Genomic DNA, 117,758 nt, shown 5'->3' with positions numbered 1-117,758 from the left:
CAGAAACTTGGTTTTTGACCTTTGCTGCCTCCATGCAACCTAAAGTGCAAATCAGACTCTGAGAAACCTGGAGAACAACCTGTGCTGCCCAGAGGAGCAGCAGGAGTCTGAACACAAATGTTTTCAAGGTAGGTGCCATCAGTGCACACCTTATGGTAGGCAGTGTGCGCTCGCAGCCCAGAAAGCCAACCGTATCCTGGGCTGCATCAAAAGGAGCGTGACCAGCAGGTCGAAATAGGTGATCCTGCCCCTCTACTCTGCTCTTGTGAGACCTCACCTGGAGCATTGTGTGCAGTTCTGGTGTCCTCAACATAAAAAGGACATGGAACTGCTGGAACAAGTCCAGAGGAGGGCCACGAGGATGATTAGGGGCTGGAGCACCTCCCGTATGAAGACAGGCTGAGGAAGTTGGGGCTGTTCAGCCTGGAGAACAGAAGGCTGCGTGGGGACCTAATAGCAGCCTTCCAGTATCTGAAGGGGGCCTATAGGGATGCTGGGGACGGACTCTTCGTCAGGGACTGTAGTGACAGGACAAGGGGTAACGGGTTCAAACTGAAACAGGGCAAGTTTAGATTGGATATAAGGAGGAAATTCTTTCCTGTTAGGGTGGTGAGGCACTGGAATGGGTTGCCCAGGGAGGCTGTGAGTGCTCCATCCCTGGCGGTGTTCAAGGCCAGGTTGGATGAAGCCTTGGGTGGGATGGTTTAGTGTGAGGTGTCCCTGTCCATGGCAGGGGGGTTGGAACTAGATGATCTTGCGGTCCTTTCCAACCCTAACTATTCTATTCTATTCTATTCCATTCTATTCTATTCTATTCTAGATTCATTTGGTCCTTTCCAATGAAGATGTGGTTAACCTTGGTTTGCCTGTGTAGTTGAGAGGAACCTTCTCAAAGGGAGCTGTCTCAGCTCCCACTGCAAGGGGAGGAGGCTGGTGTAATACCCACTGAGGGTGATGCGGGTTCTGCCAGTGCCAACCTCTCCCTCCACTGACTGCAAAGGGAGCAGACAGCTCCTCCCAGCCACTCTGTCAAATGCTCAGCATAAAGAAGAAAGGAACTGACAAACATTGCTGACCACCAGCTGACAGAGGAAGTCTAACTGAAAACCAGGAGTGAACTAGAGGCCCCTAATGATAACACTTCCCCATTTCTGTGTTAAAATCCTTTTTTTTTTCCCATGTTCCAAGGCAAAGAACAACACTGCTAGAAAAATGACAGCTTCTGGAAAAGCTGTTGTTTCTGGCCACGAATGCAATGAATGTTGAATGCCTTGCTGAGTGCTCTTCACGCGAACAGGGATGACTTTGACCTGTAGGATGTGTTTTCCTTCTGTTCCTATTTGTCCTGACAACAGAAATTGAGGTAATTCCCACCTTCCAGCCACCTTCTGCTCTCATTTGTATCATCAAGTATATACCGACAACAGTTGTATGATTTGTACTTCATGTGTTATGGTAGCATGTCCTGTTGATTCAATCTCATCAGGTTTTTACCTCCCTTGCGTATATCTTTACTGAGAAATCTGTGCACAGGAGTTCTTGTTTATAGAGCAGGAAAAGGTAAAATACAATAAAGAAAAAATACAGGTTTAATCCCAGCAGTTCTTTACTGAATCTCAAGCAAGAAGGGAAAGATCCAGGTGCCTCAGTTTCCTACAAGGCTCCTTCATTAATCAGTGACCTGATGGAGGGCTTGTACAAATTTAACATCAAAGCACATACTCAGACCTGCTCCACCCAGGAGCAGGAGGCCCCAGGTGACATGGGAACAATGAGCCATCTCTGGGGGCAGGTGGGATCCTCCACTGAGATGCTACAGAGGAGTCATACCTTCAGCCTGAGCTGAAAGGGGACATGATGGTGATCAAGACCACAATCTAACCCATAGAGAATCCCAGACTGGTTTAGATTGGAAAGGACCTTAAGCTCATCCAGTTCCAATCCCCTGCCACAGGCAGGGATGCCTCGCACCAGACCACATCGCCAAAGGCTCTCTCCAACCTGAACACTGCCAGGGATGGGGCAGCCACAGCTTCTCTGGGCACCCTGTGCCAGCGCCTCAGCACCCTCACAGGGAAAAGCTTCTGCTTTGTATCTAACCTGAACTCGCCCTGTTTCAGTTTGAACCCATCACCCCTTGCCCTATCGCTACAGTCCCTGATGAAGAGTCCCTCTCTATTAATTCACAGATATTAATCTCTATTAATCCATATATATCAATCCATATATATTAATCCATATATTGCTTAAATATCATCTATACCATCAGTAAAACCAGAGGATGACTGCCTCTGCAGGTACTTGTCCTGCAAGCCTGAAGATGGCAGCATGGGACAGACTGAGGGCCACAAGAACCATTTCCAGTTAGGACTGTGACTCCTGCGACAAACGTGCCAGCGCCGCTTGCTGTCACAGTGCTGAATCCAACACATACCTCACCTCCAAAACTGGATGACCACATCCCAGTGGATAGACAGTCCCTGGCCTGTGCTACCTGTGCGATGCTCTGGCTGACCTGAAGCACCTATCCCCATGGATGGCATTCAATGCCGGCAAGCTAGCAGCGCTCCCTGGAAGCTTTCCTGGTGTAGACATAACCCTCCCTTCCTCCAAAGGTCTTCCAAAGGCAGTGTGTCTTTTCCTGGCTGTAGCAGGCAGGTTCTGCCTTCACTGATCCTAAAAGGAAAATATCATCAGCACAATTTTGGCCTGAGTCTTGGAGTTTCTTTCTTGCAACTGTACTGCCAAAGAAATCAGTGGCAGGTCCCTCACTGGCTTCAGAGTCAAACCAGTATCCAAACAGGGTGCTGTAGGTAAGCCTGCATCCAGGCTGTTAATTTAGACTTTGAACTGGTTGGAGCCATTATGCACTTTTCTATACCTATTTTTTAGCTAACTTTCATAAAGAAATGAGGGTACTGTGACCATGTACGTTTAGCTGATTGTATGTCATCTTCCAGGTCCCAGTAACTTTTAATACTGTTGGCCAGTTTCAAAGCATCATCCAGTTGGGATTAAACTACTTCCTACATACAGGTAGACAAGCAGAGGGAAGAACCCCTCAGAAGAGGGCTGTGATGTGAGCTCTGTTCCTGCTGCACTCCTGAGAATCAATGCACTCTCGACCTTCACATAGTAGAAGCTCCATAACTAACAGTTGTCACCAACCATATTCATAGAATCCCAGACTGGCTTGGGTTGAAAAGGACCTTAAGCTCACCCAGTTCCAACTCCCTTCCATAGGTAGGGACACCTCACACTAGACCAGGTTGCTCCAAGCCCCGTCCAACCTGGCCTTGAACACTGCCAGGGATGGGGCAGCCACAGCTTCTCTGGGCACCCTGTGCCAGTGCCTCGGCACCCTCACAGGGAAGAACTTCTGCCTTAGATCTAACCTGAACTTCCCCTGTTTCAGTCTGAACCCATCACCCCTTGCCCTATTGCTACAGTCCCTGACAAAGAGTCCCTCTCCAGCATCCTTGTTTGGTTTGTATTGATTTAGAAGCGTCTTAGTTTCTGACTTCTTAAGTATTAAAGATCTCAACGTTGCTTTGAGGGTAAATCTTCAGTACCCACCACTTCATTCTCCAGTCATAAGAAGAAATGACTCCTTTCTCTCCCAAACCCAGGACAAACGAGGTAGTTTCACTGCTTCTTTTTGTCTCTTAAAACAGAAAGCTCCACAGCTGGAGTTCAGTTATTGGGTTGATTGTCATAAGGATTTTGTGTTGATTGTTGCAGCTCTTCAAACTAGCAGCTGGAGAACAGTGCAAGATTTGCAGAGGCAAATGGATGAATACTATTATATGCCCAATTCAGGTGATAATTACTCCTATGAAGATGTTTTCAATGAAAGCAATGTCTGCGAAATGGGCAACTATTTTGTATTTTACACCCATCTCTCTACTGTCCTTTACACTCTGGCATTTCTGCTCAGCCTGCTTGGAAACAGCCTAGTGTTATGGATCCTATTCAAATATGAAAACCTCACCTCTTCAACGAACATCTTCATCGTTAATCTCTCTGTCTCTGATTTAGTCTTCTCCTGCATGCTACCTTTCTGGGCAGTGGACCAGTCCTTTGGGTGGATTTTTGGTGAGTTCCTTTGCAAGGCAGCAAATGCTGTTTTCTCCATTGGATACTACAGCGGTGTTTTCTCGCTGACACTCATGACGATCCTGCGGTACTTGGCCGTAGCAAACCCACTTTCAACGTTGAGATCCCAGACGCAGCGCTGTGGGTTTCTGGTGAGCTTGGCTGTTTGGACTGGTAGTACATTAATTGTGGTTCCTGAGGTTATCCACACCACAGTGCAAGAAAACCTGGGGGACAAGATATGTGATTATGATGATTGGAAATGGAAGAAGGTGGACATTTATCAAAGAAATGTACTCTTCCTGCTTTCCTTTGGGGCTATTGTATTCTGTTACGTCAAGATACTGATAATCCTGCTCAGATCAAGATCTCGCAGAAAGCACAGAACTGTGAAACTCATCCTCACCATTGTGTTGGCTTTTTTCCTGAGCTGGGCACCTTACAACATCCTCAGCTTTCTGACTACTTTTCCATCACCTACCTGTCAGTATGAAAAAGACTCCAACCTTGCCTTTTACATCAGCCGTAAAATCGCTTTCTTCCACTGCTGCCTCAACCCTGTGCTCTATGTCTTTGTGGGAGTCAAGTTCAAGAGGCATTTGTTCCGTTTATGCAGTCAGTATTCACCCTGTGGCCACAAACAAGTCTCCAGCCCCAGGGTCTGCTCTCAAGGCAAATTCCACTATGAAGATGCGTCCATCTACTGAAGAGAGACCTCTCTCGTAGCACTTACCCTGTATGAGCTTTCCGATTCTAAAAGCCATGGATAATCTCTAATTCTTAGAGGCACTTCCCTGAGAAAGACACAGAAATTTACCCTTTGCAAACATGTTGTGTATGGAAAGTCATGACAAAATGTATTTGCAGTGGGATGGGGACCTGAGGATGCTGAGAAATGACTTCATGGGCCTGTAAGTCTTATCTTTATGTTTTGTGTAGTGAGATGGATTTTCTCCCATGTATAGTTTCTTTTTAAAAGCAAAAGAAATATATTCACTTTTTCTTTGGGAGCTGAAACATTGGGTTTTAACATAAGCAGTGCTGCATGTTGCTTTCTTACCTGACTTAGAATACTTGGGTTGTATATAGCAATGGACACATGTATTTCTGTAGCCTTTAATGATTTACAAAGTTTATCAGTGCTGAATTCATTGGTCATCTCTTCTGGGGACTCTTGGGATTAACTGGCCTGACAATAGTTACAAGAACTCTGAGTCTCTGAAGTTCTCAGCATGAATGTTCTTTCATTTGTTGGTATATACATATATATATAAGTAGCTTAGTGTAAAAGTAGTCTTTTGGATCTGAAATGGGAAGTTTGGGAGAGCTCTAGAAGGAACACAAGCTGTTAAGCAGATACTTCACTAGGGTAGTAGTTTTCTTCCTGTTACTTCAGGCACCTTCCAGTCTCTGAATATCCCTTCAGGAGGTTGCAGAGGATCAGCAGCCCATCCCCACAGCAGCACAGAAGCATATTTGCCTTCAAATGCTCTCTCCCTTTCTCCTTTTGCTGAGAAGAATTAAACTTTCTAGGAAGGTTATAGCACAAGAACAAGTCAGTCCTGCTATCCCATTACTACCATTATTGCCTAAAACTTAAAAAAATTGAACAGGTTACTCATTAATCCCAAAGTGTTCAGACAAAAGGAAAGGCAGAGGTTGCCCTGTGTCTTGTGGTGAAGACCAGCCTTTGGCTCTCGTCACCTGATAAGAGACATTTGAAATGGATGTGGTTGTTTCTGTGCACTTCATAGAATCATAGAATAGTTAGGGTTGGAAAGGACCTCAAGATCATCCAGTTCCAACCCCCCTGCCATGGACAGGGACACCTCACACTAAACCATGTCACCCAAGGCTTCATCCAACCTGGCCTTGAACACTGCCAGGGATGAAGCACTCACAACCTCCCTGGGCAACCCATTCCAGTGCCTCACCACCCTAACAGGAAAGAATTTCCTCCTTATATCCAATCTAAACTTCCCTAGGTTCTCCTGGGATTAGTCCCTCCTCTCAGGTGTTGTAGATGGGGTAGACTGCAGTTTTCAGGCCCATGATTGTCGTGAGCTGTAGGAAGCAATGGTGTGGACTGCATTCAATCCCTCCATGTTCGTTGGCTAAAGGGATCCTATAAGGAATATCAAGAGACTTTGGACTAGAGACTCAATACCATCAATTATGAAGAGCCAACCTACTGAAAGACTAATGAGTCCAAATTCTTCTTCTGTTCTGCTAAGCCAGGATCACCTCACGGGCACCAGCAAAGATCTGCAAGATGAAAACGCTATGATGAGGAGTGAAAGGTCTCATGCACCTACATCATTTCAACAAACTGTCCTTCAGCTCCTGGCACTAGAGCTATACTACCCTGAAATCAATACATTTTACATGTCTCTAAAAAACCAGTCAAGAATTAACAGAAGCAATAAAATGAGAGATTGAAATATCCTGCTCTGTGCAGGCTTGAACAGGTTATTTAGATGTCTGTAGCTTGAGCATGCTTTGTTACAGTATGTCTGAGTGTATAAAGGGAATACTTAATACTGTACTGCTACCCACCATAACCAAAGTAACTCAGAATGTCGAGATTTCCCCTCCTGATCTAATAAAGTGGTACTAATAAACATTCAGGAATTTGATGGAATGCTTCACTGTGACTATGGTTCTCTGCCTTTGATAACCACCTATTAAAGTTAAGGTATCTGAAGAAGTAATTGTGAATTTTCATAGGTTCATTTACCTTGGAACAGTCCTCCAAGCTAAGGTGGAGGAGGATGTTCCCAGTTAGACAAGGTTCCTTGGGGCCTTGTCTGGTCAAACTGTGACAACCTCCAAGATCAGGGACTGCATAACTCCTCTGTGTCCCTGTTCCAACGCTTAGCAACTCTCATGGTGCAATTTTTTCCTTCAACATGAACAAAATTTCCTTTGCTGCAGCCTGGTGGTGTTGTCTTTTCCTTGCCTTCTCTATGTCCTTGCTGGCTGTTCCCAAACATTTTTGTCCTGCTTCTGGCTGGTAATCCAGGAGGATTTGCTCCACCATCTTCCAAGGGCATAGGAATGAGACCGACCAGTTCCCTGGATTGTACTTCTTGCCTTTTCTGAAAATGGACATGAGCTTTGCCTTTTTCAAATCATCACAGACTTCCCTGGTCATCATAGCCTCTAGAGGCAATAGATAGCACCCTGCAGCGGTACTGGGCAATGCCCTCAGAAACTATCACATGCATCCTGTCCAGTGCAGACAACTATATATCCAGTCTACTTAAGTTGTCCCAAAGCCATTCTCCTCTGTGTGGGCTGTATCCCTCTCTCCAAACTCTGCTACTAGGCACAGAAAGCGGTAAGGCACTTGCAGCTATAGCCATTGTCAACAAGAAATACATTGGTGTAGCTTCCATCTTTGTTTACACATGTATGTTATTAAATATCTATACTGCTAAAGCCATAGGATGTGTCCCGTGCAGGTCTAGGGATGGGCAGCCTGTACATCTCTTTCCCTCCAGGATCCCCAGATGCTTGGAAAATATAGACTGCTCCAGATAAAATGTAATGCTCAGACCTTGAATCTTTAATTTCACCCCATCAATCAAATATTATGTGGCCTGAGCAAATGCAGAACTGAGAGAAAGAAGCCCTTGAAGTGAAAATGGAGAAATCAATTGGGTTTGGAAACCACAGTCTATCTGGGGGAAGGGAGTGGTGTCAGACTGCGTGGCTGGAGTACTACAACTGTTGTACAGTGCCAGGGTGGCACCTCTAACCCTAGCTGCAAGTTACAGTTAAATGCACATGCTCTTGCTGCTCTGATTAAGTCCATACTAAACTCCACCCAGTGAGAATGGGAGGACAACGGCTTCTCTCACAAGCAGTTTAGCTGGATTGAGCCCTTCTCCCTAGCTCTCTTTACAGCAGGTCAACAGAAAGCTGAGCATCACTAACACAGCCTGTCAGAGCTCCCGCCTTCCAAGCAGCCATGGGAGCTTGTACCAGGAGGGAAAATCCTCACTGGTAAGGATCAAGGCACCAAATTAATCCTTTCCACTGCTAATGCAAACTGACTTACATAAAATAAGCAAACTTAAAATCCACACATTTCAGAAAGCATTCTGTTCCAACTAAAACAAATGATAATTTTGCTTCTGATCATAGTCAGAACAACAGTCAGACTCATAAGCAGGTGCAATGAGTTGGGCAAAGCACAGCATGCACCGCTTATTGCCAGAAGGATTTTCATTGGGAGTCAGGATATCTCCATCTGTAACTCAGTATTTTGAAAATACCACCAACGTTATTAAAATCATAAATCAAATTCTATTTTATCTTCTCCTTATGGTTACTACTCAGCAGTTTCAAATGCTCTTGCTCATCCAGTCTTTAAATAGGAAGGGCTTGTGTTAAATGGAGAGTTTCACTGATAAATGAAGGGAAGTTAAAAGAACATACATGTATCTTCGGTTTTACATCAAAAGAACAGTGCAACATGGAAGATCCTGACTGGAGTGAAGCAAAGAACTGAGACCGACAAAGGGAAGTGCAGGGAGTGGAGTATTCTCTCCATAGACAGGAACTGTGGAGATACCAAAGTTAAGATAACTGAGTTTCTTTCATCCCTCCAAACAATGCTGCCTTCTGAGGTCAAGTTCTCTTTCTTGGTGATGACATCCTTCCAGCCACCTGAACCAGCTCTCAACCTCCTAAACCTCAGTATGCTCTTTTTACATATGCCATACATCTCAGTGTATATAAAAGACAGCTCATTTAAACTGCACAGTCCAGTCTGTGCCCAGGTTCTCCCATATCATTGCTGCTCCAGTTGAATCAGCATCAAACCACCTCTACCTGCTTTGTCCACACACAAGTGAAATTCAGCCAGTTCTGAGCAGTGGTAGCTCCTAAACCTGATGTGCTCAGGTGGAAGTCAGTCTCAAAAGCTGACAGCTTCCAAAAATCAAAAACCTTGACCCTCTTTTGTTGCCAAGAAATGAGAAAATATACGGAATTCCAAGGGAGTTTTGGTCAGGTATGGGCATAACTGGAAACAGCACATTTTTCTCAGAAGAAATTGTCTGTATAAACATACAAGGATACAGTAATTAATGTCAGTTATTAAGTATTTTGGGCAGTAGCTTGTCACTACATAATTAAAAAGAGGAACACTCTGTTGTACTCGATTATTGTTGAATGAGAAGTAAAACTGCACAAAGACTTTATGAAAAGATGTTTAAAAAAGGCCATTGCAGTGAAATGATGTGGGGGTTGGTTTATCATTATTTGCAACTGATGACCCTGAGGTTACTTTTGGAAGACACCCAGTTGTCTGCTGATCAGTGGTAGACATTTGTTTTCAGCAGACGCTCTTGGCCCTGTACTGCATGATGCTGTAAAGAACACGAACAGAAGTCAGCCTGAAGGTTGCTTCTGAACTATGCGAGACATCCCATCATGGTTCACAAGTCATGTACTCACAACATCCTCAGCCCTATTGATACACAGATGGACTCAACAACTCGTTAAAGTTGCAAAGTAGGTATGTTTTAATCAGCGCTGAGGCACACGGGGATCGCTCCTCCAAAGGCAAGCACACCTTTCCTTTGTTATTCAGTTCATTTATATTACATATAATGATTACCTAAACATGAGATTGTTTCACACCTAATACATATGCAAAACCTATTCCCATCTAATATTATAATTAGTTTTCTGGCATTCGTCCCATTGATGTGCTTGCGCAGTGCCTCCTGGTGGTGGTCGTTAGGGAGTCGTGAGGATGAAGGCCTGTAGTTCCTCTTCATCACCGCGAGTAACCTCTTGCTTTCATGCAGACTCAACAGAGTTTCAGCTCCTATCCAAACCTCAGGTTCGGTACAAGTCGGTTTTATGTGTCTTAAAGCAGAAACTTGTCAAGCTTGCAAATTTTGTTACTCTGGTTATCTTTTGTTCCTTTTCTTTCTACGGATACTATTTAAACAAGAATGTCTTAAATGTTCCTCACACAATTTATGAATCTTATCTACTACAATTCTGCCTGGCAGCTGTAACTCCTACAGTTCTGCCCCACCATTCTAGCAACTTTGACTCCTACGGTTCTGCTTCACCAAGCACAGCAACTGCTTAAGCAAGCAGGCACAATGTTAACCCTTTATTCCCAGGTATCACTATAACCTGCACTTCTGAGAGCATCAGAATGCTTTTGAGCTACGCAAAACCATGCGGAAGATTAATCACCAAAACTTATGGTCCCTTAGTCATCCTGAAATTGAGGATATACGAACGAGGATGATGGTGGCATGCAGTGACTACATATTACATGTATTTATTCGTTGAAAATATGATGCTTTGACCTTATGGCTGCCTTAAACTGAAGATTATGACGCTAACATAGAATCATAGAACCATAGAATAGTTAGGGTTGGAAAGGACCTCAAGATCATCCAGTTCCAACTCCCCTGCCATGGGCAGGGACACCTCTCACTAAACCATCCCACACAAGGCTTCATCCAACCTGGCCTTGAACACTGCCAGGGATGGAGCACTCACAACTTCCCTGGGCAACCCATTCCAGTGCCTCACCACCCTAACAGGAAAGAATTTCCTCCTTATATCCAATCTAAACTTCCCCTGTTTAAGTTTTAACCCGTTACCCCTTTTTATGTTGAGGACACCAGAACTGCACACAATGCTCCAGGTGAGGTCTCACAAGAGCAGAGTAGAGGGGCAGGATCACCTCCTTCGACCTGCTGGTCACGCTCCTTTTGATGCAGCCCAGGCTACGGTTGGCTTTGTGACAAGAACTGATGACAAACTGTTCGGTCACGAGTTTTATTTAAAACCATTTATTTACCAAAGCAACGTGCAAAAAAACCCCATAGAAACCGAGCTTTCAAGTACGCTTCAAGTGCAAATCCAGCGCAGCCTATTTCAGCTGCTGTGAAAGAAATGACCTTTTAAAGAATCACATGTGTTATGGAAGGGTTAAGATTTGGATAGTGGAAATACTTTGCTCGCAGGAGCTGGTGTGGGAGTGTTACGGAAGGCCATGCACCACATACCCCCTGCATGCCACCTCAGGAAGGGGACCTCTTCCAGTTTCACACCCACTTCCTCACAGTTCCTTCCCGTTTGTAGCCTTTATTAATCCCTACCTACGCCTTTCAGCTGTGGGAAGAGGATTTTCCCCTTTGTCAACCAGGGCAGAAAGGGGGGATCTGCTGTGCCCTGGATTTGCTGAGCCCGACTTCCACATCCACTTCAACTGCCCATGCAAAGAGCTTGATGAACTGATGCACAAAACCCCAACATAACCCAGAACAACCAAAACCCCGACAACAAACCCATGGCGAACTGTGCTAAGAGCGAGTCCGTACTGTATTAAACAGTTACACTTCGTGCCCGTGCTTGGGGGTACCATTAACACAGCCCCTTCAAAGTGACCCCCCCAGACCCCGCAGCTGTGGCGAAAAGCGGCTATCTCCCCCACGGAGACATTTAAATCCCCTCCCTTTCCACCACGGGGCCTTCCCCCGGCCTCCCCGCTGAGGCGGCCGGGCCCGGCCGGCAGCGCACCCCGCCCGGGGGTGGGGAGGCACGGCCAGCGGCCTCACGGGAGTTGTAGTCGGGCGGGGAGCGGCGCTGGGGCCGGAGCTTCACCCCGGGGCCGCCTCTCCGCGACATGGCGGCGGCGGCCGCGCAGGTACCGTGCCACAGCGCCCGCACACCCCGCTGAGGGAGTGCGGCAGCAGGAAGGGAGGGAAGGGGGGAAGTAACTCCGGCGGCTCCCACTTGTTGCCGCTCGGAGCTCGGCTCCGAGGGGAGGAGCTCCGGTGGGGCGGGTGGAGGGGGGCAAAGAGCTGAGCTGCGGCCCCTCAGCGCCGGGCCGGCCTCGGCCACGTCTACCCCGCGGTGCGGCCCGTGTCCGGCCAGGCGCTGGCTGCCCCTAAGGGGGTGGCAGCCAGCACCCGGGCCCCGCCATCTCAGGCGTCGTTGTTTGTACCCGGTGAGCGGTGGCTTTAGGTCCACATAGGCACTGTTTAGTCCCGTCATCCACCCCACTGTGTGCAGCAGCAGGAGCAGTCACCTGGGGCCCTGCTAGAAACTAAACGCCCGCCCGTGTCCGTGCTTTCACCCGCTATAAAGTGCTGACGGGCAAATATTTGCTGCAGCCCTAATCCTGCTCGCCCTTGTGTCGGCAAATCTCCGGCGGACAGACGGACAGGGAGAGTTCTGCTGGCACAGACGGGCCGGGTCTGTCTCTAGAGCTGGGGTTGCAGCCAGTCCTCTTACGTTGATCCCGGTAATCCAGAGCCAGCAAGGAAGAGGAGGGGGGGGAAAGCGAGGCTTTAGTGAAATGGTCATCTGCTGCCTTTGTGCTCTGGATTCTCCTCGGGCGGAGGTGCTGCGGTGGTAAGTGGGGCTGTGGCGGGGCTGTGCCATGTGTTGGACGCTGGTGGATCTGTTGCTGCCTGTTCCAGAGCTCAGGGCCCTGGTGTTTGCCTTCCCCGGGTCATTGCACCCAGCCTCCTGCTGGTTTTGGCCTGTGCAAAGGTTTCCTTGGCTTGTGGAGGTGGTCACGCTCGTGGCTCAGCCTCTCCCTTGAAACCCAGTTACTTTTCAAGTGTAAACAGAGAGGGAGGAGTACCAGTGCTGAAGAGTGCAAGTGGGTGTTTGCTTTTATCCAGCTCTGGCTTCACACACCCATGGAAGCAAGCTGGAATTAAACTTCCAGCGTAAAACACAGGCTCTGTTTGCTGGGCCACATGGTGACTTGTTCTCTGTTACTGCCTCTGGCGTGATGCTGCAGGACACGCAGCAGAGGAGATAAACTGCCTTGCAGGACTGCGTGTTCTGGTTTCTGGATATTATTCTGTACAAGGCAACTTCCTGGAGTCTTCCAGTGATCCTCATGGGAGTGCTTGAGTTTAAAAAATGTTCCTGACGTTCCAAACAGTGTTTCTGAACGTTCACATTTAGAAGAGAGCGCCGCAGTTAAAAAGTTGTATCTGAGATGTGGTGGAAAACGAGTGATAGTCGATTTTGCTGTTGTTGCAGTACATATATTTGACAGTGTTTGTTGTGAATATGGTTTCACTACTTGTTCTGACAAGCCAGTTAGTTTTGGAGCCCGATTTTCATGTATAAAGTAGCCTTTTACGTACACCATCTGATAACAGTGAAAGGGTGTATTGTATTTGCAGTCACTCTCTCCACTGCTGCATAAAAGGAAGACATCCTGGAGGCCAGGGTCTTCTGTGCCTTGGTTGGTATGGGATCAAGACATAAAGGAACAAATAGGGAAAGAAAGCTATTCAAAATGTGAAGAAAAATATGTGTAAGTACAGAAATGACCTGGTGGACTCCAGGAAAAGTAGTGCAGAGAATTGTTTTCAGTTTAGAGTGTTATTTGTTTTTCTTAGTTGATCCCATTTAAAATGAACAATTGCCTATTTGTCAAATAAACGCCAAATCCTTCTGGTATTCCTTAAATGTTGTTGAGATGATTAAACCGGAGGGAACTGAAAGAGCCCTAAGTGCTTTTATTGTGACACATTCCTATTTATTTGCATTCCGATGGTTTTATTTCTGTTTGGTTTTGCCAGTGCAAAGAGACTTTTTAGCAGCTCGTATCTAATTTAGTTCATATTTTCATGTAGGGTTTGTCCAGGGAGTGGTTGCTCTTTGTGTCCAAAAATCCTGTAACAGTAGTAAGTTTGAATGCTTCGCCCAAATGTATTCAGAAGAAGGCCTTACAGTTTGTAACACTGGCAGAAGGAGCAGAACCTTCTATGTAGAACATAGCTCTGGGAAGCTGTTGCTGCACAGGGCCTTGACTTGTACACCCTTCCCTTTGGGTTAGTGTTTTTGTCCATCACAGTGCTCTGTGATTGTGGATGATAAAGTGATCTCAGCAGAGATATTTGTGAACAGTTAACCCCTGAGTGTGTCCACCATGACCCTGGATTTACAGCTCAGTGGTGACAGTCTCATACAGGCCTCTCTTCCAAAGGCTTTTAAATAGTTGGGATCTGTAATTGGAATTTCCCTTTTCCCCCAAAATGGTGACCTTCGCAGGAGAAAAGAGGGAGAGAGAGAGAAAATACTCCATACTTCCTGCTACAGAGGAAAGGAAACAGGATATTTTGCTGTTCGCTCTGGAGTAGCATGATTCACTCAGTGGCCTGTCAGTTTGGGTTGTCTCAGCGTGGTTTTTGCTTAATGTGTTTGCCACACCGCATATTTGATTTATGTGTGCGTGCCCAAAACCTATAATTTTCAGTGTTGCTTGTTGCTAGTTCCCTGGGAACTACATATGGGCTAGGGAGCTACTGCTGCCGTTGGCTGGATGGAGGACAGATGGAGTTCTACAGATGAGCAAGTCTCAACATCTACCTGCCAAACTGCCCAAAACCATTAGTCGGAGGCAGCCTTTTCAAGTACTTCTGAAACCTCAGCTTGGAAGGTCAGCGTGGAACGGGAGATGCAGAGGTAACGAAATTCTCCTAAGGAAAGCTCCCATTCAGAGTTAGGACGCAGTGGTTGTTGCTTTTAACTATCCCAAAGGCCCAGAGGTGGCTGAGATGCTGTAGGCAGGCGGAGCTTGCTGAGGAAGTTAACAAACTTCAGAGACAACTTTGGAGACTTGAAAACCTTGAGATTTGTTGAAGATTCCAAGCTTGTACCATGAGCAAGTATCATGGACCACCAATGCTCCTTTGCAGCTGGAAGACCTATAGTGTTTCTGTTTCTGTAGGTATCTATATGGTGCTCCTCAGAGTAGCATCTGATCATCAGGAGCCTGGCTTGAAAACACATAAGAGATTTAAATAGCTGGGTGAGTTATGGAGAGGAAGAGCAGGTTTTGTGGCAGGGTGTCTGTCGGTGTCTATGTGGTCCTCCTCAGAGTATCATTTCAGCAGCAGGAGCCTGGCTTGAAGAAGGTTAGAATAGTTGCAATGCAAGAGGTTAGAATAGTTGGGTGAGTTATAGAGAGGAAGAGCAGGTTTTGTGGCAGGGCAGGTACATAGGGACATGGGGAGAATGGCTTGGAAGAATGGGAATGCAAATAGGGAAGAGAACTTTTGAATGAAATCTATCTTTTAAACTAGCCATACAGGTGCTGTGGCAGCAGGGTACATTTTGGAGGAGTGAAATAGGATGGGAGCAGCTGAGGAGAAGCAAGTCTCTGGGAGTTAGATGCTAGATGTTAATAAACAGTGTAGCATTCCTGGCGCACAGTGAAGTCTGGGGTGTCCTAAGGGAAAAGGGCAGACGTGTTTGTTAAAAGCGATACCAGCGTAATTCCTGTTATCAGAAGAGCTCTCTTCTCCTTGTGAACTGACTGCTTCCTCAAACAGACATCTTCTTTAGTCATAAGACAGGGCTAGGGCAGGCTTGACTTTGTGAGATACGTACAAGCTCATCCCTATGGTGGTGGTGGTGGTGGCAGGAAGTGGTCATTTGAGTTCATATTGTTGAGCAGTTATTGATGTGAGGAATATCAGACAAAGCACTGTATTTTTCCAGTCAGGAATTTGTGTTCCTGGTCTAACGCATCTGCCCTTAAGTCAGGTCTTACAGTAGAGATCCAATTTGGGAAATGCAGCATTAATAAACGTTGTTAGGGTTGTCAGCTTTCCCCAGTGAGGGTTAAATATTAACTTATCTCATGGAGTTGTTATTGTGCCACTTGTATACTTGATTGTGTTGCTTAGTTTTGAGCTTTTCCAAAGAACAGCTTGCAAGTATAAGGAATAAAGGGGGAATGCAGGCCAGGTGTCCATAGAATAGAGAAGTTTGCACAAAGATTATGCAAAACTTTTCCAACTCTTTTGTGTCAGTCTCTCCTGTCAGGTTAGGGGTTAAAGCAGGATTTTGTGTATGTCATTAGTTTGTGTTCTTATGCTGTTAAATGCAATTATGGCTAAAGCACAAGGGCCTTCCCACAAAAGTTCTTTATTGCAGGGACCCCCTAACTATAAGCATGCTACTTTTTCTGCTAGGCATCTGCAAAATAGTGATTGGCTTTGTGCACTTTGTCTGGTTGCTCTCTTTTGCTGAGCTATACTCTGTGAATTTGTTTTTCTGGATGCATATTTTCTGCAGGATTATGTGTTAGTACTGAAAGATTAGATCTAAGGCAGAAGCTCTTCCCTGTGAGGGTGCTGAGGCGCTGGCACAGGGTGCCCAGAGAAGCTGTGGCTGCCCCATCCCTGGCAGTGTTCAAGGCCAGGCTGGATGGGGCTTGGAGCAACCTGGTCTTGTGGAAGGTGTCCCTACCCATGGCAGGCTGTTGGAACTGGATGAGCTTTAAGTTCCCTTCCAACCTGAACCAGTCTGGAATTCTATGAATCTAGGTTTATATGCCTGAACACTTCACAACGAGGTTTGTGTCTATGAGCGTGTGGAAATCCAGCATAGGTTTGCAGCATGGTCTTAGGTTTGAAGTGTTAAAAGAAAGAAAAACTATTCCTTCAAAACGTTAGTTTTGTAATTGAAATGTGAAGGTTTGTTGGTGCAGAAAACAAAGGGGGAAGGTTAATTCAGCAAGGAAATTTCACTTCTTGGAATGGAAACTTTGTCTGACATTCAGGCTGTTCCTACCTTTTGTTTTCAATGCTCCTATTTCACATAGGCCAGTGTGTGTTTTTATCAGTCCCATATGTTTCTATGCAGTGTAGGGCACAAAGGGTTGGGTTGCTCAGTACAAGCATATGTGTGTGCCTGACAGAAGAGTCGTGCTGTCTTTTTTGGAGTCCACCTCACACCCTTATTTCCAGCAAACAGTTCTTTAGCTTTATGGATGTGCAGCTTTGTGGTGCAAAAGGAGAAAAGCTAGCTCCACAGCTGTAGTAAATTCCACTGCTGCTCTGATGTTTACTGCAACAACAAAGTACAAAATGCTTTTCCCCAGACCATTACTGGAATGAAATAATTTAACTGAACCAGTGGTGGTACAGTCCTGTGAGGTAGAGGTGTTTTTTTTTCCCCAGCTCCCACTTTATCTTTCCTGTGAGGTTTGCATTCAGTGTTCTTTGTCCATGTTTCTTTTACCATTGTTTGACCAAGTAGGTCGTTTTTGTCCACACGCTTTCCAGAAGTGTGCCTTGCAGTATCTGCTTTTATGGGACAAACCAAGATCCACATTACCCAAGAGAATAATGCAGTTACAGTTGTTGGGACTTGTGAATGTAGGATTTGGCTGGATAGCTTCACTTGTCTGTTTTGTTTCAGAGTGTTAGAACAGGTATGGAATTGCAGGCACCAAATAAAGGTCTGGTGATAGTAGTGGGTGCCAAGTGGTGAGTTGTCCTTGTTCTGAGTGGCTAGACCAGAGTAGTTATGTCAATGTAAAGTATTTTTGTAAGCAGCAGGCAGTTGTGGCCTTGGTTTCTAATGAATTTACCTTGCAAATATGATTTGAATCATAGAATCACAGAATGGTTTGGATTGGAAAGAACCTTAAGATCATCTAGTTCCAACCCCCTGCCATGGGCAGGGACACTTTCCACTAGACCAGGTTGATCTAAGCCCCGTCCAGCCTGGCCTTGAGCACTGCCAGTTTGAACCCATCACCCCTTGTCCTATCGCTACAGTCCTTGATGAAGAGTCCCTCTCCAGCATCCTTGTAGCCCCCTTCAGACACTGGAAGCTGCTCTGAGGCCTCCACGCAGCTTCTCTCCTCCAGGCTGAACAGCCCCAGTATTCTCAGCCTGTCTCCGTACGGGAGGTGCTTCAGCCCCGATCATCCCTTATTATTTGATTTTGAACTGAGTTACACCACGTCTGAAATGTGAGCTCTGCCCTTAGTATACACTGAAAATTACTTGCGTGGTGTGTCTATTCTCTGATACCAGGCTGTAACACAGGTCTCGCTGCAGCCTTTTTATCAATGAGGAGGACCTCTGCTGATGGACTTCCTCCAGCTTCCCGGTGTGATTGCACATGGAGGAGTGTAGTATTTTGAACACCTCTACCTTCTGTCAAGGTTGGTCAAAACTAACCAATGAATTAAGCAGAATGTAGCTGCTGGAGATGCAAATATGCCTACAGAAACACAAGGAGAAATGTTATGAAATCAGATTAAAAGTGGGTCATTGCAGCTGCTCCACTAACCAGTTTAATTACAGTAATTTTGTTTCTTGTTTTGGATGTGTCTCGCTCCCCTTCAGGTCAGTCTTTTTCCTGTAAGTGGGCTGTTTCCTATCTGCTTCTTACTTAAATCTCCAGGATATCCTGCTCAGTAAAGAAGATTGGCACCCCCACACCAGTACTTATGCCAACAAGGAAGGGAGCAGCCACCTTCAGACACCAGCAGGCACGGCCCAAGAGTGCAAGGAGGGACTGGTGACATGCCCTGTCTTGTTTCCTCTGCCCTCTGGGTGCCAGGTCCTTAGTGTAACTGCACTGATGTCATTGCAGCTGTGCAGTTTTGTGTCAGTTAATGCCCTCCTCCTTAGTCAAATGCTATTGCATAAGATGTAGCGATGCATCATCTTGAAAGCTTTTGGCCCACAGCTGGCCACTCGTGCCTGACACATGAGTGGTGCTGTTTTCACCTAGCAAATATTTACAGGCCTACATAATAAGATGGGAAATACTGGGGAGGAACAGGGGTGTGCTCTAAAGAACCCTGAGGAAAATGTTCTGTGGCCTGGAAGGACTAGATCAGGTGTTACAGAAGCTCTTCCTGTTTTGAAACTTCAGGAAACCAGTTAAGGTACATTGTCAGCTTTCTTTGCCATAGGAAGTGAGAGCTCTGAACCCTTCCGTGAGATGGACTGTGTTTTCAAGGACCACATCTTGAAGGACCATGGAGTACCTTTCTTCCCATATTGCAGAGAAGGCAGGTAGAAAACATTTCAGCACGTTAAGGTGTCCCTGCCCATGGCAGGCAGTTGGAACTAGATGATCTTTAAGGTCCTTTCCAACTTAATCCACTCTGTGATTCAATGATTCTCCTTGTGCAATGGCCCAGGTTTAAAGATCCCTTTTACCTCTGGGAAGAGAAGGGAGGAAATAAACATTTCATGGGTGGGAACTGATGCAAGGGCGGGGGAAGCTGTGAGATCCTGCTCCCTGTACTGAGGAAGGGGGTGGCTGGGAGCAGACAGGAGCTCAACTCCCAACTGCCTTCTTTTCCAGGATCTCTGTTCATGCCTGCAGTTGGCCTGTTCACTTTTCCTGGCATGCCTCTTGCATAGTCTTTGTGCCTCTGGAACCTTGAACTGGGGCTTATTCCAGCCATTGGGAAGGATAGGCAGGATCCCCTGGTTTGTCCTTGCTCTTTTCTCCCATTGTGTGTGGAAGAGCATTTTGTTTGGCCACATGTTTTGGTTTTCCATTGCCCATATTGCACAGTCTTCTCACTTAAGCTCTTTTCTGTAACAGTTGCTAAAGTGAACAAATACAGCTGATATTAATACTCATGTTTAGACATGGAAACGTTGACTTACTGAGTTCCCTTCTTGCTTTTTTTTTCACTGGTACTCAAACTCAGCAAGGAAATGTGGTGCTTTATATGACCACTCAGAATCAAGATAGGAATCCTGGGTAAGTAATATTGTTGCTTTAGGGTAAAAGTCTGTGTTTGACACAACAGAGGGTTATGCTGTGCTGGCCTCCTCTTCCTGAAACAACCCAGTTCTGGTGGGGATTTTGCAGGCCAAGGCTCTTCCTCAGACACCACATGGTCCATGAGACACTTGCGTCGTAACAACTGCCATCAAAATGCAGAAATAGAACCGGCAGGTAACAAAACACAGGTATTAAGAGAAACATTGCACTAGTAGATTAATTACAGCTTTTTCTTTATACTTCCCGTGTTTCCATCTGTATGGCTTTGTTAAGGTTTGCTTTGTTTCAAATGGAAAAGAATACAGGCTCACATCAGGATAATTTCCGAACAATACCTCGGTACATAGGGCAGAAGGATGTGCATTTTATTCATTCAGACACCTGCTTCAGCTATGCCAGTGTAGTTGTTTTGGGAGTGAAAGAAAGGAGGGAGATGTAATAATTTGTCCTAATTACATGTGTACTTTGAAAGTTTGTAAGATTTTAATTACAACTTAATTTCAATATTGTTGAGCTTGAATGATAACAAAAGCACAGAAGTATAATAGCACATTTTCTGAAGATTCAGTACTTTGTCTGCAAATTTGGCTGTACCATTGCAGGCAGAATGCAGAATTCTGAACATCCCCTGAACAGGATGCTCAGTAACCTCCTTAGGCAGCTTCTTTGGGGCTTTTTTGAGAACAAAGGTTCCCAGGTTAGTATTTGGAAGTTTGGGTCCCCAGACGTGGTTGGTAAAGTATTTGAGGCTTTAGATTAATCTTAGTACATTAAATTTAACAAAGGAAAGATTTTCTGCAAGTGCTAGGTGTAGAATAGAAACACAGAACAGTTTGGGTTGGAAAGGACCTTAAGATCATCCAATTCCAACCTCCTGCAATGGTATAAGTCACTTGTCATTGTTCTAAGCAAGGGAAGTGGTGCAAGGTATATTTATCCAACCAGGGATGCTGCTACAGAGCTTAAAATAGAGTGGTATCCTCTTACATGTATTGGGAACAGTGGGTTCTGAGGAGGGGATGTTTCTCATGCTAAAACCAGTGCTAACTTTTTAAGTAGCTCTGATGAGTTAAAAATATGCTTCAATGCCAGAGAATCAAACATACATCAGTTTTTGACTCCTTGGCCTGTGCCTAGTCTGTGTCTTGACATAATCTCTCTGAAATGGAAAAGTTATTGTACCATTTTACTCTGCAGCCTGTGGGGAAGATCTGGCAGAGGGTTTGGGAGGGAAAGTCCCGTGTCATCAGAACCACCCTCAGGGTCACAAGGTGAATGCATGAAATGCCAGTCTGTGTTGGGCTGTCAGACCAACTGTGTTGTAACTCCAGCAAGGGAAAATTGCTCTCTGAGGTTTGCTTAGGAGTTTTGAAGGATCTAACTGAAGAAATAACTGAAATGGAAGTTCAAATCTAGAAGGAAATAGAAAGGAGGTTCCTGGAAAAGAGTTGGCCTTGTGGGAATTCATTACCAACCAGGATCTAAAATGCCAGAGCACCTCTCTTCTGCTTCTTTGAGATTATAAAGTCTTTTGTTTTCATTTTGACTTATACAGAATTGCGGGTATCACAGAGAAGAATCATCTTCATTAGCCCAATGATCATCAAGGACACGAATTCTGCTGTTTTAACCTAAATGGATGAGAAGGTCAACAGCCCATAAGGAGAGCTCCTTTGGTGTTCAGGATGGCAGCAAGTGGTGGTGAAAGCCAGTTGCAGCGGATTATCAGGGACTTGCAAGGTACAGTGCCATGCTGGCAGCTTCATTCTGTAGGCTGGAATGCACCTCTGTGTTTGGACGCAGAGAGAAGGAGTTGTGTTTTCACTTGTGTAACTCTTGTGCAGCAATTGTACCAGCATCGCTCAAGGTGTGTGATGTGCTCAATAGAGATGTGGCTGATGTTTCTCATGAGTGGTGTGCAGTACCTTCTGCAGCTCCTTACATTTTTAAATCCTGCAATTTTAAACATGCAAGATGAGAAATAAGTTTTACAATTAAAAAAAGAAGTGTGTTTGGGGTGTGTGGTGTGCCCTAGGACTTTGTTGGCTATGGTTGGTTACAAGACTGAATGTGACATAAGGAGGAGGCCTGATTTTTACACCCTCCCTTGGTGGGAAGCTGGTGAGGAGTTGTTGCTAATGTGGGAAGGATAAAAAACAAGAGGCCAAACCAGTCTAGGAATGGAGATGTGGAGGGAAGAGTGCTGAGTATTGGATCTGCTGTTCTTGGAACGTGCTTTCTGTGCACCTGACTTGTGCTACCAGTAGCCAACTTAATTTTCCACAGCTCTGTTGCAGGCAGGCAGAGATTCGTAACTGTTTTGCTTGCTCTGTCTCTGTCCTAACCAGCTGTCTACACCAAGATCCAGATATTTCTCCTTTTAATTTTGGTTAAATGTAAAGTGTGATATGCACCAAAGCTGGAAATCTAGATCTTCCATTAACATAATAAAAGAGGTATGTGCCTGCTAACAGAAAGAGACTTTACTTCACAAAGGGGATCAAGTGGGACTGTGAGCTAAGGCTCACTCAGGCACTTGAAATAATTATAAAAACAAGTGGAAAGCAAGCTCAAAGCCAGCAATTTCTGATGCTGAGAAGTGCACCCTTTTGGGGCCGGAGTGTCCAGGAAGATTACAGTTTGCTTTGACTTGGGATTTCCTTACCCACTAAGGGTGTAGGTTTTAGGGAAAAGCAGTTGCTGTCTGCTTATTTTAATGTAAGTTATTTTCCCCATTTGTGTTTGTAACCAGCACAAGCTGAACCTTCCTGAATAAAGCATGGAGAAGATAAATGTGCTGACTGAGAGACTGTTCTCGTGTTACTGATCCCCTCTAGCAGATGACATGCTTTGTCCTTTCTAATCAGAATCCTCTTTGTCCTGTGGCACTACCTTAATGTGCACATGAGGCAGCAAAAAGTTATTTCTCTTTCCTCTGCTGAAGAACCAGTTACCAACTGTTACTCGGTTTTGCTAAGTATCAGAAGGTTTTGCTCTTTTCAAGAAGAATTAGCCCGTGCAACAGATTGCTGTAATTTGAGCTTTGTGGTTTTTATAGGTCGTCTTAAATTGCAGACATATCAGGAAGCTTTTTGCACTGTCCTTAAGACATTTTGACTGAAAGAAACTGAATACACATGTAATGTCCATGCAGAAAAGCCATTCATGTAGTCATTTATGGATTCAGTGCTATATATCTATTGCAGTAGTTAACTGTTTTGATGTCTTGTTTTCAAGATGCTGTGACTGAATTAAGCAAAGAATTTAAAGAAGGAGGGGAACCGATCACAGATGACAGTGTCAACTTGCAAAAATTTTCCTACAAGCTCGAGTACCTTCTACAGGTAAAAAGTAATGTGTGTCATTCGTAATCCACCATCAAAGCTAGGCCTTGCTTTTTCTTCTTGCCACTTCAGTTTGTGGGATTCAACTCAAATAATCATAAATATCCAGTTGAGTCTCCCTCTTTTCAGTAAGAGCTGAAGTATATGCTGCTTATTGTACATACTTCAAGTGACAGTAAATAAATGTGATCAAAAGGCAGTGCTGGCAGTTTGACTGAAGAATGCAAGGTATTTTTTAATTGATCTGAAAGATTTAAGGTTGAGTTTAAAGATATCTCCTGATAAATTATCATGGAAAAAACCATGGTAGTGAGATCTTGACAACATTTTAACACAAAATAAATACTAGTGAGGTGTTCACAGTGCAAATATAGTGCTGTTAGTAACTGGCAGAATTTGTAGCAACTTCACTTTGGAGATTCATTTTAATTGTATGGAAGGCTTAATACAAAAGGCTGATTATCCATCTGGCATGCTGCTCTTTGTCCATCCTCAGAATTCAAGTAAAAAGAGGACTCTGCTAGGCAAACTGAAATCCAGTTTGCGTATGTTCGTGTCTACACATAGTGCATCCATGTCACTGATTGCGACAAAGACATGCTAATCTAGCCTTAATCTAGGCAAAGGGAGTTTTAATTGGGTTGCAGAGGCTTCAGTAGAAGCTCTTCAGCTTTCCTTTGGGATTTGGATGGTCCAAGCTGCAGTCCATGCCCTCAATGCCTTGCTGCTCTGAAGGTGATTTAGATAGAGCAGGTTCTTCCGGTACATACATGTGTGCTGTTGCCACACTTGTTTCCATGTCTCTCAGCAACTGATTGTCGCTCTTAAACAGCTGCTGAATCTGCTGCAAATCTTTGTTTCAGCAGTTTTGAATGAATGTCTGTATTTTAATTACACCCAGAGCATTATTATCTGTTACTGTCTGTAAAGTAGCTTATGGATCTGCTGGATTCTATCAGTGCCTCTTTCCTTTGTGGATACACTGGCTAAAACAAAGAGGAGACATGAAAGCACATGTTGCTGGGAGAGGAAGAGAATTCCAAGTAGCTAAGTATAACTATATTTGTATTTAAGTTTTGCTCATTGCATTTTCTCTTGCTTAAGTTTGACCAGAAAGAAAAGAACTCGTTGCTGGGGAACAGAAAAGACTACTGGGATTATTTCTGTGACTGTCTAGCAAAAGTCAAGGGAGCTAATGATGGAATCCGCTTCGTCAAGTCTATTACAGAAGTGAGTATATCAGTTCAGCACCATAATATATGGCTTTACGTTTTGCTGTGTCTTTGAGAGCAGTAGAAACCAGAAGAAAATACACTGCTTGTAATACAGCCAAAACCGGTGGGAATTTGTATTTTTAATTCTCATGTAAAGCAGTGTGAGCGGCAGGCCAAGGGAGGTGATCCTCCCCTCTGCTCTGCTCTCATGAGACCCCATCTGCAGCACTGTGTGCAGCTCTGGTGTCCTCAATGTAAGAAGGACATGGAGCTGTTGGAGCAAGTCCAGGGGAGGCCACGAGGGTGATCAGGGCCTAGAGCACGTTCCATACAAAGACAGGCTGAGAACATTGGGGCTGTTCAGCCTGGAGAAGAGAAGCTGCGTGGAGGGACTCTTCATCAGGGACTGTAGCGACAGGACAAGGGGTGATGGGTTCAGACTGAAACAGGGGAAGTTCAGGTTAGATCTAAGGCAGAAGCTCTTCCCTGTGAGGGTGCTGAGGCGCTGGCACAGGGTGCCCAGAGAAGCTGTGGCTGCCCCATCCCTGGCAGTGGTCAAGGCCGGGTTGGAGTGGGCTTGGAACAACCTGGTCTAGTGTGAGGTGTCCCTGCCCACGGCATGGGATTGGAACTGGATGGTCTTGAGGTCCTTTCTAATCCTTTCTATGATTCTATCAATATACCAAGTTACTGTTTTTACTAGGGCACTAAATTATATAGGATCAAATAGTCCAATTCTTACTTTATTTCAAGACCACTTATGCAAGTGATGGTCGTGTGTGTCTCTGGTTCTCCCTTGCCTTTTCATAAACGTAGTGCCATTTTCTCTTAAAATGAATGAAAAATAACGTCAAGGGTAGAGGCTGCCATCCTTAGTATCGCTTACAGCAGGACTTGGCGCTAAGTAGGAGGAAAGATTCACCATATTTGACATTTTTAAAGACTTTTTCAGCTGATCAGTAGAGTTGAAGATGTCTGGCTGATTCCTTTAGAACTCAAACCAAAAAAGCAGCAGAAGGTGTTGCTGCCTTTGCTCCACATTTGTTTCCTTGTTCCATTTATAAAGAACTCTTTTGTATATAGTGTATCGGTGAGTTAAATGAGGAACCTGAGTCTGACTTGAGTGCAGAAGCCCATTAACAGTGTGGAATACTGATGAAGAAGGAAAGGAAGTGTGGTCTTTGAGCCTTCTTTCACACTAACCGTTCAACCAATATTCACAGTAACCAACTAACTTGCGCCTCAGCCGCTCTCATGTTGGATTCCATTTCTGAGTCTTGAATATATTTGGTTTGTTAGTTGGATGACCAGTTTGGTCAGGAGCGTGGCTGCCTGGTGAGAGATTCTTTCATCACTATCAGTTTCCATTCCTAAATTGATCAGTGACTTTGATGGCTAGGAGAAATAAAACACTGCTGCTTAGTGTTTCACTATTTTGCAGGACAGCAAATAGCTCAGATGTAAAAGACAACCCAAAATCTCAATTCCCAAAGTCAAGAGCTGTAACAAAGTTAAATACTGAGTTTTGTGATGCCCTTTATGTTGGTTTAACAGCTGTCTTCATGGAAAGAGCCATTAATTTTGGTCATGCAGCTGCTCTTGGTCTGAAGTAAGAATTAGGTTTTTATTAACTTAATGCCTGAAGTGTTAAGAAAGGGTTAGTGGGTCTGTGGGGGTGTGTATTTGTGTATGTGTACATCTTTGTTCTATGACTAGAGCTGCTCTAAAGCTCTTCCAGCTGTGGCCAGACACATCCCAAGTAACCTAAGCAGTCACTTCTGGCTTTGCTGGGCGCATTGGGATTTTTGCCTTGTGTTGGGAATCATCCTTAGCATCGTCTGTACCCATGTACTCAGTATATTAAATGCATCATTGGTCCTGTGATGTCTCTTACACTATTATAAAGTGGACATCAGCCAGCTGTAGGTGCACGTTCATTATTCAAAAAGGATTCCACCCAGTGACAGTGTTGGAAGATGTCTCTCTGTTCTTACTACTTCCTTTACAACTAGTGGCTTATTGTGAGTGGATTTGTGTTGATATGTAGCCTGTTCTGGCTGTGTCTCTACATCACAGATGATACTTAGAATTTTCTTTTTTTGTGGTTTCTCCCTTCCAGCTACGAACATCTCTTGGAAAAGGAAGAGCATTTCTTCGTTACTCCCTGGTGCACCAAAGGCTAGCAGACACCTTGCAGCAATGTTTTATGAACACCAAGGTGACCAGGTGAATAGCAAAGTACCTTGTTCACTGATGGGTGTTTTCTCAGTGTGATCAGGCAGCATCACAAAGTAGCTATTGAAAGGAATTGAAACCTCTCCAAATGGCTGGCTTAGAGAGCTGGTAATAGGATAGGAAGGATAACAGACCTTTTGGCCTGGGTCACTGGTTCATACCTATTTTAGGCTGGTAAAGATTGAAAGTTGTTACAGCTAAATAAATGTGTGTTGAGTGGGAGGTCCTGATGCTTCTGTCTGTTGGTTTCAAAGGTGACATTTTTAGAAGCATTGAAGATCCTGGGTTTGATCTTCTGTGCTGGACATCATAAAGGAGGATTAATTTGGATGTGTTGCTCAGAGCCCCAGAAAGCATTTACGTGTGTCACTGGGTTGTCACACAGAGGAACAGCTTGCTCCTGGCCAAGGAACACCAAAGATAGATAGTACATAGTTGGTTGAGGGGGGCATTGCTATGGCTTTTAGAAAAAGCAATCTATTTATGCAGTGTATTTAACTCTGATTGCTGCGTTCTGTCCCTCATTTCTGATGTTTTAAGTGTGTGCTTTAGGTATCTACTGTGTGATTATCCAGTGTATAGCAAATATTTTGTCTTGCTGGTGTTTTGCCCAAGCACTAGAGCAAAAAGTACCTTGTGCGGGGGCTCCTCTAAAGATATTTCTGTGGACTTCATGAAAACTGTTTAATTTCATTCATATCAAAGGGAGGGGTTGTTTCAGTTTGTGTTTAGAATAGCGTATCATAATTTTTCTGGGATGGGGTGAAAATGATGCTGTGGGGCTTTTTGCAAGTGAAACTGCTGGTTCTTTTTTACTTATGAATGAGTTTTGTGACTATTACTTACTTTATTTTTGTATCTATTTGTTTTCAAGTGACTGGTACTATGCAAGAAGTCCATTTCTCAATTCCAGGATGAGTTCTGACATTGTGGGTCAACTCTATGAGCTGACTGATGTTCAGTTTGACTTGGCATCAAGAGGCTATGATTTAGATGCTGCTTGGCCAGCATTTGCCAGGTACGATAGAACTACTTTGTCATTTAGTATTAACAGGGCCATAAAATATAGCATAAAATTCTTCAGAGTCTGTTAAAGCTTCTGCTTTTGAAGGTAGGAATATTTGTGTTAGAGCAGTATGTGCTTTCTCCATGTAATTAGTCTATGATCAAATTGGCCTTTATTTCTTTCAATATACTGTGTACCAGAGATCAGAGTTGATGCTCTGTAACTGAGTACTTCCAATAAGGGCAGCTTAGGCCACATCCCAAGCTATTCTCATCTTCACTGGAACAAGAACAAATATTCTTAGCTCCTCCTGTTTAAAGAGCTGAGACATGCGGTGACTGGAAAGCCAAGCAGTGTGCTTCACTTGTAGCAATGGTAGAGATGACAGTATGTGGTCACTTACAGCCTGATCCTACTTCAAAGAGGGGTAACTTCTAGGCCTGATCCAGATCCATTTTCCAGTGGGTGTTTTCGAGGGCGGCATGCTGCCACCACCTGGTTGAGCCGCCACCGAACAGCAATACAATTGCTTAGAGCAGAGCTGCATTGTGGTTCTCGTGGATGTGGGAAGTCATGGCTGCCAATCACATAAGCTTTCTTGATATCCCTCGTTTGTTTTCCATCCACTTCAGTGGTTGTTGGCCCCATAACAGCAGGTGCTGTGATGTCTTTTGGTATATGGTAGTTCCAAGTCAATAAATGTTACATATGAGAGTAGGAAGACATGCATGTATGTGCTTAGACTTCTCTTACAGCTTATTTCTCTGTGTGATCAACAGGCGGACACTGTCCTCACTTGGATCTTCTGCGTATTTATGGAAGCCCCCAAGTCGCAGTTCCAGCATGAGCAGTTTAGTGAGCAGTTATTTGCAGGTAAGCATATTACAAAGAAATGTTTATGTGACATAGTAGATCCTTTATTAATGGCATCATTCCAGAGCGTTTGGTAGCTTTATGGTGATTATGACTCATGTAATGGTAGGAGTTTCATACCTACTGGTACAGCGTTCTTAATTAAAAGTAAAGGAAATTGTCCAGTAGCTGATTCAAATGAACACGCAGACCTTGTATCTGCCTGCAGATAGAATCATAAAGTGTTGGAAAAGACCTTTAAGATCATCAAGTCCAACCATTACCCCACGACTGCCAAGAACACCACTAACCCTTAGGGCCTCATCTACATGCTTTTTCATTTATCTTTTGTGGAAACAAGCCCTGTTTCCTGGGAGTTGATGTCTTGTAGTGCTGCGAATGCAACATACAACATCACTGTGCATTCAAAACCTGAATTTGCTCTCATCTGAGTGCACCATTTAAATGCATTCTTAAACTTTCTGCTTTTTCCCCTTTTGTTCGTTTAGGCCCAGGAGTTTCCCTCCAGCCCTGATGCAAATAACTCACTAAATGCTGAACACCTTGAGGGCTTTGAAGAGATGCGTGTAGAACTTGACCAGGCTGAGTTGAGGCAGAGGGACCTTCAAGATCGTATTCACCAGCTAGAAATGGAAAACCAGGAGCTCCAGGCAGCTGTCAGCCTTCAGAAGGAGCAAGTACAGATAGAAAAGGAGAAGAGCAATAACTACAATGAGGAGAACTCACGGCTGACAAAGATGATCACAGAGTTACAGAAGCAATGTGAGGTCTCACACACCACTCAGAGCACTGTTCATGACCTGCAGAAGTGCCTGCAGTCTCTGGAGCTGAATGCAGTGGAGCAGCAGAAGGAATATTCAACAAAACTGGAGCAGCTCATGGCCAGCAAGGAAGACTGTGCCTCAAAACTGCAGGTGTTGAATCAGGAGCTGGAGGCCTCCAAGGCTTTGGTTGCTATGAAGGATCATTGCATCGATGAGCTCAAAGCCAAGCTGAGTTCCACAGAACAGAAGAACCTCAACCTCCTTGCAAAAGTTGATGCTGCCTTGGAGGAAAAGGGACAACAAACCACAACCCACTGTGATTCTGCCCCACAGGTACAGGCACTGTTAGAGAAGCTTCAGGAATCAGAAAAGGAAAAGGCAGGCATGCAAAGACTCAATAATGAGCAAGCGTCTCAGCTGAAAGCAGCAAGGGAAGAGCTGCAGCTGAAAGAAGAGGCACAGAAGGAGCTGGAATCTAGATACAATCGCCTCACTGCTGACTCCAAAGAAGAGGGTGAAAAGCTGCTTGGGAGGCTGGAATCCATGGCAAAGGAAATGGAAGCACTTCAGAAGGCCCTGACCCTGAAAGAAAAGGAAGTGTCTGAGCTCCAGACCCAGGTAATGGGGTCGCTGGCTCAGGTGGGGTCACTGGAAAAATGTCTTGAGGAAGCAAGGAAAGAAAAAGAGAAACTTGAGGAGGAATATGGTAGGAAGGAAGGAGCACTGAAACAGGAAGCCCAGTCACAAGCAGAGCAACTTGAACTGCAGGAGGGTCGCTTAGCAAAGGTGAGTCAGACTGTGTGTAGCCTTGAGGAGCAAAACCGGAATCTCTTGTCTGAGAAGGAGCATCTCAGCCAAAAAATCAAGGAGCTGGAGGAGCAGATGGAGCAGCAAAACTCTGCAGTGAGTGAAATGGGTGAGGAGGGCAGGAAGCTGAAAGCAGAGAATGTGGATTTGCATCAGTCCAAGAAGAAGATGGAAGGGAAGCTGAAAAATTTGGAAGCTTCTAAAGCCTCCCTGGAAGCCGAGGTAGCCAGGCTGAGAGCCTCTGAGAAACAGCTTCAGAGTGAGATAGATGATGCCCTGGTGTCAGTTGATGAAAAAGAGAAGAAGCTTCGGAGTGAGAACAAACAGCTGGATGAAAACTTGCAGAATGCCAGGAGGCAAAGCCAAATCCTGGAGGAGAGATTAGAGGCTCTGCACTCAGATTATGAAGAACTAAAGCAAAGAGAAGAGACCATCAAGGAGTCTTACGCCTCACTTGAAGGGCAGCTGAAGAGTGCCAAACAGCACAGTTTACAAATGGAAAAAAGCTTAGGCACTTTGAAGGAAAGCGAAGAGTGTCTCCAGGCACAGATCTCAGAGAAGGAACTAAAACTGCAAGACATGGAGAGCCAGTGTGAGCAGCTAAGAGCAGAAGCTGAAAGACATAGGAAGAAGTCAGAGGCTCTTGAGGTAGAAAAGCTCAGTGTTGAAAAGACATGCCTTCATCAGACAAAGCTTATAGAATCCCTCACATCAGAAAAGGAATCCGTGGAAGAACATCAGCTACAGCAGGCAGCTTCTCTGGAGAAGGAGGCAAAAGAGCTGACCTCTAGACTTGCCATGAGTGAAGAGCAGCTGGAGGTCAGCCGTGGTGAAGTGTCTAGGCTGCAAGCAGAGGTCCTGGACCTGCGAGTCAAGCTTCAGCAGACCACTGATGAGAGAGAGCAAATGAGAGGTGAGCTGGCAATCACAGAGGCTTCCTTGGGTGAGCAGAAGGCCCTTGTCCAGCAGCTTAAAGAGCAGAGTGAGTCACTCAACAGAAACCATGTGCAAGAACTGGTGCAATGTAAAGAAAGAGAAGAAGTGCTGAAAAAAGAGCAGGAGACAGCAGCCCACCAAAAAGCTCAGCTAGAAAATGATCTGCTGAGCATGAAGGAAGAGCTATCCAAGGTTAAACAGTGCCTGGAAGTTGCTAGAATGGAAAATGAAGAAAACAAAGATCTCCTCCACAGGACCAACACAGATATGGCTGAACTTGGTATTCAGATTTGTGCCTTGACCTCTGAAAAGGTGGATGCGGAAGAGCAGTTAGCCCAGGCTACAAAAAGCCTCAAAGAACTGGAAGAACAGGCAGCCAAGCAACAGGAGAAGCTGAAGCTTGATCTCTCTAACCTCAGACAGGAGAACAAGAGCCTTCAAGAGAAATTAGAGGAGGCTCAAGTATGTGCCTCAGCTGTCCCAAGTCTGCAATTGCAGCTGGAGACAGCAACGAAACGGGCACAGAGTTTCCAAGAGACCAGCCAAGAAGAGCTGTCTGCAATAAAATTTCAAATGAGCACAGAGATTCTAAATTGTCAGACAAAATTCAAGGTAAATGAATGTGATGGTTACAGCTGAGGGAGCTGTGCGGGATTTCCCCTGCTTTACCATCTGCTGCAGCAATAACTGCATGAAACCCTGAGGTTTGTGATCGCCAGGCTCTGAGACTAGCACACAGCTAGTCTTAACATGGGAGTCTTAAAATGCCTCTATGCTTATGACCTAGGATTATTTGAGGTAAAATCACAGAATCATTAGGGTTGAAGTGACCTCTGGAGATCATCCAGTCCAACCCCCTGCCAAGGCAGGGCCACCCAGAGCAGGTCACACAGGAACATGTCCAGAAGGGTTTGAATGCCTCCAGAGAGGGAGACTCCACAACCCCCCTGTGCAGCCTGTTCAGTGCTCTGACACCCTCAGTGTAAAAAAGTTCTTCCTCATGCTGAGGTGAGACTTAGTGTGTGTTAGTTTACGGCCATTGCTCCTTGTCCTGTCACTGGGCACCACTGAAAAGAATCTGGCACCATCCTCCTGGCACTCTTCTAGTATTTTGGAGATGTGTAGTGTGGCCATCCAAGCACAGTGGAGAGGCCGTGTGATACAGAAAAGCCTGCCAGTAATGGAGAGGGAGTTGGCACTTAAGGTGGTGTATTCTGGAACTATTCCCTCTGCTCACAGCTGTGATTTCTTTCTCTTTTGGTAGGAACATTGCAAGACCTGTTCCCCACACCCACAATGCTACTTCTCCTTAAAACCGATATTCACAAAAGCAAACTTAGACTGAGACCAGATCCTTTTGCAGTTAATTCCCTCATGTAGTTTTGTGTTTGACTGTTCAAAGTAGGAGCAAAGATCAAAGTTTTGCTTCCAGAAAACATGAGTCAGGCCTGTGTATGTGAAACAGCACACCTAAAGGCTGAAGGTTTTATTGTGTTTGTGCTGCCGTGCTGAGATCATGGCTAAGAATGGCAGTCGATCAGAGGTATATGCCACTGGTGATATCCAGAAATCCCACAAGTTTGAGAAAACAGCACACATTCACTTATGTTTCATTTCCATAAAGGCTTTGTAAACCTTGGTGTGATTTGGGTTATCTCCCTCTTTTGAGCCAAAGCATTTTGAAAGTTGGGCCGCCTTTTTGTTGAGAGCTGTAATGGGGACAGTAAACCACAGCTAGTCTGCCACAACAGAGGGGAATTTCCTTGCATCCCTGAGTTGTGTTTCTCCTTAGCTGGCTGTCACAAGGGTGACAGTGGTGCTGTGTTTATCCCATCCATGGCAGTAGGAGCACTCTTGATTTACAGCTAGGAATCTCGTAGAGGTTCCCAGTGGTTACTGCTTCTCATGCATAAGCGCCTCAGCTGAGAACATCACATCTCAGAAGGGCACATCTAAACAGGAGGCCAGTGTCCACAGAGTAAGAAGTGAAGGGGAAAGTGAAGTAACATGAAATAGGCCTTTGAAACGCCTCTGGTGGCCAGGAAGGAGGAGACGGCTGCCTGGAGAAAACTGGTCAGAGGGAGACAACTGCTCTGTGGCATCTGCGGCAGACACAAAAGGAGGAATTTATCTGTCTGGGGCTATATTAACAGCAGCACAGGCAGGAGCCCGAGGGCGGTGATTATCCCTCTTTACTCAGTACTGGTAAGGCCATGTCTGGAATATTGTTTGCCCCTTCAAAACCATCAGTAACCTGCAGCTTGATCACCAGAACGCCCTCAGGATGATCAGTGCTGGAACACTTGCTCTATGCTGGAGGGCTCAGGAATGGGGCTTCAGCCTGGAGAAGACCATGGGGACCTAAGAGCAGCCCCCCAGCATCTTCAGAATGTTACTAAGAAGAAGGAGCTGGGCTTTTTACAGGAGTGCAGAGAGGGGGGGACAACAGACAAATGGTAAAGAGAAGGGGTGGCTGCTAGAGGAATGCTAACTCCTGGCTCCATCTCTCTGCTAGGCTGTCAGTGAAGAGTGTGGGAAAGTAAGAGAGCAACTAGAGGAGCAGAAGCGACAACAGCGTGCTGCAGAGGAAGAGATTGCAGAGTTACAAGTAGGTGCTTGATCTGATTAAAAGACAGAGGTGTTTGTGTCAGCAGGCATTAGTGTCCTCTCTGAGAAGGCAGCAGCTTTTTTGGTGACTGGATGTAAGGCTGTCCCTGAATAAATACAGATGCTGCAGACAAAATACTTGGCAGCTGAAAGTTAGCCACTGAAACAGGGATTACAAAAAGCACAACAGCGTTTAGGATTTGTCCTGCAGTGAAAGCTAGTTAGGGTTTAAGTAAAACCTGGCTATGTGTGCACTTCTAAATGGGGGTGCAGGTTTAAAAGGTGTCTGTCTTAGGCCCTGCTTGCCCACTGCACACAGCCATGTGTGTGGATCCAGCTGTTTGCAGGCTGCAAAACACACTGAATCAGAGAATTAATCCGATTGAGAAATAATCCAGCTGGGAAGAAAACATGATTTTTGCAATGCATTTATCAAACAGTTGAGGTAGGAGGATTGTATGGAGGTGTAAGGACTGCAGAAATAAGTTCAGGTTACTGAACCTGGCCCTGCCTTCTAGCAGAAACATGCAGACCTTTAGATGCAGCTAGGTATGTTCCCTGAGGACTCCAAGTTTGGCAGACTCCTCTGGAGAGGCTAGCTGTGAGAGAAGTTTTTGTTTCCATTGTACTTCATGTGCCATATAGCTTTAATAATCATAGAATCACAGAATGGTTTGGGTTGGAAAGAACCCTAAGCTCACCCAGTTCCAACCCCCTGCTATGGGCAGGGACACCTTCCGCTAGGCCAGGTTGCTCCAAGCCCCATCCAGCCTGGCCTTGGCCACTGCCAGGGATGGGGCATTTACCACTTCCTTGGGCAATAAACATTTTCCGAATATATTTTTTGTTCTTTTGAAACTTTCAGGTAGTGAAAAAACTTAACAGGGCATATTCTTTTGATATTAACTTTGAGAGATTTTGCTTGATAAGGAGGCAAAAGCTCAGCTGATAACGGACTAATAAGAATTAGAGGCTTAATACTGTCTCGCTTTAGAGTCTGTCCCTTATTCAGTGTGACAGGAGTAATCAATCACTAGTACACAAGTAATTAGCATCTGCTTATAAAAGAATATCTTAATTGGTGGTTTGGCTTTGACAGATTCTTTTAAAGCATTGTTTAGGTGTCTTAGTAATTGTCCTATACTTGGTAAAGTGTTGTTTTTCTATGTAAGGAAATACAGTCATTTATTTCACTAGGCTGCAAACACAAGTTTGTCTAGAAAGCTGGATGAAGCAAGAGAGCTGCTGTCTGAATCAGAATCTGCTCGGCTGCAGAAAGAAGTGGAGGTGACATCTCTGAGAGAACTCTTGGAAAGGTGGGAGTTTGGGTTCTTTACACCGTTAGTTGTAAGCCAAGTAAGGGGCCAGTAACCAAAGCATCTTGAAAATGGCTGTGGGTTATGAAGTGGCATATGCCATAGGGTTTATATAGGGCAAATAATGCCCAGGCACTGATGGAAAACATCAGGTTGACACTTCAGATGAGAAATCTGTAAATTGCATAGCATACATAAATGCAAGGTTTGGGGTTTATTGTATTGTACTGTTAATGTAGCTGATGACATAAAGTCATTGTATGACTTCCTTTATGAGACTGAAAGACATTTTACAACCTCTTTTACCTTATAGCATAGTAACAAAACTAAAGCATCAATATTGGCTCTTTCTTTTTCATAAGGAATGGAAAACTTGTGGTTTTTAACAGTTTTTTTTTCTCTCCTCTTCTTAATATTTCGGGGAATCAATAAGAATTATTTGAATGGGACCACATCCTGCATGTCTTTGTCATGTTTCTTACCAGTTTCAAGTATCTAACACGGGTCTGTAATGTGAGCCTGTGTGGTGTGGGTTAGCTGGCAGTCCAGAATAGATCTTCATGGGGCATGGGCTCACACAGAGTTTCGGTTAACCAACTTTGTTTGTACATTTTTTGTGCTGATATCATCTGTCTTTGTGGGAAGACTGATGATTCTTGATCTGTACTGAAGGTTGTCAGTGCAAAATCTAACTCGTCAAAATATTTGAATAGAGTTGAATTGGCTGAGTGAGTTCAGAGAAGCTCAACCGTTTGGGTTGTGTTGCTGTACCATCTTCAATCCATTGCTGGGCCTCACAGGACTGAAACTGCCATATTGTTAACTCAAAACTTACATTCTTGGAAGCTTCCTGGGAAAATTTCCTTCCACTGACTGAGCAGTGAACCGAGTTGTCTTAGCCTTTAGTTCTTGAATTGCATCAGTGTTAGAAGAACATAGTGAGAAACTGGTTTGCTTCCCTTTTGTGAATGTGAAGCTTGGTTTGTAGCTGCTGCTGATCTTAGCTTCCAAGAGCAGCTGTTTTACTCCCAGTGTGGTAGCCATCATAAGCTTTGCTATAAGCAGGGCATCCAAGAAATTGCAGGTTGCTGAGTGTGTTCACTAGATAACAGATCTGTGTGCACTTTCAGTGATGTAGAAAAGTGGAGACATTCTGACTAACTGTAGAAACTATGCGCAGTGGGAAACCACCTGTTTATGAGGGTGGAGGACCCCTTTCTTCCATGGGGAAGACTTGAATGCACATGAGCTAAAAATCATTCTTAATTGCCTTTGTATTTGATCAGGATGCAAAAAGAAGCTGAAGAAGCAAAAGAGAAGGTCTTGGATTACAGTGAGAAGCTCAGCAAGGTGGCAGCAGACAAAGACAGAAGCGACCAGAAGTTATTTGCTGAACTGGATGATCTGACAAGAACAAAACAGTTCCTTGAAGAACGTTTGATAGAACTTATCAGGTTGGCATTAAAATAAAGAGCAAGAAGCAGTTAAAACCCTAGGTTAGGATGTTAGGGGTGGTTCAGTCTTGTATTCCAGAGTGGAAGATACAGGTAATGGCCAAGTTCATCAGCAGTTGAAACTCTGCATTTCCATAATGCAGTCAAAAATATAACACCCACTATTATTTCCTCCTTAATTTGCTGTCTGTTTTGCAAAAATACGTAGTTCTCTCCATGACATATATTTTTCTCTGCTCCTCCCTAAGAGCTTTGGTAGATTTCCGATCTATCTTTATGTCTGAAACCTCCTCAGAAGTTTCAGCAAAGCAATTTTTACTGTGAAACTTTCGCCAGCGTTCAAGTTGAGGTTGGTTATCAGTAAACCAGCAGTAATCATTTATATGTGTTTTTCTCTCTTTTAACTGTGCCTCTGCAGAGATAAGGATGCTCTGTGGCAAAAATCAGATGCTCTGGAGTTCCAGCAGAAGCTTAGTGCAGAGCAAAGGTGGCAGGGGGACACAGAGGTTAACCACTGCCTGGACTGCCAGAAGGAGTTCTCATGGATGGTGCGCCGACACCACTGCAGGTCAGTTTGTGGAACTCCACTACACTGCTCAAAAGCAAAATCCAGTTTAAATGCTTATATGGATGAAGTACTTCGTAATGTTCATAGTTCATTGGTCAAAATCATTAATACAAGTAATTGTAGAGGCTGAAAGAACACATGAGCTCACAAGGGGAAAAGAGACATTAATGGAAAGGTCTCTTGACATGTGTTAAGGCAAAGATCTGGATGCAACTTAGTTTCTCATTTCTGGAAACAAAGATAATCACACTTTATATAGTGTGTTTATTGTATATGTATTTATTATGCACTGCTCTGTGCATGGTGTAAACAATAATCACTGAAATGATTTTGCTATTGTGACAGAAGTATTTCAGAGCAAAAGCAACATGCTGTGCAATTACAAATTTGGTTCCTTACACTAGGTATGTTCAGGGATATTTGCTGATTGCTGAGTAAAAAAAACTTAACATTAAATTACTTCCTATGCAGTTAGCCTGCTTGGAGTTAACTAATGACTAGATCTAGATTTATTCAAATGTATTTAAGTAGATACATTTCAGGGTCTTAGTCATGTTTGTTTTGTCTCTTCACTGTTCTTTATCCTTGATTCATCCTCTAAGGTAAGTAGTACTGGGACCATTTCAATTGCATATGAATGTAGGGAACATTCGATGGGGATTAAATGAATAGTGAAGTCATTTTCAGTACCAACTTCCAGCTTACTCATTTCTACTAAAATCTGCGAAACCTGCTTGTGTTTTCATCTGCTAATGATTTATTTAAGAAACCAAAGCCACCAAGACTTCATGAAGAGCACTCATCCCTGCTGGGTGCTTTTCTTCAGGAAAATCTTTAACACGTTCATTAAGAAGCAGTTGTCAGGTTTAGTACTGAGAGGCTGCAGAGGTGAGAGAGCAGGAGGGGTGGATGTACATATATGTGTCCAATGTTGGTTTTTCTTCCCTTTCTGAAGGGGAAAAGGGTGGTTATTAATAGAGATGTGTAGATGTGTTCTTGTAGTCCTTACAATCAAATAGAGTCTGGCTCTGAGTATGAGATTTGGCCTGTGTAATATTGTTAAGTATATTTCCTTCCTTAATATATGTAATATTTATTTGTATTGCACTTTGGTGAGTATTTATTTGGCTTATGTTTTTATATTTAAATGTATATGTAATTGGGTTTTTAGTTTTTTAGGGGTTTTTCTGTTTTCCCTATTTATTAAGGCAGTAAAGTATGAATCTGTCCTGTGTTTGTCAAGAAAACTTTATCTCAGGAAGCAGCACAGTCTGTATTGGGTTCTGCCATGGATAAAGCATTTGGGCTTTTGCAAAGAACAACACCATTGTGACACAGCCCCAGGCTCTGTCGCATGGATGTTTCCACCTGGATGTGGTACTATTCTAACACCTCTGGTTTTGACTCATTTCTAGAATGTGCGGTCGCATTTTCTGCTACTACTGCTGCAACAACTACATGGTGACAAAGCCTGGTGGAAAGAAGGAGCGTTGCTGCAGAGCTTGCTTTAATAAGCCTAGAGTCATTGTGGACAGTACAGATGACTCTGGATCCAGTGCCAACCAGGAAGGATCACCAGCTTCACTGGAATCACCCGTGTCACCATCTGAGAGAGCTTTTGGTTAGATCATTGTTTGCATACTCTGGGGAAACAAGCAGAGTTCTTAGACATTCTCCAAGAAACCACACGGCCACCTCATGCATCAAGGACCTACATGTTCTTGGAGTGTTTTCAGGGTGGGACTGGTCCAATTACTGAATTTGATGAGTATTGAGAGAAATTTGCATGTATATTAAATGAGTGTCGGTCAGCCTGAGGTTTTTGGTTGGGTCCAATAGCGACCTAATGCTTCCATAAAAGTAGAGGAATGGCTCAGGCTTCCCCTGTAAGGGTTTTGCTTGTTTGTTTTCCAGACAACCAGCTAATACTGTTTTATGTTTCTTTTCATATCTCTGAATGGCACCATTTCAGGTGAAGCCTCTAAACCACCAGATGATGCAGCATTTGATATAATCACTGATGAGGAGCTGTGCCAAGTACAGGAATCGGACTCTCTCCACAGTGAAAGTCAGATGGAGCAAGATTCTCTGGATCAAAGCGTGACAGATTTGTGAGTAAACACTGCTTCATGGACAGGGAACTCTTCTGGGGTTTATTTGCAGTACTGTTTTTTGGGTTACTTTTCAGTTTACTGGGTATCACCAGCCTCTGCATACAGAGAAGACACTTCTGCTACCAGCCACGTGTTCAGTAGACCAACACAAACTGATTTTGGCCTGTTTGCACAATCAGCATCAAATCTAGTAAATCCAAACAGGTCCTCCTGCTTCACCACAGCACAGAGGAGTAGTCCCAGTTCAGTGCTGTCATCAGGCCAGCCATCACTGTTAAAATTAGCTTGCAGGCCACACTGGATCACATTCACACTTAACTTACAATAGGAGCAAAGCAATACTCTTTATCAGACTCACCATTACTTAATATCAAGCCAACAAGGAGGTAGGGAAAAGATAAGGAAAGATGAGCTCTTTTTGTGACAGGCTTTATTGAGCTGAATGTGAACTAGCTGGTCTTTGTCTGTAGGATTCCTTACTGCTTTAGAGATAACTACTTGTGAAAAGCAAAACGAACAGGAACTGCATAGCTATATCTGGCACAAGTTTATTCTTTTTTCAGGAAATGAGAACAAATGCAGGTTTCAGTCGTGTTTTACATCTAGTTTACATAAATGAGCAAGGAAGAGGACCTAAGGCCATCTGAATATCCAAGTACTTGGTTTGCAAAATATGTTGTGGCATTAGAGTTTAATATATATCCATATTTAGACAAAATATTGTTCAAATACTTTTAAATATTTTCCAAAGTTTCTGTTCTGTAATATATAGTCTTTCAAAAGCTCCTACATATTTGAGAATTAAAAAAAGAGGGCATTTTCACTTCAGTTCTGGGCTTGTTCTGCTTGTGAGCAGAAAAAGAAGCATGATAAATGAAAATGCTGAGCTGAAAATAGCCATAGAGTAACCAGCCTGCTGCTGAGGAAGCGGACTTTGACTCTTTTGCCCTCAGCAGACCAGTTTCCAGCACAAAGCACAGCATTTTGCAGTTTGGGTAGAAGGCAGACTGTACAGACTGGTTTAGTTGGGGGGAAAAAAGACAGCCAACTCCTCAAAATTCTCCATTTTTGTTGTTGGTAAATAAGTTGAATATATCCTGCCCATTTTGTGTACTGTGACAGTATGTGTTTCTCATGCATTAGGCAGACATGAGCAAACTGAGCTTCACAATGCTCTTTTGAAGTGAATCTGGCCCTTGTTTTGCCAAGGGACAATTTGTGTGTGGGGGGGGTTTGTTTCTCTTAAGAAGAAAACCAAATATAATGTACTTTGAATTCATGCTATAATGATAACCCCTCTGCAGAGGGGTTATCAAGTGAGTTAGATTCAGTGACTACAACCAGGACTAAAGAAATAAGCGTGTGTCACCATTTATTTCAACTCGTCCCACAAAATATTGAAGCTGGAAGGAAGGATTGCCACTAGTGATGGAATACTACTCTTAAAGGGTGCTAGTGCGACATCCTGCTTGACCATGTAAACTGTTAGAAGCTGTCTGTCTCCCCTTGTTCACAACTTAGAGGTAGGAAAGCCAAGAAATAGTGTTTTAACCTCTGTTGCTCTTGATTCATCAGTTTTACAAGCAGGATATAGAGTCCTACTCTGTGCTTGAGACACTCTGAACACTGGAGGGGAGAATGGCTTGGATGGAGAATTACACTGTGGATGACTTGAGCATCTCAGTGTGGCTGAGATTTTCACACTTGCCTTACCTTATTCTGGGTGTGAGTCGTTGCTGGCCTGGAAATGCAAGTTGGTGCTCAAAGCAGTGAATGATCTTAAAGGACATTTTCCTTTCTACTTGTGCCCCTTTTGGTGTCTACTATACTGCGCTTTCCTAAAGGCTATGATTAAAGAGCAGTCACTTCATGCTTTCAGGTCTGTTATGTGAGTCTGAAGCAACCTGATTGAAATCTGATTGTGAGAAGCTGAGATAAGTTGTGCAGTTGCAGCACATCCTGCTCCTTCAAGGCTCATGGGTTCTGTTTTGAAGTGTTGTATTTTGAAGCTCCTTTATTTCTAAAGCATTCACATTTGCAGATTGTGTTCTAAAGTACAGGTCAGGAGGATAGTGTATAACACTGGATCAAAGTCCCCAGGGTAAACCAGTGTTCCCATTTTCACATATTGTAGAAATCCCATGCCTGCAATTAATGTTGCAGCAGCAGAATCAAGATCAAAGCAGAAGTGTGAAAAAACCCAAAAGATGCCACTACCCTGGTATGGAAACAATGACTTTGTTCACACCTTTCGTGTGTATTCACACCTTTTGCTGCTTTTTTGGTAGAAAGCACATCTTGGCCTGTCTGCACTGTGGTTGCTTTGGTTTGGATTCTTGTTTTTTGGTGACTCATAACAGTTTTTCCTGACCTGATTACAACTCACATGGCTGGGCAGGGTTCCAGTGTAGCCAAAAAGGGGAACTGATTGTGGTCTGAAGCATTCTCTGGCCTGCACAGAACCAGCAAGGGAGAGAAAGGGGGACAGGAGAACTTCTCGCCACCCTCTGCTGATAAAAACAGCCTTGTTGTAGCAGCTTTACTTGCCACACAAGCACAGCACATTCCTTCCTGGTTTTGTTTTAAAGGATGTTGTGCTATTTCACTATGGGAGAAACAAGAGAAATTGTGTAGTAAGGAAAGGATTGCCTAAACAGCTGTTTTCTAAGGGGAAAAAGGTGATATGGGTGTGATTGTGCCAATAAAGGTCAGATACAACTGAGCTGCAGTCATCTGGTAGAAGGACCGAGTATGGGGAGAAAAGGAACATCCAGAGTGAACATGGTTATTGCAAGAATGGTTTGATACAGGTTAAACCTGGTATCTGAAAGCTGTGATACAAAGGACTTTCAGCCTTTGGGCCAGACCTAGCCCTGTTTTCATCATATGTAGCCCACAGCTGCATAAAGCTCTCCCTCAGCTCCTCTCCAGCATCCCTTCTTTCCTGTCCCTAATCCAGTCTTCACGCCTGTTCTGCCACTCTCTGCAGGAGCTTTTGCATACTTTCTGCCCCAGTCTGCACTGTCCCTGTGCACCTTTTTGCCTTCCACTGAGAAATTAAAAGGCCAGAGATGGAAAAGAGGAACTGCAGGAACAAGGGAGGAGAACAACTTAAGGAACCCAGAGTTTCAAGGCAAGAGATCCAGGGTGCCAAGGAGATGCGAGGAAAAACAGACAAGAAAGATGTTATGGTGCAAAGAGTGTGTGGGAATTAGGGTGTGGGAGTTTACATCTAAGGAATGTTAGAGCATCTTGGTGTTAGAGCCCAAGGGTGTATGATATCACTTGGTTTATGTACCCACTATAAAACTGCTTAGAAAGTCTGGCAACTATTTACAGCTTCTTTTCTCTTCTTTGTAAATGCTGAGACAGGTAGCCTGCAGGAAAGAGGAGATACAATCCCACTAGTAAAGACATTGTGATCAGCATTAGGTGTTTTATGCTTTTCCTGGTCAGAGCTGATCATAAGCCAAAACTGGTCACTGAGTTACGTATATCTTATAATATATAAGACCATCCAGTGGAGGGACAGTGACCAACAGCAGATGCCTGAGGAAGAGCATAAACAGGACAAGCATTAAGTAATGCCTCTTCAAAATGTTCCACCAGCTTCTGACAAACCTTGTCTCAAGCAGTTGCTGAACCAGAGCTGTTCTCTTCTTGCTGTAGTGTCTTTCCCATGTGTCAGTTCTTCCCGCTTTTCAGACCCACTTCACTTTCAAAAGAAAAAGAAGAGAAACAGTCCAGACTGTTTTAAGAGATACCAGAGGGTTCATATTGACAAGCTGGGGACCTGGCAAGCTGCAGGAACATCCTTAATGCTGCCACCTGGTGTGAAAAGCCAGGCAAGAATCAATTCTGTCAGGAGACAAGAGCTCCTGTTAAATCTTGAGCCTGTTTCTTATGTTTTCCATATAGGTTACCAGACCTCAGCTTAGACTGTTGGACTCAATGGGATACCATAAAGAGAAGGGGGATTTGCTTTGTGATTGTAATGCACTTGGGTGTAAGAGACAAAGTAGAAGACTTAGTGTTCCCTTAACCTATAGTGAGTAGGTCTGCTGGATTTATGGATTAGAGCAGCCAAGTGGCAAGCTAACCACAGAGCCATGTGCTCACTTGCAGCAGCAGGAATAAGGAAAACCACATTTTATAGGAGAACATGGAAAATGTATTGCTCCTGGGATTTAATTTACATTTCCGGGTCCCAAAAAAAGGTGAAATAATGGATTAAATAAGGAACTCTAATGGCATTGCATAATAGATCATGGAGTTAGACACTTCTGGGAAGCCTATAGTCATGTAGTTCTCTTGGTCTGTATAAATTCCAAGCTGCAAAGTGAAAGCTCTGTACCTGTCGAGGTGAGCAGGGAGAGTTCTGTGGATCACAGCATGAAGACTGCTGCTGTTCCTACAGTGCAAACAAAATACATGCATAGGTTTACAGGCTATAGTTTAGTTTTCTAGGGGTTTTTATCAGAAGTAGTTGTCTTACCTAGTTGTGTAAAGATAGTAAACAAGTTGTATTGCTGTGTTTGCATAGGTGTTGTATTAACATTTAGGGATGAATACGTAGTATTTCATTCCTGCATTTCAGTGGACAGATCATGTTTGCTTCTTGCTCAGGTTTGGGCACTTAGTGACAGGTTTGAATCTTTCCTGCAGGTCACAGCTGTCTCCTTAGGGTGTTAATGGTCCTCATATGACTGTTAATATGACTGTTGACAGGCTGAGAACACTGGGGCTGTTCAGCCTGGAGAAGAGAAGCTGCGTGGAGACCTCAGAGCAGCTTCCAGTGTCTGAAGGGGGCTACAAGGATGCTGGGGAGGGACTCTTCGTCAGGGACTGTAGTGATAGGACAAGGGGTGATGGGGTCAAACTGAAACAGGGGAAGTTCAGGTTAGATCTAAGGCAGAAGCTCTTCCCTGTGAGGGTGCTGAGACGCTGGCACAGGGTGCCCAGAGAAGCTGTGGCTGCCCCATCCCTGGCAGTGTTCAAGGCCAGGTTGGGCACGGCTTGGAGCAATCTGGTCTGGTGTGAGGTGTCCCTGTCCATGGCAGGGGGTTGGAACTGGATTATTTTAAGGTCCTTTCCAACCTAAACCATTCCATGCATCTGTGGGCTGAAGGTGCTGTTACCTGGAGTTGTTTTCTCCTGCTCTTCTACTCAGCAGTGCTGATTGTAGAGCAAGGTCCCATAGGATTTCAAAGAAATTGCTGAACTGTGCATTGGTTCTGAGAACTGGTCTACAGAATGTGTGGCAGTTACGCCATTGCTACATGATTGACAGTTCAGAAACACATATGCTACATGTGATACAAAATTTTATTAGATACCACTGGTTTTTGGAAGGAAGCAACTAGTTGGTTCCCTGTGTATAAGAAGCCTTGGCTTTTTTTCTGGGAATGACAGCCTAATTGTCTCAGCTGATCAACCTGCTGAGGTGCAGAGAAGCAAAGTGTCAGTTAGAGAAGCTCTTACATGGAAACTATCAGCATTTGTTTACTGACTCTCAAGCTCATACTGTCTGTGTCCCAGTCCTGTAATGCCTAGTCGGTGCTACCCCAGTGTTCACCCAGAGCATGCACCCTTTTGGAGGTAAGGAGCCCACTCCTTACCATCCATGGCAGGTTATTCCATCTACTTCCTTTGCTCTCCTGGATGCATCATGGTGGGGAGGAGGTATCCTGCTTTGTCCTCCTGTAACAGCTTGTTTGAGGTATTTGTGTTTGAATCACCCAGTATTTCTTCTATGAAAAGAACATGCGTGGTAGTGATTCTACAGCAATAAGATTCGTCTGGGGCACCATTGTCAGGGTAAGGAACTGGATAATATGTCTGTAAAACACCTCACAGATTAAATCCAGGGCAAATTTCACATCCCTGTGGAAGCTTCGTTTAAAGGACAAATCTTGCTTGTGCCTGCCCTCCATCAAGATTTCTACCTTCCAGGGAATCTTTAATACCTGGCAGCATCTCAGATTATCTTCAGACTATAGGAGAGATGTTCTGGATGTATGTGCTCCTAGCTCATGGAAACAGGATCAGAAGAGTGTTTCATTTGTGCACAGCAGGTAGCAGAATGGGGCTGCAGTTTTGCTCAGTTTTGTCACTAGAATGCACAAAATAAGGGTTCTAGAATTGGGCATCGTCACTGTCAGAACGTTTCTGTTTTAGGAAGGCATCAGCATGCAGATAGCATTTGACCACATATTACTCAGAGAATCATGTCTTTCCTCTTTTATCTTGTCCTAGAAACAGCACGTGCAATTCTTCAACCTTTGATGAATCGGAAGAGTGGCAAGTTGCTCAAGATGCTGAGATATGCTTGTTGAAGTCAGGAGAAATCATGTAAGCAGAACAGTTTCATTACTACCAGCCTGAAAGAATAGACTGAGCTCAAGTATCAGCCATGCAAGAATAAGTTGCAGGCTCCTGGAAGAGCTGATCACAGTAGAATTTGGTCTGAGGAGGAGGAGCAGAGAGTATAGCTCAGCTACACAGAGCAGGAGCAATGAGCGGGGCCCTCTCTCTTCAGCCCTGCAAAACTTCAGTGCAAGAGGGAGCAGGAAGGAAAGATTAGGGTCCACACTGCGTTAGAAAACCTTCCTTCCTGTTCTGATTGAAGGAGGTGCAATGAACAGGAAGGGGGCTTAGAGAGAAGGCCTTGTATTTCTTGTAGTCCCTGGAAGAAACTGCAAGGGCAAGTCAGGGAGTGCAGTGTGAGTTAGACCTTTGTCCCAGGGAGGGAATTTGTGGCGTTTTAGAGCATATATCTATTATTTATTGGTGGCCTCATGGAAACTGCCTTGCCTAGCATAGCATAATATGTTCAGCATAAAATGTTCAGCTGAACCTCTGTTCAACCTCTGTGAAGTGTGTGCACACAATTCCCTGCTCTGTCCTGCTCTGAAATTAACAGTTGCGTGTGCAGTAGTGATACAGCATGTCACTTGCACAGCCAAAAAGGGAATCTAACATATGTAAATGCCTGGCACATGGAGAAATTCCCCTTTACTCACTATCCCCTTAGGCCTAGCTTTGAAATTTTGCCTTAGTTATGGGGAAGGTTTTAAACTTTAGTCTGCAGGGAGGTAAATTAGTCCGTGTTGCAGCCTGGTTGCTGCTCTTCACAGAACCAGTAACTAAAATCATAGCCGGGCTGTAGGGCAAACCCAAGAGTATTAAAATCAAAGAACACCTGAGACACCCCAGCAATTACTTCAGCCAAGAGGAAGTAGCAAGGCAGGCAAAACTTCATATAAAGTTTCCTCTGTTGCCAGAGTACAACAGTTACCACAAAAAATCAGTTGTGATCCCTAAGCACTGTGTAGCCACAGTGTTACTCTAGAACAGCAAATTGTCATGGTAACTGTATAATATCCTCTGGTAAATGTGTTGGGTTTTGATAACAAATCACAGTACTGTGGTTTGCTGTGAGCTCACTGATTTGGAAGCAGTTTAGTTGGCCTAAGGACAGAGATGTTAGATTAGTTTTACTTAAGGTAATGTAGAGGAGATCCACAGCTCTTAGAAATTACAGGTCTCTCCTGAAGAAAGCAAGCAGTGTTCTCCTGTTTAAGGGCCTCACTGTTTGCAGTTTGAAATGCATATCAGAATGAGGTAGGCTAATACAATGCTTCAGGACTTGGGATCACCTAAGAACTCTCTTTTTCCTTGTACTTTGAGTCAGCTTTTATGCAGCTTGCTTGGGTAAAACAGCTGTAGCATTAGGTGCTTTGGAGGATCTAGACAGAGCTGCTGTTTGCATTCCATCCCTCTGTCCTATCTGTACTCCTGATCCCTATTTCCTGTATAAATAGTATCTGGAAAGGTGAACAAGTTAGGTGACTATTTTTTGTTTCAATTTTTGTTTAAAAAGAACAGTAGAGGGCAGCAGACTCTTTTTGTTGTACTCTCTATGTTGTACTCTTTACGTTGTAACTCTATAAAGCTTTATTCAAGCACTATGTTTTTCTAGTCAAAATGAACTAAATAAGTGAATAATATCCACATTTGCCAGAGTAGTGAATGTGCTTGATATCAGTCATCTATTCTGTACCTCTTGCCTTCATCCCAGGCTGAATTTTCCTGCATCTTGTGAACATGTCCCAAAGATTCTGTGGAGTCTGCCTGAAACAGATGGAAAAGGCAATGATTATTGTTTCTGTCTGTGTAGTTAGATTGGTTCTGTTCAAGTAATTGTATTTTTCTCCTTCCCAGGGTCAGATTACCCCTTACAGTGGAAGAGATCTTAAATTTTGGTGAAAGCAACAGAGAGCTGTTCATCAAATCCAGCACCTACAGTATCATTCCCATCACTGTTACAGAGACGGGGCTAACAATTAGCTGGATCTTTTCATCAGACCCTAAAAGCATATCCTTCAGTGTTGTCTACCAAGAATCAGAAGACACACCACTGGAACAGTGCAAAGTAAGGCCTTTGTTTCCTTGTTACAAGAGGTTGTAGTACACTACAGTCAGCCGCCAGAGGAATCAGCAAGTATAGCTAGGAGGTCTCCACAAGAGTGCCAGTTGCTATTGCATTAAGGACTTGATTCTGCAATTATGCTACAGTGCTGCTGAAGGCAGAGCTACATCTTCGTGTTGCCTGGAAATGTGGAGTTGGAAAGCAGTATAGCTTCTGTAGGTCACATCTAAAATTAACCTTGTTATTAATCAAAGATAAAAGTCCAAGTCTCCAAAATTCTTCTTTTTCCCCCTCCTCTCTGCTCTTAAGCAGAGGCCACAAGGAGACAGATGAAGCAGTGAGACACATACTTAAGTGCCTTGATGGTGTGCAGAATTGATTTGCTAGTGCCCCAGTTACCAGTTTGTATATGTGCTGTCTGTATTTCCTGAGGGTTATGGATTAAGTGAATCGATGTTATTCAGCTAATTACAAAGTTTTAATGAAGACAGGGCAGCTGCTGGTTTAACCCACTGTGGTAAAGGGAGGACCGCACTTGCAGCGCTGTGTGCAGTTCTGTTGTCCTCAACGTAAGGAGGACATGGAGCTGTTGGAGCAAGTCCAGAGGAGGCCATGAGGATGCTCAGGGGCTGGAGCACCTCCCATACAAAGATAGGCTGAGTACATTGGGGCTGTTCAGCCTGGAGAAGAGAAGCTGCGTGGAGACCTCAGAGCAGCTTCCAGTGTCTGAAAGGGGCTTCAAGGATGCTGGAGAGGGACTCTTCATCAGGGACTGTAGCGATAGGACAAGGGGTGATGGGTTCAAACTGAAACAGGGCGAATTCAGGTTAGATCTAAGGCAGAATTTCTTCCCTGTGAGGGTGCTGAGGCGCTGGCACAGGGTGCCCAGAGAAGCTGTGGCTGCCCTATCCCTGGCAGTGTTCAAGGCCAGGTTGGACAGAGCCTTGGGCAGCATCGTCTGGTGTAAGGTGTCCCTGTCCATGGCAGGGGGTTGGAACTGGATGATGTTGAGGTCCTTTCCAACCTAAACCATTCTGTGAGCCTATGAATTCTAAGGCAGTGATTCCTCTGGGGCAAGAAGACATTTATCGTGTGCTTTAATTCCCTCCATGGTTACTAACTCTATGTAAAATCTTTTTTTTCTTAGGCTGAAAGCTGAATGAAAAGTGAATGTTGCTTTTTGATACATCTATTTGATAAAACTTTGGGGTTTTACAGGCTTGTCCTTGATCTGTGTCAGTTGCTGTTCTGACAACTGTCTTTGGTAGGGTTTTACAGCAAGATAGATGGTAGGACATACTTTTGCTGTCAGCTTAGATAAACAATTCAGATTTGCTGAGAAAGCTTATTTTATAATGCTGGGAGTATAAAAGCAGATATTGCAAGACATACTTAGCTAAATCATGTTCTTGGATATATTTAATGGAGCACTGCTGATGTTAGTAAACTTGCTTAGATTAACATCAAAAGGATGCGGATTTGATTCTGTCTCTAAAGCAGAGATTTATAGCCATGGTTTAATGATGTAAAGAGGTTATCGAAGGAAAGCAGATGTCTCAATGTGAGATGTTATTTTGGGTGACTTTTTAATGCTAATCAGTGAAAATAAGTAGTCTTGCAGGCACAGAAAGACTTTGGGAGCTTCAAGATGGCTCCAGTATGAATATGAAGGCAAATGTCAATTTATAGGGCAAATAGCAAGTTTCATTTTGATTTGTATTGAATTCCAGGTTCTTATTCCTATGACCCGCTGCAACTCTCATAAGGAGACTATCAGAGGACAGGTGAAAGTCAGAAACTCTGGAATCTACACACTGATATTTGACAACACATTCTCTAGGTAGGTCCTTGCTGGGTGGAATAGGTGAAATAAGCTTGGTTTTACAGACTGTGGAACTGATCATGGTCGTGAGGGGTACTCTGTCCATCATGGTCACAGTCTGAGAAAACCTCTTTGTGAGATCACTGCTGTAACTCAAAGCAAGGGCAGGCTGGATGTGAGGAAGAAACTCTTTACAATGAGAGTGGTAAAACCCTGGCACAGGTTGCCCAGAGAGGTGGTGGATGAACCATCTCTGGAGGCATTCCAGGCCAGGCTGGATGTGGTTCTGGGCAACCTGGTCTAGCTGAAGATGTCCCTGCTCATTGCAGGGGGTTGGACCCAAACCATACTGTGAGTCTATGATCAGATGTACCAGTATTCTGCCATTCAGAAGTAAGTATGAGGAACTGATCCCAGCCTGCCAGAACATCTTCAGCCTGAGTTTTGGTTCTTGTTTGGTTTTTAAACTTCCCCCCACCAGAGTTCGACCCTTCTGTCTCAACATCTGGGAAGGTAAACAGAAGTAAGCAAGTCACTTGTGACTATTCCCAAGACAGTTTAGTCAGGATTGTCATCTTATATTAACTATAGCCCTGACAGCCGTTGCGCAGGCATACTTTTTGTTAACAACGGTCAGTGTTTTGCCTGAGCATGAGCTGAAAGCCTGAATGGATTTTTAAGGCTTCCTGTCTAATTGTCTTCAGCTAATGTGATTATCTTTCTCTCTTTTTTTCCCTTGACAGATTTATCTCAAAGAGAGTGTTCTATCACTTGGCTGTCGAGCGACCTGTCATCTATGATGGAAGTGATCTTCCATAGCCTTGACTTATACTGTGTTATTTTAAATTAATTTTTTAAGAAACGATCTTATTTATGTACACAGAAGCATTATGATTACCACTGCGCTTGAAGACTTTGAAACTATGCAATAGTTATAATGCACTTAGAGAACGTGTATACACTAAAAATGGAAGCCTTTTTAGGAACACTAATGGTTCTGTACTGTGTACAGATTGCTGAAAAGCCATGTTCTTTGATTTAAGAGGTCGAGAATCGGTTTCAGTGCGGAGAAAAGTAAGTGTGGGGGAGTGTTAATGCAAAGTGAAATTTTGATTCTTTCCAAAAATCTCCTTCAAAAGGAAATTTAAAGAGAAAAAAAAAAAGTGTATTTTTGTTGACCTCTTCACTGAGGAGTAGATATAACCACTTACATTCTGCTCTGCTGCTCCTGCAGTTAGAGCAGCAAGTATGCAATGCTTCAGTCTTCACAGGCATATATAGTAATCCATCTGGAAGATTTTATCTTTTCCAGGTTTTATAAACAGCAAATGTAGGGGATTCTTACATTTTGGGATAAGATTTGGTAAGTCTTACCTGGCTTTAGAAGATGCTGTGGTACTGAATGCCAGTTACAAAACAACACAACAGGAAGCAGCAACTCCTTTCACTTTTTCTCACCAGCATCTGTAAGTTGGTGCACTGAAACCAGCGCTTATGGTGAGTACCAGTAGCAGAATCAGGAGTGTCATTTGTAGAATGAAGCACTGCTCACTGTGGTATTAGGAAAAGGAGCATTCCCTTTTCCTGCTTTAGCACCTTAGTCATCAGCATTCACAGGGAAGCACAGTTTCTGAGGAGGTCAGCAGTGTCTCTCTCTCTCTGGAACACATGGAACGTAGCAGTAATGTCTGAATCGGTCTCAAAATGTCCATCCAAACCCAAATGCATATCCAGCCCCATGAGCTCTTCACCCAGTGCTGGTGTATTCTGTCCCTTCCTACCCCTTGCACTTGCCCTAGCCAGCTGCTAACTTTGTCTTGGATTTGGGGATAAAGCTGGCTCTCAATCCTGCCTTTTAGGGAAGGCTGGGTTCTCATTTATGCAACATTTCCTTGCAAACCATCTGCTGTCTATATAGAATTTCAACTTTTTGTCAAAATACCCAAAAGCAGGGGGGTTTCTCTTTAAAAATCCTGTCTTCTAATGGAAAGGCAAAACATTTGACAGGAGAAAGAAGAAAAGCTCTTTCTCCTGACCAGCCTTCCTCATCATTTTAGGTGTGTTTGATTTCTCATGATGTTGTTCTCCCAGGGAAACCTCAGACCTGGAAGGTTTTAGCACAGCATTTAGTAGAAGGCCAGCACAGCCTGCCAGGAACCCTGTAGACTCTTGGTGGCTGGTATACAAGGGGTCATAGTGGGAGACAGCAGATAAACCATGAGGGGAAAGAGCAGCACAAGCTGAAGCAGATGATTTAGGGGAGGGGAAAGGGGCAAATCTTGTAAGTGCAAAAAAACAAGGGCAGGGATTTGGAGGGATCAGCTCGACTAGGGAAGGTAGCCAGCAGAGTCCAGCTGGGGTTTATGGGCTGCAGGTCTGATCCATTACCTATAAGGGATCTCCTACACCAAAAGGCTGGTTGGTTAAAAGGTGGAGTTCACAGGATAAGTGTTAGAGATTCAGTGGTTGGACTTGATGATCTTAAAGGCCTTTTCCAACCAAGTTGATTCTGTGATTCTATTTACATAGTAGCAGCCAAGGCAGAGGGAAATTCTGATTATAGGAAAGGAAAGAATACTGCAGGTGAAGCTGAAGGTTGCTGATCATTCATTCCAGTTGTTAACAATGCGTAAATCCAGTGATCTTGGAAAAGGTAGTGAAAGGATGGTTCCTTTTCACGGAGCACCTAGATTTAGGTGTCTGGTTTATCCAACTCATCAATAGCCTTCCCTACAGATGCCTCTTCCTGGAATTGGTGGTGTGCTCCCAGCCTCTGCCAGGCACCAGCGGAAGATGCAAACTGGTTTTCTCCCCTCCTGAAGGCACAGGCTGCAATGCAGTTAAACCCTGACCTGGCTGTGTGCATGGCAGTGAGATGGACAAGAGACTGAAGTGGGCAATAAACAGGCAATAACCAGCACATGGATCGGTTGGTGAATTATGGCAGATTTCAGTGTTGAAGCTATGTTTTATATTTAATTACACAAGATTATTTATTGCTTAAAAATGTGTACCATATGCTCTGCAGCTTCACTGAGCTGCTCCTCAAGTTTTCCTTTAAGCTTTCAGGTGTGTTTTTTAAAAGCATTTTGCTGTTGGTTTAGCTAGAATACTAATCTTACTAGGATATCTTTCTTAAAATGCCAAATGTAAGGTAAAGGGACACTGTCAAGTATCTTAGGCCAAAATAGGACATACATCTCTGCTCAGAAGTATTTGAAATGTCTCCATTCAAAGTTCTTTGACAGATTTGCCTCTTGATTTCCTCTCTGCATCCCAGTTCTTAACATTTGTCATCCTCTGGCAAGTATTTTTAATTGTTTTAAGTATATTTTAAGTATTATTAAGTATTTTAAAGGTTATTAGCTCTTCAAGTAGTTGCCTCCATCTAGTAAGGCAGGTGTTTCCCTGCAAGCCTTTCACGTAATCAGTCCTGAGGCTGGCTGAAGCAGATGAGGAGAGGAATAAAAACACCGGATTGTTTTTAGTTAGCATTTGTGTCATTATGGTACCTTTTCTTCAGGTTTTCCTGCCCCATGGGAGTAGTTTTATGGGGCTTTATTGCTCTCTGAAGGACGACGCTAAGAGAAGGAGCCAGAACCTGTACTTTAAAGATGAAAAGTTTGCTTTTAACCAAGGAGAGTATCTAAGAGGGAGAAAAGATTCAAAAGATTAAATACTCAGGCTGGTAAAGTACCACAAGTGGGCTGGAGTGCAACTGCTCCAAGCAGCTATGCAAGAACAGGAATCCCATCATGTCAGTTGGAAGAAGGAGCCTTTTCCACCTCAGAGGATGTGCAGAGCAAATAGTAAAGCCCTTTTAAAACTGATGATGAAATGAGTTGAAAGGGATGTCACATTCATGTGACAAAGAGCTCAGCAGAAGCAATTGGGGTTTTTCCTGGGTGCTGGAGCAATGGAGGGTAGTATTTGTTCTTATGCAGAGGTTTATGTGAAGGAAAGAATACAGTTGCTTTAAGAAATGACAGTGTTCCTTTACTCAGCGTTATTCCATGTTGCTTTATGACAAACCACAGAGATGTATTGCACCAGAGTGTACTGCGTTACAAGACAGCAAAGCTACAGAAGCCTGTCTTTCCTCCTTACTGAAAATGGAAATTGCACTATAGTTTTAGTTGTGCTCAGTCACTGAGATTGTAACTTGTTCAGAAGCATCTTTTGGTCTTAACTGCCAAAGAATTGCAAACCCTTTTCACATCAAACTTCATGCTTCAGATAGGGGAAAGAGAGATTTACGTATCCCAGCGTCTGTACAGTGACAGAGATGTAGACGGTTGTGTACTGGGATGTTTCTTGATGCTTTTTTCCTCTTTTTTTAACCTCAGGAATTAAATAAAACTCTCTATCACTGAGAATGTGTGTCCCTTTTCTGTCTTGTAGGGAAAGCTCTGCCTGGAGGATCCATCAGGTGATTGTATGATTCTGCTTATGAGCAAGAAAGAATTTTCACAAGATAAGGAAAATAGGAATCAGTTTGTGATGCTGGTGGAGAAGGGCCACATCTGTACAGCAAAACAGAGCAACAATAGACCCATAAATCAGTACTGCGTGAGCTGGACCCCAAGCTAGAGGAAATACCACTGTGTGCTGCTGGCTCAGAGCCACCAGCAAAGTTCTTCCCTGTGAGGGTGCTGAGGCGCTGGCACAGGGTGCCCAGAGAAGCTGTGGCTGCCCCATCCCTTGCAGTGTTCAAGGTCAGGTTGCATGGGGCTTGGAGCAACCTGGTCTAGTGGAAGGTGTCCCTGCCCATGGCAGGGGGTTGGAACTGGATGACCAATAAGGTCCTTTCCAACCCAAATCAGTCTATGAGTCTATGATTCTATGGGGATGAGGAGTTAAAGTGAAGGGTCTCAGGGTGATGAAGCAATGCTTAAGGCATAGAAAAGCCAAGCTTTTTTATCTTCTCCTTCAGAAAAGGGACAGCAGAGGAGGCTGCAGCCCAAAACTAGGAACAGCTGGGTGAGAATGGCCTTAAAGAGAGGGGAAGGGAGCTGTGGAAGATCCCAGACTTCTCCAGTGTTCCATCAGCCGCTCGGTGGCCATCCTGCTGGAGCTGTGGGTAAGGCACAGTGTCCCAGGGGACATGTGAGAGGCTGCAATACCCCTCACCCTTGGGGAAACCTCCCCTCCAGAGAGAGCATCAGCTGAAGGTTGGGACACTCTTGGGAGGGAAAGGTGGATTTTGGTGGGATAAATCCAGCTAAAACCTCAGGGCAGGGTGACGGAGCAGCCCCAAGACCACAGGCAGCCCTGGTGAGGCAGACCCCAGGAGAGAAAACCTGTCCTGGGGGTGCTGGAGCCCTGACTCAAGAGTGGGATGTGCGTGACCCTGTCACAACCTGACACCCAGAGTGCTGAAAGTTCAGGGCCGTGTCACCACCCTCAGCAGTTTCACTCGCAGACCAAGCACGGAAGTTTCCCACCGTGGTTTGTAGAATAAAGATGCTTTTACCTGCTCTGAGAAGGCCCCAGAATTCAGGCTCCCGGGGCTGGGGAGAGGCTGTGCAGGGATGAGGAGCTCGAGGTTGCGGAGCAGGACCACGGGTCAGCAGCTCTTTGGTGCCTGTTCTTTTGCATGACTCAAGGGCTCTTCTGAGGCTGGGAGGACCCTCTGTGTAGGAGCATCCTCATGCCCAGCCCTGGGAAGGGGTGGTGGGGCTCAGCTGCTACAGAGAAGCATCTTCTTTCCTCTCCTGGCCTCACAAACCTGCCCTCCTTCCCGAAACTGCTGCTACCGCTCACCTCAGGAGCCCAAACGTGCTCTGGGGTGCTCCGCTGCGGTCTCACATCCCAGGGGTGAAGTAAACCCTGTTAGCAAAGGTTTCCTTTTGCCTGGTGTGGGAAGGGCAAGTCCTGTCATTGGAAACAGGATTCCAGCCTGGGAAGGACATGGGGGAAGCAACAACCAGTTCATCCTCTCAGCATATGTGGCAGTGCCTTTATTTGATAGAATTTCAGCTTCCGTTTGCATTTAAGCTCAATGCAAATTGCAACCTCCTCCTCCCTCACCAAATCCTTCTTAGAGATGTAGTAAAAACTCACATCCATCTTTCACCATTTTTTTTTCCCTAAGGAAAAGATACAAAAGCTTAAGATTAAAATCTTAATAAACACGTATGAAACTAGAACTCCATCTAGCTGGAAAAGCACCACCTAAACGGTGCAGAAACTTGTGTTCATCAACCTGCTTTAATGATCAATGTACAATGAAAACACCTTCTACCTGCAAGAAATAATAATGACCAAGAAATAATGACCAATAATGCAAGAAACGATGACCACGAAGCAAAACGATTTCAACGTGGCTGCTTAAGACAAAGCCTCTGAGCACTACAACTTGCAGCTGAAGACTGGGAGATGCAGGACAGGCAGGGAATGGCCATGGGCACTGACCCTGGCACACCAAAGGTCCCATAGAAGTTGTGGGGTGCATTAGAGCACAGTGCTTTGGGGAGCTCCTGCCTCCACCAACCTGGAGTTTCAATCTAGTTTCCATTAACGTTAGGTTTGACGCTTAATCTCTATCTTACTGGCCCCAGGCTAACTGTATTTTCTCACCGTTAGCAAAGATGCTAGTGAATAGCCAGCACTCTGTTGACCCACGGGCTTGGGTTTGCTTTCTGGTTTACTATGGCTTTCCCCCACATGGCAGATATCCCCAGGACAGGCAGCTCAGTCCTGATAGCCTTGAATTTTTATTGTGAGGTGTGATTTGGTTCCAGTATCAAAATAAGGAACTGTAGCAAATAAATTGCACCCAATTTCACCTTACATCACCCAGCTCAAGTATAGAACTACTTCTGCATCAGCCACTTGATAAACACAAACTATCGGCCTTTCTTTGCAAGAAGAATCACCTGCACAGGCACAGCAGAGCAGAGTTGTGTCTGCACAGCCACAGAGAGCAGCACTTGCTAGTGCAGTAAACCTAGGAGCTAAAGGCTGCCCTCCATTAGAAGGGAGAGGAGCTGCTGTAGGAGCAGGCAGGCTCCCCAGCCTGGCCACCTCCATAGGAAACTGGGTGGACAGCAAACGAAGGCTGATCCCCCTCCTGCTGCTGCTTCTGCCTCTGTTGTTGCTGTAGCTGGTTTACCACCTGCCTGCAAGGCTTGTTCTGTCAGGCTGTGGTCTGAGCTGCAGATGGGACAGGTATTTACAGCTGCCTCAGAGACAGCTTTTGTCCTCTATCAGTTCTACTTATGACTATGGCTCCATTTAGCTGCCCTGTGCTGAAGGTTTCTCTTCCTTTCAAGCCAGCAAGCTCCAGCTGGATCCCATACAGCAAGGATGGGGCATGCAAGCAGCCCCCAGCCCTCCCCACTCCTCTAGGAAAGTCTTTGGGATATACGGTTTCCAAAGAGTCTGGTGCTCCTCTGGAGCAGGGCAGAGACAAACACTAACTTACAAGAAGACTTGGCAAGGAGGGGCCATAACAGAGGAGGTCAATGGCTGGACTTGATGATCTTAAAGGTGTTTTCCAGCCTGGCTGATTCTATGACTCTATGATTAAGTGTGTGCTTGAGAGTGAGGGAGCTCCTCACCCGCCGCTTCCCCAGCACGGCGAAGGACCAGTGTGAGCTGTGCTCGTGGCTGTTGCAGGCAGAGGAGCACTGGTCTTGGCTCCTGCTCCAGCGGAAGCCACCACTCGGCATTGCCCTGGCCAGTGCTGTCCTGAACCGCTCACCAGCAAAGGCGTAGAGAAAGGGGTTGAGGCAGCCATGGAGGAAGGCGATGCTCTGGGTGACCTGCAGCGCAATGTCCAGCCGCCCGGCAGCATCACAGCTCTGTGTCGCCCTGGCATAGGTGCTGATGGCTTTGACCAGCAAAACAGTATTGTACGGGAACTGGGAGAGGAGGAAAGCGGTGACGATCATGGTGATGATCCTCAGTGACTTCTGCTTGTGGGGTCTTTTGGCTTGGAGGAGGGTGTTGATGATAAGGGTGTAACAAATAATCATGACAAGGAGCGGGAGGAAGAATCCGAATGTGACTTTCAAGGCCAGGACAGTAACTCTGAAATTCATGCTGATGGTTGGTGGATATGTGATTTTGCAAACTGTTATGTCACCCACCTGCATGCTTCGGCTGTACATGATTTCTGGGATGCACAGGCTCATAGATGTCAGCCAGACAGCCCAGCACATCACTTTGCTGCGCAGGAGCTGCCTTCGCTTAGAGGCGTTAGCTTTCGTCACCTGGACAATAGTGATGTACCGGTCCAAGCTGATGCAGGTTAGAAACAAGCTGCAGCTGCAGAAGTTGATCTTATACATACTGTTGACAACTTTGCACATGAGGTTCTTGAAGATCCAGCCATCGGAGGCAGCCTTGGCCAAGAAGGGGAGGGTGAAGAGGAGGAGCAGGTCTGCAATGGCCAAGTGCAGTAGATAGTGATCCATCATGCTCCTCCTCAAGCAGTGTTTGCAATACACGAGCACGACCAAGGCATTTCCCACAGTGCCCACAGAGAAGATGAGCCAGAAGAACACGGGCAGGAAGGCCCGAGCAAACTGCCTGACCTGCCTTATGTCACACATGAAGTCCATGTTGTTCACTGGTATTCCATACAGGGACAGCTCTTCGCTGTCGTTCCTGTAGTATTCCAGGTTGGTCTTGCCAGGGTGGGTGACCTGCAGTGAGACATAAGGCAAATTTGTGTTGAGAGGTGGCTCAGTTAAGCATAAATTTGCCTCTCTCCACCAAATGCAGTTGAAGATCCCCAATATATTCCATTTCAGATGGGAAAGAGCAAAGGCTGACAGTGAAACACAGCATGTTTCAGACTGCTTGAAGTGTGTGGCATGTCAGAGACGTATAAAAATGACCTGTTGAGTAACAAAGTCTTTACGAAGGAGCAGTTCACCACCTCCAGCCCACTTCAGCTATTAAAATGGCAGGTGGTGAGATCTCTGTCAGACCATTCAAATCACTGTTGGCTCAGCAGCTTCAAATACAGAACAAAATGCAAAATGCCCCCCTTGGAAAGAGGTGGGGAAAGAGGCTTCTTGTGGGACAGCATCAATGGCTCAAGAGAGGCAGAAAATTGATGGGGGCAAAGAGAGAGGAAAGTAAAAAGGAGATGACACAGCATCGTAGCTGTATACTCACTACACTTGCAGCAGACATCTTCACCCAGAGCTTCACTCAGTCTTGAAGGAGGCTCCGTGACCTGGAGAGGAAAGATGCAGGGAAAACAACTGCTCTGAAACAGCTCTGAAGTACAACTGTGACTTTGTGCTGTCTTCTTATGATGTAAAACCTCAACCTTTTGAAATGCTTCTGGCTGGGAGACAAACCAACCCCACAGAAACTGGCGTCCGGGTTCTAATTATTTAGCTGTTTTCATCATCACACCCAGCAGTCACATCACTTTGAGGTTTATGTGGGCTGAGGTGGGTGTGTGCTCTCTCCCGGGACCCCAGCCCAGTAAGACCTGTTACAGGCTGTTTTCTCTGCATGGTTTAGGTGGCTCAAACACAACGTTGTCTTTTCAATAGTAAAGGGAAGACCTGTCACAACCATCATTTTTCTGCTCATTTTTCAGGCACAGCTACAGGCTGGGCAGAGAAGAGATTCAGAACAGCCTGAGGAGAAGGACTTGGGGGTGTTGGTTGATGAGAAAATGAACATGAGCAGCTTCAGTGTGCACAGCAGGTTGAGGGAGGTGATCCTCACCTCTGCTCTGCTCTCATGAGACCCCACTTGCAGCGCTGTGTGCAGTTCTGGTGTCCCCAACACAGGAAGGACATGGAGCTGTTGGAGCAAGTCCAGAGGAGGCCATGAGGATGATCAGGGGCTGGAGCACCTCCCATATGGAGGCAGGCTGAGAACATTGGGGCTGTTCAGCCTGGAGAAGAGAAGCTGCGTGGAGACCTCAGAGCAGCTTCCAGTGTCTGAAGGGGGCTACAAGGATGCTGGAGAGGGACTCTTCATCAGGGACTGTAGCGATAGGACAAGGGGTGATGGGTTCAGACTGAACCAGGGGAAGTTCAGGTTAGATCTAAGGCAGAAGCTCTGCCCTGTGAGGGTGCTGAGGCGCTGGCACAGGGTGCCCAGAGAAGCTGTGGCTGCCCCATCCCTGGCAGTGTTCAAGGCCAGGTTGGACACAGGGGCTTGGAGCAACCTGGTCTAGTGCGAGGTGTCCCTGCCCATGGCAGGGTGTTGGGACTGAATGATCTTAAGTTCCTTTCCAACCCAAACCAGTCTGGCATTCTACGATCATACCACTCACACTCCACAAAAGTTTCCAAATCACAGCCCAGGCTCAGTTCCAGTTATGGAGAAAACAATGATTTGGGCTTGGTTTTGGATGAGCTCAGCTGAGACTGGGCACCACACTCCAGCACTTCCAAGTGGAAGGAGCTCGGATGCTCTGTACTCAACTGCAAAATCCCGGCTAAGGTGCCTCTGTACCCTCAATAACCCGTTGTCATGCTGAAACTCCTCCTGCAGCGGGTGTAGGCTTGTATGTGACAGTACCTCTGTGCAGTGTGTGGCACATGGCTGCCTGCCAGTGGATCCATGGAAATACCCCTAACTCCAGCTAGTTTGGCCCTCAGTGTAATGCAGTCATCCCTCATTGGGAGAGCTGCGCTAACTGCAGTATGGTAAAGGCATGCCTGTGGATAAAGCCTCTCGTGCAAATGATCTTCATGTCTTTTGGTCTCTCCTTCATGGATCTGAGCCTTCACATTCTGTATTTCAGTGACTTTAATTAGACTTAGCTTAATTCTCCCTAGAAGCAAAGTAATAAATGTAACTTATGCTACCCACGGCACACAGACGCTTCCACTGTCCTAAGAGTCTCCAGAGCAGAACATGGGCAGCTGCTTATCCTGTTTGTTCTTTTTCTGCCACGTCTCACTTATTCAGTGAGCACAGTTTACACCAGCACCATTTTTACCCCGTTGGTGGGAACAGAAGCAGGAGAACAGTGTGAACCTTACAAATCCTCTTGCCAGACTGGTTCCCTATTTGCATCCTTGCTCAGGGATGTCCCCATTTCAAACCCAAGCAGAAACGATGGGCTCAGTTCTTGCAATACCAGCCTGGATCGTGAAATAACCTGTCACTTCCCTCCAGCTCATGTCATTACAAAACTAAGCATCTCTGTTTGCCTTACACATACATTGCTTTCATGCTCACCAAGAGAACTTGCAAGTGTAACACTTCTTTCTGGTTTGGTTTAAGTGGGGAAATGACAACTACCAGCATTTCTTCTGTGTCTTCGTTTACCTCCCACATACTCACTTTTGAGCCCAGTTTGGGGTTGACTTTTAACCTTCTCATTCAGTGTGTGTGCTAATGGCAGAGGCACACGCAGCTCCATGTGCTGAGCTTGAAAACCATCAGATTCTGCGGAAATAGAACAGAACTGGGGGTTACACCCTCTGCTGAGGCTGACCGAGAGGTTTCCTTTTCTCACAGTGAAAACTGCTCTGTGCTTGCACTAGATCTCTCTCTACCCCTACCAGGGTAAAGGGAAGACATTCACCTGCCTCCATCCAAACAGGCCCAGCAGCCCCTCAGCTGCTCTGTGTGTGGCTGTGATCCAATGCCATAGATTCCCAGACTGGTTTGAGTTGGAAGTGACCCTAAGACCACCCAGTTCCAACCCCCTGCCACGGGCAGGGACGCCTCGCACTAAACGCACATCAGCTAAGGCTCCACGTCCTCCGTGAGGAGCATGTTTGCGCTCGGTGAGGTCGGTGCCTCACACACAAGCAAATCCCATTATCTAGGAAGTTTCTACAGCTCAGAACCCTCGACACAAGCCTGCCCATGACAGGTCCGCTCAGCTGCTCCTCGTTTCCCCGAGGCGAGGTAAAACAAAGCACCTGGGTTACTCCCGACGAGCAGGAGCTGCTCCCCGCTATGGGTCTCTCACCTTCAAGCAGGGACAAGACGACCCCGCATAACACCATTGCCACCCGAGACACCTGCGAGCACATTGCAAATCAAAAGCGTGGTTCTATCGAGCTATAAATCACAGTTTCAGCCTTTAAAGCTCCCGGTGCCCGGACCGGCGGCTGGCAACCGGGGCAGGGCCATCTGCGAGCGGGGCGGAGCGGGCCCTGACGACGCTCGTCGGGGCGGAGCGGGGCCTGGCGGAGCCGTCGTTCCCCTCCGCCGACACCGCCTTGTCCCGGGGCGCTGGGCTGAGGAGGGACCGCTCCCCCGCCGGTTCGCGGCTCCCCGGCATGCTGCGGCTGCTGCTGCCCTTGGCCGGGCTGGCGGCGATCCTCCGGGCCGCGGTGAGTCCCGTGTCCGTCCGTCCCCGCCGCTTCCTCCGGGGGCTCGGGGCGGCCCTGGGCTCTGCGGGGGTTGCGGTGCGGACGTGTCTGCCCGCGGGTGGGGGCCATTGGTTCGCTCCGTTTGGCGTTACCCAGCTCCGGTGGTCGCGGGTCGTGGTACCCGAGGCCGGTGGCTGCCGGGGCCCTCTCCTTGTCCCGTGAGGCCTGGGCCGCGCCGGGACCTCGCTGCCGAGCAGGGGCGGGCGGTGCGGCCTTTGCAGCGCGGCCGGGGGGACCGCGGCGTCCCGGAGCGCATCGCATGGAAGGTTGCTGTGCTGGGGAGTGTGCAGGGAGGGCAGCCTGCCCTGCTCTGCCCGGGCTCCGCGGCCGCTCCGTTGCGCTTGTGTGCGGTGGGTGCCGCAGGAGGTGCCCGGCCACATCCCGGGTCCCTGTGTCTGCTATAGGAGCCTGGTGGCTGGGGCTTGGAGCCCAGCGTTGATGTTCCCTTAGCGGGCGCTGCGGGTGGGTAAGGCAGAGGCTGCACGGAGAGGTGGTGGATGAGACATCCCTGGAGACATCCCAGGCCAGGCTGGATGTGGTTCTGGGCAACCTGATCTGGTTGAAGATGTCCCTGCTCACTGCAGGGGGTTGGACTGGGTGAGCTTTGAGGGTCCCTTCCAACCCAAACCATTCCAGGGATTTGCTGCAGCGGGAGGTTGTAGAAGCAGGCAGGGTTTAACAGGTTCCAAAAGAGGATTAACCAAAGTAAAACACATCGGGTTAATAAAACAACCCAAAGAGGAGCGGGCAAGGGTTTGCCTTCCGACATCCCTGATGCAGGAGCTTTGTCAGCTGGAGTGTGAGGAGAGCAGCCACAGACAGTGGTTGGGGTCAGGTTGTTTCCTTAAGCAGCATTTCTTATTGCTGTTGTCCAGACAGAATGTGGCCTGGTGTGTCGAGGAGCTGTGCGCTCGAACCAGTAAGGCGTTTCTTATGCTCTGATCTTCCTGCCTCTGCTGATTTGCAGCAGTAAAATAGAGTGGGTTTGTACCAGCTGAGAGGGCTGATGGGTCTCTGTCAACCCACAGCCCCCTGAGCAAGCCCTGAGGGCAGGGGTCTTGTTAAAACTTGGTCTAGTCCTCAAAATACAGCAGGGCTCTGTCATCACAGAGGTGCTGATGTGCTTTGAAATGTGCTGCAGGTAAGCGACCTGGGTTTGTAGACTAAGGGGCTCAAGCTTGCTGCAGGGCACCACAAGGTTGCTTTTGTGCCCTAGTTCTGAGGTATTTCTGGCTGTAAAGATAGCTTGCTTTTTCTCTAGTCAAGTGTGGGCTGAGAGAGGGGAAGGGTTTTGAAAGTGTGTGTATGCTGCTGCATGGCTTTAAATAAGGCAGTTTGTCATCTCAGCCTTGTCTCTACCATATATTATGAAAGACCAGGAGGTTTATTTTAACTAGAAATGTGCAGACGCTAGCAGAAGCCCTATGAACTCTGTGCAAGATACAGGGCAAACAGGGAATTACGGTGGGATTCAAACGTAACTGGTGCTTGCTTATTTACTTTCAGTCTGAATCAGAGATGCTTTAGACTTAGTGCTCCCTTTACTTCTGCAGGAGCAATGTGTGATGTTTTAGTCCCTTTTCAGCGTAATTGCATGTGTTAGACCAGGATACCCGCGAGTAGCTGTTGAGCCTTGGGAGTTGTACATGTAGTGGAAGTGAGCAGGAGGTGAGTAGCCAAAGTAGTGTCGTTTCACTGGTCCTACTGATTCTGAGGGCTTTGGGGAAGTGTTATTCACAGCTGGAGGCAAAGATACCTGTGGGTGATGCATCTCCTAGATTTTCTGGTCCCACAGTTGCATCTGATGCTGTTCCAGTGGGGATTTCACTGCTGCTGCAGCAGGCATTAGTAGAATCCCTTGCATTCGGTAAGGATGATGTGAGGTGATACCTGCTTTTGAGATGGAGCCGGCTGCTTGGACACAGCAGAAAACGTGTGTATGTGAAGTTAACAGCAGAGCATCTTAGTCCCAGAACGTGTGTGAGGCTTACAAATACAGTAATGATTGTTCCCAGACTTGTTGCATCACTGTTGTGATCTGCTGCCATCTACTATAAGGAAGTCTTAATGAGGAAAGAGTGTATTAAAGAGTAAAAGGGGGTGGAAGGAGTAATTGAGGGAGGCAGGTAGAGAGCTTGAAAGGGGACTGCCAGAATCCAGTGTTTTCAGTTGTCTGGTTTATTCCACACCAGGAAGTCTCCTCTCTGTCTCTAGGACAGTGATTCTGCATGACCCAGTCTCTTGTAGCATGTACAGAGTAACAGTCCTTCATTGCAGGCTGGGAAAAAGGGAATGTCTGTGCTATTTTAAATGGGCTGATACTGGTTCCTGGTTGCAGGCTTTGTTGACGCAAGGCATCCCTTCATAACCACATTATTCTCTACTGGAGACACCTGCAGAACAAAAGGGACCGCTTGGGAAGCCAAGATGATCTCCTTCAAGCAAGCATCCCTTGAAGCAAAGGCTGCAGTGGCTGCAGCGGTGGTTTTCCTCTCCATGATGCTGTCGCGGAGCTACCTGTCAGAAAAGCTCGACTTCAGGATGCGGCGCTGGCTCCTGAGGCTGCAGATGGCACTGTTTGCTAATGCACTCATGTTGATAGGATCTCTTCACGTGTGGAAAAGTGTAGTTACCACGTTCTCCAGGGCTTCGTTTGCCAGCTCGTTCTGTTTCATGCCCTGGAAAATAGCTGTGTTCATGTTTCTGGCTCTGGCTCATTCAAGCTTCTTCACGATGCTGTTTCTTGTTGCGGAAGAGCCCTATTTCTTTTCTTTAGCTGCCTACACTTGCCTGGGGGCCTATATCATTCTGATGTTCTTCCTTTTCACTCTAGGCTCTGTAGAGCAGGCTTACAAGTTGTTGACTGGGAAAGGCGCTAAGGCAGGCACTGGCCACAAGAACAGATCAGCGATGAAACCAGTCTTGGCGGTGCTGCTGACTGTTGTGCTGACTGTTGTGGGGCTGTTAAATGCCTCCCAGCCTCCTGCTGTGAATTCGGTGGAGGTTCCAGTTCACAAGCTGCCCTCGACAATGAACAACCTGAAAGTGGTGTTGCTTTCAGATATCCATCTGGGGCCTACAGTTGGGAAGACCAAGCTTGCCATGATTGTGAGAATGGTTAAGGCTTTAAAACCAGATATCACTGTGATTGTTGGGGACCTGACTGACTCTGAGGCAGAGATCCTCCGACCTGCTGTTGAGCCTCTTGGAGAACTTGCTTCCCCTCTGGGGACTTACTTTGTCACAGGAAACCACGAGTACTACACATCAGATGTTAGCAACTGGTTCGAGCTGTTAAAATCGTTTAACATTCGGCCGCTGCATAATGAGAATGTGAAGATCGTTTCACCACAGAGCACTGAGGACTGGTTCTGTCTGGCTGGCGTTGATGATATTGAAGCAGATGCCTTGCACTACTCGGGACATGGCATGGATTTAAAGCAAGCCCTGGAAGGCTGTAGCAGCGAGCATGCGATAGTGCTGTTGGCTCATCAGCCTGTTGCTGCCAAGTGGGCCCTTCGGGAGAGACCAGACATCAACTTAATTCTCTCTGGCCATACTCATGGAGGGCAGATTTTCCCGCTAAATGCCGGAGCTTATTTGCTGAATCCGTTCTTTGTTGGCTTATATAAAGTTGGGCAGAACACCTTTGTGTATGTCAGCCCGGGGACGATGTACTTTGGAATACCCATGAGACTGGGCAGCAGAGCTGAAATAACAGAGATAATTCTCCGTTCTCCTTGAGGAGTTTTCCATTTGACAGACTTGGACCATCCCTTTTGGTCAGTATCTTGGCTCTTTCGCTCTGGAAGCCCGTCCTGTTTCAGGGAAGCTGGAGAAGATACCTTGGGGTGGACTTCAGCAGGTTCTGTTAAGCGTGAGCAGAAAACACCAAATGTATGAAACAAATGGGGGCATTTTAAAATACTGAGGAAATTAATTCTTTGTGTTATTATTACTGAGGTTCTGCATTTAAAGATAGCACTGGTGTGACAATGTGTCCTGTGCGTGTTCAGCAATACCTGTGTCCTGCAGCTGCTTCGTGTTCCACTGTTCATTATCCATCAGGAGCTGCCTTCTCCAGTCTCAGGCAGGTGAAGTTCTGTTCTCTTGCAGTGAAATCATTTGTGCATGTTTTGCAGAAGCGATTGAAGAGCATCCACGAAGTCTGTAAACTCAAGAAGCCTTTTGCTAGGGATGTTCTGGGAAGCGAATGGTTTTAAGGGTATTTTCTTAGCTGCCTGCAGCATGCGCTAGGGCTTCCAGTCTGTGTTGTTACCAGTACAGTAAGTTACCATGCATCAGTCCTTGAAATCCATTTTTTTTCCCTAGTTCTAAAGCTGGGGAGGCTGATACCCAAGGGTGAAGCAGCTGTTGTTTCTGCAGGCATTTCCCCCAGAATAACTGGGCATCTGATCATTACTTGCCAAAAATAGCTCCCGTAAGAGCAAATAAGAAAGGAAACTTGGAATCACCAAACTTCTCTTGCTGTCTGTGCGTACAGGACCTCATATATAAAAGCAGAAAATCCAAAGCTGAAATAGTCTCTTTTCATTCTGCATGGTTTTTGTTGATGCTTAATTGATCTTCTGTGATTTTTCTCTTAACAAGAGTAAGGAGATGCTATCTGAAAACAATGCAAACGGGTTAATGCTTGAACTCTGTTTGGGGTTTTAATGTTTCAAGTAAATGGCGCCCTGTTTGAGAATACTGAACTCTGCAGCAGGTGACTTCTCCTTAGTAGCGTTTGTTTAGCAGTGTCCTGGTTGTCTGATAGGCACATAGCAGAACAACTGCTACAGAAAAATGAGGGATGGAGATTTTCTGTCTTTCTTAGAAGGGCTTAACACAAATCCGTATAATTCTGGGCATATAATTCCATGCAATTCTTCCTTTTTTAATCTCTTTTCTCATAAGAAAGCCAGGACTTAAATTCATGTGTGTGTCTCATCCAGGATGATGAAGCAGTTGACTTCTGTACATCTTCCTCTCTTCTCCCTTTCAACCCCGGTGTTGCTGTATGAAAACCTTGAACAATACCAGTCTGGGAATCCTGCCTCTGAAGTCTGTAGCTGCAGGATGTCCCTTGCTTTGTCCTTCTGCCCACCAGTACCTGGGTTCCGCTCAGGCAGACCCATGTAGCGCATGGCGAAAGAGATCAGTGCTTACACAGGAGACTGAGGATGGCAAGACCAGGTGGTGTTCAGTCTTTTCCTGCTTTCCTTGTGATCCTGAACCAGACACACTGCTTGTTGGTTCTTCAGCTCCTGTCATCCTTTTGCGGGAGGAGTGTGGGGTGTTGAACAGTGCCACAGGCTTTGTGAAGTTGAGCTTTTCTGTCTGTGACATTTCAGGTTCACTTCATCCAATGCATTCAGACACCCCTGCCCTGGCAGAGTTTCTAACTGCTAAGCTGGTTTTGTACCCTCTTCCCCTCTTCAAAGGCTTTCATTTTTACTACAGAGTATTGAGTAATAGGGCAAATGTGTCATGTGCTGGAAGGCTGGTAAAAGACTTGGAGGAGTCAATGAAAACTGAGCACCACATCAGCCAGGCTCCTTACTTGCCGGACTAGATAGTTACTGTTCCCCAGTGCCTACAACTTGGTGAACTTCTTTATGCTTGTGCAATAATATCTGCTTAATTATCCTGAAGTTTCCACGTGTATTTAATACTCCCCATATGGGATCCAGCTGAGGTTCTTTCCCATCAGTAGTGTAGTGTCAAACGGTCTTATGTAGAGAGAATCTTGATAGCCTGTATCCCTCTCTTTACTTACCACCATGCCTTCAGTTAAAAGCAGTATTCTGGGCTTAGTAGTGCGGAGGATTCCCTCTAGGCCAGTGGTCCAGGAGGATAGCTTTTCACTTGTTAGGCTGAGAGTTAAGCTTAACACAGTAAATAATTCCTTATTTATTAGATGGAATACATTTTTAAGCAAGTTTCCTCATCAGGATGCTTTTGTGGGACTGGTTTTAGGTAGTATTAGTTTCCCAGTGGGTTGCTAGTTTTATCTTTCTCTTTTTTTTCCTCTCCTTGTTACTTCTCTCTTCACTCTGTCCCACTGTGTGCAAAAACCTAGCTGAAGTGGGCCTTCCATCACAGGGGTGCATAGATGGCTTCTTCGTTACTTTGTCCATGCCTCCCTTAGAAGATCTCTGTGTATCCTTTCAGGACCAGATGCACATCCTTTTAGAAGTGGTCATATTATCATTTCGTGAAGCTACTGAGTACTCCCAGTGGAATTGAGTTCTTCTATGTTAGTTTCTTTCTGTCTCTCCCTCTGAAACCTTGATAGTTATCACTTCACATGGTTTCTTTCTGTGCCAAAGCACTTCAAAGCCTTTACCTGATTTGCCTTTTTCTTTTTTTAAGCATGGATGGAAAGGATTCTAGATCAACTTTGTTTTTCATAGTAAGAGGAATTAACCTCTTGTGAAATCTGACAGCAATCCCTAATTGTCCTTCAAGGTTTTTTCCATACTTTTCCCCATTTGACTTGGATATTCACCATGCAGACCTATGTTCAGTATTCCAGATGGGAAGAAAATTGCTGTGCTGCTTTTTTTGCCTATAATGATGTTTCATTTGGTGTGTATGGAATGTGTTTGATTTGGAGAACTTAAATGAATATATATTTCTTCCTAAAAAGGCCAGTTGAGGGGTTGGGAGGAAGTTAATCACTGTAAGAATAATACCAGAATAGAACAGTATCATCACTCTGTGGAAGTTATATTTATTACATTAAATAATCAGTATAGAGTGGATTTGAAACTATGTAAATTATGGTATAACAAATGCTTTAAATGTTGGGATTTAATAAAACTTTATTTGCTTATTAAGAAAGATGCCTCTGAGGACCTTTTCTTTTGTACCGGTATTTACTGTAGCAGTTCATGGTGAATTGTTCTAACACGCTAGTTCTGCTTGCCAACAGAAAGGTACTGACGATAGATGCGAGTAGTTTGGGGAAGTCTTGCACCAGCACTGTGAGGCATGGTGGGAAGTGGGAAAGGTAAGGCCACTTAAATTTGCCTCATGCCTCTCCCAGGGGGAAGAAGTGCAGTTTGAAGAGATGAGGATGTGATGCAGAGAAATGGAACACTGCAGTGGCAGAGAAAAGATGTTGAGAGGACTTTTGGGGAAGGAGCAGAAGAAAATGCGTAGTTTGTGTTCATCAGTTTTGATACTTGAGCTTTAGGGTAGAGTAGGGGGTGTTCTATGCTTGAATGGTCTCCATAAGAGATTCTAGAAGTACTCATGGGTGGAAGGGTTCATTGAAGATTTGTATCCACGTTTGTTAGTTTTCCAAGTAAGCAAAAAACCCTGTTTTATAAATCTGGAGTTAAATATTTTTGTGTGCTGAAGCTATTAATTTTTTTCCTATGATGAGGGACATGCACATCCTAAAATGTTGAAAGAATATTAAGGTTGCACAAATAAGTCCTTGTTTGATTTAAGAAAGGGCAGGTTCTGTAGTTCTTTTCCACGCGAATATGTTCTGAGCACATAAGATACAACGTTATACCATTGCCTCTGAGGGTCTGGATTTTCAGCTGGGCATTAATGTGATGTGGCATTAATGACCTGGCATCCTAAAGTGCGCACTGAGTTCGTGTCTGTTGCATGTGCTTACCGGACTAGCAGACCTGCTACCCCATCTTCTAGGGAGAAGGAGTGGGAATGAATTCCGTGCATACTGATAATGGTGAGTACACAGCATTAACAGAGCCAGGCATAGATTCATGATGAGAACAGGTTTGGTTGTAAGCCCTGGTCTGCAAGCGATGGCTAGAGTCATGCACTGACAATAAAAGAATGTTGAGTAAGTGAACGTGAAGGGATGTTTGTTACAATGGGCAATAAATGAGATGAGTCAGAGCAAGTGTTCTGGAAGCTTCCTCCTTCTCCTCACCCCTGTAATACTACTGTAGGAGGTAGTGCATGTGTAAGAAAGGGAATGTACAGTTACGGGCACAGGTTTAAAAGTGTGGCTTCTAAATGGCAACTGGTTCCGTGATGATAAGCGTAATTAATACCTTCTTGTCATAGTTTTATGACAAGTCTTATTTCTCTGCCAGAGGTGTGTGTCCCCTGAGGATGTTGATTCAACGTTCATAATCTCCCAACAGTTACCTGCCATGAATGGCACAGTGTCTTTTCCATAGGCCTCTGTAGTTAGTCTGAATGAGGGGGCTAAAATCCTCTTTCAGAGGGAAACAGCAGCAACTTCCTTTTGACTCACCTTTATTTCTAAGGATAATGGTTTTTCAATGTGCTTTTTCCTTAATGCAGCTTCATTTCTTTTAGTAGCGTTGCAGAATTGTGTTGCTGCACCCGAGTTGTGCATTTCGTTTAGTCCTGAGCATTTTGAAGCTCTCGGTTCTGCACTAATGCTGTGATTTGTCGCAGTGCCCTAGAGTAAAAACCAGCTGCTTGATGAAATACCTGCTTGGTGTTCCTAAGGGTGAATGGTTTCCTTTGGGGATACGCACAGTACAATCCCATCCTAGTATGGCATGCTCAGGAGCCAAGAAGCAGGTTATAAATCAAAGGTCAGCAAAACAATCGCATGTATTTGAATTGAAAGGAAAGTAAGCAGATGGTACCTACCTGTGCCTCCTCTGCAGTGGCGATTTACTAGAGGTTTCCCAGGGAGAATCCCAACCTTTGAGTTGTTCCAGAGCAGTTGGTTTGTATTTCTCAGCTCTGTGAGGTCCTGATTTTGTGGAGACATGGAGCATCCATGCCTTTGAGTAAAGATTTATTTCGACTTTCACGGAACTCTGTGTTAATTAATATTCAAATGGGTCTGTGTTTGCGGGCTCAGGGGTTCAAAACCTGCTGTGCAATACTTGTCAGTCCCTTGCAGCTCTTCCCTGTGAGGGTGCTGAGGTGCTGGCACAGGGTGCCCAGAGAAGCTGTGGCTGCCCCATCCCTGGCACTGCTCAAGGCCAGGTTGGACACAGGGGCTTGGAGCAACCGGGTCTGGGGTGAGGTGTCCCTGCCCATGGCAGGGGGTTGGAACTGGCAGAGCTTTGAGGTCCTTCCCAACCTAAACCAGTCTGGGATTCTTGTTTCCCTGGCAGCTTAGGGCTCTATCTTACATCTGCTGTTATATATCCTCCACACAGGCAATTTCACTTGCTCACTGTAGGCAGGGCAGAATGCTTTGGGCTGCTACACGCATTTAAGATATTTTCCACAGCTTTATTTCAGGTTTTCTGTGAAGAAATGCCTTTGTCACAGTTGCAACCCACTGTAGTCTTCTTCCTCCTGGGAGTTTGTAGAGTTCAAGTGTTTGTAGAGTGTTATCTCGCTCAATTGCTCTGTTTAACGGCAGTCTAGGGATAGGCATGTTTGCTCAGCAGTTTCATCCTCCAGCTCTCAGGAAGCTTCGTTCTTTGTACTGTGCCCAGTCGTTTCTGTTCTTGTTCTTTTGGCCTGTGACACACTGCACTGGCTCCTTTTTGCTGTCGTGTTGCACTAAGGGTATGCTCTTAGTCAGCAGTTGCACCCAGTTGTTGGCCCGGAGTTCCTGAGCTGGAAGCTTGCAACTTTACATGCCTGCTGTATTCCGCTTTTTCCATTCCCTTCTTGCTGCTTTTCCTGTACTTGTACCCACTGTCGTAACAAAGCGGTTCACCACTTAACAGAAAGAGGTGGCTTCATGGGAAGGTTCTTCAAAACTCTGTGGTCTATTGGTCTCTACCTAACCTTTGGGCAGATTTCCTCTGGTGGTGGATGCTCTCGTGTAGTGGGGATCCCCTGGGGTTGTATGGTGGCCTACCTTCACCTTGCCTTTCAATTTCATTGCTTTTATTTCATATGATCAATTTCCTAACTGCTAAGCCTTATTTTCCATATGGGACAAACCAAGGTAGTGACAGGACAAGGGGTAACGGGTTCAAACTGAAACAGGGGAAGTTTAGATTGGATCTAAGGAGGAAATTCTTTCCTGTTAGGGTGGTGAGGCACTGGAATGGGTTGCCCAGGGAGGTTGTGAGTGCTCCATCCCTGGCAGTGCTCAAGGCCAGGTTGGATGAAGCCTTGGGTGGGATGGTTTAGTGTGAGGTGTCCCTGCCCATGGCAGGGGGGTTGGAACTGGATGATCTTGAGGTCCTTTCCAACCCTGACTATTCTATGAGTCTATGATTCGAAGGTGTATCATTTCAACAGCAAGGCCGGTGTCCTTCAATAGCTTTGAATTTACACTAGTGAAAGGTGTGTTTCACTTGGACTAGTATAACATTAACTTCCAGTGAATCATGAGGCTTGTTCGGCTGACTCCTGACTTAATTTCTGATAGATACGGAGCACTGATTACATTTGCTGTCTCATTTTACTTTGTAAGTCCCCACCGATCTTTCCTTGCTCAATAATGAATCTGATGCTAAGTCATCAAACGTGAAGAAAAACCCCAACTACTCATGGTTCATGGAGGCCAAAAGTAGTACTGGGATGCCAAAGATGTATGCAAGATGTGAGAGGTTAAGGTTTGTTTCAATAAAACTCAGTTAATAAAGTTAAAGGTTCTTAAAGACACAGGGCCAGGCACTTAGCAAAAGTCCTTCCTGTTTCCCTTGTTTTTAAAAGCGAAAGAAGTACTGCTGTGGTCATAGTAATTTAAATCTTACTAAGATCTTCATCTCACTTGAGGAGTAATCCCATGTTTTTGAAGTGAAGGTGGTTTTTTTGTGGCTAGAAAGTGCAGATTCTTACTTTTAATATACCTGCTTCTTTTTGAAGTCCCCTGTCTGAAAGGCATTTAAAGTAGGACTTTCTCCCCACATTACTTACTTTTAATGACTTAAACGTCTGCAGTTTGCCAGACTGATCCATCAGACCTGTTTATACTTACTGGAAGCTAAGCTTTCAAACATGTTTTTCAGACATGGAGCATTTGGAATGGGTTATTTGTTCCTCAAAAGCTCCCAGCTTGCTTTTGCTCCTAGACTTGAGCATTCCATGAAGACGTGGAATTCGGGCTCTGTTTTCCAACAGTTTGGTAAACTAACCACTTCAGTGCAAGTGCTGGCATTCACCAGATCTCTCCTAAGTAATTCCTTATCCTTTGCACTGGTATAAGTGACTGCAAAATCTATCACTGTAGAGAGGTAGTACTATATACTCATTAAAAGTGGAGAATACATATGGCATATTTTAGTGTAGTAGAGTAGTGAGTGATTGGCAGATGTACTGTAGTCCTTTGGTGTGTTAGGCTCAGGGGGGCTTTATGTAGCTAGAGGAGAGCCATTCACCATCGGCTAGTTTAACATTGTTGTGCCTTCTATTGTGGACACCCTACAGATGTTGCACAGGCCGTTCTCCATGTCTTTCAATGCAGAAAAAGGTTATATTGTGTCTTATCTCTTTTGGTACGCAGAGTATACCCCCAAGGAGTTTTGGGATTGATTATGACTGCAACTGCTTTGTCAAGGATGGGAGACCTTTCCGTTACATCTCGGGTAGCATTCACTACTCCCGGGTGCCCCGGTACTATTGGAAAGACCGTCTGTTGAAGATGAAGATGGCAGGACTTGATGCCATTCAAACGTAAGTAGCTGTTGAGTTTCAAAGTGATTTGTAGTCCTGGGACATTTATGAGCAGTAGTGAAGTGGAATGCTGCCATTGTTACATGGTTTACTGGGGTTTAAGTCACAGAGCTTTAAGAAAGGTCTGAAGAAGTGAAGGGTGGTAGAGGATGACCTCTAACAGCATAGGCTGGGACAGTTGGGCGGGTTAGAGCTATCAGTCCCCTTTTCCCTACTGATAGGCAACACTTCTTGCTCCACAACCCAGGGTGCAAATATGACCTGAAATAAATTGTTGGACTGTGAACTTTGACAACTACAAAACAGTTGTATGTTGTGGTGGGTTGACCCTGGTGCGCACCAAAACCACTCTATTGCTTCCCCTCCTCAGCTGGATGTGGGAGAAAACGTATAGCAAAAGGCTGGTGTGTTGAGATAAGGACAGGGAGAGATCTGTCACTGATGACTGTCACAAGCGAAACAGACATTAATTTATTATCAATCAAATCTGAGTAGCATAATAAGAAATAAAATCAAATGTGAAGACACCTTCCCCACACCCCTCTCTTCTTCCTGGGCTCAACTTTGCTTATGAATTCTCTACCTCCTCCTCCACAGTGGCTTAGGGAGATGGGGAATGGGGCTTGTGGTCAGTTCATCACACATTGTCTCTGCTGCTCCTTCCTCCTCAGGGAGGATTCCTCACACTCTTCTGTTCTAGTGTGTGGGTTCCCTACCCATGAGGGACAGTTCTCCATGAACTTCTCCAGTCTGAGTCCTTCCCAGTGGCTGTAATTCTTCATGGGCTGCTCCAGTGTGGGTCCCTTCGATGGGGTGCATCCTTCAGGAACAGACTGCTCCAGTGCAGGTCCCTTCCATGGGGTGCACCCTTCAGGAGCAAGCTCCTCCAGTGTTTGTTCCCCATGGGGTTACAACTCCTGTAGCAAACCTGATATAGATATATATATATATATATATATATATATGTGCTCTGCATTGTAATCTCTGTAAAGCAGAAAAGAGGAGAGGAGCCGAGCCAATGACATCTTAATACAGCCTAGTATCACCTTGAAGCCTTGAAAATACTGCAAAGGCTGCAGTAATATTTAAAGCTGCTTCACCAGGAGAGGTTAAATTCAGAAGAGTAGTTGGGAGCCAGGTGTTTAAACAGCTTTCATTTGCAGGTACCAAACCTCTTCCTTCTCTTTCCTATCTGGCTGTGTACTTAGTACAACAGCTGAGGCACAGATTAAACAACAACATGCATCTTACTCTTATATTTGCCAAGCTTCCTTGACAAGGGAAGAGGAGCAGCATTAAAGTGTAAGGCACAGTCTTTCCAAGCAATGATTGTAATTCCCAAACACGTTGGTTTTTCTCTCCTAAATCATTCCAAGGCTTAATGCTTCTCTTTGAAAGAGCTGCTTGTGTGCTATGGACTACCAGTGTTGGCTCAGCAAGTCTTGCACCATCTTCCCTTCCCTTCCCTTCCCTAGAGGGTTCTCTGTGTTGGGGTGGCTTTTTCATGTGTTAACCCTCTTCCCTGTCTTGTGATGAAGTAATGACTGTTTGGTGGGTGTGTTTTGGGGTGGTTTCTGGTTTTTTCTAATAAAGCAAGTTCTGTCTTCCCTTGCATATCAAGTAAGAGCAAGGGAATTGACATCCTTGCTCAGGATGTGGAATCGCCCATGTAATTGTTTTTTGCAGCAATCAAAGTAATCTCAAATGGACTTGAAAACTATACTTTATGATGTCTGGCTTGGAAGATCAGGGTCCTGACAGTGGCTCTGTGACTCTTACGGTCTGTAGTGTCTCATATTTCCCTTATGTCTCTGATTTATTTTCCTCTTTCTTCCAAACCCCATGTATCTTCAGTGCCTTCTGTTCCCTCCCAGCTTTTTCAACCAGTCCCTTCCTTTTTCCTTTGAAATTGCCTGCTCATGTCTCTGCTGTATCCCTGGTCTTTTGGGATCCTCCCTGTTCACCCCGTCACTGGTGTTTAACAGCAAAATTGCTGCAGGGCTGTGGATAGTTCCCCCCCCCCACCTTGCTTCCTTCTTCCTTTATAATCTCCTGCTAACAAAGTTGTGGGTTTTCCTTCTTCAGTTTGTCTTTTTTCACTTGCTGAGATCTCTTCACTGTTTCCCATTCCTGTCCTTCCACTGTGCAGGAAGGAGTGGAAATTGCCTTGCGTTGCTGGTGTCAACCTGCTGTATGTTGGGCTTGGGCGCTTTGTTTCTGATACAGCTATCAAATGTTGCTCTGTAGTTACATGACCTGTGGCTTTAGATGTTGTTGCTGAATCACTGATGACAGATAACAGGTTTTTACATGCCTTCCTGCTCTCGGTTATTTAAGATAAAGCAATATTTGTTTCATGTTACCCCAAACATAAACTGCCCTGTGATTTTGTGTGGTTTTGGTAAAAATGGAGATCAGTCTAGGTGGTTATCTAGTTGTGTGTTTGTTTCCTCTTCTGCCTACTCTGTCCTGGATCAGTAAACCTAATAGCGAGGGACTGGGATACCAGCTGGGTGAAGTTGTTGCGCAAAGGGCAGCAGCACTGCCAGACTTCCTGGCTGAATGTGGTACTTGGACTCCCAGCCTTGGGGCCACCTCTGAAGGCTGTGGCTTTGTTGCTTGCGGCTTTTCCTGTGAGACAGGATAGGGTCTTGCTGTAATCTGCCGTACGAGAGCCTTGTTCTTATCAAGGTGGTCCCAGTGAGGCTTCACCACTTCAAAGTAAACATGATAGGATTGTGCTCCTAAATTAAATACCCTGTGGTGAAAGCAAGCCAGACCTGCTCTCCTTCCTGTTCTGCTCCATGCCTTGATGCATGATTCAGCTGATGTGTGAGTCAGCACACAGCTTATCTGGGACTCTTGGATGGGTGAAGTCAGTTTATGACTATAACCCTCTGCACCAGGAAATACAGAATCATAGGAAGGTTCGGGTTGGAAAGGACCTTAAGATCATTCAGTTCCAAACCCGTGCCATGGGCAGGGACACCTCCTCACACTACGCCAGGTTGCTCCAAGCCCCATCCAACCTGGCCTTGAACACTGCCAGGGATGGGGCAGCCACAGCTTCTCTGGGCACCCTGTGCCAGCGCCTCAGCACCCTCACAGGGCAGAGCTTCTGCCTTAGATCTAACCTGAACTTGCCCTGGTTCAGTTTGAACCCATCACCCCTTGTCCTATCGCTACAGTCCCTGATGCAGAGTCCCTCTCCAGCATCCTTGTAGCCCCCTTAAGACACTGGAAGCTGCTCTGAGGTCTCCACGCAGCTTCTCTTCTCCAGGCTGAACAGCCCCAGTGTTCTCAGCCTGTCTCCACACAGGAGGTGCTCCAGCCCCTGAGCATCCTCGTGGCCTCCTCTGGACTTGCTCCAGCAGCTCCATGGCCTTCTTCAGCAGTAACAGAATATGAGTAGACAGGCAACAGGAACCTTGATCTTACATTAAAGCTATAAATATATCAAGGCCTCAATCTGCAAATAGCAGGTTGAAATTTGATGTTGTAGTTGGTGTCACATCCCGGAAGATAATGGGTATTGTCCTTGGAGCTCCAGTCCTGACCACAGCAGGCAGCATGCAGAGGCATCTGGTCACACAAGGGTACCTGTCCTCATTTTCAGTTCCTGAACATCTGGAATATCAAGACATCTGGAAAATACTGAAAGTTAGTGCTTGGTTTGGGGTTTGTAGGTATTTTGGCATGGAGGAGATACATAATTAACCGCTAGATGGGGCTAAATATGTACAGGATTAAATGAGAGAGGAAAATGACCCGAAGAAAATGAAGTTTATAGGATAAAGCTTACAAATTGTATGTAAATGGTGAGTAAATGCTGTTACTCACATACAGAAATACCATGTTTCAAGTTAGTGGAAGGAATGTGGCATTCCTTTGTAAATTCATTATTCTGTAGCTAAAGCAGTACAGCATTAACAACTGCCTGTAAATTTGTGCGTTCTATAGGAATTATGCTTGCTAATAACAATCTCAAAGTAAAATGATTTAGTTTGAGGCCATTCCTAGCTGCAGACAATAGACTGGAGGATGAAAGGGTGTTAGTAACAATTTTTAGACTAGTGTTTAAAATAAGTTTATATCATGATTCATGCCGCAAGAAAGCGTTTCACATACGCTTTTGTCTTCGTTTGCTTCCCTTCTCCACCAAAATCTGTGGGATTTTGCTGGCCATGTGGGAATGCATGCGGCATAAATTAAAACTCTTCCTGGAAGTACCTGACAGGAGGTTGTAGTGAGGGGGGGGTCGGTCTCTGCTCCCAAGGAACAAGGGACAGGACAAGAGGAACCGGCCTCAAGCTGCACCAGGGCAGGTTTAGATGGAGCTGAGGAGCAATTCCTGCCCCAGAGGGTGCTCAGGCATTGGCACAGGCTGCCCAGGGCAGGGCTGCAGGCACCGGCCCTGCAGGTGTTCACACAGCGTGGAGACGAGGCCTCAGTGCCATGGGGCAGTGGTGGCCTTGGCAGTGCTGGGGAACGGTTGGACTGGGTGAGCTTGAAGGGCTTTTCCAACCTGGTTCATTCTGTGATTCTATGCTTTTCTATCTTGAACGTAAGGGAGCTGGAGAAACCCTTTTGTCCTCATCTCAGGCACTGTTAAGCACAGGCTTGTCTCTAGAAAAAGATCATGAAACTCTCCAATGATTACATTTTTGTAACTAGCAGGTTACAAGGTATAGTTGAATTAATAGAATGCTTTTCTTGTATTAACCTGTAATAACTTATGAGTTAAAACTTGTACTTAGGTTAGTACAAACTTACTTGTTTAGTACAATTAACTTGTTGTACAACTAACTTGTTTTGTAGCTTAAAGAGAAAGGAGTATAAGTAGTTGCTGTTTTTCTGTAGTAGTATTTTAGGTAGTGAGAAACTGTTAAGAAGTTAATACGTAGTTATCCCGATTTAGCTGAAACAATTGCAGATGTCCGCTAGAAGCGTTTTTCAGTGAATGAGTCTAACCTGAATTATATCTAACCTGAACTTCCCCTGTTTCAGTCTGAACCCATCACCCCTTGTCCTATCACTACAGTCCCTGATGCAGAGCCCCTCTCCAGCATCCTTGTAGCCCCCTTCAGACACTGGGAGCTGCTCTGAGGTCTCCACACAGCTTCTCTTCTCCAGGCTGAACAGCCCCAATGTTCTCAGCCTGTCTCCATACAGGAAGTGCTCCAGCCCCTGAGCATCCTCGTGGCCTCCTCTGGACTTGCTCCAACAGCTCCGTGTTGAGGACACCAGAGCTGCACACAGGGGGGTCTCACAAGAGCAGAGCAGAGGGGCAGAATCACCTCCTTTGACCTGCTGCTCATGCTGGCATACTGCAAAGTACTAATCCTTATTTCAGTATTAACACTTCCTGCCTTCTGAAGTACCTCACAGAAGGAAGGCCTTGGGGATATTCTTGTATTTTACTAGTCTGAAGACCAAGCCAGCATCACAGATGTGAGGTGTGTGGTGCAGGCAGTAGTTATTCAGAGTTCTGGCTAAGCCTCAGTTTCCTAATGGAAGGCGATCTTCTCTTTTCATAGGTATGTGCCATGGAACTACCACGAACCCCAGCTGGGCGTGTATGATTTTTCTGGTGACAAAGATCTAGAGTATTTCCTGCAGCTTGCTAACGACACTGGTTTGCTGGTTATCCTGAGAGCTGGACCTTACATCTGTGCAGAATGGGACATGGTACAGCCTTCTGTAGCAGTTATTTCATGAGTAAATCTAATGCAAGTATTTCTATCTTAAATAGGCAAGCGTACTTGGTATATTCTTGGCCAGGACTCTTGGTTTAGTGTACTAAAATCCATGCATACAAGTGACTTCTTCCAACACAAGCTTACTTTGTGTTTGTTTTTTGATTGGGAGCTATTACTTGTTGAAAATCAATGTTCAGGTGTATGCTTTGATAAAAGGCAAAATTCTTCTTACATTTCCTAAAAGGAAAAAAAGAAGCTCACTGATGTGATTCCCTTCCTCTTCCCAGGGAGGTCTTCCTGCATGGCTGTTGGAGAAGAAATCTATTGTTCTCAGGTCTTCTGATTCAGGTAAAGGCATCAAAAAAGACTAGCAAAAATGCACTTTAGCAGCAAGGTGACTTACTGTTCGGGGCCGTTATTAGGCAATTCATATTTCAGCTGAAGGCATCTTGTAACTAAAATGTGCAATACTTGTAATTAGAAGTGTGTGGTCAGAAGTGTGTAGAATGAACGAAGTAGGGTATAAAGTTTCCAAGGTATTGACAGCCTTCATGGAAACTGGTGCCGAGAGAGAAATCATCGTCACCACTGAGGAAAAGGCAGGTAGCCCTCAGCTTTAAGGTTTTTAGTTTTACAACAGCCAGCTGGTCTGGCCCTCATGGACATAGAGGGATTGAGATGAGATAGGAGATAAGCACAGTAATTAGAGTGTGTATTAGGGGACAAAGATACATATCATATCTGGTTTCAGTTCTGCTCGTGGTGGGGTAAGTTATCTATTTAAAGAACATAGTACACATAGCAACGTGCATTTTGCTGTTGGAATGTATTAGGAGAACCTGTGTTGAGGTATACTGAAGTCTCTCTGGTGGTTTTCGAAGTTCATCTGTTTTATTTTGTACCTAACAGTACTGGGAGTTGCCATGTATGAGTAGGTATAAGAGCACATCAGTTCATTAAATGCTGTTCCATTATACTTTACATATTTAGAACACTAGGTAAAAACTACACATATGTAATTTAAAACAAAACCTAGGAATTCTATATATAAAAAAGGCAGAAAAGCTGTGAAACATCTGTTTTGTGTGTCACAGATTACCTGGCAGCAGTAGAGAAATGGATGGGTGTCCTTCTGCCCAAGATGAGGCCTCACCTCTATCAAAATGGAGGTCCAATCATCATGGTGCAGGTAACTCCCTGAGAATTCAGTGAACCCAAGCAGCGTGGGTGCTTCTATTGCTCTTGCAGCCCCTCCATGGGTGTTGGAGGGCAATGTCACATGTGTTCCTTAACAGTTACAGGAAGCTCAAAGATTCCGATGAATTCCCTTATCCTAAAGAACTGAATGCACTGTTTCCAGAACCCAGAGAGGATTCATCTGCTCTATCAAAGTTGTTTCCCACAACTGTAGGAAGCAATAGAGGAATGTTGTGGAGCTTTTTAGATCAGAGTTTTATGCCATAAAGCCAAAATACATTACAATTGCCAGAGATTCTCTGACAGGGAAAAAGGGAATAAGGATAATAGGGGGGTTGGAACTAGATGATCTTGAGGTCCTTTCCAACCCTAACTATTCTATGATTCTATAATTTAGGATGCAAGGTTACCTTAGGATAAGGAATACAGATAGAAGCAAAACCAGTATGGAGCAAGGCTAAAACTTGTGACAGAAAAGAGCCTGGAAATGTAGGGTGTATCCACAGTGAGTAGCTTAGAATCATAGAATCCTAGAATAGTTAGGGTTGGAAAGGACCTCAAGATCATCCGGTTCCAACCCCCCTGCCATGGGCAGGGACACCTCACACTAAACCATCCCACCCAAGGCTTCATCCAACCTGGCCTTGAACACTGCCAGGGATGGAGCACTCACAACCTCCCTGGGCAACCCATTCCAGTGCCTCACCACCCTAACAGGAAAGAATTTCCTCCTTAGATCCAATCTAAACTTCCCCTGTTTCAGTTTGAACCCGTTCCCCCTTGTCCTGTCACTACAGTCCCTGATGAAGAGTCCCTCTCTTAAACTCCTTCTAGATGTGCAGTGATGATTATTCCGTATTCTTAGTATGTGACCATAAAATAAGCTTTGGTTTAATATTTCTTTAAACATCCTGGTTGGCACAGGCTAAGGGTAGGAGACCCTTCTTACAACACGTCCAAGATGTTGAACAGTGTATTATGCATTGTTCTTGGGCAATGTATTATATCTATTGAGCAAAACCACTGGCAAACTTATTCTTTGTCAGAAATAAGATGCTTATAGCATGATTTTTAGAAATAACCTTCAGGTGTGTTCCATTGGATCTGGAACTTGAAAATGCAGTGCCTTGGGAAAGGGGCAAGCTGCATACCCCTCAGTAGTAGCAGGGTTGTCCTTATTCTTTCAGTCCTTTGAATCCATTGCAGGGCCTCGCTGGTGATGTGAGCCCCTGGTAGGTGTCTCTGTTCTGAAAGTCCAGCTTTGCTGCAGTTTTGATCGTGTCACAGCCTGTTCTATGGTTTGACTGTTGTGTTTGTGCTCTCAGTTTTTTAATAGAAACTTCACTGCTGTGAAGTAGATAGAGCGGAGATGTCGGTATGGAGGGTGGCTCTATAGGAAAAAGCCTTATATCCACTGAATGTTTGTTTCACTGTAAGATACAGATGAAAGAGATGAGAACCGAAGTGTTGTCTTCTCTTACTCCTCAGGTCTTGAGTTAAAATGACATTTTCAGCATTGGTGCCAAAGAAGGAAGAGGGTTGGATTTGGGTTTTCCATTGTTGATATCAGATGCAGACTGAAACTGCCTACTGCTTTACTGACTTGCTTTCACTGTGCAGGTAGAGAATGAGTATGGAAGCTACTTCGCTTGTGACTATGACTACCTGCGTGCCCTTCTGAAGCTCTTTCGCCAGCATCTTGGTGATGAGGTGGTGCTGTTCACAACTGATGGTGCAAGCCAATTCCACTTGAGATGTGGAGCTCTTCAGGGTCTTTATGCAACAGTGGACTTTGCCCCAGGTTGGAGACTGCTGTTTGGTACTGAAAGTTGTTGCATGTGTGTTTGTGGCAGGACAAACTGACCTGACTGCTCGACAAACCTGCCTGCTTTGTTTAAAGGGGGTAATAGGCTTTTAGGTGTATTTGATATACTCTTAAATGTACAGGAATCACCCACAAGTACCCACTTGGAGAGTCATAATCACTTCCTTGCATCATGAAACCATGAATAAGGAAATGACACTACTCATAGCGTGTATCTCCTATATCTTAGCAGTAAAAGCTGGCATAGGTTCCATTGACTTTTAATGTATTTTTGAGTGTCCTCTGTCTGTCCCAGAATCCAGCCCTCCTTGTTCATTTCTTTTTAAGCCAGTGGCTACTGTAAAAAAAAAATGACTGCTGAAGATCACTAGAAATGTGCACACTGCCACGGTTGGCTGTGATACGGGCCTGAAGCAGCCCTAGTGTGTTCAGAGAGTGCCCTTTTGATGGAAGAGGAGTATTAATGTAATGATGGAAATGTTCATATACTGCATGTACTTGGCAAAATAGGCTTAAGGCACAGGAAACAAACTCCAGGATAGATCTTTCTGTGTTTTCTTATATCGGGCCACTTTTGTACATTATTCGCAAAGATGATTGCTTAGAAGGAATCTGTTTTCTTAGAAGTAGATTGAAACTGTGAACTCCTTCATGCATGTAATTTATGAGATGGAAAGCTCCTATTGGAATTATTGTTTCCAGACTGTGTAGCTAGAGCCACTGGGATTGTTGAAGAGTGAAACTCTTCTTTAGAGACTGCCTGGCTTCTGTTCTTCAACACAGTCTTGGTACCACAACCTCAGACCTCAACTTTGCAGTGACCAAGCAGTTCTTTTGACACATATCACATTTTTTGGTGCTAGGATGTCATTCCTGGGAAAAGCTGGGGTTTCAGAAGATGTACGTATATATCTTAAATAAGTTCTGCAACTTAAACACTGGATTCAAAGATGTTGGTTCCTCTGTTTTCTGAAATAACTTTCTTGTCTAGATTTTCATAGCATCACAGACAGGTTTGGGTTGGAAAGGACCTTACGATCATCCAGTTCCAAACCCCTGCCATGGGCAAGGACGCCTCACACTAGACCAGGTTGCTCCAAGCCCACTCCAGCCTGGCCCTGAACACTGCCAGGGATGGGGCAGCCACAGCTTCTCTGGCCACCCTGTGCCAGCGCCTCAGCACCCTCACAGGGCAGAGCTTCTGCCTTAGATCTAACCTGAACTTGCCCTGTTTCAGTCTGAACCCATCACCCCTTGTCCTATCGCTACAGTCCCTGTTGCAGAGTCCCTCTCCAGCACCCTTGTAGCCCCCTTCAGACACTGGAAGCTGTTCTGAGGTCCCCACGCAGCTTCTCTTCTCCAGGCTGAACAGCCCCAGTGTTCTCAGCCTGTCTCCATACAGGAGGTGCTCCAGCCCCTGAGCATCCTCTTGGCCTCCTCTGGACTTGTTCCAGCAGCTCCATGTCCTCCTTATGTTGGGAACACCAGAGCTGCACACACTGCTGCAAGTGGGGTCTCATGAGAGCAGAGCAGAGGCGAGGGTCACCTCCCTCGACCTGCTGCTCACGCTGCTTTTGATGCAGCCCAGCACACGGGGGAGGGTCTGGGCTCAAGCGCACACTGAAGCCGTTCATGTTCAGTTTCTCATTGACCAACACCCCCAAGTCCTTCTCCTCAGGCTGCTCTGAATCTCTTCTCTGCCCAACCTGCAGCTGTGCCTGGGATTGCCCTGACCCAGGTGCAGGACCTTGCACTTGGCTTGGTTGAACTCCATGAGGCTGGCATTTGGCACCCTCTCAAGTGTTTCAGGGTCCCTCTGGATCCCATCCCTTCCCTCCAGCCTATCAACAGAACCACACAGCTCAGCGTCATCAGCAAACTCGCTGAGGGTGCATCAGTCCCACTGTCCATGTTGCTGACAAACATGTTCAATGGGATCAGTCCCAACACTGCCCCCTGAGGGGAGATAAGACATCTATTTCAGTAAAATGAAGGACCAAAAAAGCTGTGGATGTAGCAACTCAGTTTTATTTCTATCTGCTTACAGGTGGCAATGTCACAGCAGCGTTCTTGGCTCAAAGGAGCAGTGAACCTACAGGCCCTTTGGTATGTCCTTTCACTTAAATCTCTTCTATTGTCCTTAATCTTGCAGTTAACAGGAGAAGAGTTGATAACAGTGTGTTGGACAGTGAGGGACATGTTTACAAAGATGTAATTTCCAAGTCAGAAAAACAGAATAGAGGAGTTTCTGTGTGTTTGAAATCCACATTAACTGCTGCTCAGCAAATACCACTGTAGTCAAAGGAAGTGATTTTGCCTCGGTGCTTTTCCTTGCAAAGACAAATGTTTACAAAGCAGTGGAAACGGTGAGGATGGCGAGATGAGTTAGCGAGGTACGTGTGTAGGTGGAAGCTAAAAACAAACTTAAAAGGGTAGATTAGAAGTTGCTTCCTTTTTTCAGCTACCCTAGAGGTTTTACACAAGCTATAATGGGGTTTGAGATCACTGGAAGCCTTTTTGACAAGGGGAGAAGGCCCATTGAGGGTGCAAGATTATCTCTGTGCTGTGAAGTTGTTTAGAATGCCTCTTGATATTGGAAAGACCTGTTTTAATTTAGTCTACGTATGCTGCCCTGCAGATAACGTATTAGTTCCATCATTTACTCGAATGTCAAGCCTCTGCAGCGTGTTCATGTTGACAGGTTCGCAGGAAGCTCATGTTCTTTGGTACTTCCACAACTGTTTTCAAAGTGCCCCTATAAAATGATTGGAACAATCCTTTAATTTATTTGCCCAGTAATCTGCTGAGAAGGTTTGACTTAGTGTGTACTTTGCTGTATTTGTAGTAGTTCAAAAATAGCTCTAATGAGTCAAGGTGCCCTTTTTCCTTCCCTCTTACAGTTAGTAACCTGAAATCACATTGCATTCTGTTCTTGTTCCCTCTTCATATTTTCCCTTCCTCTTTTGCCCTTCCTCCTTTCAGGTTAATTCTGAGTTTTATACTGGATGGTTGGATCACTGGGGGCACCGGCATTCTGTTGTGCCCGCACAAACTATAGCTAAAACACTTAATGAAATCCTGGCACGTGGTGCTAACGTTAACCTGTAAGTGTGTGCTTAGTAGAGGTTAATTTGGGGGGATTTTTTTTTCCCAATTCAGCAAAACCTGATTTAAGTGGATGGCTTTTTTTCCCTTTTTAGGTATATGTTTATAGGTGGGACCAACTTTGCCTATTGGAATGGTAAGAGATTATTTAAGTGATGCTCATGATGTAGGGGAGCCCTTTATGAATTGGGTACTCTGTGAAAGAATAAGCTCTGCTTGCTTTCACATGGCAAAACATGACTGCATTAGCTGCTCTCTGTTGACAGCATGTTGTCCTAAACCCACATGGTATTTCACTTTGCAAAGGCTACTTCTGCCTCAGTCCTGTGCAGCAGTTGAAACATGGATAAATCTGTTTCTCTTCAGAATATTTCTGAAGACTCTCTAAAGCAGTGTGAGCTCAGAAGGATGTTGCCCTCCAGCAGGAGCTTTCTCTATGCTAAATCCCAAGTACCACTGTTTATAATTGCTTTTTTCCCCCACTTAGGTGCTAATATGCCCTATATGCCACAGCCCACTAGCTATGACTATGATGCTCCACTGAGTGAAGCAGGGGATCTGACAGAGAAGTATTTTGCCTTGAGGGAAGTCATTGGTATGGTGAGTGTCCCCAGGACATGTTCCCTTGAAACATCACTGGTGTACTGCAAACACTCATTCTTGTGTTGGTATGGGTTACTTCTGAATTCAGTGTTTCCTGCAGGGAAGGGAAGTATAACAAGGCAATTAGGCCAGCCTAACTGCTCCTTGTTACAAAAGGGGAAAGATCTTGCACCTCTCTGGCTACCCTTTCTGTGCTGATGGGGAGTGAACAGAGCTTTTCCCTTTGCAGCATCCATCAGCCGTTGAGTCAGCTCAGGCTCATCACTGCAGCTTGGTGCTTTGGCTGATGGTATCCCAAACTGTATGTTGTGGTTTAGGGTCTCTCAGGAGTGTGCTTGTCCAAATGAACACTTACTTGGGTTTTGTCATGCCACAAAGTGTAACTAGTGCTTGGGAGCAGCCTTGCCTTGCTGTGAAAGTGCACAGTATCTTTACAAAGTGGAGACTGAAGTGAAACATGGAACCTGTGTCTGGATTTTGAATATCTTTGCATTGGAGGCTTCAGATGGAGGGTTCAGATGAGGCTTAAAAACAGATTCCGTGGGGATACCAAGGCTCAGGCTTGTACTCACTATCTTGTTGCATGCTAGCAACATTCCTAGTGACTAAAAGATGTGTTTCTGATGGGAGCAGGTCTCCCAGAGGTTGTACACTTTCTCTAGGATTGAGCATGCCTTTGTCTCTGTACCTGTGGAAGGCCTGCTGTGGATCACTCCATTATCCCTAAGCTTTCCATTGAGGGCATCATTTTGTTAGCTTTTCAAGGGGAGCCTCCTGTCTTGATACAGCTTTTCTCACCAGAGAAATTCCCAAGCTTCCTGTTTTTGAGTTGTTTTCTTCAAGGCAAGATCCTTTTCTGAAATGTAAGTCGTGTTCTAGTGCAGTGAGAGCCCTGATAAGATCTGTTCAGTATAACCTAAGGCATGTTGGTGTTGTGGTCTCTCTCTTGCCTTCCATATCCATAGGATCTCAGTAAAGTTTTCCTGTATCTGTGGGTTCTAAATTCCTGTATCTGTGGGTTCTAAACCCAAAGCAGTCCATCTACTCAGTTGCAGTTTGAAGTGGAGCTGATGGAAGAAAATTAAGTTGCCTGCAACTCATGACTGTGTTCCACGTGTTGGCTGCGTAGAAGGGTATCATGTTATAATCTTCGTTTACTGTTCCCTTCAGTTACTGAATATAATAAAGGTTTCAGTGCACAGCTTCTTTCAATTGCTGACAATATTCTCTAATTTTTACTGTTTGGGCTGACATTTCCTACTTTTGACATATTCTCTTGGCTGAATTACAGTTTTTCTTGTCTTTAAGCCTGAATGACCATGGCAGGGGGTTGAACTGGATGATCCTGTGGTCCATTCCAACCCAAACCAGTCTATTCTGTATCTTGATTATTTTCAAATACAGAAAGAAAGAAATGAAACTTGTTATCAGAAATATAAATCAGGTTTTCATCAGTTCGTTGATAGGAAGGCTACTGATTCCCATATTGAAGTGCTGCTAAGGAAGGCTTAGCTGGAAGTACCCTACAGACTTGGAAAGGTTCACTCAAACTCCTGTAGACTGAGGACTGGAAGAGGGTTTCAGAAGACAGCAGTGCAGGCTCTAGCCACAGGAGGGCTCTAAGGGCATTGACTGTTTGGCTGTTCAGTCTTACGCTAGATGTAGCTGTAATCCTTTAGCACAGTGAGATTATCTACTTGAAGTTCTGCTTTTGTACGTTGTGAAGTGGAAAGTGAGAATTCCATTAAAGCATGCTTTAATCTGTTTCATGTGTTTTTTTTCCTCCTTCCCTTTCTAGTATAACCAGTTACCAGAAGGTCTTATCCCTCCAACAACACCCAAATTTGCGTATGGGAAGGTTCGCTTGCAGAAGGTAAATTGTACCTGTAATATGCTGTGTGTTACCTGCATAGAAAAGATAATCCTTACATTATGCAGTCTGTGCCTGAAGTTTTACTAAACTGAGATTAATATGTTATTAAGACAACAGAATCATAGTTGTCCAGGATAACTCATGTATGATCGATGTAGCTGGGGGAATGCTGGCATCAGAGCTATGAGCAAAGAGTGTTTCTGTAGCTGGTGATGCCTCTGAAGTAGCAGCAGCAGGTAGGATATGCATACCTTTGAATTATTTCTAGGTGCTTAAAGTTTGCTCGTGGAACACTTCAGTGCATTTGAAAGTCTGCTGGATTTGTGAAAATCTGTGGCTAGTGAGAGAAATTAGTTTCCTGCCGAGGGAAGAGCATAGAGAAATGTTAAACCCTGTCTGACACAGTGGTATAGCTGCTCAGCATATGGGTAGCTGGGATTTGCCCACGGCACCATCATTTTGCAACCTGGGACAATTCTCTGTGAAAGACGGTTGAGAACTACGTTCCTGCACTGAGTATAGAGGATGGTTTAAAGGGGGATGGAGGAGACCGCAGGTATGGATTTGTCTGTATTCATTCTGCTGGGCACAGACGAGGTGCTTTGGTTACTGTACTGGATGCTGTAGTTCAGAATGCATTCATTTTTGTACTTTGGATTTGGAGGTCACCTTTCCCATCAGTGATGTATCTGCTCTGTGGAAAATTGGTAGTGCAAAGGCTTTGCAGGTGCTTTCAAGTCATCCCACTCAAGTCGTGGGCAGAAATACCTCTTGTATCAAAGTGATAACGCCAGATCTTCATCATTTTCACCAACCTTTGAGTATCCTCAGTTGTTTTAGGTTGGAGGCTGCCATATGAGATTTCACTGAACAGGCTAATACTTGGTAGTGACTAATTTTATACCACTGTCAGTACACCCACCACTTCTGCTGCTATCAAAGCTCATCACTGCAAGCACAGCAATCAGATTTTAACTCTTCCATCTTCTCGTGGTTCATGGCTATCAGATAAGGCTGTCCAGTTTCAGTAGAATGATGAACTTTCATGCCTTCAAGAAATGAATGCTGCAGAATGCCCAGACATCTGTCTTACAGAGGATGAGTCAAATTACTGAAACTGCTCAAATATCAGTTTTGACCTGGCCATCACACTGGGAGCCCTGTTCCTGCACCTTCTCAGCTTCTATACTCCCTGCTTTCTGAAAGATGTTTTACTCGCTGCCCAGTAGTTGTAGCAGTCCAGATGGCATATCTGACCTGCCAGGTGTGAGGTTCCTGTTGCTGCCTGTACATATGCTGCCATCTGCACCGAAAGCCTCTAGAGCTGCTTCCGTTCTGTGAAACCACTGCTTCGTTTCAGCAGCACCTTGTTCCTCTGCTTCATTACCCTGCAATGCAGGATGAGTCTTAAATTACAGAGTGTTTATACCATCCCAGCCAAAGCCTTCCTCCCAGCTCCGTGATGCATTCTAGCCCCTGTTGGGACCTGGTCCAGTGACCTTGTTGATGGAGAAGCTTGAATGTGTTTGGGTGAATATCAGAGAGGGGATATTCAGAATGATAGGACTTAGCTTTGGTAATAGCAAACTTCCCAGCTGTATAATTTGCAGTGGTGGTGCTGATACAGGTACTGTGTGAAGCTTCGCTGTGCTGTTGAGATCCAGCTATGTAGACCATTGAATCTATCACAGTGAACTAACTCCCTCGATACTTAGACAGAAAGGAAGAGGGAAAGGAGACTCCAGAGTGTTTTCAGGGGTCATATGGTGCACTTTACAGGGGTATGTGTAACCAGAGCAGGCTGGGTTTTTTTTCTCACAAGATATTCTGTGACAATTCAATCCTTAAGTGCCTGATCCACTGCCCAGGACCTAACCTAGAGGAAAAGAGAGCTTTGCCATTAGCAGTGCTGCCTGTTGTATTTGCTGGCTTTTGGAGGTTTGCAAATAGGTTGCCACAGATGAAAGTAATTGGGAACCTAGGCTAGCAGGGGAGGGGTAAAAAAACACCAACCAACCAAAACCACCACCAAACATAGGACAAGGAGTAACGCATTTAAACTGAAACAGGGGAAGTTCAGGTTAGATCTAAGGCAGAAGCTCTGCCCTGTGAGGGTGCTGAGGCGCTGGCACAGGGTGCCCAGAGAAGCTGTGGCTGCCCCATCCCTGGCAGTGCTCAAGGCCAGGTTGGACACAGGGGCTTGGAGCAAGCTGGTCTAGTGTGAGGTGTCCCTGCCTGTGGCAGGGAGGTTGGAACTGGACGAGCTTTTAAGGTCTCTTCCAACCCAAACCCTACAACAGCAGCACACCTCCCCTGCTGTTCCCACTTGTTCATTTTGAGCTATTGAATTATTTAAAAGAAATCTCCTTGGTGAGATAAATTTGTTAAAAGCTGCTGGGGACGCTGACATTGCTGCAGAAGACATGAAAGCCGGCGGTAAGGGAAAGATCTTGTTGCATAGATGCAGAAAGTCCTTTGGAGATAAGGAATGCTGGTAGGCAAAGGCAGAAGGGCAGTAGATGGGCTCAAGAAACGTGAGCAAGATCACAGGGTTTAGGCATTAGGCAGAATGTGGGGAGCAGCGTTTCCAAAGGGAAGTGAATGAGTCTCAGTGCCTGCAATGTGTCTGTACAGGCTTGTGAGCAGGTGGTAGTTTCTGGTCACCACTGAGGAGGGCTTGTATGCAAGTGCCCTAGCACTGCAAGCTACAGACTGATAGGTTCTAGAGACCTACTCAGTCTCTGCAAGCTACAGACTGATAGGTTCTAGAGACCTACTCAGTCCTTGGGATGCGCAGAGCTGAAGCAATAGCAGATAGTGGACAGCACTGGTTTGAGCTGGGACAGAAATGGGTTAAGCAAACAGGGTGCTGGTAGTTGCTGATACCATTCCTGTGGGAGCTTAGTTTTATGCTTGCTCTTACACTTTGGTTCTGAAGACCTTGCTCTGGAGGATAAGAACGTATTTCTGTTTTTTAGTGAGTAGTCATCTGTTATTTTACAGGTGAAATAACACATTTTAATCTGGTTTTAGATGTTCTTGACAGTATTTGTGATTTTTAAATTTACTGTTAAGTTTCTGTTGTGAACCACTCTGTTGTCCACTGAGTGGTAGTCAACAGGAACTTGCAGCAAGAGCAGATCGTGCTTTTGGGGTTTCTTTTTGTATTCACCATGGTGAAAAGCTCAACAAAAATAATCCATTGAAGTTTCAAAGAAAGAAGCTGCTACCAGCCCAGGGCATGCATGAATCATATGTGGTCAGTCTGTATTTAGAGCAGAAGCCTCCTTGATAGCAGGAACTTAAAACCAACAAACCCAAAGTCAAACAGGCATATATCCAAGCTGCTAATATTGGTTCAGCAAGGCACAAAGCGGCACTCGGGTGCCAGTAGCTTGTTCAAGTGACCGTGTGTGTCCTAATACTGCTTACAGTAATTGCTAATTTCATTTTCCACCTTGGGTCAAGACTCTTCGTGCTCATAGAACTGTTGTTTAGTTCTGTAACTCAGCTCTGTCAGTGTCTGTGCAGAGATACTGATCTCTTGCTTCACAGCCACTGTACAGGACCTGGCGGTTGAGTCTCTCTTGTGGCCTGCCAAGTCCTGCACATTGCTTTAACATTACTGGCTCCCTTGGAGGAGCACACGATAAGGAATGGAGCACATCCAGGCCAGAGCGTTTGGGGAATTCTGGTCATCAGTTTAGGTACAATGCTTCAACTGAAAAAATAAGAACAAGCTACTATCATCCAAACTTTGCAAGCCATCATTTGCTTGACAGCCTTCTTGCCAGAGAGACTGTCTTAGCTATGGACTAGTGAGGGTGACCCCACCTCCAGGTAGTGATGGCATTGCCCTTTGTATACTTACAGCCTTCTTTTGCTCCATCACATCTAATTTGTCTTAAATGCCATAAGTCTGAGCATCTCCCCCTTCCTTGGTTTTTTTTTCCCCAGCTTTTATTACTGGGCATGGTTATTACATGGTGTGGAATATCCCTTGGGTCAGTTAGGGTCAGCTGTCCCCACTGTGTTCCCTCCCAACTCCTTGTGCACCCCCATCCTGCTCACTGGTGGGGTGAGGAGCAGAAAAGGCCTTGACTCTGTGTAAGCACTGCTCAGCAGCAGGTGAAACATCCCTGTTATCTGCACCTTTCAGCATGAATCCAAAGCATAGCCCCATACATTATGAAGAGATTTAACTCTATCCCAGCTAAACCTGATACTATACTGAAGAAATAATTGCGTGTACATAGATGATTCCTGCTGACTTCCATCGCATACAGCATTTTGCACAGTGATGTACATTTTAATATGCAAGTTAATATTTCAGCACTGCTGACTTTCATTTGTGCTCTGCAAAAGTAACTTGCTATTGAAGTGGCCTCAAAAGTTTGCCTTGCTGTGAATGCTCTTAGAGTACTCAATTTTACATGATTTTAAATGCCTACGCTGGGCTTTGGTACTGTTTTTCTGAAGGATTTGAAAGTAAATCTGCATTTGAGAACTATTTTGAATGTCTGATATGTTATTACCACAGTGAAACAGTTCTTGTGGAACAGACAAGACATCTTGCATGTAAAACATGATTGCAGTTCAGGGTTTTGAGCTTGTAAAGCATATAGTGTGCATCCTGACTACCATAAGATTGATAGTGGGCATTGAGAGAGAACTGTAGAGAGGAGAAAACTCTAAAATCACAAAAGGAAATTGCAAATGGCAAGGAAAGGAAATTTAATTGTACACATGTAAGTCCTCATTCAGCAAGGTACTTATGCGTGTGACTAGCCTCAGCCTTGCTCCAGTCTCACTAAAGTCAGTCCAGCCACTTAAATGTGACGCTGAATCACAACGTTGGGGTTTATAAAATCATTTCAAACTAATAGAGTAAATGCATCTTGGATAACTGTTGATGGAACCAAATGAGATCCTTACACACATGATCCCTCACAATGATTCCAATGTAACTCATTGGAAAACAGTAATATTTTCCCCTACTTGGATTGTAAGTCTAACTGAGCAAAATTTAGATAACGCAAACCAGTTAAATTAATTGTCCAGAGCAGCTGTGTTTATAGAACCTTTGTGAGAAACTCCTGGGTTGGTTCTCATTAAATAATAAAGTGTCACGTTTATGAATGTATAGCAAACTTAAAACATCTGCCTTTATAAAACATCACTGCAAGTGGAACATGTTTCTTTCAGGGTTCTTATTCTCTATATTATTATCTCTAAGGATGATGTAAAGGCTTAAGACTTTGCTTTCTGGAAAGATGTAGGCATGTGGCAGGATATACAAGCTGTTACTTCTGGATGGGTATTTCCTGACCTTCATGTATCTGCATTTCCTGTGCTGCAGGTGGGTGCTGTGGTGGAAGTTCTTGACAGGCTGTCACATGCTGGACCAGTGAGAAGCACTTACCCACTGACCTTTGTTGAGCTAAAGCAGGTGAGGATCCTTTCAGTAAGCACTTGTCAGTATTTTGGTCAAGTTTACTTGAACAGCCCTCTCTGATATTGCTCTTCTTGCATCCAGTGTCTTATACCGTCGGTCAGCGATTTAATTGCTCATCGTCAGGTGATGAGCAATTGCATTGTGTCTCACTTGCTTTGTGTATTCTTATGTCATTGTTCTTATTTTCCCTTCTTTTCCTTTCCTATTAAACTGTCTTTATCTGAACCCATACCATTTCTTCTGGTTCTCTTCCTCATCTCATTGGGAGAGTGACTGAATGGCTGGGTTAAACCACAGCAGTCCTTTTTGCAAGCAAGCCACAACACACTTGCTCCTCACGCACTGCCTGATGCCCAGCCGGCCCCCAAGCACCAGGATGCCGACTCCTCCCAGCTTTACTGTTCAGCATAATGTCATATGGTGTGGAGCATCCCTCTGGGAGCTTGGGATCAGCTGTCCTGGTTGTGTCCCCTGCCAGCTTCTTGTGGCCCCTGGGCTGTCAGGGCAATATAAGAAACTCAAAGTCCTTGACTTAGTGTAAGCACTGCCTAGCAGCAACTAAAGCAGTGGTGTGTTATCAGCATTGTTCTCATCCTAAATCCAAAACACAGCACTACACCAGCTATAAGGAAGAAAATTAACACTATCTTAGCTGAAACCAGGACACAGGGTTATGTTCTAATCAGCGCTTAGAAGATAAATGCTTTTGTGGCTACTGAGTGAAAGAGGTGTTCCATTTTTACTTGTTTTTCATTTGTGTTTCACTTTGTGATGAGAGCAAATCTAATCATTATGACATTGGTTCTTTTCTGATGGAGAACTTGGTGAAAAATACAGGACAAGGGGTGATGGGTTCTAACTGAAACAGGGAGTTCAGGTTAGCTATAAGGAAGAAGTCCTTTACTATGAGAGTGGTGAGGCATTGGCATAGGTTGCCCAGAGAAGCTGTGGCTGCCCCATCCCTGGCAGTGTCCAAGGCCAGTCTGGATGGGGCTTGGAGCAGCTTGGTCTAATGTGAGGTGTCCCTGCCCATGGCAGGGGTTTGGAACTGGATAAGCTTAAAGTTCTTTCCATCCCTGAACATTCTATGATTCTGGGATATTCCTGATGTAGATTAAGTAGTTCTTGAAATGAATAATATAGACTTGATGAATATGTCAATTACGGGCAGTGGGTGATGGAGTTTGTTACATAAACTCAGTTGGGAAGGGATTTTCTAGCTATCTTTTCATTGATTTCAGTGAAGAGATAATACTGTCAGTTATTAATTGCTTTTTTTTAATTGAGGAGATAACTTCATAGGCAAGATCCTTATCTTCTAAAGTTACATAAATGTTCGGATGAAACACTTAAAAATGGAAACTGTGGGATTTACAGCCGTTACTTAAAGGTCAAAATGAGTTCTAGTCTGGAGTTGGTATCTGATAGATGCTATCTGAAGTGAATGAAAGGTAACATTTCAGTCTCAGCGCGTGGGCAGGAATGTGGGATATATCTAATTCATGACTTGAACTGAAGGTACAGAATGACTTGGTTCATTAATCTGTTTGGGGTTTTTCCTTTCTTTTCTTAGTATTTTGGGTTTGTACTGTACAGAACTGCCCTTCCCAAAAACTGTACGGAGCCAACGCAACTGTCTTCACCTTCAAACGGAGTCCATGACCGTGCCTATGTCTCCGTTGATGGGGTAAACAGTGTTTCCTGGTATTAATTTCTGCAGTGGGTGGCCTCATGAAAGTCATATAGTCTGCCTTAGCAAACTAACTGTGTAAGGTAATCTTATTTAATCAGATGAAAGGAGGAAGGAAGGAAGTATACCGTTGATTCTCTTCATCAGTGACAGGACAAGGGGTGATGGGTTCAGACTGGAACAGGGCAAGTTCAGGTTAGATCTAAGGCAGAAGCTCTTCCCTGTGAGGGTGCTGAGGCGCTGGCACAGGGTGCCCAGAGAAGCTGTGGCTGCCCCATCCCTGGCAGTGCTCAAGGCCTGGTTGGACGGGGCTTGGAGAAGCCTGGTCTAATGTGATGTATCCCTGCCCATCCAGGGGGTTGGAACTGGATGATCTTAAGGTTCTTTCCAACCCAAACCATCCTGTGATTCATACTACACGTTCATATTTCAGAAAATACTATATTATTTCTAAGGAAAATGCAATTGTTCCCATTTTTGACACATTTGAATGTTGATACGGATTCATTACTTAAGTAAAACCAAACAAACTGGAAGAAGGGTTTACTTGCGGGTTCATGAAATATGTTAATTATATATATACTTGGCGGCTTTTTACAGTGTTTCCATAGATCTTGAGGGATTTTATTCTCTTTAAGGGTGGGGAAAGTGGAAGCCAGAGCCTAACTCTTGTCTTAAAAAAATGGTTTCTGACTACAGGTTAAAAAGACCCCAAGTTTATTGTACAGGATGTGAACTTTACCTTTCTTCCTTTAAGAAGGGTTTTGTTCCTGCTTAATGACAGTTGATATGAATTCACAAGCTTCAATAGCCTTTTTTGTAATTAATCTTTGACCTGTGCTGACTCTCACAACCTTTGTGTCCAGGTCAAGCTTTTCTTTCCTTATGTTGTTAAAATGGGAATAAATAAAACTCAATATTGAAGCAAGTTTAATTGGAAGATGAAACCCCTTCTTATTGCCAACAACTTTTCAGTCACTAGGCTCAATTTGAGAACCTGCTTTTTGTGAATCAGGTGTGTCAAAACCCACTGGGTTTCTAACAGCTGAGTTAGTTGAAACCAGGTAAGGAAAGAGTTGGTGTCAGTTAGACAAATGCCACCTAGTAGCACTAGTTGATGTACTGAGTTGTGAGTATTGGTAGAGCAGCTTTTGTGTGCATGTGTTCTCACATGCAAAAGGAGGAAAGGAAAATGAGGGGGTTTACTTGTTTTGTTTCCTTTTTCCCCTTTCTTCATGCAAGTTGAAGAGACAACAGGGGTTTGTAGGTTTTCAGTGGTTGTCATTTTCTTCCTCTTGGTATAACTCATACAGGTTCCTCAAGGTGTTCTTGAAAGGGACAAATCACTTACAATAAATATAACTGGAAAGGCCGGAGCAAATCTGGACATCTTGGTGGAGAATATGGGCAGAGTCAACTTTGGTAGATACAACAATGACTTTAAGGTGAGTGAAATCATTTGAGTTACTCAATTGTGGTGGGTTTTCCTCTTTTCCACAGGCTGAAAAACAAGTAGTAGCTTAGAACAAAAAGGATTACACAGCTCTAACTTTAGCTCAGGATATAACTACTAGGAGTTTTCATCTGAGTTTTTTCCAGTCACCAAAATCTATGTGGCATTGAAAACTGACAAACATAGGTTAAGTTTTTTGGTGGTGGTGGTGGGTCACTTCTGTTGCCAGCCGGAGTGTCACCCGCAAGACTTTCAGGTTGTCGAGCCTGTAGCTAACACTTTAAAATGTGTGAAGCTGTTCGGATGAACTCCAAAACGGAGTTGGAAAATCGCTGGTTGATTGCCGATCCATCTTGGTTGTACTTCAAGGTTTCTGAATCCTTGGATTGCATTTGTGAGTGTGTGTGCGTTTATGTGCATATAGAGATACTTTCATATCTCTCACCATGTCACGTTTCCTTTGTCAGCAGTGTAGCCTTGCAGTATTTTCAGTGTGGCTAGGAAGGGCTGTCTCGTGAGCATTTCACCATATAAAAGTGCCAGTTCAGGTTTGGACTGACCAGGTGTTGGAGATAATGGTCAGAAAGCTTCTGAATGGTTCTGAGTCAATGCTGCACTTTGGGGCTGTCACCTTAAGTGGCTGTGGTGGGTTGACCTGGGCTAGACACCAGGTGCCCACCAAGCCACTCCATCACTCTTCCATCAACAAGACAGGGGAGAAAATACAGAAGGGTTCATGGGTCTAGATAAGGACAAGGAGATCACTCACCAGTTACCATTGTGGGCAAAAGGGAATTGATTGGGGGAAATCGGCAGCGGGTCTGTCTTGGAACTGGCATTGTCCAACACAGGGGCAGCTTCCTGCATCTTCTCACAGAAGCTGCCCTTGCAGTCTCCCTGCTGCCAAAACCTGCCACGTAAACCAAATGCAGTGGAGGTGCCACTAAGGTAGGAATGGCAGGGGCAAAAAGGAAACCTTTCTTGTTTTAGGCTTAATGAGATCCCTGGTGTGATATTTGTGAGGGCATTGTAGAGGCCAGGCTTGTGTAGTGTTTCGTGTTGGCTATGTTCAGTGCCAAAGCAAGCTATTTGTTCTTAGGTTTTGATATTATTAGGCTGCTGCATGGGGACCTCATAGCAGCCTTCCAGTACCTGAAGGGGGCCTATAGGGATGCTGGGGAGGGACTCTTCATCAGGGACTGTAGTGACAGGACAAGGGGTAACGGGTTCAAACTGAAACAGGGGAAGTTTAGATTGGATCTAAGGAGGAAATTCTTTCCTGTTAGGGTGGTGAGGCACTGGAATGGGTTGCCCATGGAGGTTGTGAGTGCTCCATCCCTGGCAGTGCTCAAGGCCAGGTTGGATGAAGCCTTGGGTGGGATGGTTTAGTGAGAGGTGTCCCTGCCCATGGCAGGGGGGTTGGAACTGGATGATTTTGAGGTCCTTTCCAACCCTAACTATTCTATGATTCTATGAATTGCAAAGCTTTACAATTAAGAAGAGATTTGCAGCCCCCTAACTGCTAGATTTGACTTGGCTTACGTTGATTTCATGGTGTTCTTTCAGAAAGCTTGTCAAATGTTTAGTGGCTGTCCAGGTTAATGACTGGTTATTATGGTGCCTTTTGGTGCTAGGGTGATGCAGGAAAATTAGAAGCTGCTGGTTCCCCTTAGTCTTTCTGTGATAAGTGTCGTGGAGCAGAATTTAGACTTCTCCAAAGTGGTTCTTGGTTAGTTTAGATGCAAGAGCAGGAGAAAGATAAAACATCACAGGAAAGACATGGGCCTGAAGAGTACCGTTTAGTTATCAAGCAGAGGCACGGGTGCTGTGAGGAAACAGGAGTTTTAAGCTTGTAAATAGAGGAAAGAGTAAACCCAAGTGAGGCTGTATCCTGACTAGCCTAGTTGATGAGACCACATTTTGGGCCTGTAAGAGAATCTAGCTCGGTCTGTCTAAAACATAGACTGGGAAGAGACTTGAAAGATTGACAGCAGCAGAAACTCCTGTTCTCACACTTGTGCTGCCATGAGTAGGATGGGCCTGCTTGCGTTGCTAAAGAAAGATATATATTTGTTACGATTAAGCAGCATAGAAGATTCGGAGCTGAGACTTGGTTTAAAGGAGTATAATTGACCAGTTGTCTTGTTCTGAAGTGTGTTGTGGTGAGGATTTCTAGGTATATCTCCAGTTATGCTAAGACTCCATCCCTGGCAAAGCAATACAAACTCTAAGCATTTGCGAAGCTGGTAGCTACAGGCAGTAGTAAAAGCAGCTTCCCCTACCTTACACTTTAGAAAGCATGCGGTTCTTTTAAATCCTACTCAGAACAGGCTAAACTTGTTCTTATGGGAACTTTTAGGATGTATGAAAGCCTCTGTATTAAAACCATCAGCAACTGAGGCTTTTCTGTGCTTGTGGTGTGTAAATTCAGTGGGTAGCAGTAGTGTCAACTCTGTTCATGCTGTATCTGAGTGGCAAGAGAGGGCAGTTAGTACCCCAGTGTGTTGCCTTTGTGTTGAAGCAGCAGAAGCATTGCATTGTTGTTTAATAACAGGCTAGGTGATAGGGAAGCCTATGTGCTTCCTGTGAAATTAAGGTGACAGAGTAGAGGGTTAGTGGTTGGATCAGGCAGGTGCTCGGTGTTGCTGTGAATGAGCTGAAATTCACACCTTACACCAGGGTTTCAACCTTGCAAAGCAAGCTGAGTAGACACATGCCTTGTGAGAATAATCCTCTAAAAGCAGGCTTCCCTCAGTACAAGAGGTTGCCTTTCTCAGGTAGCTTTGGAATATGTGCATTGCTTCTTCCCGCAGAATCCTTCCCTCATGCTGTTCTTCCTGTTGATTTTGAAAACTGGGAATAATTGTACCTTGGGGTTTAGATATTCTGTGCTTTCAAAAACAGCTTTGGGGAAGGGGTTCCTGCCTCCTGAAGCCTTCCGTTTCGAAGCAGATAGGGTGGCTTGTCTGGGTTTTGGTTGGCTGGTTTTCAGTCGCTTTTATGGAGCTTGAAATCGAGCAAAGCATGGAGCTTTTGGGAAGGAATCTTCACAGGGTTTTCATGTAGAACATCCTGCTGATCTAAGTCTTGTTGAAGGACACAAAGGGAGAATGTGGGTGCTGTTTTTTCACGTGCTCACGTCCACCTACATCATTGTTTCATTTGGAAAATCTATATCCATATCTGACTGTTGACAGAGGAAAGTCTAGGTTGTGTAGAAAGATTTTGCCACTTAACTCCATGTCGATACATTATTTTGCTGTGAGAAAAATAAAATCCTGTTCTGTAAAGTGGGCATCTAGGTAAAGGAAGAGAAAACCAGTTAGTGCTTGAACTGATGGTGAGGCTTGTGGAGCCAGTGCAGTGCTTACTAGACATCAGAAGAAGCACTAGACAAACAGAAGAAGCATCATAGATCAGCCCTCCAAGGCCATAGAAAATGTGGTTTTGCTTGTTCCTGTTTGACATGTGGTATTTGCAGAACTGAAGTTGCACTGATAAACAACCTCTCTGCAGGGTCTGTTCAAGCAATTATATGGATGTAGCAGCATTGGTTTAAAATCAGCCCTTTGTGTTGCACTAAAACACCATTTTAGAAACTTATTCTAGCACAATTAGGATTTGTGCAGGGGTAATAATGTTCTTTCTTATAGCATGCCCATACCTTGCTTTTGCATTCATTGTGTGAGTCCACTGGTGTGCCGCACACTCGGTTCCACCCTGGAAGTGAAACAGAACTCTGTGGTCTTGAAGCTGACTGTAAGCTTTAGAGTATTTCACTGGATCAGGTCACAAAGCGTGTGCCCTTGATTTTGTCGTACTGTATCTTAGCTGGAGAGAGTTTGCAGGAAGGAAATACCGCTTTCTCTGCTATTGTGCAGGTTGATGTCTTGGGTTAGTGACTCAGTGTTACCAAATCTCTTGATGGTATCTCAGACCTATGATATTTAATACTTCTTCTACTTTATATTAAGGCCCAGGTTTTGGAATCATGTTCATGTTGAAGCAAAACAGAAATTTTCCACAGTTACGGTGAAGAAAGTTTGAGGGAGGGGAAGGCACAAAACACCCCAGCACCAGAACCACAAACAGACAAACCACAAACAAAACCCCTTGGGCATCAGTGAAAGATCAAAATTTAGAAGAGGAACAGATCTTTCACAGTGAAAAAACTGACCTCTTTATTCTTAAGCAAAGCTTTTAACTTGGTGAAGACCAGATGCTAGGGTTTTATTCAGACACAGGCTGGCAGCTGTTGCAAATGGTTTGATGCAGTTTGTATTCCTGACTGATTTATAGCTGCAGCCAAATAACTTCAATAGCATGAAGTTAATGATGTTCTCTTTTGCATTCGGTTTTTTCCTCCTCCTAGGGTCTCGTTTCAAATTTAACTCTTGATGAAGATATACTTGCTGAATGGGAAATCTACCCTCTGGATATAGACGGAGCAGTGAACCGTGATATTAACAGGCACCTTGATCAACCAAAGAGATCTGTTGACAATCCACTGAGTTATGAAGCACCTACTTTTTACACTGGAACACTTTCAATTCCTGGAGGAATTCCAGACTTGCCTCAAGACACCTATGTCAAGTTTCCTGGCTGGACAAAGGTATAACTTTTTGCTGTAAAAAGTTGGAAGTCCACTTAGAATGCTTCTATGGACAATCAAAGTCCCCCTCTCTTGGATGGGTAGAGGTTAATTGTAGTGGTGGGGTATCTCAAATATATTTAAGCAGCTAGGAAGTTGATTCCTTAAGTAAATCAGGAGAGAAACTATTAAAAGAGAAGGGAAAGGTATATTCAAATGATACATGGTGTGGGTGTAGAAAATGGAGCCGTCATCAAAAACTAAACCCCTAGTCTTTCAACACTGAGAAAGATGAAATGTCAGGCTATTTAGAAATGCCTGTCCATGGTGAAGGACACTTTCCTGGTTATATTAATTGATTCAGAACATGTTTGCAGTGCTGTGTGAAGAAATATGGATCCTCTTAGAAAACAGTGTTGGACACAACTGCTGGTGGTGTGCCCATAGATAGAGATCCAATGCATGGACTATGTTACTGCTTGCCTTCTGGAGGTTACCTGGACTGAATGGATCAGAGAGCACTACTCTGAGAAGCCTGTGGGCAGATCTGTCTTAATGGAAACTTCTCATAGGGCTGGAATGCAGCTAGAGCAACAAAACGAGTTTTCACAGTGCCACGTTTGAAGCAGCCAGCATGCAGGGTGGGTAAAGACCACCTCAACTCGCTGGTAGGAAGCGCAGAGAGCAGAATGTGTGCACTGAAGTGCCACTCTTCTTAGAGACCTGAGCATTTAAGTCCAGGCTTCTGGGAAGTGCCTGTGGTAGTGTTAGGTGGTAGAATTATTGTTTTCCGAAACAATTCATTTATTGCTATTAAAATAGAATAGGAGAAGGAGTTGCTGGTGGTCGATTTACAGTATTGTAGTGGTTAAAGCACTTCCCAATATGCAGAAGACTCTGATTTGTTGCTGGCACTGAGCTTGGATGAGGAAGCTTGACTTATCCATTCCTATATATGTGCATGTCTTAGTCACTGAATAAAAGCCAAAAATAGCTGCTTGCACAGCAACTGGAATCTGAGACCCATGAATCGCAAATCCTCTTCAGGCAGTGAGATGACCATGCCTGCCTGCTGGCAAACTCACCTTTGAAATGGCAAATGAGCCCAAGAATTCTTATATATTGGTGGAAATACTTTCCTCTGATCTGTGGAATCCTCTGTTTTACATAGTTTGTATACTTTCTAAAGCAGTCGTGGTGAAGAGATTCCAATTGAACTCTAAGTAGGGCTGTTGAATTGATTCTTCAAGCTTTATATGGATCAGACTAGAGTTTTAAGGCACCCAGGAGTAAGATTGAGGTGATGTTGGGTGTTGAAACCAAGACTTCGAAATAAAGTCATTTGCTCATTGGTAAAGGTAAGGTAGAGGGCCTTAAGGGTGTGAATTCCACTCAGATCCCACTGTATCTGGGCCTTAATGCCTTGAGTGGCATTATATGAACTGGCAATGCCACGTTGAGGAGAGGGACTCTTAAAAGGGGTTGAAATTAATGTATTGGAGTAGTTGGAAAACTATGGAAACAAATAGCAAGAAAACATCAAGTTCTAATGATGGTCCTGCGTATTAAGACAAGGAGTCTGGCATGCTGGACAGCCTGGAAGGAAGGGTACAGCATTAACAGTCATGGCTTATGGTTGTAGCTTGCTTGGCTTCAGTGGTTTTTAGACTCTTCATTGATAAAACTTCCTCCACCCTCACTTGAGGAAGCACAATGGCCTTGAGTATATATGCCCTGCATGTATGGTTAGATTTATCAGACTATTTCTCTTCAGCAGAATAGAGGATTTGGAGTCAGGACAGTTCTTGATTTCTGTGGAATCATGGGTTGTAGTTGCTGACCCTGCTGAAGGAGTTCTTGGTACTGAAGATGGAGATTTCCCCCCCCCCGCACCCCCTTTATTTTGTCTGGGGCACATTGATTGGTAGTGTATATCGCATTGTGATTTGCTGGTTAAGGGCATATAAATTCCTGAGTGTGCAGCCTCCTGAATCACAGAATCCCAAGGGTTGGAAGGGACCTCAAAAGATCATCTAGTCCAACCCCCCTGCAAGAGCAGGGTAACCTACAGTACATCACACAGGAACTTGTCCAGGCGGGCCTTGAATATCTCCAGTGTAGGAGACTCCACAACCCCCCTGGGCAACCTGTTCCAGTGCTCTGTCACTCTTACAGTAAAGAAGTTCTTCCTGATGTTAACGTGGAACTTCCTATGTTCCAGTTTACACCCATTGCCCCTTGTCCTATCACTGGATATCACTGAAAAAAGCCTAGCTCCATCATCCTGACACCTACCCTTTACATATTTGTAAACATTGATGAGGTCACCCCTCAGTCTCCTCTTCTCCAAGCTAAAGAGACCCAGCTCCCTCAGCCTCTCCTCATAAGGGAGATGTTCCACTCCCTTAATCATCTTTGTGGCTCTGCGCTGGACTCCTTCAAGCAATTCCCTGTCCTTCTTGAACAGAGGGGCCCAGAACTGGACGCAATATTCCAGATGTGGCCTCACCAAGGCTGAGTAGAGGGGGAGGAGAACCTCTCTTGACCTACTAACCACTCCCTTTCTAATGCACCCTAAGATGCCATTTGCCTTCTTGGCCACAAGAGCACATTGCTGGCTCATGGTCATCCTCCTATCCACCAGGACCCCCAGGTCCCTTTCCCCTTCGCTACTTTCCAGCAGGTCAACCCCCAACCTGTACTGGTACATGGGGTTGTTCTTCCCCAGATGCAAGACTCTACACTTGCCCTTGTTAAATTTCATCAAGTTTCTCCCCGCCCAACTCTCCAGCCTGTCCAGGTCTCGTTGAATGGCAGCACAGTCCTCTGGTGTGTCAGCCACTCCTCCCAGTTTTGTGTCATCAGCAAACTTGCTGAGGGTGCACTCAGTTCCCTCATCCAGGTCATTGATGAAAATATTAAACAGCACCGGTCCCAGCACCGACCCCTGAGGGACTCCACTAGTCACAGACCTCCAGCTAGATTCTGCGCCATTGACCACAACTCTCTGCCTTCTTCCTTTCAACCAATTCTCGATCCACCTCACTACTTGATCGTCAAGCCCACACTTCCTTAGCTTATCTATGAGGATGCTGTGGGAGACAGTATCAAATGCCTTACTGAAATCGAGAAAAACTACATCTACCGCTCTACCATCATCCCTCCACCTAGTCACTTCCTCATAGAAGGCTATAAGGTTGGTCATACATGACTTCCCCCTCATAAAACCATGTTGGCTGTTCTTAATGACCCCCTCATCCTTGATATGCCTAGTGATGGAGTCAAGAATAAGTTGTTCCATCATCTTTCCAGGGATGGAGGTAAGGCTGACCGGTCTATAATTACCCGGGTCCTCCTTCTTGCCCTTCTTATAGATTGGTGTGACCTTTGCCATCCGCCAATCCTCAGGCACCTCGCCCGTTTCCCACGACTTACCAAAGATGATGGAAAGTGGCCTAGCAATGACCTCCGCCAGCTCCCTCAGCACCCGTGGGTGCATTCCATCCGGACCCATCGATTTACAGATGTCCAGTTTGCATAGCTGATCCCTAACCCAATCCTCATCTACCAAAGCAAACTCCTCCTTTGTCCTGACTCCTTCTGGGGCTATAGAAATCCGGGGCCCTCGGGGAGAGTCTGCAGGAGTAAAGACAGAGGCAAAGAAGGCATTTAGCACCTCTGCCTTCTTTATATCCTCTGTCTCCAGGGTACCCACTTCATTTAGCAGTGGGCCTATATTGCCTCTTGTTTTAGTTTTATTTGCTATGTGTTTGAAGAAGCCCTTTCTATTGTCTTTAACCCGACTAGCAAGATTGAGTTCCAAGGAGGCCTTAGCTGTCCTAATTGCCTCCCTACATCCTCTAACAACTGTCCTATATTCCTCCCAAGCGGCCAGCCCCTCCTTCCATAATCCATAGATTCTCCTTTTCCACTTGAGTTTGCCCAGCAGCTCCTTGTTTAACCACGCCGGTCTCCTAGATCCCTTACTTGACTTCCTACTCATTGGGACGCTCCGATCCTGAGCTTGGAAGAAGCGGTCCTTGAATGCTAACCAACTATCTTGAGCCCCTTTACCGCCTAGTACACTTTCCCATGAGACTTCCCTTAGCAGTTGACTGAAGAGGCCAAAGTTGGCCCTTCGGAAATCCAGAACTGTGGCTTTGCTAGGTATTCTATTCCTCCCACACAGGATCCTAAACTCCACCATCTCATGGTCACTGCAGCCAAGGCTGCCATTGACCGTCACCACTTCGACCAAACCCTCCTTGTTGGCGAGTACTAAATCTAGCAGCGCTGCTCCCCTAGTTGGTACGTCCACCATTTGCATTAAGAAATTATCATCAATGCACTCGAGGAACCTCCTAGAATTGCAGTGTTAATGATAGTTTGGAATTGAGCAATGTAGTCCAGAGCTTTGCTGGGAAAATGAGTTTACAACCAGTGACCAAGATCAGAAACAGGCCTATAGGGATGCTGGGGAGGGACTCTTCATCAGGGACTGTAGTGACAGGACAAGGGGTGATGGGTTCAAACTGAAACAGGGGAAGTTTAGATTGGATCTAAGGAGGAAATTCTTTCCTGTTAGGGTGGTGAGGCACTGGAATGGGTTGCCCAGGGAGGTTGTGAGTGCTCCATCCCTGGCAGTGTTCAAGGCCAGGTTGGATGAAGCCTTGTGTGGGATGGTTTAGTGTGAGGTGTCCCTGCCCATGGCAGGGGGGTTGGAACTGGATGATCTTGAGGTCCTTTCCAACCCTAACTATTCTATGATTTTACGAGACTTGCCTGATCATACCATCTGCATTGGAACTGTAATGCAGTTGATTCCTACAGTAAGCCCTTCTTCCCAGAGGGTTACAGTCACTCTCTGTAGTAGGTGCAGTCACTCTGTAGTAGATAGGCTACTGGATCCACTCACTAATGCAGTTTGTGTGGGGAGGCTGCATTAATGCCATGTTTTCCTTTAAAACTCTTCAAGCTCACTCCTTTGCTTCTGTAGCAAAGAGTTCTTCTCTTGCCTTTTAATATATCAAAAACAAGCCACAAAGCATGATGAACTTGATCAAATAATGAACAAACTTTGACCTCAAACTTGTTTTTAAACGACCACCTTCGCAGAACTGTGCAAGGCAGGATTTCATACCACAGAGCTGAAATAACTCGCCTGCATTTGCAAATGTGCCAACTCCTTATAAAATTTCTTTCGGGAGTTTTGTAAAACTTCGTTTCCATAAATACTTCAAAGAGAAAACCCAAGAAAAATGCCTCGAAACCAGCTTGGAACACCATTATTCACTGTGTTAAAATTGTGCTGCTGGAAATCCTCTTGAACTTTGAGGTATTTATAATGTTAAACCAGTATTTTGAACTAGGGGTTCTGGCCATTTCCACTATGAAAGGTAATTTGAGTTTACATGCCAGGTAAACCACAGTGTCACTGAACTTCAATTAATGCTTGCAGACCTTCAGGGGCTGTAGTGGTTGTAGGTAGCTACAGCAAAATACAGTACTCTCTTGCAGTGTGATTTCACAAGTGCTTTTGTTGTCTCAGCTATTACAAGCCTAATACAGGATCGCAGAATGGTTGGGGTTGGAAGGGCCCTCTGTACATGACCCAGTCCAACCCCCTGCCAAGGTAGGGCCACCCAGAGCAGGTCACACAAGAGCGTGTCCAGGTGGGTTTGAATGCCTGCAAAGAGGGAGACTCCACACACCCCTGTGCAGCCTGTTCAGTGCTCTGACACCCTCAGTGTAAAGAAGTTCTTCCTCATGCTGAGGTGAGACTTGGTGTGTGTTAGTTTATGGCCACTGCTCCTCATGGGGAGCTCCAACTGGATTCTACTCTGCTGATCACGACCCTTTGAACATGAATATGAATTAATAAACATCTTAATTTCATGTGCTTTAGACAAGCTGAATTTGCCCAGGGGGGTTGTGGAGTCTCCTACGTTGGAGATATTCAAGGCCCACCTGGACAAGTTCCTGTGTGATGTACTGTAGGTTACCCTGCTCTTGCAGGGGGGTTGGACTAGATGATCTTTTGAGGTCCCTTCCAACCCTTGGGATTCTGTGATTCTCTTCAAACCGTGCAATAGGAAGGGACTACCAAGGCAGTGTAGTCTTACACTCATACAGAGTCACAACAAAATTTAAGATCTGCCTTTCCCTTTTGGGAGTTCTTTCTCCTTTTAACAACTGGCTTCAAGCAAATACAACTTTCAGGTTTGCTGTGCTCTTAAACTTGGTGCAAAATCCAGAACCTGCAGTTCTGTTTTCTGAAGTGTTGGCATATGTGGAATTACTGCAGTATTTGACCGCTTTCTTTTTAAGTATTAATGGTGGCTTTAACTCATCAGGAGATTTAGATTCTTTTGACTGTTATTAGCATTTCCTTGGACCAATCTTCTCTCCTTGTGTTCTGCCAAACAGAAGGATGGAGGAAATTAAGTTACTATGTGAAGAGCATTATACTTAAAGCTATTGCTCTGCTTAAAGCATCATTTGTTCTCTGTCAAATTATTAATCTGTTGGGTTTTTTTTCTCTCTCAACAGGGGCAAATTTGGATCAATGGCTTTAATCTTGGGCGCTACTGGCCGGCCCGTGGTCCTCAGCTGACCCTTTTTGTTCCAAGGAATATACTTGTTTCATCAATGCCAAACAACATAACAGTGTTGGAGCTGGAGCATTCGCCTTGCAGCACCCAGGCGTGTGAGATAGAATTTGTAGACAAACCTAGTATCAATGGAACCACGCAGTATCCAAGTTATGCTCCCCAGCTCTTTGCTAGAGACTTATGGCTGAACCATCTATATTGATTTGAGTGTTTCCTTATCTTCCCTTTTCTTCCCTTTCCCTCAACCCCTACTTCCCTTTTTTAAAGCCTCAGTTTTAATCAGTAGGTTTTCTTTTCTAAACCTGCCAGAGTTAAATACTGAAATCATCTCACAAAATAAAAGCTGTAGCTTCGGAATGTGCCTTGGACTGTGAAATTGAACTTCACCGCAAGATGCGCAGCAGACAGGTGAAAATGTAGTCCTCATAGGCTGCTTACAGTCTCTTATGCTTCTCTTTCTTTACCATGTTTTGCAACTGGAGAGGAGCATGAAAAAGGGCTATGCGGTTTCACTAGCTTGCTGGTTTTACTCGTGGGGACTGGTAGGTCTGAGCTGCCAATAGACTAGACACTTCCAGCTGATTTTATCCCCTGGTTAGTATCAATATCATTTGAGTCTGAGCGGACTTACTGCCCGTGTTGAGGGGACCTCACCTCCATGCAAGTGACTTTGGAAACATTTCGGTTGGTTTCTTACAGGGGCAGTGAGAAGTGTGAAAGAGAACAAGCTGGTCCAAATAGCAGTAGCATGGAGAAGGACCTCGTAGTCTACATCTGGAAAGCCAATTGTCACCTCTTGGACAGCAAGTTCACTGCTTCCCTTCTGCTTTCTCTGAAGACTTTAAGTAAATTGATAAGTACAAGGATGCATATAAAATTTAGGCTGTTTTGGCTGGATTGAAACAGCCCAATTAACCTGCCTGCAGGGTATAGTCTTAAAATGAGACATTTTTTCTCTAATGGATTAATGGATCCTGGTTTGGGTTTATTTCCCTTCTTATTTGGGTCTGGAGTATCTGTTTTTCATAGGCCAGCACCTTGGGAACAGAAGGCAGAATCTTCTTTTTGATTCTTATGGCTTTGCTGTCAATCATGCAAACTCTTTGAGACTTAAACAACAAATAAGATGGAATCGAGTATTTTCATAATCTCTGGTTTCTTCCTTTGATTTGTCTGACATGATTAAAATGGTTCTTTAAAGAAAAAATCAGCCCTGTGTGTTTGAGAAGGAAAAGGGAGAGGGGGAAGCAATAGGAGCGATTACAGTGCTAAGGGAGAAATGAGGTTGTAAAGTCTCTGGACAAGGAGTTCTTGTTGACGTCTCATTTTTTCCCTGTGTTATGAAGATGTGTGCAAAGTAAAACACAAGTATCTGTAATGGGCTGTGTGGACTCTGGAGGTGCCACCCTTTGAGATGGCCAATGCGAAAACCTGACTATTTCTTCTCAGCTGATGAGGACTGATACTTCCAGAGGAGAGTGAAAAGCAGCACCACTTGCATGAGTAACATCTCTGTTACGTGGTTGACATGCTTGGGCTTTCAAACCAGACACATGCAGCTCACTTGAGCCAGAGAGCTTCTACTCTTAAGTTCCTACCCCAAATGCCAAGTCTGGTGCCTGGGGGCCGTGTGTTTAGTACTGAATGTGCTTCGTTCTTGGAATAAAGTGGTCTGCTCTGACCCCAGATGGTTCTTTTCTTGACACCATTCCTTTGCAGACCCTGGACCATGCCCTGCAAGCAGTTTATCATCAAGTATTAATTACCTGAGAGCCAGGCTTTGGAAGTAAGGAATGGAACAGAATTAGCTGCATACCAGCTGTGGGTTTTGTGGCTGGAAGTGTGCAGAATGATGATGGTATTTGGGTATTATCCCTACAACAGTTTAATGCTTTAACTGCCAGGAAGACTTCTATTTTCTGGTTTCTAGTGCTGTAAGAGGAGTGAGACTCCTGGCTCTTATTCCAACTTCATTGGGGTTTACTTTGTACTTGTGAAAACGTAGTGTAACACATGAGATATCACTTTTTGCCATAACTCTGTGTAATATTACAAGCAGAAAGGCTTTGCATCAAGGTTTACAAACATGCATCTGGTTAGATACAGGAATTACAGCATAACAAGAACAACACAGAACTTACCCTAGGTTTTTTAGCCTTGGCATGCAGTTCTCCTGCAGCTGGAGTATGTGATGCAGAATGGGACAATATGGCCTTTCTTCCTTTGCTGTCTCAAGCAGGTCAGTTACTTTAACCTCTCAAATGTAGTTCATTTCCATGTCCAGGGATGGAAATGAGATCTGAATGAAACCTTCAAATGCATAGAAGAGGGACTGTGGGAAGTTATCTGGCTCACCTTGACCCAGTGGTCAAGGCATTGGCGCATCTGATGTTTTTGGAGTCCATGGTGTGGAATTACTGTCAGAGCCCTGGCTGGTATCTGTGGTGTAGCTGTGTGATCTAATGCAGATGCTGAAACTCAATGGGATGGTCTGACTGGTGGAGCCAGCTGCCTCCTGAAGGCATGACAAGAAGAAATATTCCTAATGCTAAAATTGCCGTTCCTCAAATCCTCCCTGTTGCCTGACCTTGGGAATTTGGAAGTGCTGCTTTGTTAACACAGCAACTAAGAGGCAATGTGATTTTAGCTGACCGGTGTAAGCCTGGTATTTAGCCAGAATCGGTCTGTAAGAAGAGGTTTTACACTGGTCCATCTGGAAGGTAGGTGTGATGTTTGCAGTTCTGTAGGGGTTGAAATCTGCCTGCTTAGTGTAGCTGCAAGCACTCATCTGACCACAGGTATTTTTCCTGTCCCTGGAGTGAGATTTGTAAGCTCAGACCGTAATCCTGCCTATGCATGGATGAATCCTTTAAATGCGATTACTCGGGATGAATGAACAAGTAGTCGAACATGAACTGGTGAATAGTGTGCGCTATGTAGTTGAATTCTCTTTCTTGACCTACTCTTTCCTCCTGACTGGCCAGCAAACACTTTCCATCTGACGAATACGCGTCGGATGTTCTGTAATGGCAGTTACAGAAGAGGCCTGTGTTTAACAGTGTGCTCTGAAGGAGGTGGTGTTTTATTGTCCACGCTGAGAACGTTTCCTCTTTACAAAACCCTAAGCTTGGACTGCAAGAGGAAGGAATCTACTCTCTTTGGATGGACTTGGGCACGTTGGTATCACCAGGTGGCTGACTAGACTACTGCAGTCCCCTTGTACTCTCATTGTGGATGTATTTAAATCGCTGGGGACAACAGGATCTCTGTATGTGTAAATGGATATTCTGGTACTTTTCCTAGGACACACTTCCTGGAAATCCATCCGTATTTGAGCAAATAGCTCACAGTATAGACCAGAGCCTCTGACAGCAGCTTGGTTATTTACTGGTCATTGTACCAGCAGGAAACTGCTTGAGAATGTTTTTCTGACATGGCTTTGCAATCACTTTTCTTCCCTTTTTTGCTTGCAAATGCTCTAACATAAGGTCCCAAAGGAACTGCTGATGGATGCGCAGTACATTCTGTCTTTGACCTGTTCTTGTATGTATCTTTTACAAGACTGCAAACGTTATTTTAACAGGTAATGCAAGATGAAGGGTTTGTGAGAGATCTAGCTCTGTATTTCTGTACCCTAAGCCAACATCATCCATATCTGAAGTACTCCCAGTCTGTCTAACCTGTTGTGATGGGGACTGTAGCCTTCCCTAGGCAAGCTATTCTAACTTTTACTGTTTGGAAGCTTGCCCACAGCTAACTGAAGTCTTCATTGCTGTATGTAAGCTAGTTATCACCTTCACTGTCCATAGCAGTCTCTGTGCTCTGAGACTGTTTTGTGCCCTCTGTTGTTTTCTTCCTTCCCTGATGGACTGGATTTACAGGCACAGAGCGAAAGAAGAAGATTCAGCAAGGATGTGAAAGCATGAGCAGATCCTGACCTGGCCCAGGTTCTACAGCAGCTCTTTCTGGAAGTGATGAGTGGCAAGAATGCTGGCTTCCAGGCAAGGACTTAAAAGATAGGTGACCCTGAGATCGTGGCTGGAAGATGGTGTTTCCAAAGGAACTGGACGATGCAGAAGAATGGGGTCTGTTTTAATAGTTCCCTTTCCATGAGAAGGCAAACCTGGGCAGGAAAAGATGATCTTGGGACTTGATGCAAAGGGCTTAATGAGAGACAGATGTCACAGGGGTTTTTGTCTTGTTTGTGCTGAATAAAGTGTGTATGTTTCAAAACCCCTTTTCAGATGGTATTTTCTGTTCCTTATTATCTTATCAAAGATGGGAATAGTGACCCACAGATGGGAATAGTGACCCACAGCCCCCAGCTATGGGGGCAGATCTTGAAACTGTGTGTTTTAACTACAAGAGTTTCACAGAACCAGTGCTTGGTTCGGGCAATGCAGTTCCTTTCAGTAGAATATATGGTCTTTCTGGCCAAGGAATTGAGGATATACTTAAGAAGTCCTATTTTGTACTTGTCCTTCAGGAGCCAAGTGTACATAGGACTCCAGAGTCAGGGTCTTAGGAAGGTCCTACTGTTAACTCTGTAATGTTGCAATGGGAAGCAGAGCCTTGCTCAGGGAACTCCCCAGCACGTGTTCTTAGCAGACTCTGTGCAAGCATCACGATAAGATCTTGCGCTTTGGTAACGTGCTTACAGCTGCAGGACAAGAGTTGTGTTGTCTTACATACTGGTTTTGGTAGACAATGGGGGCTGGAGAGGGTGGGAAGAGACTCCCTAATGGAAGTGAGAATTGCCTTTGAAACTCCACCAGGTAAGGGCTTGTGTTGAGTGAATCTGTTGAACACTGGTGCAAATCGAGTAGGAAATGCAGCCGGTACCTGTGTTTCCAGAGGAGTTCCTGTGAACCTTCCTTGTTTTCAGTGTAAGCTCTATGTCTCTTTGAAACTTGGTGTTTCTGTAGGGCTCGTGCTTCTATACTAATATTAACTGAGCATTTCCAGTAGGGTCCATGGTTGTGGGCCAGAGATCTGAGCAGAGTGCATGGCAACACCTAATAATTGCGGGTCACCCCTGTAATGCTACAGCTAAGAAACCATTCTTCTCTGTTTCAGGTTTTAGTCTTCCTTCGGCCTTTTCTGGTTTTTACTCTCTTACGTGCGTCTTTGGCTGTCTGAAGCAGAGCTGATGTGTCCGCTGCTTCCGCCTGTCTGTTGCTGGTTCGCAAGCTGGGTAAGGATGCGTTTGCTTCCAGCTTGCTTACAATATTCTCCTTGCTTCCAAATCTCACTCACAGATTCCTTTTCACAAGTCCCACGCATCTCAGTCAGGTACGCAGAGTGAGCACTCTTTATGGATCTCTAGGCTCAATTTAGCCAGAAGACTTCCCTGCGTGTGGAATTCTGCAGTAGCACCCTCCAAAGCACTTACCTTGGGAGAAGGTGAATGGCTGTGTGTTGGGCGTGATGGCAGCAGGATCTGGACTTAGAATCCCAGAATGGTTTGGGTTGGAAAGGACCTTAAGATCATCCAGTTCCAACCCCCTGCCGTGGGCAGGGACACCTCACACTAAACCATCCCACACAAGGCTCTGTCCAGCCTGGCCTTGAACACCGCAGGGATGGAGCGTTCACCACTTCTCTGGGCAGCCTGCCTTCTGAAGCACAGGTAGACCTGAGAAGGAGAAGAAACTGGTGTCTTACTCTTGGCTTTCCTCAGGCCCCGTCTGTGGCTGAGCTTTAGACTGCAACCTTTCTCCTGTTAACTGACAGCGTTGGTTGCTGCCTTCACAACAGGCATCTGGAATATTGCATCCAGTTCTGGGCCCCTCTGTTCAAGAAGGACAGGGAATTGCTTGAAGGAGTCCAGCGCAGAGCCACAAAGATGATGAAGGGAGTGGAACATCTCCCTTATGAGGAGAGGCTGAGGGAGCTGGGTCTCTTTAGCTTGGAGAAGAGGAGACTGAGGGGTGACCTCATCAATGTTTACAAATATGTGAAGGGTAGGTGTCAGGATGATGGAGCTAGGCTTTTTTCAGTGATATCCAGTGATAGGACAAGGGGCAATGGGTGTAAACTGGAGCATAGGAAGTTCCACGTTAACATCAGGAAGAACTTCTTTACTGTAAGAGTGACAGAGCACTGGAACAGGTTGCCCAGGGGGGTTGTGGAGTCTCCTACACTGGAGATATTCAAGGCCCGCCTGGACAAGTTCCTGTGTGATGTACTGTAGGTTACCCTGCTCTTGCGGGGCGGTTGGACTAGATGATCTTTTGAGGTCCCTTCCAACCCTTGGGATTCTGTGATTCTGTGATACAGGATGAGAAGCTGTGTGGAAGGAAAACTTGCACTCCTTTCTTTCCACTGTGCCAGTGAGGCTTCCCAGAAGACTTTAAGCTCTGAGAGATGGGCCTCCTGCATGCGCTCGACACATCTGCTCTCAAGCTTTTGTGACTGTTTTGCCCCTTCCCCTCCACTTAGGATGTGGTTGGCAATAACCACGAGTAGGTAGATCCGGTGTGCTGAAGAACCCAAGAACCTCGTCCTGAACTGCTGAGGAGTTAGCATGGTCTCCCCCACAGTTTTCTCAAAGCACTGACTTGTGCTGCAGTGCTTTCCTGTGGTGCTCTTTTGGTCCTTTGAGCCAGAGCAGTATCTACTGAGGATGAAACAGCGCGAGTCTTGTGTCTTATGTTTGGCCGTAGTCGAACCATGACTTTACTTAAAGCACCGAGTCCCTCCTATCTTGCCTTGAAAGAGAAGGAAAACTGCTGCTGGTTGGTATCTGCTGAGGCAGCTTTTGGGGTTTTTTCTTTTACCTTTTCAAGTCTAACCTCTCATCTCTGCTCGCTTTGACTCAAAGGCTTCAGACGCGTTGAAGAAAACCTCAAGCTTCTGTGGATCCTGTCTAACTGTCTGACACCAAGACACTTGGTGGTTTAGGATCAGCCGAATTGCACGCTCCTCTTAATGCCTTTTGTTGAGAAAGGGACACCCCACCACCTGCAAATTAAGCTTGTCCACCCAGCCTAGGTAATAAAGGAAGCTGGGATAGAAGGTGCCAGTAATTCAGACGCAGGAGTAGAAGCAAGAGCTGTGCTGAAATCACCCAAAAAGGCTTCTTTTCTTTTTTCTTCCACTCTGAACCTGTGCAGAACTGCTGAACTGAGATTACAGCAGCAGCAACTTTTACTTGCATGGAGTTCGTTTCTCCTGTAGGTACGCTATGAAGTGCTGTGAAGGGATGTTGAAGCGCAGTGGAGGTACGAGCAAACACGAATACTCAGTGTTCGCAACCATGCTCTGGAGGAGGCGCCTAATAAAGGCATAGGGAAAAGCACCATAATGTGTCAGGTGAAGAGCGGCTCGTCGGTGGGGTTTATGGCTTTGTTCCTGTTAACTACTTTTGCAAACCCCAGCAGGTTGGCAGTGGAGAGGGGAAGGAGAATCACTTCCTTCTCGGTGCCTTCAGCCACCGCCGCAGGGCTACATGGCTGTGGCTTTGCATCTCACTGCACTGGCGAAGGGGAGCGATGCTGAGCTCTGTCGTTTGCACGCTTCCATAGCCACGACTGGAGAATTTCACGTGAAGGAAAGGAAGTGACCTGGGGTGAAGGTTCGGCTCCCCTGGCTGGGTGGGAAGGGGGAGGAAAATGCATCCATGTCCTAACAGAAATCAGCCTTACAGCAAGGCTGTGAATGCCCATAGATCTGCTTCTGCTTGCTCCCCGACTGCTTTATCGCTGCCTTGTCTTCTGTTTTATCCTTGCAATTCCAGGTGCAAACCACACTTCTGACAGCCCTTGATAAGCATCACCTATTATCAGTTGTTCATGAAATAAGAAGGGTAGATGATGCCTGGCTTGGTTTCACTGTGGTTTCTGGTGAGCAAGAGCCTTCCTCAGAAATACAGCCGTCGGGCTGTGCGTGCCCTGAAAGGTGGGTGAAAGAAGACCCAGGGCCTTGTTCTCTCTCTGTGTGATGAGTTTGAGCGTGCAGCACACGAGAATGCTGCTGTCTCAGGGGCTGAGGGCTTCAAAGCCACACAGCTCACGTTACTTGTTGCCTTTTTCTCTTTTAATGAAGGTGTATTTTGCCATGTAAGTACGATGGCACAGACTTTGAGTGGGTCCATTGAGCCCTGTGTCCTCTTTTGGATGTGAGCATATCTGACCATCTGAGCTTCAACACCTTAAACTTTCAGGTGAATTTTTGTTTGTTGGTATGCTGTTTCTTGCTAACTTGAGCTGCAGTTTCAGTGCCTTTAAGCTCTTTTCAGTAGGAGACCCGGCTTTAAGTGCAGATTCAGCTGCTTGCTCACCATGACCCAGTGTGTGGAAAAAAACCCAGCCCCAAGCTCTTAAAGCTCACACTCTGAATTGCAAACTGGTGTGGAGTAACTGAGATCATTTAGAAGCATCAGCTCTCTTTGAACAACCTTGTTCTCTGCTTCACAGTGTTTTGATTTGGGGGATTCCGCACTTATTGTCAGGCTGTATGCATTTTGATGCAAAAATGGGATGCTCGTTTGACTTGGGAATCATAATTTAGGTTGGAAAGGACCTTAAAGCTCATCCAGTTCCAACCCCTGCCACAGGCAGGGACACCTCACACCAGACCAGGTTGCTCCAAGCCCCTGTGTCCAACCTGGCCTTGAACACTGCCAGGGATGGGGCAGCCACAGCTTCTCTGGGCACCCTGTGCCAGCGCCTCAGCACCCTCACAGGGCAGAGCTTCTGCCTTAGACCTAACCTGAACTTGCCCTGTTTCAGGCTGACACAAACTCTGGTTGATAGGTAGTGACAGACCTGCTTGGATTTTGGTTTACTGTGCTTTGTTTTGCTTTGGCTAAACTTTGTGGGCTCTTACAGTATCTTTGTGGGTTCTTGTGGACTTAGGTGTAAAACTGTGGATGATTATTTTAGGTGTCACTGAAATGAACACTGATGCTGGCCGCCTATTTCCTCCGCTCTCGGTATCAGCTTTTCCACAGCTATTTCTGTACAAGCAGTTGATGTTTCTAGAGCTCTCCCTATATTTTCCCCAGGAACCTGGAGGACTGAACATCTCCAGTGCTTTACGTCGTTGTGACAGTTCGTGAATGAGATATGTGCCCTCCTGAAAGCCCAGGCTGCGTTCAGTCGTACCGTATTACGGCTGAGGTCTGTATTGTGAGTCACCTTACGGAAGAGGTGGGCTGCTCTCCCTGCTTATGCCCCAACTCCATCCATACAAACCCATTCCTGGGACTGAAACTGTCACTGAAGAGCTGACCGTTCATAAATGCAAATTCAAGGTTTAATCATTGACATTGAATCCACACAGTCCCATTTTGGTAGTCTATAAAATGCTGTGGGGTTTTTACACTGCAGCAGCATCAAAACTTCGTTTGCTTGGCAGATTCTTATGAACAAAGTCATTGTAAACCAATCACCATTAGAACCCCTTCTCCTCCTGGTGGTTTTCTTCAGTAGCATTCATCACCTTAGTGCAACCTTGCTTCCAATGCTGGTTTTTTCCCCACCTCCAGCACATTCCATGGGTATGTGGAGTAAATTACTGTATTAGTAGGGGATTAGTGTGGTGGATTTATCCTATCCGAGTTGTTCACAAAAGGTAGTGTGTTAAATTAAGACCCAATCCATGGGTGCTTTTGACAGCTGTTGGTTGCATGAGGACTTTTGCAGTGATTTCCCCCATCAGTATGTATTTTTAATGAGAAATAATGAAATATTCCATTTCGATAATGGTGAAAAACAGGCTGTGCTTACTCAGAAGGAGTCTTAAGCTGAAGCAAAATGCAAGCAATAGTGTTGGGTTAAAGGGCGTGGAGACCTCATAGTGGCCTTCCAGTACCTGAAGGGGGCCTATAGGGATGCTCGGCAGGGACTCTTCGTCAGGGACTGTAGTGACAGGACAAGGGGTAACGGGTTAAAGCTTAAACAGGGGAAGTTTAGATTGGATCTAAGGAGGAAATTCTTTCCTGTTAGGGTGGTGAGGCACTGGAATGGGTTGCCCAGGGAGGTTGTGAATGCTCCATCCCTGGCAGTGTTCAAGGCCAGGTTGGAGCAAGCCTTGTGTGGGATGGTTTAGTGTGAGGTGTCCCTGCCCATGGCAGGGGGGTTGGAACTGGATGATCTTGAGGTCCTTTCCAACCCAAACCAGTCTGGGATTCTATGATCAGTAGCCAGTGCATCTGCCACCAAAAATCTGTCCTTGCCAATGCTGAGATCTGCATAGAACCAGAGAATCACAGAATGGGTTGGGTTGGAAGGGACCTTTGAAGGTCGTCTGCTCCAACCCCCTGCCATGAGTGGGGACATCTTCCAGAACCTGCCTGTTCAAATGCAAAATGCTCTGCAGTGCTGTCAGAAGACGGGGTCCTGCCTGCGTGACTCTGTGTGGAGAGCGTGAGCTTGAGCTGGTGAGGGAATGGGTGGATTTACTCCATGTGGCTGTGGCAGAGGAGGTTGTGGCATACGCCCTCATGCAAGAAGCCAGAGCAGGAGCAGATGGGAGCCAGCATCCCCATGGGGGGGTTGTTGCTGAACCCAGGACAGGGATTTTGGGGGTTCCCTAGTGTTTCTGAGGAAAGGAAGCGAGTGCTGACCTGCACTATGCAGAGATGGGTTGGTGAAGATAGGTCAAGATACTGAGGAGAAAACAGCCTAGA

At 45.1% G+C, this 117,758-nt stretch overlaps 5 protein-coding genes across 10 annotated transcripts; 4 read left to right on the top strand and 1 right to left on the bottom strand.

Moving 5' to 3' along the window:
• Window positions 1–3,732: 3,732 nt before the first annotated feature.
• On the top strand, window positions 3,733–4,821 carry XCR1 (X-C motif chemokine receptor 1). Its single transcript, XM_065669174.1, has one exon. It carries the CDS (start codon window positions 3,789–3,791, stop codon window positions 4,800–4,802), a length of 1,014 nt encoding a protein of 337 aa, XP_065525246.1. The 5' UTR covers window positions 3,733–3,788; the 3' UTR covers window positions 4,803–4,821.
• A 6,821-nt stretch (window positions 4,822–11,642) lies between these two features.
• FYCO1 (FYVE and coiled-coil domain autophagy adaptor 1) lies at window positions 11,643–53,529 on the top strand. 4 transcript variants are annotated; one of them, XM_065665547.1, is made up of 18 exons: window positions 11,643–11,785; window positions 21,218–21,402; window positions 22,900–23,006; window positions 24,111–24,236; window positions 26,340–26,446; window positions 27,330–27,473; window positions 28,241–28,334; window positions 28,823–31,453; window positions 33,357–33,449; window positions 34,646–34,764; window positions 36,051–36,218; window positions 36,637–36,786; window positions 38,202–38,407; window positions 38,759–38,897; window positions 45,156–45,251; window positions 47,124–47,334; window positions 49,062–49,171; window positions 49,897–53,529. In XM_065665547.1, the coding sequence occupies exons 2-18, from the start codon at window positions 21,348–21,350 to the stop codon at window positions 49,970–49,972; spliced, it is 4,632 nt and encodes a 1,543-aa protein (XP_065521619.1). In that variant the 5' UTR covers window positions 11,643–11,785; window positions 21,218–21,347; the 3' UTR covers window positions 49,973–53,529. The 4 variants fall into 4 exon arrangements, with proteins under 4 accessions (XP_065521619.1, XP_065521623.1, XP_065521620.1 ...); XM_065665551.1 differs by having other exon boundaries at window positions 11,648–11,785; window positions 28,823–29,716; XM_065665548.1 differs by lacking the exon at window positions 11,643–11,785 and adding an exon at window positions 12,419–12,495.
• A 2,981-nt stretch (window positions 53,530–56,510) lies between these two features.
• On the bottom strand, window positions 56,511–60,459 carry LOC136007601 (C-C chemokine receptor type 9-like). Its single transcript, XM_065665552.1, has 3 exons — window positions 60,425–60,459; window positions 58,283–58,343; window positions 56,511–57,804 (listed from the first exon to the last, which is right to left on the bottom strand). The coding sequence occupies exons 2-3, from the start codon at window positions 58,298–58,300 to the stop codon at window positions 56,617–56,619; spliced, it is 1,206 nt and encodes a 401-aa protein (XP_065521624.1). The 5' UTR covers window positions 58,301–58,343; window positions 60,425–60,459; the 3' UTR covers window positions 56,511–56,616.
• Window positions 60,460–61,336: 877 nt separating this feature from the next.
• On the top strand, window positions 61,337–67,460 carry TMPPE (transmembrane protein with metallophosphoesterase domain). Of its 3 annotated transcripts, none has more exons than XM_065665545.1 (3): window positions 61,337–61,428; window positions 63,053–63,135; window positions 63,806–67,460. In XM_065665545.1, the coding sequence occupies exon 3, from the start codon at window positions 63,895–63,897 to the stop codon at window positions 65,209–65,211; it is 1,317 nt and encodes a 438-aa protein (XP_065521617.1). In that variant the 5' UTR covers window positions 61,337–61,428; window positions 63,053–63,135; window positions 63,806–63,894; the 3' UTR covers window positions 65,212–67,460. The 3 variants fall into 3 exon arrangements, with proteins under 3 accessions (XP_065521617.1, XP_065521616.1, XP_065521618.1); XM_065665544.1 differs by having other exon boundaries at window positions 61,342–61,428; window positions 63,021–63,135; XM_065665546.1 differs by lacking the exon at window positions 63,053–63,135 and having other exon boundaries at window positions 61,347–61,428.
• Window positions 61,345–108,811, top strand: GLB1 (galactosidase beta 1). The gene is made up of 16 exons (XM_065665543.1): window positions 61,345–61,428; window positions 72,854–73,023; window positions 78,561–78,711; window positions 79,010–79,070; window positions 79,817–79,911; window positions 81,540–81,720; window positions 83,792–83,850; window positions 84,727–84,848; window positions 84,945–84,985; window positions 85,337–85,449; window positions 87,251–87,325; window positions 92,685–92,774; window positions 94,354–94,467; window positions 95,784–95,915; window positions 100,296–100,535; window positions 107,064–108,811. Exons 1-16 carry the CDS (start codon window positions 61,375–61,377, stop codon window positions 107,325–107,327), a joined length of 1,962 nt encoding a protein of 653 aa, XP_065521615.1. The 5' UTR covers window positions 61,345–61,374; the 3' UTR covers window positions 107,328–108,811.
• Window positions 108,812–117,758: the final 8,947 nt, after the last annotated feature.

This window comes from Lathamus discolor, chromosome 2 (genome assembly GCF_037157495.1).
Source record: "Lathamus discolor isolate bLatDis1 chromosome 2, bLatDis1.hap1, whole genome shotgun sequence".
Lineage (NCBI taxonomy): Eukaryota > Metazoa > Chordata > Aves > Psittaciformes > Psittacidae > Lathamus > Lathamus discolor.
Note: the sequence above shows the minus strand (reverse complement) of the source record. Positions and strands in the feature narration are given on the sequence as shown.

Bases quoted from the DNA above. Each gene is read 5' to 3' on its own strand.
- TMPPE (XM_065665545.1), top strand. From the start codon at position 63,895: ATGATCTCCTTCAAGCAAGCATCCCTTGAAGCAAAGGCTGCAGTGGCT.
- FYCO1 (XM_065665547.1), top strand. From the start codon at position 21,348: ATGGCAGCAAGTGGTGGTGAAAGCCAGTTGCAGCGGATTATCAGGGAC. The intron at 23,007-24,110 runs GTAAAAAGTAAT...CTCTTGCTTAAG, and splicing joins AGCTCGAGTACCTTCTACAG to TTTGACCAGAAAGAAAAGAA. The intron at 38,408-38,758 runs GTTAGATCATTG...GCACCATTTCAG, and splicing joins ACCATCTGAGAGAGCTTTTG to GTGAAGCCTCTAAACCACCA.
- GLB1 (XM_065665543.1), top strand. From the start codon at position 61,375: ATGCTGCGGCTGCTGCTGCCCTTGGCCGGGCTGGCGGCGATCCTCCGG. The intron at 84,986-85,336 runs GTAAGAGATTAT...TCCCCCACTTAG, and splicing joins CAACTTTGCCTATTGGAATG to GTGCTAATATGCCCTATATG. The intron at 85,450-87,250 runs GTGAGTGTCCCC...TTCCCTTTCTAG, and splicing joins TGAGGGAAGTCATTGGTATG to TATAACCAGTTACCAGAAGG.
- XCR1 (XM_065669174.1), top strand. From the start codon at position 3,789: ATGGATGAATACTATTATATGCCCAATTCAGGTGATAATTACTCCTAT.